This window comes from Schistocerca piceifrons, chromosome 4 (assembly GCF_021461385.2).
Source record: "Schistocerca piceifrons isolate TAMUIC-IGC-003096 chromosome 4, iqSchPice1.1, whole genome shotgun sequence".
In the NCBI taxonomy this organism is placed as follows: Eukaryota; Metazoa; Arthropoda; class Insecta; order Orthoptera; family Acrididae; genus Schistocerca; species Schistocerca piceifrons.
In genome coordinates, this window is record NC_060141.1 from 358,670,899 (window position 1) to 358,815,077 (window position 144,179).

At 40.7% G+C, this 144,179-nt stretch overlaps 1 protein-coding gene across 1 annotated transcript; it reads right to left on the reverse strand.

Annotated features, from left to right (window-relative positions):
- Positions 1-2,740: 2,740 nt before the first annotated feature.
- Positions 2,741-85,412, reverse strand: LOC124795838 (facilitated trehalose transporter Tret1-like). The gene is made up of 5 exons (XM_047259920.1): positions 85,325-85,412; positions 84,018-84,334; positions 16,665-17,066; positions 10,806-11,132; positions 2,741-3,070 (listed from the first exon to the last, which is right to left on the reverse strand). Exons 1-5 carry the CDS (start codon positions 85,410-85,412, stop codon positions 2,741-2,743), a joined length of 1,464 nt encoding a protein of 487 aa, XP_047115876.1.
- Positions 85,413-144,179: the final 58,767 nt, after the last annotated feature.

Sequence of the window (144,179 nt, forward strand, 5' to 3'; positions counted from 1 at the left end):
TTTAACATTCGGAGAAGAAAGTTGATTACTGAAATTTCTTAAGATGTCGCCGCAACGACAGACCCCTTTGTTTCAATGATGTCCACCCCAAGTCCTGTATCCTGTCCGTGATACTCTCTCCTCTATATCTCAATTATACAAAATGTTAAGCCCTTCTTTGAACTTTTTCGATGTTCTCCGTTAATTTTGTCTGGTAATGATCCCAGACCACGCAGCAATACTCCTCAAGAGGACGGACAAGCGTAGTTTAGGCAGTGTTTTTAGCAGATCCGTTGTATCTTCTAAGTATTCTACAACAAAACGTAGACATTGGTTCGCCTCCCCCAAAACATTTTACATATGTTCTTTCCTATTTAAATTGTTCGTAATTGTAATTCGTAAGAATTTTGTTTAATTTACGGCCTTTAGATTTGATTAATTTATTGCGTAACTGATGTTGAACGGATTCCTTTTAGCATCCATGTCGATGTCATCACACTTTTCGTTATTTTGGGGCAGTTTGCCAATTTTCGCACTATACAGATATGTATTCTAAATCATTTTGCTATTGGTTTTGATCATCTGATGAGTTTACTAGACGATAAACGATAGCATCATCAGCAAACAAGATAAGAAGGCTGCACAGATTGTCTCCTAAATCGTTTATATAGATACGAAACAACAAAATGGTTCAAATGGTTCTGAGCACTATGGGACTCAACTGCTGAGGTCATTAGTCCCCTAGAACTTAGAACTAGTTAAACCTAACTAACCTAAGGACATCACGAACATCCATGCCCGAGGCAGGATTCGAACCTGCGACCGTAGCGGTCTTGCGGTTCCAGACTGCAGCGCCTTTAACCGCACGGCCACTTCGGCCGGCACGAAACAACAGAGGGACTTTAACACTACCTTGGGGAACGCCAGAAATCACCTCCGTTTTGATCTAAGACTTACCGTCGATTACAGTACTACGGACCGTGACCTCTCCGACAGGAAATCACGAATCCAGTCGTATAACAGTGACCGTATTCTATAAGCACGCAATTTAACTACAAACCACTTGTGAAGGTTCTGGAAATACAGAAATATGGAAACAAATTTGAAATTGTTTGTCTATAGCACTCAGTACTTCGTGTGAGTAAAGAAAAAAGAACGAGCGTTGTACTTGTTCGTCTTGCATGACCAAAGATTTGTTTTATAGCGCGAGTTGCACTTGTGCTCCTTGAGTTGGATGTGGGACTTTTCAGATGCAACTTTCGAGGTGGATTCTTGTATCATAGCCAGTGATGATTCCTTTAAAAATATTTCGCCTCTGTAAGACTTTGATCCTACAGCTACTTAGCGATTCTCATCCAACTGCACTTACGACCTACATTGAATTGGTTTGGGAACCATCTTGCTGAAAATTTCCGGATGATGAGTCTATTTTGGACAATGTCACACGAAGAACCGTGACTTACGTGCATTGAGATTACCACTTCGTCAGCAACTCATACTACTGAGCGAGGTGGCGCAGTGATTACCAAACTGGACTCGCATTCTGGAGGACGACGGTACAAACCCGCGCCCAGCCATCCTAATTTAGGTTTTCCGTGATTTCCCTAAAACGCTTCAGGAAAATTCCGGGATGGTTCCTTTCAAAGGGCTTGGCCGACTTCCTTCCCCATCCTCACCATATCCGATGGGGTCGATGACCTCGCTGTTTGGTCCCTTCCTCCAGATCAATCAACCAACCCCTAGTCGATTATTCAGAATCAGATCATGAGACTTGCTCAACGTTGTCATCAGTGGGGGATGTCATTGGATGTCATTCTCTTCCTGCGCCAGTCACTGTTATTCTATCGCTTTTGAGTAGTTCAAACTGGTGGTAAACACTTTGTCCTTACATTGCGCTTAAAGTATTCTATGAATTTCAGCTCCTTGTATAACTTCTCCCAAAGACAATAATGCCATTTAGCGACTGGCAAGCTCTGTAGGTTACTAGAATGGAAGCGCGTACAATAATTGACTTACAGTGTATCTCTTAGCCTAAGTTGTGGAAGAGTTACTATCATGTATCTCAACTTCAATTTATAACTTTAAAAGAGTTGGGACAGATGATTCGTCCAGTTACGTGCCCGGCAATCTGTTCATTTAAAATGGTATTGATTTGTAACTAAGATTGAAATTCAGAAATAATAAAAATTTATTACGTCAATAGAAATACACAATGTCTTTCAGGTACAAAAACACATGTAATAAACACAAAACTACTCGTTAAATGACTTGGCCATTTGGAAATGTGCCTGTCGTGTGTAATGAACCTAAAAGAGATATTGAGTATCTTGGGAATCTGCTTGGTTACTTATAAATCACGCTTTCCACTCTTTCAGCTCAGCTCATTGTTTTTCTACAGTAATGGTTAAGCTTTTTTCCTTTTTCTTTTATCGTTAATTAGCATTAAGCTGATACTAGTACAGTGTTCACCAGATCACAGTTCATGTTCGACTACAGACGGTGTACAGTTATACTGTTCACTACGTGTAATCGCGTTTCAAAGAGCAGCAAATACTGCGAATCCATCGTAAAGCAGAAGTATCATTTTGAAAGGTTACTGAGGGTCTGATACAGAACACAAAAGAAAGTACTCTCAGCAAAGAATGGAAACTGTTTATTATATTCGACAGCTGCGGCATCTTTCATTGCAGCAACCCTCGACGCTCACTGGGCGCATCCAGTTGCTGGTGCAGCGATTCCGGGGGAAAGCCGCGCGGCTCTCCTACGATCTGTCTTTGGCGTCGTGTCTGGCACGGTCCGCAGCGGCCTGGGCCCTCATCTCGATGTTGAGTTCCTCCAGCGATCGGCCCTTCGTCTCCGGGATGAAGAAGACCGTGAAGAGGAGCGCCGTGGCGGCGCACGCCGCGAAGAACCAGAAGCAGACGTAGGTGCCCAGCGCGGAGCTCACCACCTGGAAGAGCTTGATGGTCGCCGAGGTGAGCACCGCGTTCCACACGGCGATGAACGAGATGGTCACGCTGCGCACCCCGTCCGGCACCAGCTCGTTGGCCACCACCCATATTAGCGCGTTGGCGCCGATGTTAAACAGCAGCTAGGAAAGATGCAAAGCGCTGTCAGGCTGCTGCACCAAAAGAGGCAGCTCGAGCGTCAGACGTAGAAATGGCGACGAAGGTCTTAAGACTTCTGCACAAACAGAACTTTTCGTCAAATCGCGTGTTAAGGACTTCTAGCGCAAAGTATCAAACAAGCTATAATGGAATCCACAATTTTAATCTTACTTGAATGTTAATTTTGGCAAGGATTTCAGCACGTATCTCCGTTGTGGAGAAAACCAGACACTATAGCTAACCCATTTTCTGAACTCTTTTCTTGATTTCATATTCTAAAAAGGATAGGAATTTCCACGCAAATAGGACTCATTTTTAATGGAGATACAGGATAGCAGTTATTGAAGTACACTACTGGCCATTAAAATTGCTACAGCACGAAGATGACGGGCTACAGACACGAAATTTAACCGACAGGAAGAAGATGCTGTGATATGCAAATGATTAGCTTCTCAGAGCATTCACACAAGGTTGGCGCCGGTGGCGACACCTACAACGTGCTGACATGAGGAAAGTTTCCAACCGATTTCTCATACACAAACAGCAGTTGACCGACGTTGCCTGGTGAAACGTTGTTGTGATGCCTCGTGTAAGGAGGAGAAATACATACCATCACGTTTCCGACTTTCATAAAGGTCGGATTGTAGCCTATCGCGATTGCGGTTGATCGTATCGCGACATTGCTGCTCGCATTGGTCGAGATCCAATGATAATTAGCAGAATATGGAATCGGTGGGTTCAGGAAGGTAATACGGAACACCGTGCTGGATCCCAACGGCCTCGTATCACTAGCAGTCGAGATAACAGGCATCTTATCCACATGGCTGTAACGGATGGTGCAGTCACGTCTCGATCCCTGAGTCAAAAGATGGGGACGTTTGCAACATATCATCTGCACGAACAGTTCGAAGACGTTTGCAGCAGCATGGACTATCAGCTTGGACACCATGGCTGCGGTTACCCTTGACGCTGCATCAGTGATAGGAGCGCCTGCGATGGTGTACTCAACGACAAACCTGGGTGCACGAATGGCAAAACGTCATTTTTTCGGATTAATCCAGGTTCTGTTTACAGCATCATGATGGTCGCATCCATGTTTGGCGACATCGCGGTGAATGCACATTGGAAGGGTGTATTCGTCATCGCCATACTGGCGTATCAACCGGCGTGATGGTATGGGGTGCCATTGGTTACACGTCTCGGTCACCTCTTGTTCGTACCGTCGGCACTTTGAACAGTGGACGGTACATTTCAGACGTGTTACGCCCGTGGCACTACCCTTCATTCGATCCCTGCGAAACCCTACATTTCAGCAGGATAACGCACCACCGCATGTTGCAGGTTCTATACATTCCTTTCTGGATACAGAAAATGTTCGACTGCTGCCCTGGCCAGCACATTCTCCAGATCTCTCACCAATTGAAAACCTCTGGTCAATGGGGGACGAGCAACTGGCTCGTCACAATACGCCAGTCACTACTTTTGATGAACTGTGGTATCGAGTTGACGCTCCATAGGCAGCTGTACATGTAAACGTCATCCAAGCTCTGTTTGACTCAATGCCCAGGCGTATGAAGGCCGTTATTACGGCCAGTGGTGGTGGTTCTGGGTACTACTTTCTCACGATCTATGCACCCAAACTGCGTGAAAATCTAATCACATGTCAGTTCTAGTATAATATATTTGTCCAATGAATACCCGTTTACTATCTGCATTTCTTCTTGGTGTAGCAATTTTAATGGACAGTAGTGTATATGAAATGAAATCGTCATAACTTCTGAACGGTTTGTGTTACGAAGTTCAAACTGGACGGTAGGCCGCGCGGCATGGTTGGAATTAGGATGCGCATGCATGCATGGTTTAGCGACGAAGCCCACTTTCATTTGGATGGCTTCGTAATAAGTAAAACTGGTACATTTCGGCCGCTGAGAAACCGTATTTCGCGATCGAGAAGTCTCTTCACCCTCAACAGGTGAGTGTGTGGTGTGCAATTTCCGATCACGGAATAAACGGGGCGATATTCCTTGATGGCACAGTGACTATCGAATGGTACTTGAAGGTTTGGGAAGGTGATTTCAGCCCCATTACCCAAAGTGACCTGATTTCCACAACAGAAGACGGAGCTCGAAACAATCGAAGCAGGAGAGTGTTTGATGTCCTGCAGGAGCACCCCGCGGAGCGCATTCTTGCTCTGTGGTATCCAGAGGCCACTGGCGTGGGCCTCTGGGGCACCCAGAGGCTACTGGGATGGGACTAGACTGGCCGCCATATTCTTCTGATCTGAACACATGGGATCCCTTTTTGCGGGGCTATATTTAAAGATAAGGGGTACAGCAATAAACCCAAATCCACTGCTGAACTGAAAACGGCCATTCAGGAGCTCATCGACAGCATGGGTGTTCCGAAACTACAGCGAGTCATGCAGAATTTCACTATTCGTCTGGGCCACATAATCGCCAATGAAGGTACGCATACCGAACCTGTCATAACCTAAATCCGAATATCTGTAGTGACATGTTGAATAAAGTGTGCGAAAGCCGTAGTCTGTAACTAATTTACGTTTTTTCTCGTATAGTTCAATAATCCTGTACCTAGTATTAAAAGAAAGCACTGTCTTTGTGTATCTTGTGGAAGTGTGACAGGACTGGTACCATTCACGATATGCGTAGTGATTTAGTAACAAAGGGCGGAAATGGCAGAAGACAGTGGCTCAAAACGAACGCAGTTGTAATGAGTGTAATGTATAGGACCCAGGTTTTGCTCCTTTTACTGACAAGGACTAATACATGGTAGAAGGACTGCAACTAGAAGACAGTTGCATGATGCTTATTGAGGAGCTACTTGAGGAAAAACTAGCGTCTCCAATATCTGGGAAGCTGACTACCTGGAGATGGGTGTGCTGAGCACATTTCCTTCCGCATCTTACAGTAGGTTATTGGTAGATGCTGGCAGAAAGGTACATCGCCCCTGAATAGCTCATGGGGTACAGAAAGTGGAAATGTACGCCCTCTACGTGTCCTCATGGGCAGAAGGAAAAGGCGTGTCGTGTAACTGGAAAATTCCATCCAGCCATTGACTGAAATACGTTGTCTAGCCGCCTCTTCCCTCTAATGCGAGATGTGGCTGGAACAGTGATCATCTTCCATTCATATGATCCTTGGTACCGACATGACGTACTTTATTGCCGAAACGTTAGCATAGGAGAGAAATTCGTCGCGGTCCGCGTCAGTCAGAAGACTGATGACTCAAAAACCCAATCTCCCCACTGAGAGCGAAAGACCAGATGGCGAATATACTTCAGCGGACAGTGAGTCTCCACCATGAGCAACGTCGAAGAAGACTGTACAGCTATTTCAGGATGGGCAGCAGATTTGTGACGTGACTGTACGCTCGCTAGTGGGTGAAACTTCACATAAATAAATAAACAAATGCAATATAGGTGTGCAGGTAATAACGTTTCTAACCATGTTCACACAAAATCAAGTGGTTGAAATGGCTCTGACCACTATGTGACATAACTTCTGAGGTCATCAGCTCCCTAGAACTTAGAACTACTTACAGCTAACTAACCTAAGGACATCACACACATCCATGCCCGAGGCAGGATTCGAACCTGCGACCGTAGTGGTCGCTCGGTTCCAAACTCTAACGCCTAGAACTGCTCGGCCACTCCGGCCGGCTTCACACAAAAGCACTGGAAATTAACAGTTGTAGAAAGATCGTTTTTCCAAACATATACAACCTTCAACGACTGTACATGTGTACGAAAAACATAACCACAATGAAATATGTAAAGAAGCTACTAACAAATAAGCCTCATATTAAATTATATTGAGTGATTGGAATATACAGGCCAAAACAAGACAAAAGTGAGTACCAGTACAGACAACTACGTTATGCGAAGAAAATAGCTAGTGAATGCGATGAAAAAGCATCGGGTAGGGGGAGGGAGGAGAGTTGCAGATTCTGTTCAACTCCAAATACCAGTGTAATTTGTATGATTTCCTTCAATTTGTTTGACAAATTATACGTAGCTCAATCATGAAGGACTGCAGCTAACAGACTTACTGAACGTACAAGTCTGCTCACCATGATCGGAATGAATGTCATTCTAATGATGTCAAATGTGCTTCTCTCCACAGAGAAGGAAAAAAAACTAACATTACTTGAAATTCTGGCTATCATTAAACACCAATCACATAATCCTGACTTAATCCTTAATTATCATATACAGTTCCCTTATTCACACTTGCTAAACTAGCAATGGTCAGTTAATATTTGCTCACTATGAGGTAATATGCTTGTTGTAAACACTATAACTGTTACCCATCTATATTACATTAACTCCCTCCTCCCCTCTGTCATCCCCCCCCCCCCCCCCAATTTTTTGCCTGTTCATGATATTCTGCAGTTGCTTTGGCCATATAACATTATAGTCTGTGACAGTACACAACTGTGTCCTGTTTTGGCCGGTATATTATACTTTTATTTACTAAATATAATGTACTGTAAGGTTTTGTTCACAGCTTCTTTGTACACTACCATAAAAAAATTAGTACACCCTTTTAGAGGTTTAAAATTCATTGAAGCTTTATTGTTGCACCAGTGCATATGGAGTACAGGAAATGATTAAATTTTCAGATCAATAGCACGAGTTACAAGGCATCGACTAATGCTGAAACACCAATATTAGTATGTGGTGTAGCCTTCACAGGCGGCAATGAGGCGCTTACTCTAGCATTCTTTCGATCGCACGCATGGCGAATATTGTCCTAGGATACGTTATGCTACACCTGCTCGACCTGTACACAAAGTTCTGTAAGAGTTGTTGGTTGAAGAGTCGCAAGAGTCTTCTCATCCCATCACATCCCACTTGTGCTCGACTGGAAACAAGTTCTAGAAATCGTGCTGGCCAGGGAAGCGGCTGCACGTCTTGCAGAGCACGTTGAGTTTCACAGGCAGTGTTTGGGCGAGCATTACTCTGTTGGAACATTACACCACCTTCCAGTCGCAAGAACGGCAAAAGAACAGGTCTAACAACATTCTGCACGTACCGAGCACTAGTCAGCATCCCCTCCAGAAACACCAAATGTGAACGAAGTTGTAGCCTGGGGTGGGGCCAGTATGCCTCGGATGAATGCATTCTACGAGACAGCACTCGCCAGGTCAACATCGTACGAGCAAACGGCCGTCACTTGCGTGCGGGCAGAATACGTTTTCATCGCTGAAGACCACCGCGTGCCATTCCATCTTCCGAGTTGTCCTCTGACGGCACCGGCCGAGCCAGTCGAGCCTTGCACGTCGATGCTGAGGCATGAGTGGAACACTGGCTAGAGGCATAAGCGCCCGCAGTCCCACTGCTAATAACCAGTTCACAACAGCTCATGTTGACACGTCTGGGCTCACAAGCCCTCATATCTGTGCTGTGGTAGTTGTGGGACATGTCACTGCTGCCCTTACGACTATCCTGCGTGGGCATCGGGAACCTCGTCTACACGTGTGAGACTGTTCATGTCACCGCTCATACCTACAAAATTGCACAGTTGACGCAGGACGTCCAACTTGTGTGCAATTGTGTCATTTCTCTGAAAGGACCATCCTGCCCTTCGGACGGCCGTTGGTTGTGGGAAGCATGACTGCGTCTCCGTAGCATGCTTGCTTCACACGTTTGCACACACTGAGCCTTCTGGCTGTGAACATTCCCTATTAAAGGGTAGACGTAAGGCGCTCTGGTAGCTATGCAACTACGCTGTTGGCGGATGACGTCGAAGCCATTACCAATATGTCTACTATCCCCCAGGTGGCATATGCCGTCATCGGATCATAATCGACATCCTCTTTCAAGGTGTACTAATTTTTGGGTATATGTCTTTGGAAAATCTGATGTTGTGTGGACTATCTACGGAGTTGTAACTTGTCTGAGGAGGTCCTACAAAGCTGAAATTTGATTTACATCTAACTATAAAATAAATAATACTGTAGAACGTCTTTTATGTATACTCCAGTTTATAATTAGTGTGTCGTAGTACTTAGGTAGTGTCTCTCCAGACCGATGCAAGTCGGAAGTATATTATGCTTACTGCAGCAGGAACGAGTATACAACCGTAGCAATGTTAATTGTGTCATTAGAAGGAAGTGCACTTCCCAGGAGTGGGGAAACGTACGAAAATTGTATTCAAAAGTATGGGTTTCCAACACAAAGCGCAATACGGACGTCAGGTACTGTTAGAGAAGCCGCATATTGTTACGCTTCGAAGCATATTCTGACACAACATTGTGGGAATAGACATTCATTCTATAATACGGATAGGCGCAACGTGGGTTAACGCTGGGGAAGTGCTGGATGGATGACACTCCAACCAACAGCGGTCATCACCTAACTTGATGACAAGCTAGATTAAGTGTGGTCCTTGCAGTCTCTTCCAGTGGTTTTGTTCATGACGTACTTTTAGTTTTTTGGTCCAAAAAGGCAGGTGATTACCATGTAGACATGTACCTCGCACGTTTTATTGAATGGTTCAGGAACATATCAAAATAGTTCCCTGCACCTACAGCAACTGTAATAGACAATGCTCCATTTTATTTAGTGATTTTGAACAGAGCCCCATCCAGAAGTGATTGCAAAGACGTTGGGGTAGAGTGGTTACTGGTGAAAAATGTTATTACTGATATCAATATGACGTAGTTTCTGTTATATTCGCTTGTTAAAAAAGAAGCCTACAATGCCAGTTATGTAGTAGACGAAATCGCCGTGGAGCAGCGTCAGACTACATAAGGTTGCCACCATATCACTGCCATTCCAACTCCACTGTGTTAGTATGGAGTGAGGAAGAAAAAAAGTTCTTTACAATAACAGAGGTGGAATGGCTTTGCTTGGAGCTCTTGCAACAGTGGAGGAAAAAGGTCGATCACGTCGAAAAACGTAATCCTCCAGAAAGAATAGACATTAAAGGTATCGTTAGTGACCACGAACAGCTAACAATTTGTCGTATTAATGACGATGAAGACGGTTTTGACGTTTCCGACAACAGTGACGATGGGGAGCTGGACAGAATTGCGCCATTGTCACCGTAAATTGGTGAGTCAAAAAGTACGAATATCGGTTATTCATTGCATCATTATCATTATAAGACGCTGAGCAAAAAGTTAAATCTCGGTTACTACGTGATTTGTAAACTATGTACCATATTGTTTCAAGATATCGATCATCATCAAATGCCTATTTTCGGTACATCTTTCTTCCATGATCGATATCAATTTCTTCGTTATGCTTATATTTACGTTATTACGCTGTTGTCTATTAGCTGTCATTGTTGTATTAACTAAAGTAACGAAGTCTTACATCACTGATTTTGTTCAATAGCTTACATTTATGAGATGTAACAGAAAACCGTATTGAATTTTGAAATTACAATGAAATCAGACCTTTAGCTGCTTACAGGCGTTGATAAATACCAACGGGGGCAGTTGAAAAATGTGTGCCCCGACTGGACCTCGAACCCGGGACCTCCTTTGATGTTTATCAACGCCTGTAAGCAGCTAAAGGTCCGATGTCACTAATTTCTATCTTAGAGAGCTGCAACATCGCCAATACCGTATTATCAGCTATATGTACAGAGGCTGCTGTTGCAACAACACTATTGTAGTACAGCCTACATAACATGACGTAATGCGAACTTCGCTGACGAAGATATAGTGTATTAGACTGGGGACACTTACGTGGAATGAAATTAGAGCTGTGAGAGGCAACCAGTAGAGGCTCTCCACGAGTTCATCGCTGCCATGCTCCTTGAGGTAGAAGTAGATGCCCTCAGCAATCATAAAAATCGAGCTGCCCGTGTAGGACAACATCAGCAGCGGTCGCCGACCGGTGCAGTCCACCAGCAGCGACGAACTTAGGGAGGAGATCGTCTGGATCGAGTTCACCACGATGGTCGACACGTCGGAGTCCAACGAGCTGCCGCTCCACAGGAAGATCTGCGTCGCGTACGCGCCTATGGCGGGGCTGCCGCAGAAGATGTTCAGCGTGGTGAGTGTGGCGACCACCTGCGGCAGTGGGAGAGGTCCTTGCCATTACCTCAGGAAACTTGCCAAAGCAACAGGGATTCTGATAGATAACATGTTACGAGGATCTGTGCTAAGTCTCTGGATTGATCAATATTGAGTGCTTCATCTCTAATCAATTGCTTGCGGCGCCGTCACGTTTTTCAAAATTGACGTCCAGTGACTAAACTGATGTAAGAGGGTTCGAGGATTAGCATCCCATAGATTTCTAGGGCGTTATTTTTCAAGGCAGCCCTTATGACTTGGCACAATATGGACGCCATGCCTCGTGAATGAGACTCTAACATCTTTATGAGCCAGTTACATCACTCTGTCTCAGTCAGTATACCTGCCTCTAAGGTAACATACATACAGGGTGTTACAAAGAGGTACGGCCAAACTTTCAGGAAACATTCCTCACACACAAAGAAAGAAAATATGTCATGTGGACATGTGTCCGGAAACGCTTACTTTCCATGTTAGAGCTCATTTTATTACTTATCTTCAAATCACATTAATCATGGAATGGAAACACACAGCAACAGAACGTACCAACGTGACTTCAAACACTTTGTTACAGGAAATGTTCAAAATGTCCTCCGTTAGCGAGGATACATGCATCCACCCTCCGTCGCATGGAATCCCTGATGCGCTCATGCAGGCCTGGAGAATGGCGTATTGTATCATAGCCGTCCACAATACGAGCACGAAGAGTCTCTACATGTGGTACCGGGGTTGCGTAGACAAGAGCTTTCAAATGCCCCCATAAATGAAAGTCGAGGTCAGAAGAGTGTGGAGGCCATGGAATTGGTCCGTCTCTACCATCCATCGGTCATCGAATCTGTTGTTTAGAAGCGTACGAACACTTCGACTGAAATGTGCAGGAGCTCCATCGTGCATGAACCACATGTTGTGTCGTACTTGTAAAGGCACGTGTTCTAGCAGCATAGGTAGAGTATCCCGTATGAAACCATGATAATGTGCTCCATTGAGCGTAGGTGGAAGAACGTGGGGCCCATTCAAGACATCACCAACAATGCCTGCCCAAACGTTCACAGAAAATCTGTGTCGATGACGTGATTGCACAATTGCGTGCGGATTCTCGTCAGCCCACACATGTTGATCGTGAAAATTTACAATTTGATCACGTTGGAATGAAGCCTCATCCGTAAAGAGAACATTTGCACTGAAATGAGGATTGACACATTGTTGGATGAACCATTCGCAGAAGTTTACCCGTGGAGGCCAACCAGCTGCTGATAGTGCCTGCACACGCTGTACATGGTACGGAAGCAACTGGTTCTCCCGTAGTACTCTCCATACAGTGACGTGGTCAACGTTAACTTGTACAGCAGCAACTTCTCTGACGCTGGCATTAGGGTTATCGTCAACTGCACGATGAATTGCCTCGTCCATTGCAGGTGTCCTCGTCGTTCTAGGTCTTCCCCAGTCGTGAGTCATATCCTGGAATGTTCCGTGCTCCCTAAGACGCCGATCAATTGCTTCGAACGTCTTCCTGTCGGGACACCTTCGTTCTGGAAATCTGTCTCGATACAAACGTACCGCGCCACGGCTATTGCCCCGTGCTAATCCATACATCAAATGGGCATCTGCCAACTCCGCATTTGTAAACATTGCACTGACTGCAAAACCACGTTCGTGATGAACACTAACCTGTTGATGCTACGTACTGACGTGCTTGATGCTAGTACTGTAGGGCAATGAGTCGCATGTCGACACAAGCACCGAAGTCAACATTACCTTCCTTCAATTGGGCCAACTCACGGTGAATTGAGGAAGTACAGTACATACTGACGAAACTAAAATGAACTATAACATGGAAATTAAGCGTTTCCGGACACATGTCCACATGACATCTATTCTTTATTTGTCTGTGAGGAATGTTTCCTGAAAGTTTGGCCGTACCTTTTTGTAACACCCTGTACACATCCATACTCTGCTAATGAGGCACACCATTATGATCATCTACCATACAGCAACCATTCTGAATGGAATGGATTTGACAAGTCTTTGGTAGGTTTATAGAACTACGTAGGACGTGATGTCTATGTAGAGATCACGGCATGGAGTTGGCCCCCTATAGAGTTCCAGATGTGTGCTATAAGATTCAAAGTAGCCGAATTTGGTGACCAAGCCATCAACGTGAGTTTACTATAGTGCTTCTTGAACCACTGTAGCATGGTTCTGGCCCCGTGACAAGGACAGTTATCCTGATGGAAGATGACATCACAGTCAAGAAAGACATGCGGCATGAAGGGATTCAGGTGGTCCCTAACACTGTCGAAGTACGCGACAACCTATGGTGCTTTAGTCAGAGGACAAGTCTCCGATCACGTTACGTGATGAGGTGTTGACCTCCAATATCCTGTCGTTTAAATATGGTTTCAACGTCGTTGTACAACTTTCCATAGATGCCGATGAGAGTGAGACGAGAACAGTCATCCAGCTTCGTATTTTGCCAGATAATGCTTCCTAGGCGCCAAATCATAACAATCTGGCAACTGCCCAAGTCGCTTGTGTCAGTAGATTTCCCCATTTGCGATCCGTACAGACGCCAGAATGATTCCCCTTTCGTCTACGCTCCATTTATATACTTTTCTTAGGGTATCATGTGCCCAGAACGCCATCGCGATGTATTAATTCTCACGATTAGCAATGGTTATACTGTTTTGGCTTTTCAGTATATTGAAATTCTTCTTGTGGACTCTACGAATGGCGCACGAAAGTGACTACTTACATTCCTCTGCGCCCACTGTAATTAATCTAATTTTACTGTAATTAATCTAATTTTCTCTGTGCGGTTCCTGCTGAAGCGATACATAGACTGCTGAGGTACAGTCCCAGATCGCTCTCTTAATACTGACTCTTGGAAATTTCTAATTTAGCTATTACGTAGGACTTCACGTCCGTTTTCAAGCGTGCACCAATACAGAGTTTTTGAAATTTCTGTGACGCTCTCCGTTGGGTCAAACTAAGCTGAGAACATTCGTGCCCCTTCTCTTGGTGTACTTTCAGTGTTACCTCGGATATTTGTTTTGGATTTCATGTAACTGAGTAATTATCTAGGATGGCCAGCAAGATTGTGGCACAGAGTGGTTGCCTCAGTATATATGTTTCACCCGAGGACGTCCTTGTACGATTAGTACGGTACTTCAAGCCATTCAAGTCTTCATAAGACCCCTTTGGGTAAGCACGGAAACACTAGTGCGTTTGAGCTCAAAGCAGAAAGTGATGTACAAAGAAATGTTGCAGACGACAAGGTCAGTCTTTTGCGAGAGTTCCTACCGATCGTTCGTGAACATGAATGGCATGAGGACCACACACTTTAGACTTTGCGTATTTTTTTGTATGATGCTGGACCCAAGAGTTTTCGCGTACAGTTCGGACCCTGATATATTTGGGTACAATCTGGTTTCATTTAATTTCGTGGACATCATTGTACTCTGTTTAGTTTTTGCACAGTCGGGAAACTGGATCTATTCACTGGCATCAACATAGCATGTAAACATAGATGAAATCAGAAACAGTTGTTTTAATCAATAGAAGAATGAATATTTGACATTTTTGTTTGTCCAGTTAACTTTCCACATTCTTGAGAAATGTCAGCTAATCATGATCACTTCCAACAAAACAGAGGATCTAGCCAGAAAGTTGATGTTCACAGGAGGGACTCTTCTAGTGTGTAACAGGGTAACATTTATAACCCGCAGATAGACGCTTTACTTACTTGGAGCAGGAAGATTAAAGATGAGCATAATTGAAATTCCTGTAAATTGTTTCAACTACATCTTGTCCGATAGGAGAATACGATCACTTAAGGAAAAGTATTAAAATTGAATATGGTGTTCGTCTCGATATTGCTATACCCAGTGAAATCTAAAACATTGGTGAACTCACATAAATTTAATTGTGCGCAGCAAGACGTTCAGATCACAACGCGTATTCCTTGGTTTACGTCAAATTACACGATTAGACAACATTTAGGATTATTCCTAGATCGGCACTCTTTGAAACCAGTGTAACGTTATTCTCAGTCAATACGGAAACTTCCCCCTCCGACCTATACAATATCTTTAACTCATGAAGCCTATAAGACAATTTACAGACATGCTAAACAAATCACTGTGCACCAATTTAAAATATAAATTAAATCAGTGAACATATTCATACACAAAGAGCGATGCAAATCCTAGGGTAATACTTTAAATGCGCTCACTGACAAGAAATATAAGAAGGAAAATTCCATCGGAACTTAGCATGTAAAGTGGCCTATGAACTCATAATTGCACATTCAGTACACTGTAATGTTTCCACATGGTCTGTTTCGGGAGCAGACAGTGAACTCAGCAACGTTCTGGCTTGAAGCACATGATAAGAGCAATTAGTGCATTTATCGGAACCACTACCTTACTAGGCCACTGGTCCCCAACCTTTCTTAGACCTTTACCCCTGAGTGCAATCAGACATAAGATTGTATTCCCGCCCTTCCCTCCCCCCCCCCCCCCCCCCCTCTAAATTTGTTATTCCCTCCTCCCCCACGTTATCACCTACTTCAGCAATTAAATAAACTGTACAATGAAAGACTTCTCTTGGAACACTTATATTTAGAATGATGAAGGATGAAATATGTTTAGTTTGTGAGCGCGCGTGCGTGTTTGTGTGTGTGTGTGTGTGTGTGTGTGTGTGTGTGTGTGTGTGTGTGTTAGAATGAATGGCGAAGGGGTTCGTGGTGCATCGCAAGTGCTACCACAACTCCTTCTCATAAAACAGAGCTAGCTGTTCACAGTGTGGGTAAACACTTGTTACAAAACATTCTTCCCCTCCAACACTCCTCTTCGTTGCAACACTTGCTTGACCTGCACACTGCAACACCATTTAAAATCAAACAAGTTGAGGTGTATGCACCATACTTATCACTTCATTGCTGCACTCCTTACTTCTGAACTGGCAGAAATCGGATGACTTCAGGCTGTTAATGCTTTGTGTCTAACCAATCAAATAGAAATAATAATAATAATGAAATTGTGCCCACCACTATAGTAGCCCTTACGCAGTTACTGCTATGTCGTGCTGTCAATTAATTATTTTTTCGTCTTCGAATCGAGTAATGAAGCAATTTCTGGACTACTACAGGTACTATCTACAAGTTGGGGAAGACATTTTCTTGAGATAGTTAGAATTTGTTTACGTATCTCTCTCACTTTTATCACCAATGACGTGCGGAAGAAAGTACAACATATATGTGTAGTGGTTCGATTATGTGAGGAACCTTTAACCTCCAACGCGTTAATGCTACTAATTGAGAAAAAATCGTTATTGATAGCTTACATAATCAGTACCAGAGTCTTACAAAATTGTGATAATGGTAATGATCTTTTGAAAACAATTTAGTTTCGTGTCTGAAACAGAATCGAATCGTTTGGTTTTTACCCCTCAGAAAACTTCATTTTACCCCTTACAGGGTAATGACCCCCATGTTGGGAACCACAGTACTACTCACTTTGTATTACTCACCGCAAAAGCTTTGCGAGCAACAGCGCTTCTTCTGAGTTCCCGCAGGCCGTCGGCGGCGCTTCTGCGGTCCTTCGACTCCTCCTGGATCACCTTCTGGATGGACTCCACCTCGCCGCTCACGTCCTTCTCCGAGTCCTTGCCCCTCAGCCTCATCAACGCTCTCTCAGCCTCCTGAGTGCGCCCTTTGGCTACCAAGAAGTACGGACTCTCGGGCATCCACCAGAAGGCGGCTACGAAGACGACAGGGAAGATCATCAGGACCTCGCACAGGGTGAAGAACGACACGTAGGGAGCGACAGCGTTTGTCAGGAGACTGCCGACGCTGCTCATCAGAGAGCCCATGGTGACCAGCAGGCCGCGCATCCTGTCCTCCGCGATGTCGGTCAGGTACACGGGGGACACCTGTTGGGATAATACAATGTCAGTCGAGCATATGCTTAGTTCACGCTGTTTCACAAATCATTAAGACTAAACGAAATGCGCAGACAGGTCAATCAAATACAGTACATGTCAAGTCCGCATGTGGGTTCATGCACTAGACAGATGTCCTCCAAATTTCCTGGTGTGAAAGTTACCATTCCCCTCTCCCCTTGCTGTCTGACAGCTTAGTCCATCACATATTTAATTGAGTTTAACTTACACTGATGAGAAAGAAATCGCAACACCAAATAATTATTGCTGCAGAGCAATGACATGTTGGGCATACATTTGTCTAGGTAACATACTTAAGTGATTAACTTTGCAAGATCAAGGGTAATGTAAGCGCCAGATAACTCATTGAAAATGTGAAATGTTAGTAGATTAATAATCGGTGTAACTGCCAGAACTACGAACACAAGCACGTAAACGGTCAATGCTGTTTGAGAATGACACTGGAGTCGTCGTCCGATGGTGTCCTACAAGTGTTCCACCGGAGAGGGATCTGATCGAGCTGGCCAAGGCAACTTGTCGACTGTCTGTAAAGCATGTTGGGTTACAACAGCGGTATAAGAGTGAGCGTTATCCTGTTGGAAAACACCCCTGCAATGCTGTTCAAGAATGGTAGCGCAACATGTCGAGTCACCAGAGTTACATACAGATTCTGAGTGAATGTGCATGTGATTACCACGTTAGTGCTCCTGCTGACAAACGAAGTTGCTCCCCAGACCATACTCCATGTGTAGGTCCATTGTGTCGCAGGCCCTCAAGTGGCCTCCTTCTAACCAACAAACGGCCATCACTGGCACTGAGGTAGAAACTGCTTTCATCAGAAAACCCAACAGACCTCCACCCTGCCCTTGAATGAGCTCTAGCTTGATACCACTGATGTCGCAAATGGAGGTAATTTGGGGTCAGTAGACTGCAGGCTACAGGTTGTCTGACTCGAAGCTGTGCGTCATGTAACCAATTTTTAACAGTTCGTTGTGTCATGTGCTGCCAACTGCTGCCAAGTTGTTACTGCAGATGCTGTACGATACGCCATGGCCATACGCCCAACAACGGCAGTATCGCAGAAAGAACATCAAGGTTGTGATAGCCCTATCACACGACTTGGTTCAAATTCAGTGAGGTGTTGATAATGGCGTCTTTGTGGCCTTAAAGGCATTCGTGACTGACATTAACTCGCCATGTCCAAACTCAAAGGTAACTAACGCTCATGACTGTTGCAGCGTGTATTTAAAGCAAACCTATTCTGCATGCTAGTAGTGGCGCTACTAGCGCAACTCTTTTGCGACTCGCGTGAAATTAGGATAGACATCAACTTTCAGACGTAGAAGCACGCCTACTGACTTTCGTTTATGTAGCACAACTCCTTCAGTGTATATTTTGAAGCAAAAGAGGGGAAGAAGCATAAACATAGGGTGGTTCTCGTTACACAGATATCAACAAAATAAATATATAGGACTACCGAAATTGCAATTGTAAAACTCAATCAATACAGGAAAGTATGTTGGTGTACTAAATCATGAGATATTCCCGTTACGTTTTATTTTCCTTCTTTCGGTATCAGTCACTGAATAACATTGAACGATAGTATAGTTCCTAAATATTACACTGGAAAGATTCCAGTTCAAGATAAATCGTATTACAAGTCCAGTAAATTTTTGAATCGAAAGATACAGAATTCAAAAGTAAAAGGTACAGGAAAATTCTCCCACAACAACAAAAGTGTTTATTGGAATTGTGGCCACTCCTATCTGCCACACATACTTTCCTGTGAAAAATTTCTTTGTGGAGATTAATATGGCCCCAAGTCTTTACAACCGTTATTTAACGTTTGCTGTTGTTCATGCTACAAATTCCTTTCAAAACACTATACGTTCTGTTCAGCTACTCTTCAAGATCCTTTGACGTGTCCGACAGAATTAAAATGTAGTCGGAAAACCTCAAAGTCTTTACGTCTTCTTCGTGAACACAAATCCTCTTTCCAAATTTCTGTTTCATTTCCCTTACTGCTAGCTCGACATACGTATTTAATAACAGTGGGAATAGGCTACAAGTTTAACTCACTTCCCTCTCAGCTAATGCCTCCCTTTCGAGTTTTTCGGCTATTATAACTGCAGTCTGATTTTGTACAAATAATTCGTGTTCGTATGTCGCTACCAACACCATTAAACTGTTGGTTCGTTAATAATCACACAAGTCAGCCATCGCCTTCTTTGGAATTAGAGCTATTTCTTCAGACTCATAAATCTTATACAGCAGATGAAATAATTTTGTCAAGGCCGGTTCCTGCAAGAATTTTAATAATCCTGAGGGAATGTGATCTGCACTAAGAGCCTTTTTGACTAACGTCTTTCAGCGCTTTGTCTAAGTTTTCTCACAATGTTATATTTTCTGTCTCATCTTCATCTACTTTCTCATCTTTTTATAACATCTACTTCAAGTTCATTTCCCTTGTATAACCCACCTATGTATTCCTTCTACCTTCCAGCTTTCCCTTCTTTGCCTAGTACGAGTCCTCCATCCGAGATTTTGATATTCATGCAGCTGATTACCTTTTCTGCAAAATTCTAATTTTCCTATAGTCGATATCTATCTTTCCCTCTGTCATACATATTTCTATAGACTTAAATTTGTCCTCTAGCTACTTCTGTTTAGCCGTTTTTCAGTCCCAGTTAATCTCTTTTTTTTATCGTTTGATTTCACTTTCATGGGAACACTGTAACTAGCATAGCAGAGTTGCATTCTGGAGACGACTCCTCGTTCGGTCATCCTGATTCAAGTTTTCCGTGATTTGCCTAAATTGTTTAAGGCAAACGTCGAGATGGTTCCTTTGCAAGGGCACGGCTGATTTCCTTCCCCATCCTTTCTTGATCCGATATTATGTTTCGTACCAGTGGCTTATATGTCGACGGGACCTTAAACACTAACCTTCCATCTTCATTCCTTCTACCTTTCAGTTTTCACGTCTTTGCTTAGTACTGGTCTACCACCTGAGCTCTTGATTCATTAAGCTGCTTCTCTCTTCTCCAAGGGACTCCTTAATTTTCTTATAGGTGGCATTTTTCTTCCCCATGACAATGCACGCTTTCATAGTCTTTCATTTATTTTCTAATTTCTACCGTATAAGAGAGATTTATTTTGTATATTTTGAACTGTATGTCAATCTGATTTTCCTTTACTAAATTTTTATATTTTCTCCATTCCTCGTTTAAATGGAAATCCGAAGATTTGTCTGGACTCGTCTTTTAGCCTACTTGATTCTCTGCTACCTCTCTATTTCATCTCTCAAAGCTATGTATTCGTCTATTGTTATACTCCTCCCCACTCTTCCAGTCAATCGCTGCTTAACACTACTTAAGAAATTCTCAAGAACATCTGGTTATTCCAATACATCCATGTCTCATCTCCGTAATTTAGTACCTTTCTACAGTTTCTTCAGTTTTAATCTACAGTTAAAGATCAAAATGTTGACTTCAGTGTATATCTGCCGCTGTAAACGGTTTGTAGTTTAAAATCTGACTTTGAACTATGTACGTTACCTTTATGTAATATATCTGTTACTTCCAGTGTCCCTAAGTGTTTTCCATCACTACAGATTTCTTCAATGACTCTTAAACTGTTAGCGATGATTAAATTGTGCACTCTGCAACGCTCTACGAGACTACTTCCCATTTCATTTCTTTCCCAGAATCTCACACTCTTTGTTCTCCTTTTCCTTTTTCTTCTATCGACTTTAAGTCTGAATAATTTCTCTTTTCTCATCATACATCCTTTCAATTTCTTTATCATCTGCCTAGTTAGTTTACATATAGATTTGTACTGCTGAAGTAGATGTTGCCTTCGTATTGTCTTGGCTACTATAATACATTCTCTATTACATTCATTGTAACTTAAGCGCGTCCCTATTTTGTTATTCACTATTAAATCTACTCTGCAATAATGCCATTTTGACTTTGTAATTATGGCTCTGTACTAACCTGACCGAAGGCCCTGTTCTACCGAAAACGCACTTCACTGATGTCTGGTATATGCCATCATCATTTAGGTATATAGTAGAGATGCAGGCCATCAGCAAGCGTAACGGCTGTATATTCCACTTTTCTTCAGCTCCTTACAGTACCAGAACAGCAAGTGTATGTTGGTTAATGTTTGAAAGCCCTGTCAGTCAATCATCCACCCTGTTGCCCCTGCAACTACTGGAAAGGCTGCTGCCGCTCTTGAGGAAGCACAAGTTACTCTGGCTTCTCCACAGATACCCTCCCTTTGTGGTTGCACCTGCTGTATGGCTGGGTACATTGTTCATGGCAGGGATGAATTCAACTGTGTCTGTGTTTATACTTTGTTTTATATTTGCTCCATCCTCGCTGAAAAAAGTCATAAGCTTTATACGTAGGTAAGCATTATACCTTCTTAATAGTTATTAGTGTTGGCCAATGGAAAGGAACATATCAGGTACAAACGTTGGGTCTTAATGACTGCTTTTAGTATGCAAACAGAATATGATACAAAATCCTATGGTCTGCAGGATTTACTTCTGGCCAATGTGGTGTAACATTACACAATAAAGAAAACACAAGCACATTTCTTGCAAACAGTATAAAAAGTGGGCAGCTTCAGTAAAAGCAGAAGTACAGATGTCTACTTACAAATTCTTTCTCATTTGAGAACGTCTTCTGTAATGTTTTTAAGAGCTGGTGGAAACTAAAAAGTTCAATTAAGATCGAAATAAAAGTAATTAGTACCGAAAAAGAAGTTAATACAAAAGATATATGGAAAACAAAAATATCTGTAACGACTGATTAAAAATACATATTAAATGCAAGTGCCTTAAAAATGTGAAATTGCTTAATTAAGCTTTGAGTTGCATTTACATATTAATAATCGAATGTATCTTTCGTATTTTAGGTAATTGCTTATTTATATTTTCTGTATTTAGACTTAGTATTAAATTATTCATTAAAGCGAATGTTGCAAAATAACAAAGGGCCGAAACAGCATGATTATACTGCACTCTCAAAGCCTAATTACGGAATAAATTAGTCAGAGAAAAGCTCGTTAATACCAGAGATTGTATTTAATACAAACCGTTGCTCTGACAATGTAGAAGTCGTCCTGCCGCGACTAGTGACAACCGTCTTAAAATAACGGAGGGAAAGGCGGAGATTATACTTGGGCACCCCGTTGACGACTTTCTCATTACAAAGGTTTATACGAGTCAGGACTGGACAAAGGTGGAGATGAGAAACGGCCGTGATCTTTTGAATGGAAAGACAGCGAAAATTAAGATAAGAGATTTAGTATGAAAACGGAAAACTTCAGTCCGGACGACCAGACAAAAATTTGAGCACTGCCCCTTCCGAATGCAGGTCCTGTAACTTAACGACAGTTTCAAACCGTTTACTAGCTATCTTAAAATAAACGATCAATCACAGTTACTTCAGTAACTAATTCCGGACGTCATTTTCACATTTTCGCGGTTTACACAGCATGAATATCAATATGATACATCCGGACGATTCTTGCAGAACAGCCATAAAGATAGATCATGTTATACCCTCATTTAGCACATAATAAAATTTTTAAATGGTAAAATATCACCAGCTCGGATTTTCTGTGAGTTATCAGAGGAATTTCATTGCATCACTCATAATATTCTATTATAAATGTTACATTTTTGTACGAGACATGTTTCAGTACCTGCTTGCTTTGGTTCCTGTTTAAGAATCAGGATATAATCAGGAATTAGAAAGGACATCGTGGGCCACCTATCCCACTGCACGTGCACGTGATCGCAGTGCGACTGCAGTGTTTGCTCTGGTGTACAGGGTGTGACCAGTGGGGACCATTCAAAACCATTCGACGAAATTTGCACACGATCCGAAGCAGCAAAGGGAGCTCGTTCTTTTTCACATTCTTGACACATGAATGAATAAAACAGCAAAGGATCCATCAAAGGCCCCCAGTTCGGTAATACTCTTCGATGAGCACTTTAAAAAGGTATATCTACAGAGGCAAACTGTGACCAGAGATCTAGGTGCCTGCAGGCTGGAAACCCCTTGACTGCGCTCCGTTTCCACATTCACACTACCAGGTGCAAGAGCAGCCTGGCCGCTTGTGTTGTCTTGAGCGTTTCGAATGCATTCTTAAGATCCATCCTTTTGTTATTTCAATGGGAACTAATAGAAGTGCAATGATTTGTAACCTCTTAAGAGGGCTATAATAACAGTACTTACCCATATATACAGAATTTGTAACACCAAAGTGTAGGCTGTTTGCTCGGTCATTTCGTATTGCAGAAAGCTAAAATCGACAGTGGGACAGGACAGGAAGAAATATGATCGACAGTGCCTCATGTCAATAGTTGACCGAAAACTGTATGGCTTCCCTACTTGACTTCCTTCTATTCAGTTTCTCAGTTTTGATAGCAGCTTCAGACACTGTTTTGCGGCGATACTTTTAAAGTATCGAAAGCTGTATGTTCTTAAATTTTTTTGTAAGCTTGAACTTCTACGGGACTGCAGTTATTGTAAATGTTACGGATATTTAACTTTTTGCTGAACTTTGATAACTGTGTGAAAGAGTAAAACTTAGATGCATAACCTTTCGTTCAAGTCCACTTTTTCTTGGGCGAGGTGGTTATAATTTCTTGAAGTGCTAGTGTTCGTCTGAACCTGAACTTGGGCATTTCAGCGCACTAAAGCAGAACGGTAACTGGTACCCGCACTGTATCTGGGTATGAAGATTTACGATAAACGTTCAACACAAGCGGATGGACGTGATAAACTTTTGGAGAACTGGATTCCATATACTGAGTGAACTGAACAATAATAAAAAAAATGAAATGAGCGTATGGCATCGATGGCCAGGAGGCCCCATTCGGGTAAGTTCGGCCGCCAAGTGCAAGTCTTATTTCATTCGACGCCATATTGGGCGACTTGTGGGCCAGTGAGGAAGATGAAATGATGATGAGAACAACACAACACCCAGTCCACGGGCGGAGAAAATCTCCGACCCGGTCGGGAATCAAACCCGGGCCCACTTGCATGGCAGGCGAGCACGTTACCACCAAGCTAAGCAGGCGGACAACAATAATCAGAAATTCAGTTTTTCACAATCGAAGTTTGTTGTCCGTTACAGACACTATTTATTTGCATTCTTGTTCATTTACTTTAGTATATAAATACAAATAAATTCATGTCATTTATTTCGCATGTGTTGCTTTACTCGTAAATGGGCATCACTTGAAGGGAGCAGTCGTAGAGGCGTGCGACCCACAACGAGAAGTGAAAAATAAGCCAAATTTATTGTGAGATCGTATATTTACTCCGACCGTAAATGATTACCGTCGAGTATTCTAGACGGCAGTAACTTATAACTGGCGCACTTTTCAGGAGGAGTGTCTCCGTCTTTATAAGATTCGCTATGCTTCGAAAAAAACTGCAGCATAATAGAAATGGTTTGTAACGCGTTCTTTTTGCTCCTAAAATTTGCAGAATGGATAGCCATTGACATACATTCGGCGTAAGAGGAATGGATGGATCCGAGGTTGGTGCGTATTCTTACCTGCTCACCTGAAACCAGGAACAGTTTCTGATTGGAGGTTGAATTGCAGGGTAATATTGACTTTTATCCATTTTTAGAGAGCCACTTTTCTGTAATCATGCCCTGAAAGCAGACAGCGGTAGAATGATGTTCATTATTATGCCAGACACACTGCCACCCTTCGACAACTGGACCGCTGTGTCATTGTAAACCTGGCATACATAAGCTGGTATCCAATAGTAAGAAATTTCCATACCTCTTCTTTTCCTCGGTAGTCATGCTCATGTAACTATCAGAAGCTGGAAGTTTATTTCATTTTGAATGTTGGATTTTCGATAGACCGTAACAAGCCTGAACCCGATACCTATCATGACTGGGTCCTGGAGCGCTCTCTGGCGATCAAATATGAAAGCCTCTCGTATGAAGTATCATTATCGCTTTCGCTGCCAATATGGAGCAATGTGAGGGAAATCTACAATGTAAACAATTTTTCTGTCTTGGAGCGAAGAATGTACGCCCTAACGCTGAAGTGTTTTGACACAGTGAGCCACGAGTAAACACTTGAATAAAGTGTGGCCAGTCAAGATTAATTTTAGCGCTGAAGCTTTAATGCATTATACCGAAATCATTACCTTCAAAGGTTTAATAGCGAACTTTGAGGTTTTCCAACTGGTCTCTGAAGTGGAACTACGTAGCTATCCGACTGAACCATAATGACGTTGCTGGAGCAAAAAAGTCTCTCTCAAAGGATCAGCACTCATTAAATACTGGTTTGCTTACTTTATTCATACACGATATCTTGCAGAGAGCGGTTGCAGGTGAACAGGTACAGTCCGTCTATCTGGCATCCGATACTTTAGCAAAAGGCGTTCTACACCTTACAATATCGAGAAAAAAAATACAACATTATCGGATAAGTTCAGTGGTGAATATCTACCACGTAAGAACTCAGCAGGAATACTAAAAAGATTTGTTAAATATCACTGTCACTCAGTGTAAGTATCATGGAAAGTGAAAGCTTACGTTTGTTGGAAGGCATCTAAGAAAGTGCACTGCGCCTGGCAAAGATACTGTTTGTGCGAAGAATTTTTAATTATTGTTGCAGCGTTCTAATCCTTTTCAAGTAGGCATTACAACAGATACATAACGAACTCATATACGCGTTCGAAGGATATTAACGGGTTGTCGTAGTCCATTTGAAATTGTACTAGTAGCAGAGGGGCTAAGGGGAAATTAAGTGAGAACTCTAGGAATAAACGGGACGTTCGTTTCACGAAAGAATGCTGGGTAATCTAAGAAAAACTGTATACTAGGCAGACAGTGGACCATTATTTTGTCACAATAGAATGTCTCACGTAGGGATAGTGAGAATTAGAAAGATTATAGTGTGTACAGATGCATACAAGCAGTCAGTTTTCCTTCGCTCAATTCGCCAATGGAACAGTACATAAAATTTCTAATTTTTTTACAATGTACATTAGCCTGTGGAGTATTTATGTAGACGTAGACGTAGATTTTGAGTATTAATAGTACATAGTCCAAAATTTTGAGAAAGAGAGAGGAATGGATGAATGCTTGTAAGTAAAATTATGTACACACATCAGATCGCAATAACCAGCATAAGAAGAAATAATCAAGAATTCCGTTCCATAGAAAAGAAGGAATTGTAGAATTTGACTGCTACGTAATTAGTTTGGTTCCCCGTATTTTCTGAGGTAGACTGAGCACTCCCAATGCTTGTGTAACCTTACGATTTGCGGATTATTATTATAGCACAAATGAATTGCAAATTTAGAGCTGCTAACCTTACCGTAAAAATCTTTACTGCTCTGTATAACTACCCGACCTACATTCAGTTGAATCCACTTATTATACGAGGGTAATTCCAAAAGTAACATGGGCATACAAAAACTGCCACAGCTTCTACAAAAATGCATCGACAGAAATGGTGATTATATCAAAAAATAGCTAAATGTTCAAGCTGTAAACTGATGTAAACTATTGTAGAAATAAACAGGTCTGTCTACTTATAAAAAAATAGGAGACCTTACTTTTGGGATTACCCTCGTATTTAAGTCTTGGTTTCCGTCAACAATTTTTACCTCCCATACCTAACATTAACAAATGAAATATTCTTTGAGGCCTCAGTATGAATCCTGTTAACCTGTTCCCTCCCTTAGTCTCCAATTCAAAGCAATAAATAATCATTAGTTACAAGATAAATATTCTCCATACCACATTTCAAAAGCTGCAATTCTTTTTTGTCTGTATTGTTAACTGTCCATGTCTCACGTCTATAGAGCGCTATAATGTAGACAAATACTTTCAAGTAGAGACTTCTTGACAAATTTATATTCCATGTTAACATATCATTCTTCTGAAGAAACGCTTTTCTTACTGTTGTTGGCGTATATCTCTTATTGCCCTTACTTCTGTTGTTGTCTTTCATTTTGCAGCCCAAATAGCAAAACTCGTCGGCTAGTTTCTGGGTCTGATCTCTTATTGATTCTTAATAGGAGAGCACAGCATTCTTGAAAAGTTCTTTGAAAAAAAAAATGCCATGCACTGTTATGCTTGACATTGTTGTGAATGAACACTGCCTCGATGTACGTAGCAACTAATTACACACACACGCACACACAAAATCGTTCAAATGGCTCTAAGCACTATGGGACTTAACATCTGAGGTCATCAGTCCCCCAATCTTAGGACATCACACACATCCATGTCCGAGGCAGGATTCGAACCTGCGACCGTAGCAGCAGTGTGGTTCCGGACTGAAGCGCCTAGAACCGCTCGGCCACACACACACACACACACACACACACACACACATATATATATATATATATATATATATATATATATATATATATATATATATATATATATATATATAGCTGTATGTAATTTTGCAATTCTCGGAGACCAATAAACAGTAATAATACGAAAGTTACAAAAGTAAGTTACAAAAGTAGCCATTTAAACTAAATCTTGACAACAGGGCAGTCTACTGTAATATTGCATCTAGTTAAAATATGCAACTGGAATGACAGCTCTTTTCCATTGAACACACTATACGAACTAGGTCGGGTGAACTAATACTGCAGTGGGGAGTTGCAGCGAAGAACGAAACTTACAGCTCTTCCTACTCAGTCTCTACAGCAAACAGTTAGTCGCCACTTAGAGGTCGGTATTTGTTCGGCAGCTTTCGGCAACCTAGCTAAGCGCCAAAACAAACAAATATTTGGTTTTAACCAGTAAAGGAGACGAAATAATGTACGAATGTATTAGAACGGTTTAATTAAATTTATAGGTCACCATATTTTGTGTATGTGCCGGTGGAAAGTTCGAACAGTAGCCACAACCTTCTGCACATAAAAATATAGCGTTGCTAAACACTGTAAAGTTCTACGAGTTTACATACTTAGGGTTGCTGATTATATTATAGGTTAATATCACACGAAGCGTCATCCGAAGCGAACGTATGAGGAAAGCTAAGTCTAAAAAACGACTGAAGCTTGTGATTTCCAAATTCTGAATGTCTGTACAATTTCGTTTCGCAGAACAGACTTAAAGGTTTTTATTTGTGTTATTGTTATGCTCTTAGATTCGAAGACTGGTTCTCTGCTGCTCTCCACGCTAGTTTATTCTGCTCAAGCTTTTTCATTTCTGCATAATTACTGTAACTTAACATCCGTTCTAACGTGTTTACCGTTGTCACGCCATGGTCTCCCTCTACATTCTAATCAACTTCACATTTCCTTCCATTGATGAATTAACAGCACTTTGATGGCTCAAGGTGTAACCTATTAATCACTCTCATGTATCTGTCAAGCTGTGGCATAGATTTCTTTTCTTTCCAACTAAGTCTACCCGTTTAATCTTCATCATCCTTCCGTAGCATCACAAATGAAACGTTTGTTTTCTTGTCTGAACTATCAGTTGTCCACAATTCCCTTTCGTTCAGTGCTACTCTCCACCTTCCAAAATGACTTTCTAACTCTTAACTGGACATTCCTTGTTAACAAATAATTCTTTTCCAGAAACGTTTGTCTTGCTGTTGTCATTTCGCATTTTATATCCTCTCTACTAATATGTGGTTACTGAATGGATTCAGCAGCCTCTTCAGCAGATCCAGGGAATGATTGATAGTTGTGACCTGTATTATTAGCCACCAACGCCTTGCTGTGTTGGTACTGTGAATGATCAAAAGCAACGAAAACTATACTTGTTGTATTTCTGGAAGACGCGCAGCTCAACTCTGTAGGTTAATCGCGATGGCATACGCTTGGATACAGCACTCCTGTGGTAAAACAGTCCTCCATTCCGATTTCCCAGCCGTGACGACTCGGGAGGTTGTTGTCAGTCGCAGAAACGGAATATTAGTTACTTGGTTCAAATGGCTCTGAGCACTATGGGACTTAACATCTGTGGTCATCACTCCCCTAGAACTTAGAACCACTTACGCCTAAGTAACCTAAGGACATCACGCACATCCATGACCGAGGCAGGATTCGAACCTGCGTCCGTAGCTGTCACGCGGTTCCAGACTGAAGCGCATAGAACCGCACGGCCGCACCAGCCGGCTAATATTAGTTACTGCAGTGGAACTTCATTTATCCGGACTAAATGGTACCATAGGTCATCTGGAAAAACAGGAAATGCGGAAAAAGATATATTAACGTGGGCTAAATGGCGTAAACACACACTTTATATTTATTTTGACATAAAGACACAAGCTACACATCAATTTCATATAAATGTTGACCAAATATTTAAGAAAATAGTGAGTTTTGTGTACTAATGTAATCAGCAACTTGTTTTGTGACCAGATTCGTGTGTCGCTGATGTACAGCAGGATTACGTAAGCTTTTCTTCAGCAATAGTTCGACCGAAGTTGCTTCTGCTCGGCGTTCCCAATAAACCATTACCTTGCCTAGCTGCGTTGTTACCTCTAAGTGGCATCCTACCTGCACTTCTAGCGCCAATTTGGTCGTCTGAGCCATCGTCACTGTTACTCCAGGCGAACAAATGGAAATAATTTCGCCTTCAGAAATCACTTGCATTTGCCACCCAGTTATTTACACGTACAACCAGAAATCTTTGCAGATTCTTGAACATCTAATTCAGTAGCAACATATTTCAACAGTTCTGCTGTATCCAACAAATCCAGTCCATCGACATGGTCATCTTCTGTCCGTTTCACGTCAATTTACAGTCGCCACAAACAGAAGCAGTACGTACTATACTCACTCTGGTAAGTGACAGCTTTCAAGGTGATTCTCATCGTAGACAGCTGAGGCTATAACATATGGAGTAATCAAAACTCTACAGTAGTTTTACTAAAAAACAATCCAGTTGAACCGGAGATCCGGATCAATGAAGGTCGCATAAGCGACGTGTCTGTGTGGTGCGATAATAATGTGTGCTTATTTAACTGTCATTTAGTTGGTAATCTGAGTCTGAGATGTTTATGTTTAATGTTGTAGTTCTTAGTTAGTAACTATTGGTTAACTACTAGCGATTTGGCGACGACGTAGATAGTCTATCGCCCTTAGTAACAGCAGTAGTCAGCTATCTTCTTCATAATTAAGGAAACATCTCACTCCACTGCCAGCTTAGAACCAAGCACATGCAACTGGACAGGGTCATAAGCGCCTCTATCATGCGGGAACCAATAAGGGGACGACTCTAAAGCACTTCCTTGCTCGCGTTCTTAAATAAGAATTGACACATTGTTCTGAAGGCGCATTACCACAAGCTGTGTTACAATGATATAAAAAATTAAGCAGCAAAGAGATCCGAGCTCTGTGGTGGAAATATCACACTACTCTAGAGCTGAAAACAAAATTTTGTCAAGTAATCTCACCAAAAATCCAGTGGATTTTGCACTTTAGTATATGAAACTAAGTCTGCTTGCCGCTTAGTGACTATACCAGCACCGAAGCGGAAAATGAGAGAGAGGAGGCCTAGAAACTGAATTCGGTATTTCAAAATTGTTTCATTCGTGAAGATCGTAAGACGGTTCCTCTCTTCAGTCATCGCACCAACACTGAAATGACATATACTCAGGTAAGTTTTCACTGAATATAAAGTCGGTTAAAATCACACATGATCACCCATCTACATCTGGTGACATACCTGTGAGATTCTACAGAGATTATAAAGGTGAATTTACTCTCTTTCCAGCATCAGTTTTTCATTCGTCACTGTAGCGACGAAGGGTACCAACCATTTTTGTTTTCACGATGTGCAGTCGGACAGATGTTTATTCAGAGTGTCTCAGAAATGTTGTGACAAACTTCGAGGGATGCAGAGTGTGTCTTGAGGAATAAATCGAGCATATGCACACGCGTCCGGCAGCGTCATCCAATGACGCTACAGAGCGTCGAAGCCGTAGGCGCCGGCACCTGCCTCTAGGCCATCCCTTCGGCAAGAAACATAATTTGGTACGCTGGTGGATCGTAGGTGGAACGTCTCGCAATGTTGTTTGTTATTCAGTGATCGCCACTGATTGCCACAATTACCAGTGGAGAGGAACGAAGCTAGCTGCTGTGTAGAAAGTACTTGTGGCCTATGAATGCGATGTTCCGTTGCCTTCGTGGCTAATGGTTTCGGACACGAGTTTCCACCAGCCGTTTATTTTTCTCTTCTTTACCCAAAAAACATTGGATGTTTTAGGGGGTTCCAAGAGAAAAATGAGCTGTGGATGGAAACCCGTGTCCAAAACCGTCATCGACCGAGGCAACAGAGCATCGCATTCGTAGGGGACAAGAACTTTCTCTGCAGCAGCTGTCTGCATCTTCTCCACTGGCGATTGTGTAAGTCAGTCGCAATCATTGAATAACAAACAACATCGCGAGACGGTCCGCCTATGGTCCGTCAGCTTACAAAGTCACGTTTTCAGTCATAGGGCTAGCCTTTCTACAGGCGGCGGCACATATAATTTCGACACACTGTAAAGTCGTTGGAAGACATTTCTAGACTAGGGGCCATGTCATTGAGCTGTCCCTCAAGACACCCTCTACAACCCCTTGAAGTCGGCTGTGACACTCTGTGTATCTGACATCAGTCTCTTGTAGAGTTATGGAACGTTTTAAACTGATACGTTTACATAATTGGAAAGCAATAATCCCCTCTATTAAAATCAGTAATGGTTCCTCAAACAGACTGGGTAAGCCGAGAGTAGTGACCAAGGAGGTAAAGAAGCCACTTCCTTTTATTCTCTTGGAGATTGTTTCTACGTAAAGGAGAACTTTAATATTATTCAAAGAGACTTACTCGATTTTGTCGGCGAGTTTTCGTGTCGATAGCTGCACGCGCTTCTCTGCAATGAAATATTTTGAGTTTTCTCTGCGTCGGATGTAAGGCACGTCACAGATTCATTTGCATGTATTAGAAAACTATATATGGTGGCAGACGTATTTACGAACTATCTAGGTTATGTAATTCTGTATTCAGACAACGTTTAGAGGAATGGAGTCCAGTTGGGTATAGCGAATTAACAACGTGATGAAAAGCTGTGCTCCCTTATTACAGGTGTACGTTAAGATGCCATGCAATTATTTAAGAAAATCACTACAAAAAACGTGGAATTTCGAGACTATGCAACAGGCATTAGACTTTGTAAGAAAAGAAGACGCAGTGAACATATTGTGGCATTTCGTAACTGTTTTACTCCACTTGCCATTTCAGCTTGCTGAGCGGAATAATGTACCACGCCTATTCAAAAAAGAGAAAGAGATGTTGTTCTCTACAGGAAGGTTACGAAGCCAAAACACTGCTCTTAAATGCACTAATACCCGTAAAACAACTTGGAGTTATCTTCGGAGCGATCTAAAGTGGAATGACGACATAAAATTAATTGTACGAGAAGCGGATGTCAGGCTGAAATTCACTGGAAGTATATGAAAGAAAATGTAATTTATACATAAAATAGATGGCCTGAAAACATTTGTTTGACAGATTCCTGGATATCTTTCACTGGCGTATCTGGTTGCATCGCGACAATTATGCAAACTACAGAAAAGCATGACAAAATATTTTAAAGAGCGCGATGAGCTGAACATTTGGAAACAAAAATGTGTCAGTAATGTGTAAATTTACTGAGTTTGATTATGGTGAAGAATGTGTTAACGTACAAATCTTTGAAGAAGGTATTTAATTAGAGTTGGTACAGGAATTATTAAGATATCAGTTTAAAGATCTTGGCAAGACTTTTGGTAACACCATCACATTGCGCCGACATAATGCATTTATTTAATTTTGATCAAAAGTCTATTAAATTAATCGAAGACTATAGCTATGCCTGATGGTTTATCATAAACATCTCCACCGTATGTAGAACATATGTTTCACATAATTTATCACTTTATTTTCAGTCAGTTACTCTTTTAGTAATCGCCGTTAATTCAAATTCCTTTAAAATTTAGAACAAAGCTGAAAGCACGCTCAGAAAGGAGAGCTAAATTGCCACAAGAATGCCGTGTCACTGGGTACGCTAGTAATAGATTTTAGACATTATTTGTAAGAGAGAGATTGTTTTTGCAAGGTCCGATGGGTCGCGAAATTAAACGCGCAATAAAAAACCAAAGAGGCTTTGCACAAATGTGTTGCACAGTGTCTCTTGTATACCCGTCGATAACGTCACATCCCACTTTTCAGTTCTCACCGCACAGTAAGCACGTTAACTTGCCTAGAACCATATAATCTCCCTCCAAGTGTGAAAATCATGCTGAGTAGCTGGTATCACGCAGTCCACGTAATGTAACTGTCATGAGTGACAGAACAGTGAGGCAAAGATGCGGTTACTTTGAAACAAGATGGACTGAAGTTCATGACGCAAGTGGTCAAGGAAGGAAAAGTGACTCAATCGATGACCTTGTTCAGGCAGTGAAAATCGTCTACGAAGTACAGTTCAGAACAAGCGAAGAGGAATGTTGTCATCAGGTATTGCCCTTCTGCGAACTGCAGCTGCAACTAAGACAACCTGCAGTATTTTTTATGGTAAGTGTTTAATCATCCACGATAGGTCTACTGCCTGGACTTCTCGTACTGTGATTTTCATCTCTTCGCTCACATGAACCCCTGTTTATGAGGATAGTATTTTGGCACAGACAACTAGCTGCAGACCAGGGAAGAATATGTGGCTGCCCTCTATGACGAGGGCATCGGAATACTGGTACCATGCTACGAAAAATTTATAAATTTATAAGTTGGAGCGGTGATGATGTAGATAAGTAGCTGTAAAATCTTGAATTAATCAGGACCAAAATTTCCATCATCTTTTGTAACTACCATTAAGTATACAGAAATCGTAATTTTGTACTGAGGCAATTTCTGGGCTCGGCCTGACGCTGGAGGAAGAACTGAGCTTTCATCCACACCAGCACCACCACCTGCCCTACCCCGTGCGGCGATCGTTTGCACTTTCGATTTCGGACTTACTGCCGTGTGTGTCCAGGGAATTTCAAAAAATTTCGCAGTAGAATCGCAATTTGGATTTTAACCATACGTGACGGTTCACTTTGCTGATTACTTGAATGCATTTTTATAACTTGAAATATCTATATTTGTGGATACCAGTCGAGTATCAAGGTCGCTATCAAAGACGTCAGAGCTTACACAGAGGTTTACCAACAGTCACTTTCTTGAGCTCTGCAAGCGTATATGGAAGTGGGTAAAAGATAACGGTACCTGAAGTACCCTCCGCCGCACACTTAAAGTGGATTACGGAGAATAGACGTAGGATGTGTAGTAGATGTAGGTGTATCTGCACAGTTTATTGAGTGCAAAAGATCTTAAAGATAATGACAGAATATCAAGGCAAACACTCAAATTACGCCAACGACCTCAGCCTTGACGCTTATCTCGAAGATCGAACACTAAATCATTCGCAGCAGAAAGTTGAAGACGTCCTCGAGATAATGGGATTACAGCTGAGATTAATAGCTCATAGTCACGGCCAAAGAGCATTAACGCGCAATTTTAGCATGGAGAATGACTTCAGGCCAGAACAATGAACAGCAATGAATAAAGGGGTTTTGTAGTGTTTCAGTTCCCACGAATCTGTATCGACCTTCGAGAAACAAATACAGTGACAGCAATTTTAAGCTAAGAAGTAGAAATAGGAATGGGTATGATTCAGATTCCCAAATACAGTCACGTTCAGAAAAAACAGAACACCGACTGTAGATAATACGTTCATATTCACAGAACACGAACATGAGTATGTTGTTCTCCCCCATGAACCATGGGCCTTGCCGTTGGTGGGGAGACTTGTGTGCCTCAGCGATACAGATAGCCGTATCGTAGGTGCAACCACAACGGAGGAGTATCTGTTGAGAGACCAGACAAACGTGGGGTTCCTGAAGACGGGCAGCAGCCTTTTCAGTAGTTGCAAGGGCAACAGTATTGATTATTGACTGGTCTGGCCTTGTAACACTAACCAAAACGGCCTTGCTGTGCTGGTACTGTGAACGACTGAAAGCAAGGGGAAAACTACAGCCGTAATTTTTCCTGAGGGCATGCAGCTTTACTGTATGGTTTAATGATGATGACGTCCTCTTGGGTAAAATATTCCGGAGGTAAAATAGTCCCCCTTTCCGATCTCCAGCCGGGGACTGCTCAGGAGGACGTTATTATCAGGAGAAATAAAACTGGTGTTCTACGGATCGGAGGGTGGAATGTCAGATCTCTTATTAGGGCAGGTAGGTTAGAAAATTTAGAAATCGAAATGGATAGATTAAAGTTGGATATAGTGGGAATTAGTGAAGTTCTGTGGCAGGAGGAACAAAACTTCTGGTCAGGTGAATACAGGGTTATATCTACAAAATCAAAAGGTGTAATGCAGGAGTAGGTTTAATAATGAATAGGAAAATAGGAATGCGGGTAAGCTACTAGAAACAGCATAGTGAACGCATTATTGTGACCAAGATTGATTCTAAGCCCACGCCTGCCATAGTAGTACAAGTTTATATTCCAACTAGCTCGGCTAATGATGAAGAGATTGATGAAATGTATGATGAGATAAGAGAAATTATTCAGATAGTGAAGGAAGACGAAAATTTGATAGTCATGGGTGACTGGAACTCAATAGTAAGAAAAGGAAGAGAAAGAAACGTAGTAGGTGAATATGGAATTGGGTTAAGGAATGAAAGAGGAACCGACCTGGTAGAATTTTGATCAGAGCATAACTTAATCATAGCTAACACTTGGTTCAAGAATCATAAACGAGGTGATATACACGGAAGAAGCCTGGAAATACTGGAAGGTCTCAGATAGACTATATAATGGTAAGACAGAGATTCAGGAGCGAGGTTTAAAATTGTAAGACATTTCCAGGGGCAGATGTGGACTCTGACGACAATCTATTGGTTATGAACTGTAGATTAAAACTGAAGAAACTGCAAAAAGGTAGGAATTTGAGGAGATGGGACCTGGATAAACTGAAAGAACCAGAGGTTGTACACAGCTTCAGGGAGAGCATTAGGAACGACTGACAAGAATGGGGGAAAGAAATAGAAGAAGAACGGGTAGCTTTGAGAGATGAAATAGTGATAGTAGAAAAGGATCAAATAGGTAAAAATAAGACGGCTAGTAGAAATCCTTGGGTAACAGAGGAGATATTGAATTTAATTGATGAAAGGAGAAAACATAAAAATGCCTTAAATAAAGCATCCCATACCATAAAGTCCTGAGTTGGCCCTGTATGTCTTGTCCGAATGAAGTCGTTGTAATACCACTCCCCCTGTCTATGGCGAACCAAAATGCGACCATAATTTTCAAACAAACGGAACCTGGATTCGTCCTAAAATAGTATCTGATGCCTTTTCTGTCCCCAATGGCGTCGTTCCGTACATCATTGTCGTCTAGCATGTTTCTTCATATTCGTCAAAGGTTGGCGGAGAAGTGGACGACGCGCACGTAACCCACCCCGTATTAAACGGCGATTGACTCTCACTACTAATGGCGCACGATGTGTTACACTGTTCCACTGTTGCGCCAGAGCCGAATAGGACGCAGATCTGTCCTGCAATGCCATTCGTATGAGATGTCTATCTTCTGGGGGAATGGTCTGAGTGGTGTGACCTGGCCCAACTCGTCGTGTTCTACGGCCTTCCACGAACCATTCTGCACACACCCGTTGTACAGCTGAAATACTTCGTCCCACACAAGCAACAATTTCCCGGATGCAAGCATCACATTCTCTCATGCCAATAATGCGCCCTCTCTCAGACTCCACTGATTTGACGATACAGTTAGCGCATATGCCTGTGAGGCCGCTTCTGTTCAACTCACACTGATCCATTACCTTCGGTTTACAGCGAGGAGAGTCGTTGGCACATTTTATCGGTAGGTAGTGTTGTGCCGCGATATCGATGTTGACCTTGAACCCGCGGTCGACATGGTTCAAATGTTAATCATTTCTCCATAACATGATAATGTGCATGCCCTGTGAATATGAACGACCTGCCTCTAGTCATTCAAGGTGTTCTGAACATGAGTGTAGGTACCCAGATTTAAGTTTGTTTCTGTAAATGCAGAGAAGTTTCTTGAAGACGGTGGTAGCTGATTTCTTGTCTCATCAACAGGTGGGATAGTACTTTCTCCAAATTGATGAAATTTTAAACTCCAATTTATCTTTATTTTTGCCGGAACGAGCTGCACAAACCGGTATGCCTTATCCAAAATTTTTGAGAAAGTATTGTATTGTAGAGTAGCTTCACACTTTTGTAAAAATAAAGCTTTAACAAAATGTCAGTTTGGTTTCCAAAAGGGTTCTTGAACGGAAAATACTATATATACACTTTCACTAATGAAATATTAAATGTTCTGAGTAACCGGAAGTCACCTGTTGGGATTTTCTGTGATCTATCAAAGGCTTTTGATTGTGTAAATCATGGAATACTTCTAGATAATCTCAAGTAGTGTGGTATGAATGGGACAGTGCTCCAATGGTTTAAATCATACCTAACTAGAAGAGTGCAGAAAGTTGAAATAAGCAGTTCAGATAATATGCAAAAAAACTGGTGATTTCTCAAACTGGGGAACAATCAAGAATGGGGTGCCGCAAGGTTCGGTCTTGGGTCCTCTGCTGTTCTTAATATATATTAATGACTTACCATTCTGTATTCACGAAGATGCAAAGCTGGTACTTTTTGCCAATGATACAAGTATAGCTATCACACCCAACAAACAAGAATTAACTGGTGAAATTGTAAACGATGTTTTTCAGAAAATCATTAAGTGGTTCTCTGCAAATGGGCTCTCATTAAACTTTGACAAAACACAGTATATACAGTTCCACACAGTAAATGGAATGACACCATTGATAAATATAGACTTCGATCAGAAATCGGTAGCTAAGGTACGATATGCAAAATTTCTAGGTGTATGCATTGATGAGGGGTTGAACTGGAAAAACACAATGAGGATCTGCTGAAACGTTTGAGTTCAGCTACTTATGCTATTAGGATCATTGCATATTTTGGCGATATACATCTGAGTAAATTAGCTTACCATGCCTATTTTCATTCTCTGCTTTCCTGTGGTATCATATTCTGGGGTAACTCATCATTGCGTAAAAGAGTGTTCGTTGCACAAAAGCGTGTAATCAGAATAATTGCTGGAGCTCATCCAAGATCATCCTGCAGACAATTATTTAAAGAGCTAGAGATCTTCACTATAGCCTCACAATATATATATTCACTTACGAAATTTGTTATTAACAATCCGAACGAATTCAAAAGTAATAGCAGTGTACATGGCTACAACACTAGGAGAAAGGATGATCTTCACTACTCAAGGTTAAATCTAACTTTGGCTCAGAATGGGGTAAATTATGCTGCCACGGAAGTCTTTGGTCACTTACCTAATAGCATCAAAAGTTTTACAGATAGCCATATAGCATCTAAAAGGAAATTAAAACAATTTCTTAATGGCATCTCCTTCGACTCATTAGATGAATTTTTGGATATAATAAGTCGGTAATTTCCCCAACCCCCACAAAAAACATTTAAAATATTAAGTGTCATGTAATATTTTGTTTAATGTAATATCTTGTATAGACACCTTTTATTAACCTGACTCGTTCCACATCATTACGAAGTGTCGTATTCATGATCTATGGAACAAGTACTAATCTAATCTAATCTATCCCAAAAGGAACTCTCACAATTTATACTAATCAGCCAGAAGAAATGTTAACTCTGAATAAAAAGTTGATGAAGTTCATAATAGTATGCTACTGTGAACTGTAAAACCGTTTGCCCCTGTTTTTCAGAAGTAATGATTTTAATGTCACGTATGCATGGAGTGCCAACCTCATGAGTGTAAACTGCATGATGACATGCGATGAAATCTGCAATGAGGTTATTATTTGAATTCAAAAATTGTTCCGTGTTTGACTTTTTCTTCTATTTTTACTTCGTTCATTTGTTTTCACAACATTTTTACATGCTCTCGAAGGCCTAGCGATCAAACAAACATCGTCTACCGGCTATGAGTTCTGCCTTAGAGTTACCAACTTAAACTGATGCACATTGGAACCACAGCCACCAGTAATTCCCGCATCCCTTATAGCTTTAAAAATGCGACTGCCACAGTCAATCGACTTGCAACCCTTTTATACTCTCACCTCCACTAGAAAGCTAGGTGCCTTAAAAATATAAACGTATGTAGCTCCAAGTTATAACTAATATTTCTCGACAATATCAGTAGCAACAATACTTCGTCAGCTATAAACATTTTTAAAATGCGTCGTTTATCAAAAAATGACTATGGGATTCATACCTCATGAGAAATTACTTCATAGTATATTACCTAAAAGTATTAAAAATTAATTATGTGGTCAAAGTATATGTAGAAGTATGTACCTGTACTCTTTTTAAATCATTAGAGATAAGATAAAAATAATGATAAATGAACAGTTAAAAAATTCCAATATACGCATAAGAAAGAAATAACTCAGTCTCCTTATTTCTTTTGATTTGTTTTCATGTCTGTCAATATCGAGAGCTATTTGTTTTTCTCGTTGAAATTTTAACGATTTGTGGAATTGAAGGTGATGTTTCAAAAAATATGAGTAAAGGTGTGTTCATTTGCGGGATGCCAAATCTCAGTTTCACACATTGTTACCTTGGGAGCCTGTTATCTCGATTGTTTTGTTACAGTCCAGTAGCGCGCTGATAACTTAGCCATTTAGCGCCCATAAAGCAAAGTACTCTTCAGGAGCCCACAGATAAAGTTCGTTATCTGTGTCGTTTGATTGGAATTAAGATATTAACACAATATTAATGTAATTATATTTATAATTCTATTGAAAGCAGCTGCGTATGAATTGTTACCATTTCGTTCAGAAACCGGAATATGGCCTCTATAGCATTCATGTTACAGGAAGCATTTCAGGACAAAATTAAATTACTGGTTTTGCAAAAAATAATTCAGTACATACAGACATAACATCAAAGTCATTAATATCTTTCTACTTGCATCCGAGGATTGTCAGATTAACAACGTTAAATATAATCCGTTTAAATTTCCTTGTTTTCCCATGAGCGAAAGGAGATATATATATATATATATATATATATATATATATATATATATATATATATGGCTGCGCTCAAAGATTATGCCATCGGCAGAAGAACTAACAGACCCATTTTTTATTTGCAGACGTAGTTGGCGCAATATATACAGACCTAATAAATAATAATAAGACGTAGAAATGTAGCTGAAAATCCAGAAAATGAGGAGGTATATCACAAAATGACGGAGCACCAAGACGATAACAATGACAACTCACGAACGATTCTGCACGCTTAAATACGGTAACAGTCTAACAACAGTTCGGATGTTGTGTAAAGATAGTATACGACAAGTAAATTGAACATCGTAAGTTAGAAGGATTGATTTCCTAAACATTTTTAATAGTTAACAGGAATCTGTTGAGTCATAGAAGAAATGTTGACAAAAAAAGTGTTTCTCAGGTCTGAAATTCCAGGCGCACTTCAAGAAAGTAACTTATGTCACAATCCTATGTGTTGTAAAATGTTGAAGACCCTTGAGAAGATAAATTTATGTTCCAGCACATAGAGGAAGCAGTGTAACGAGTGTAATCGGAAGTAGTGTAGTTGAGTTGTGAGAATCAATAAAACTGTATACCCCTTCGGACAGCCGAGCGTGTTAACGCGCCGCTTTCGGAACACGGGGAGGTGAGCCTGATTTAGATAATCTATCGAGTATAAGACTGGAACGTCTATGGATTCACTGCAGGTGGTACAGACGGCCTTGTGAGGTACTTTTGAACACTTTTTACAGAAGTTCCTTGAACAACTTGATCGATAGTACATAAGAAATGGAGATATTTTAGACCTTTTAGCTACAAACAGGCCTAACCTTATAGACAGTATCAGTATAGAGACATGGATTAGTGATTACGAGGTCATCATAGTGACGATGATCACTTAATAAGTTCATTAAGAAGGATAGTATTTATGCTAGAAAAAGCAGATAAGCCGTTGTCAGCATCCAGCTTAGGCATTGGACATCAGTTAGTTCCAGTACGATGGGCATAGAGGAATTAATAACAAAGTTTAAGCCGATCGTGAATCGCGCTCTGGAAACGCCTCATCCAAGTATATAGATTAATAATCAAAGGCAACGGGCAGTTTCCATACTGTTAGATTTCCGGAAAGCGTTCGACATGCTGCTGCAGTGCAGACTGTTGACTAAGGTCCGAGCACACAGATTAGCTTCCCCGATATGTGAGTGGCTCACAGACTTTTTAAGTGATAGAACCCAGTACGTTGTCCTCGACAGTGAATATTGTTCAGAGACAAGGGTCTCGTCAGGGCGCCCCGGGAAAGTGTGATAGGACCACTGCTATTCCCTATATAGGTAACTGATCTGGTGGACGAGATAGACAGCAATTTCGGGCTGTTTGCAGATGACGATGTGATGTAATGGCAGGTGTTGTCGTTGAATGACTATGGGAGGATACAAAATGACTTTGACAGACTTTCTAGTTCGTGTTATGAATGGCAGCAAGCTCTACATGTATAAAAATGTAAGTTAATACGGATGAGGAGCGTAAACAATCCTGTAACGTTCGAATACAGCATTAGTAGGGTGCAGCTTGACACAGTCATGTCGATTAAATATCTAGGCGTAACGTTACAAACCGATATGGAATGGAATGTGAACATTAGATTTGTATTGGCGAAAGCGGATGCTGGACATTTATAGAAAGAATTTTTGGAAAGAAATCTATTAAAGAGACGGCGTATAGAACGCTAGAGTGGTCCATTCTTGAGTACTGCTTGAGTGTTTGGGATCCTCACCAGGCCGGATTAAAGAAAGACATCGTAGCGTCAAAAGCCTGTTGTTATCTGTATGTTCGACCACCACTCAAGTATTACAAGGCGGTTAGTGAACTCAAAGGAATCCGCTGGAAGGAAGAGTTACGGTTTTTGGCGAGACACTATGGTGGTTATATAAGGAACCGGCATTTGAAGCCGACTGCAAGGTATTGCACCGCCCTCAACGTACATTTCGCGTGAGGACCACGAAGATAAGATGAAGGAAATTAGGGTTCGTACAGAGGCTTGTAGACAGTCCTTTCTCTCTCAATCTGTTTTCGAGCGGAACAGGAAAGGAAATGACCAGTGCTGGTACGGTGTGCTCTTCGCTACGCACCGAACGGTGGCTTGAGGATTCTGTGTAAATGTAGATGAATCTAAATGTTCAAATGTGTGTAAATTCCTAAGGGGCCAAACTGTTGAGGTCATCGGTCCCTAAACTTACACACTACTTAAACTAACTTATGCTAAGAACAACACACACACCCATGCCGGATGGAGGACTCGAATCTCCAGCGGGAGGGGACGTGCAGTCTGTGACATTGCGACTCAAACCGCTCGGCCACTCCGCGCTGCATTAGATGAATCCGCCTCGCGGATTAACGACGAGGCTCGATCACACGGTCAGCCTGGATTTGATTTTTAGGCGGTTTCCCACGTCCAACTAGGTTAGTGGTTTTCAAATTTTCTGGGTCTACGGTTCCATTGACCTAAACAGAAGCACCCGTAGATCCTTTCAGACACGACAGCTGACTCTAATTGTGGGCTATATAAAATTACGTTTCGAAAAATTTAGTAGAATATTTCTTTATTAACTCTTGACACAACACGTTTTAATCAGCTTACAATGTTGTTACATCTCATTTCTGAGAAGAAATCAATAGGCATGATGAGCTTGCTTCTTCATAAGTTCTTCAAATGGTACAAGATTAGAAATAGACACCCGCTTTTTCTCGACATTCAGTGGTGATGATTGACAACGCTGAAAAGCCTATCTCACATCAATAGAATGGTGCAAAAGTAGTGCCTCATAGGGAGTTGTTACCACTTGGGGACACTCCTGCTTCATCAAGCTGCAATACTCTGGTTGTCATCAGGCAACGAACATCGATTTAAATATGGAGTCTGAAGATATACTAACAAACTGATCTTGTTATTCAGTGGTAAGTGTTGGTAGAAGTCCTGTACTGAAAGGATCTTTGATCCAGTTGTGCTTTTCAACATCTTCTGGAAACTGTTTCGGTGAATAATCATTGAATTTAGTTAAATGATTCACAAATACAGACTTTGATTCTCCAATCACCTGAAAGTCAACAGGTAAAACGTAATTTATATCTGTATCATCTAAATTTTTCTTCGACAATAATAGTTTCTTTCTGAAGGCTAAAATTTTGTTCGGCAGAATGTCTGTCTCGTTACGTTGAAGGGATACATTCAATGAATTGAATATTTCAAAGATGTCACAAAAATGCACCAGATCCAAAAATGCCACTGTCTACGAAATTCTCGGAACTTAAATGTTGCTCTTAAACTAGGTAAGAGTTAAGTTCATTACTGCGATCGTACACCTTTTTGAATAGCTTCTCATGTGAAAGCCAGCGAAAATTCCGGAACAAACCAGGGGTATGAACTCAGTCCCCATATCAACGCATATTTGTCGATAAGATCTCAAGTGGCCGGCTCTAATCCACTTCGATCACTGATTGCAGAATCTCAAACAGGACAGGGCTCGTACTTCTTGATAATAGTACCTCTCGGTAGATAAAACTGGGTACCGATGATATGAACATCCACTTTACGGACCAGAGCGTCCAGTCTATCATGATAGTAATACTCCGACGTCCAAATGTAGACACGTCTACGCAGTTTTCCCAGTTGATGTTTTCTTCCATAAAAGAATGTAGTGTTTCAGAGATATCTGTTGCTTTTGTTCCAAGAGTTATTTTCCTGCAGGAAAGAAATCTTCATGAAGTTTGTTGCCACGTGTATACAGCACGTAATGTGTATACAGCACGTAACAAATTAGATGCGCTTCTCTGTGGTTGTCTGTGTCTTCAACCAACTGAACAGCGAAATCACTACCCAACTAATCATTGATGTCGTCAGCCATACCGCGTATGACATAGGCATAAGCGGCATGCGTGGCAGTTGACTCACCATCTCCAGGGCAGCTGGTAAAATAACGGCTTCCGCTATGGTATGAGGTTTGTTGCTCTTTCCCCAAAGGTAGGCAATTTCTGCTTTTACATTCAAAGAAGAGGCTTTATAGAAATCGTGTTTGCTTAGTGATGGTTTTTTTTCTTTTTTTTTTTTTTGCTCTGTTAACTCGTGGCAAAATTATTCTCGCCGTTTGCTTACCAGTCTACCGTGGTTTAACTTCAAATGTCTTTTCATTTTATTAAGATTCACGCTTTCAGTAATTAGAACTCTCTGGTCATGTTTCATTTCTAACAGCAGTACACGTGCAATCTACTACGCTTCGATAGTAACACCACTTATTTGCAGAGTATTTATATCTCATTAACAGCGCACACGTCGTTCCGTGAAGGGCGCATCGTCCCTGAGAGCCACGACGCACAATTTGAAAACCCTTACAGTAGGTGGAATGCCGGGCTGGTTTTCACGTCCTTCCACAGATACACGCTAAGCTTACATTTAGAAATATTTCTAAAACTTGCATGTAGGATTAAATTAGCTGCCGCGGCATCGTCATCAGTAAAACTGAATCCGTGGTCTCAACAGTGTGTTTGCTTGGGCTGTGTTTAGCGCCGTAGACAGTGGTGATCCGTCGGCAGAGTCGCTGGCGAGCTCCGTAGTACGTGTGTGTGTGTGTGTGTGTGTGTGTGTGTGTGTGTGTGTGTGTGTGTGTGTGTGCACGCGTCGGTCGCGAGACTTAACGAGCATATAAGACCACAGTCTACGACAGACAGTCCCAAAACTCTACAGGGCAAGAAAATGCAACCTTTTAACAGTCACTACGATGCCATCGCTCCAAACAGGTGGCACCTAGTAAAAGAAGAATGGCATGATATCAACTGAAAAATTGTATATTCAGTGCTGTTACTTCCATATTTCCCACTCACTAAAGGGGATGGTGATTTTTTCAATACGAATAGGAACATGTAACGAAACTAATATCTCACCTCCTGCTAATGTTAACATTTTATTGCAAAATCTGAGTGTAATGTAAGATACAGGGAGAGTGGGGGTAGTGGGGGGGGGGGGGGGGCAGAAAGTACTACCCATTGTAACCCATTGAAAACACTAAGGTAATCTTGTTTGTATGTGATAATTGTTGATATAAACACAACAGTGCACTGTAGCATTCTTTTTTTTTATATACTATTATTCATACAAACACCAGGATGCGCTGCTGTTAACTCAAATATCTGTAACGTTGTTCACTGTTCATTCCAATATGCTGTGAAGATGATTTCTAATGAATGAACAGTTTTTCCTTAAAAATATGGTACAAAGCTGCAAGGAGGGCTGTCTGCAATTTACAGAAACGTTTTCAGAAAAGTGAATCTGCAGCTGATTGTCACAGATCAGATAGGCTCTCAATAAGTGGTGAAATTAAGATTAAAGTTTTACAAACTGTTACTCAGAACTCTAAAACGTCTACTTCTAGCCTTTTTCTCGGACAGGATATTTCTAGCACTTCGGTGAGGAGAATTTTACATACGGCCAAACTGAAACATTACATACCTCCCCTCAATCATCGGCTGTTGGAAGACGATCATGATCGTAGGCTTCATTTTTACAAGACAATGTTAAGTGAATTAAAAGAAGTTGGTAGTAAGCTGTTTTCTAAGATAATTTGGAGTGACTAGACTAGTTTCAAGAAACAACTGTAGGTACTGGTACACAGAGAACCATAGAATTGTTTTTGAGAGGCAGTTAAATCAATCTGGGTTTGCAGTGGTATCTCATGTCATGGAGTAATTGTGCCTTGGTCGTCTGATGGAACAGTAAGTGAAGAGAACTACCTCGAGATGTCGACAACCTACACATTCCGGGACTACCAGTTATTTACGACGACTTCAACTCACTTTACTTTCACTATTGTTAGTTTCATCACCATAGTTTATCCACAATGGAATGATAAAGGGAATAGTAGAGTCTCCCATGTCGAGAGCAGTAAATCCTAATGATGAATATTGGGTTCAATATTAAAACTGCCTTTAATACACCTCAGGATTAGCAAATAAAATACTAATGCTGAACACCATGTCATGCACATCATGTGGGGACGCTAAACTTGTACTTTTTTTTAGTGAAGTAAGCTGTATGCCGGAATAATTTATTACGTATTATTCTCCTTTCACAGCCATTTATTAAAATAAATAAATAAACAAAATAAAACAGTACAGCACCTGCAGTGTACCTATTGTGTTAATGCAGAATGTTACCCAGCAGGATAGAGAAAATGTTGCGAAGCTAACGAGTGCTTAGAAGCAACAAACACAACTAATATACCCTGTTCAGCCTCATTAATGTGACCACCTGTGTTAACTACCTTTTGCAGTGCGGATCGCTACGAGACGAGAGTGACTGATGTTCAGGAAGGTACGGACAGGGATGTGAAGACACGCAGACTCCAGTGCCGTGGGCAGCTGCACTAGATTCTTTGGCTGAGAATCCATGCCGTATACAGCCAGATCGAGATGGTCACACAGGTTCTCGAGTAGGTTTAAATTCGGAGAGTTTGGTAGCCAGAGGAGTACGGTAAACTCACCCTGGTGCTCTTCGAACCATTCACGTACTCAGCTGTGTGACACGTTGCGTTGTCTTGTTGGTAGGTGTCATCATACCGAGGAAAACCAAAATTCTTGTAGCGGTGGACTTGGCCTCAATGATAGATGGGCACTTTTTTATCTATTGTGCCTTCCAGAATGACAGGATCACTCAGAGAATGCTGTCGGTCTGGACGATTGAAACGATTCTTGGTTCAAATGGCTCTGAGCACTATGGGACTTAACTTCTGAGGTCATCAGTCCCCTAGAACTTAGAACTACTTAAACCTAACTAACCTAAAGACATCACAAACATCCATGCCTGAGGCAGGATTCGAACCTGCGACCGTAGCGGTCTCGCGGTTCCAGACTGTAGCGCCTAGAACCGCTCGACCACTCTGGCCGGCGAAACGATTCTTGCACACTATTTCCTTCAAACGTTTGACGCCTCATGCGCCAATGGCCAACTGTCCGGTGAAACATAAAAAGTGATTCGTCTGTAAAGGCCACCTGTCGCGACTCAGTGGGCGTCTAGTTGTGGTATTGGCGTGCATATCCAGCCATACTCATCTATGAACAGCAGTCTGCATGGGTGCATGAACAAGGTGCCTGCTACAGAGGCCCATGTGCAGGAAAGTTCACTGAGAGGCAATTAGGGGGCCGTTGATTCATCTGAGCCGTCCGTTGCTCAACTTTTGCACGTCTATTAGCACGTACTCATCCTTGTCCTCGTCGTGGAGCCAGTGCTTCACTGTGTGAATCACTTCCTCATCACCTTCAAAATGTTTCCCACGAATAGGATCCTTTAATGGCCCAAATAAGTAGAAGACCGAGGGGTATAGGACAGGTGTGACAGGTGTGACAGCCGAGGATGGTCTCCCCGACCGCTGCGAATCGTGGAACTCCGCCGAACCGCCTTTCAATGACCTCACTCTCCGTGCCTGGCGACAAACTGTACTTCTGTCGACAGCAGTTGCTCCATAGACTTTGCACAAGTGTTTCCGAACATTCCCCACAGTTTCTCTCTCTTCAGTGAGAAATTCAATGACGCCACGTTGCTTGTAATGTGCATCATGTACAGACGCCACTTTGAAACTGTCCTGTAGCTACGCTATCTGTCGGAAGTGATGGAAACTTGACGCGCTCACTCAGGGGACTTCAAATAATACATACGTAATGTTTCGGATTCGTAGCATTGTTTTCGGCTGAGAAAAAATTCTGTGCCTTTCTTTCTCGGCAACCCTCGTACAAAGGTTATATGGTCATAGTGCATTGGTGTCTTTTTATCTTATGATTTATTTGATATCTTCGTGTTACGGAACTGACATGAACAGTAACATTACTTAATCTTCAAAGACACATACGATCATGTGAATTATAAACAGCTGCTGTGTTGAAGATAGGGCACTCATCATGCAGTTAACACAGGAATATGTCGGTATGTCGCTAGATGGGATACTGTGAGACCTCGTAATGTTTGTTGGCGTGACGTCGAAAGCGAGATGGACAAGACTGAAGAGGTCCAGAACGAGGGCACTGGGCACATGGGACAAGCAGTCTCAAAGCACAAAGATCTCTCTATGGTCCACTGTGTCATGGGTGATCGTCAATGTCTTGAAAGGGGGGTGGGGGAGGGTTACAACTCGCTCAAATTCATGTGGCTCTTGGACAGAAACGCATGCTCTTGCTGAGCACTGGGGGTGTCCGTCACATTGTTCCGAAGGGACGGCCACTTCAACTGACGCTCGCCAGCGGACATGCGCACCTCAAGAGTGTTTTCCGTTGTTATCTTTTTAATACAATACATAGCACGACGCCACAATCTTTGAGCACCACAGGTACAGGAAAAGGTATTCTTGATTAGCCACCCGTAAGTATATGCAATGACAACAAGTTTTTGTAGGAAGAACAAAACAAGGAAGCAGAAATATCATTAAAAACGGTAGTTTCGAATGTTTGCTTAAACACCTGTTATTCCATCATACACTATAGAGAATACAGAAAAAGAGGAAAGCTTACTTTCAAGCGCATCCCAATGCCTCACCAGTTCGAAAAGTCATAAAACAAGGGGAAGAAAATTTCATTTTTCAACAATGGTTGAAATGGCTCTGAGCACTATGGGACTTAACATCTGAGGTCATCAGCCCCTAGAACTTAGAACTTCTTAAACATACTAACCAAGGACGTCACACACATCCATGCCTGAGGCAGGATTCGAACCTGAGACCGTAGCGGTCGCGCGGTTCAAGACTGAAGCACTTAGAACCGCTCGGCCACAGCGGCCAGCAAATTTCATTTTTACTTAATATTCATAACATTAGAGGAATGATTTCCACGTGATTTTGTTCTTTTTTTAATTTGTGATTATTATAGTAAAAAAATTTGTTTGCTACGCTACACCATTACCCCTTTTTCGATGTGAGTACATGTGATCGGACTTTGGTTTACACTTTGTTAATGACTTTATTTCTTTTTCGGTATTCTAGTGTAAAACTATTGACTTTTTCCGCTTACATATTTGTCAGAACGTTGGTCGTACTCACGTAACCTGTTAAAACGATTGTTTGCAGGCTCCTTAGCTGCTTGTTACGAGCTACAGGAACCATGCATTTGTGCATATGCTTCTTCTGTCGAACTCTACTTTCCTTACCCGTTCAGTGGTCGTTCACGACGCAGCCCCAACCAGTACATTTGTCATCTGGCACACGCACCTTTTGCGCTAGTGGGAGCCAAATAATTTTGCGCGCAATACCTCCGCCGTCGCCTCCATGACAAAGTGCCGGCTATACGGGCCACAGCAAATCATTTGCCAATTACTGCTAGAGAGCAACAACCGATGAGAAGTTGTATCATGCAGAGGCTGTCCTTCGATATATCGTGCAGGAACCACAGTCCGACGAGAGTTTCTTCAATGCACAGAGATTAGCGCTGCCACAGACATACGACGAGTACCTAAGACTTTCAGTATATGCCTGGCAGAAGTACACTACGTGCCATATGAGGCATATGCATCATGCATCAAAACACGACACCACCACAGTTTGGTGGTGCAAGTATTCTCGTGTGGTGAACGTTAACATGGTATGAAAAGGGGCCCCTGTCTCCCACCACCGGGACATACAAGTAAATACTGGCTGATTATATGCATCTGTCGTTTCGCCTATAGCAGCTCGCACATAATGCACCACCACAATGCTCCCTAATTGAGTCACGATGGTTGCATAAACATATCATGTATATGAAGGTTCTTGTGTGGCGTCCTGGATCATGTGGATTCAGTCCTGTCCTGTACACCTGAGACGTTATCAGGGATCAGCTCGGATTCCGTACACTTTCAGTGCCTGGTAGAGGCCACACCACGACATTCAGACACCGCCATCAAGGTGGAATTAGCTGCTACAGTGTACTGAGTAGATTTCCTTGTGTGGTTTGTTCCATGAATAAAAGTCTGTCGATTGTTTTTATTTATTTTTTGAGATTTTTATTGCCTATGCATATTTCGGGGTGATAGTTCCATTATCAGGATTTTCAAGTTTCATTTCAAGCTTCTCGTAATGATCTGGTGAAGCAACAGCACTTTAGAGATGTGTTGTTGTATAAAAGGTGAAACGTATATGTGCTAGTAAAATAACCTTACAGCTCTGTAAAATATCAACATATTGAGAGAATTTGCTGCACTGTTGGTTCTGGGTGAAAGAGCTCCAAATTATTTCGATTTCCTTGCACACATTTTTACCAACACAATAAATAAATACAGCAGCATCATAAATTTTGCATATCAAAGAAACATGTGCTGAAAACACCAGTTGGATTTTTAGACCACACTGTGTTGGTGTCAGTACTTCGCCGATTCAGTCTGAGCGCTAGGGCACTTCAATGATCCGGGTATGCAACATACTGGATTTGTTGGTCATATTCTTGCAAGTGCACTTGACAGAAAATTATCAACTGCAGCTTCCATTCTCTTATCTGAAAATTATACTGCACTCCAGGAGTCAGATTAGTGATCTATCAATACCCAGACAGGATGTTTAGCCACCTGTGCGTCTTACAGCCCCTTAGGTGCAGCCTCATTAAGGTAATATTTCCATCAGAATTTTTTTTCTGTGTAGCGGTCACGCTGGATGTGTAACCTGCCTGTTTTATGTAGATGATGGTTACGTCATTTCTTCCTTTGTTGTTACACACTGACAAGTCATCCTGAGTGATTGGACCAAAGCAACAGTAGGTAGAATGAAGCATATCAGCTGCAGAAGTTCAGTGTATCTGTTTGCTCCTAGCGCTAATGACAGATTAGATAAGGAACATTCCATGTTATCTGGAGGTATTTCACATAACAAACCCGAAAATCACAGCAACTGGTACTCGGCGTATCTCCATTACGTTCGGAGTAAACACATTATCTATTGAGAATCTCTGTGCCCTGTGAACGGCCAAGTACCCTTTTAGAAGACTCTTTCGTAAATAACAAGGCATAAAGAGTAAAAGGCACTAAAGCATCATTCAGAATCTTGTGATAGAGACAGTGTGGAACGAACGCTGTGTCAGATTCCGCTTATACTACTAGGATCAAATGGTTCAAATGGCTCTGACCACAATGGGACTTAACTTCTGTGGTCATAAGTCCCCTAGAACGTAGAGCTACTTAAACCTAACTAACCTAAGGACATCACACACATCCATGACCGAGGCAACATTCGAACCTGCGACCGTAACGGTCGCACGGTTCCACACTGTAGCGCCTAGAATCGCTCGTCCACTCCAGCCGGCCTACTAGGATCAGTTTAAATTATTATGTTCCAGTATTGTAGAAAAATATTGCAAACAAGCAATTGTTTTGACATTCACATATCAACTAGACACCTAACTGTAAAGAACGCCATGGCACGTGTGTCGGAAATGATTTCCTAGGGTAGCTCTACGTAATACACCTCGTAGAAGCATCGCCATATTTCATCTGATTATTAAAAGTGATACAAAACTCTGCACGCAAATACATTTAACTAGACGGTTACCATCTCTTTAAACAGTCAATGATGATTATGTAAGCTCTGCTTTCTGATGGTACATTAGTTGTGAGGATAGTTTGAAACTGCGATTTCAGCATGTACTTGCACGCACAGCCTTGCTGATAGCTATACCACTTAGACGAAAATAATATGTAATTCAGCTCCCATCCTAATAATTAAAGACGCGAAAGAGCTGTGGATTCTCTGATTTCTATGCTACGGAGGAGAATGAGGACCTAGTCTTGGGGGAAGCTTGTCCTTAAGTTAGACACTCCTACCTAGCTGGCGAATCAGCGAATAAGCAGAGGCAGCCGTTACAAGAGAGCAGCGCAAAGTCCAAAGTGTACACACGCTTATTTTCAGCACTTAAATTATACCAAAACTATCTCAGAGCCTTAATTTCTTGAATAATTTGCAGTTCATATCAACGTCTAAACTATTGGATTTATATCTGTTAAACAAGAGACTAGCAGAAGAAAGAAAATCAAGGCATTGTGTGATGTTACATTACTGACGATTTCCACCAATCGGGACTTTGATTTGTTGGCATGATATTTTATAACAATTCGTGTAGCATAGTTCCTATGGATATTTTTCAATAACGTATATTTTGCTAATAGTGAAACAGTTCATTTATTCCGTGTAGTCGTCACAAAAACAATGACGAAAACAAACATTTCCCTAAGAAGAGGCACGTCTGATGAAAGAAACAGTAATACGTTTGGGCGCTTCATGGTAATTACTAATTTTATTTAGTCTGGAATGGAGTAAGAAATAGTTGCGACCGTTGTTCTGCATTCGTAAAATGTGGTGAAGCATGCTGACAACGCCGAAATGACTGAGGTACAAAGAGCAGCCGGAAATTATAGTGTCTGATAATTTTATAAAAAATGCATTTTCTCAATGCTGATTTTTTTTTTTTTTACATCGAGAGGTTGAGTCACACTGTTAGTTCCTGCTGTAAACCGAATTATATTAAATGTGTTCGACGCCCCGCAAGAGACAGAGGTGTTCTGTCCGGGCCAAGAGTCCAACAAACCCAGTGAACTAATTTCTGAAAATAATAAGAAGACGTTTCAAAAGTAACACTGAAAATTATTCTCTTCCATTTCTCTAAGTATTGCTATGTCGAGTACTAGATTCTTTCAAGTAAACAGGCCATTTTTCTTTCAAGTAAACAGTCAATTTTTTTTTTAATATTTGATCCTAATTTGCCTTGGTGTGCCTGAAGACAGACATAAAACTGCGGAAACATTAATCGACTAATAACTTATCATTGGTATAGTGATAAACGAATGTGTCACAGCGTTCATCAACTGCACAAGAGACCCTTGTCTTTTTTTCGCTCGAAATTATAGTATTGTGTGCACGAAACTTGACTGATTGGCTTTCTACGCAGTTTTTAGGGGCTAACAAGAAGCTTTGTCTTCACGTCAGCTAAGAATTTCACTATAGTATTACCTACTAATGACATCTCCTCTGCACGTTAATTTGAGATAAACTACGAAATATTTCGATTTCCTTTCCCATATTGTTTCCAGAATCTTTTTAACCAGTTCGGAGAAGCCTGGAAATCAGAAATGTCCATCTCATTTATAGTTCAGAACACCCACTCTTGTAGATCTCCCTCGATAATGGTGTACTGACCCTCATGAGCAGCTGTAAATCTTTCGAATAGTTTTTCTTTCACACTTTTGCAAGTTTCTATTTGGCGCTCATTGCATATTTCGTTTATATGTACTTTCCTTCCATTTATACAATTCATGTTCAGATATTTCGAAACGAAACCGGCTTTGCAGACTGAATAATTTTAAGCGTTTTCTCCCTCCTTTGTTTAACGAAAAAATTCGTAGCCTCTCGTTTCTCACTGAAAGCTATTATTAGACACGTATTTTTTAGGTCTGGAAGGTTGTCTGTTTCTTTCTGGACTTAAGTTAGCACAACAATCATTGCTCGATCCACAAATCGCGAAATCGTCTGCCGAGCTATTTCCTACTTCTTCTAACATTTTCCGGCCTGGGAGGCCGAGAGGTTCTAGGCGCTACAGTCTGGAACCGCGTGACCGCTACGGTCGCAGGTTCGAATCCTGCCTCTGGCATGGATGTGTATGATGTCCTTAGGTTAGTTAGGTTTAAGTTGTTCTAAGTCTAGGGGACGGATGACCTCAGATGTTAAGTCCAACAGTGCTTATAGCCATTTTGCATACCACAATCTTCATATTTCATCTTTGCAGAGTTGAAGACATAAAATTGGTTCTTCATTACGGTGAAACCCTGGAAGCTGCACAAAAGTAGAGATTATTATCCAGCATCTACGAGGAAATCGCAGATAAAATCAATTCAGTTTTATCCCCACTGTCATCACTCAGCGATAATGCAAAAGCAACTGCTAGTTATTATAGATATTAAATGAGTTGCAAATTCGAGTGGATAGCAACTGTGAACAATTCTGTCAGAGAAACTATCAACAGAAACCGAAATTTAGGTTTACAAATTATAATCGCTGTGCCGTTTTATCTGTTTACCGATGCGCCATTAACCAAGGACATGTGCCCGCCGCGTTGCACGTGCACTGTCTGCTACAGGTACAGCAGGGGTGCACATTTCTCTAGATGCCTGGTGAGCTACGAATTTGGCAAATTTCAACGTTTTCATAACTATTTGCATTGTGTCTTAGTAGCTTTGTGTTTCTTTCAGTGTGTTCTTCCTGTATAAAAAAAAAATTAAGGCAGTTTCCGACATGTCGGTCTAGACAGTTTCCTTGTTACAGCCAGGCAAACAGCAAATATTATGGCTATCTTCGAGAGTAACTTAATGGTCAGTGGCAGACCAGGTAACTTTCCTAACGACATAACAATATTTGGGCCAAAATACAATTGTACTGTCCGTGATTTGTCAGGTGTGTATTTTTTTCCAATGCAGCTCATCAATACCAATAACTTTGTGATACCTAAGTAAATATTTTTCAAGATGCAAAACAAAACTGAAATTAGGAACACACACACATACACACACACACACACACACACACACACACACACACACACACTATATATGTATATATATATATATATATACAGGGTGTTAAAAAAAGGTACGGCCAAACTTTCAGGAAACATTCCTCATACACAAAGAAAGAAATATGTTACGTGGACATGTGTCCCGAAACGCTTACTTTCCATGTTAGAGCTCATTTTATTACTTCTCTTCAAATTACATTAATCATGGAATGGAACCACACAGCAACAGAACGTTCCAGCGTGACTTCAAACACTTTGTTACAGGAAATGTTCAAAATGTCCTCCGTTAGTGAGGATACATGCATCCACCCTCCGTCGCATGGAATCCCTGATGCGCTGATACAGCCCTGGAGAATCGCTTATTGTATCAGAGCCGTCCACAATACGAGCACGGAGAGTCTCTACATTTGGTACCGGGGTTGCGTAGACAAGAGCTTTCAAATGCCCCCATAAATGAAAGTCAAAAGGGATGAGGTCAGGAGAGCGTGGAGGCCATGGACTTGGTCCGCCTCTACCAATCCATCGGTCACCGAATCTGTTGTTGAGAAGCGTACGAACACTTCGACTGAAAGGTGCAGGAGCTCCATTGTGTATGAACCACATGTTGTGTCGTACTTGTAAAGCCACATGTTCTAGCAGAGCAGGTAGACTATCCCGTATGAAATCATGATAACGTGCTCCATTGAGCGTAGGTGGAAGAACATGGGGCCCAATCAAGACATCACCAACAATGCCTGCCCAAACGTTCACAGAAAATCTGTGTCGATGACGTGATTGCACAATTGCGTGCGGATTCTCGTCAGCCCACACATGTTGATTGTGAAAATTTACAATTTGATCACGTTGGAATGAAGCCTCATCCGTAAAGAGAACATTTGCACTGAAATGAGGATTGACACATTGTCGGATGAACCATTCGCAGAAGTGTACCCGTGGAGGCCAATCAGCTGCTGATAGTGCCTGCACACGCTGTACATGATACGGAAGCAACTGGTTCTCCCGTAGCACTCTCCATACAGTGACGTGGTCAACGTTACCTTGTACAGCAGCAACTTCTCTGACGCTGACATTAGGGTTATCGTCAACTACACGAAGAATTACCTCGTCCATTGCAGGTGTCCTCGTCGTTCTAGGTCTTCCCCAGTCGCGAGTCATAGGCTGGAATGTTCCGTGCTCCCTAAGATGCCGATCAATTGCTTCGAACGTCTTCCTGTCGGGACACCTTCGTTCTGGAAATCTGTCTCGGTACAAACGTACCGCGCCACGGCTATTGCCCCGTGCTAATCCATAAATGAAATGGGCATCTGCCAACTCCACATTTGTAAACATTGCACTGACTGCAAAACTTCGTTCGTGATGAACACTAACCTGTTGATGCTACGTACTGATGTGCTTGATGCTAGTACTGTAGAGCAATGAGTCGCATGTGAACACGAGCACCGAAGTTAACATTATCTTCCTTCAATTGGGCCAACTGGCGGTGAATCGAGGAAGTACAGTACATACTGACGAAACTAAAATGAGCTCTAACATGGAAATTAAGCGTTTCCGGACACATGTCCACATAAGTTCTTTTCTTTATTTGTGTGTGAGGAATGTTTCCTAAAAGTTTGTCCGTACCTTTTTGTAACACCCTATATATATATATATATATATATATATATATATATATATATATATATATATATATATATATATATATGTATGTGTGTGTGTGTGTGTGTGTGTGTGTGTGTGTGTGTCTGTGTGTGTGTGTGTGTCTGTGTGTGTACTGCGATATTAATAGTGACTTATGTCCATTTACTTTTCCTATTTGTGCTCAGCAATACCTCCAACATAGCTAAGGTCATCACTGGAGCACTTGCCAGGTAGTTACAGTTGCTGTAGTTAGGTGTAGTTACATGGAGTTCACAACAAATGTTGTGATGTGGAACGTATCAACAGGAAAAACTTGTATATAATCTTAAAAATTTACAGATTCTTTTCTTTAAAGAAGACTAATTCTCTCAACCAAGAAATCGTGTATGCTATAGAAGAAGTTGTTTAGAAGTAAAGTTTTTAAACTATATTTGAAAACATAGAAATAATATTTTCACGACAGACTGTCAAAGAGCTTTATGCCTGCATATTTCTGTGCCAAAGTTAACTCCATTAAAGTGTAATGCCCATCACTCTTCCTTCTAGTGTTGTGAACAGCTGATACTCTCAAAACTTACGTAGGGTGTTGATAACACATTTCATATGTGAATAAATATATTGTGAGGCAGTAGTTTAAAGAGAGTCTGGCAACACGTACTTGTATGAATGGTTCCCATACATTGAGGTGACAAGTCATGGGGTCCCTCCTAAAAGCGTATCGCACCTGCTTCTGCGCTGCGTAGTGCAGCAACTTGACGTGGTATGGACTCAACAAGTCGTTGGAAATCCCGTACGGAGATTTTGAGCCATGCTGACTGTATAGCCGTCCATAACAGTAGAAGCGTTGCCGGTGCAGGATTTTATGCACGAATCGGTCTCTCGATTATGTCTCATAAATGGTCTATGGGAGTCATGTTGGGCGATCTGGGTGGCCAAATCATTCGCTCAAATTGTGCAGAATGTTCTTCAAACCAATCGCGAACAATATTGCAACCCAGTGACAAGGCGCATTATCGTGCACATAAATTTCAGAGTTGTTTGCGAACGTGAAGTCCATGAATGGCTGCAGATGGGCTCCAAGCAATGGAACGTAACCATTTAGAGACAATGATAGATTCAGTTGGATCACACGATCCAGTCTATCCCATGTAAGCACAGCCTACACCATTATGGTCCAGCCACCATCTTACACAGTCACTTGTTGACTACATCGGTCCATGGGTTTGTGGGATCTGCACCATACTCGAACACTAGCAACAGCTCTTACCAAATGAAATAGGGACTCATCTGACCAGGTCACGGTTTTCCAGTAATCTAGAGTCTAGGATATTCGCTACAGGCGAAGTTGTGTTGTTAGCAAAGCCACTCGCGTCGGTCGTCTGCTGCCGTACCCCATTAACGCCAAATTTCGCCGCAGTGTCCTAATGGAGGCGTGCGACTAACGTCTCATATTGATTTCTGTCATTACTTCACGCAGTGTTGCTCTTCTGTTAGCACTGACAACTCTACGCGAACGCCACTGCTCTCGGTCGTTAAGTGAAGGCCGTCGACCACCGCGTTGTCGTGAGAGGCAGTGCCTGAAATTTGGTATTCTCGGCACACTCTTGACGATGTGAATCTCAGAATATTGAATTCCTTAACGATTTCCGAATTGGAATGTCCTATGCGTCTAGCTCCAATCACCATTCCATATGCGAAGTCTGTTAATACGGGTCGTGTTGCCGCAATCACGTCGGAAGCATTCTCACATGAATCACCTGTGTATGCACTGTTCTTTTGTAGCTCGTGCATGCGATGCTACCGCTATCTGTCTATGTGTATATCATAATACCATGACTTTGTCACCTCATTTTTATTCTAATAAGTTTCTTTTGTGCAATGAATATTTCTTGACTAAGCGAGGAGTTACTGCAGAATATTAACGCAAAAGACATCAGCGTCTGTAAATATGAAAGGTACGATAACTTAGTGACTTCCATACCCCTTACGTTGAAAGTTATTCTTATGGTAAAAGTAGCTGATCAACGTTTTAACAGGTCCACCATATGGGTTTTCCAGTTCAGTTTTTGCCAATATGTACACCTAAGAATTTCCAGTTTAATATGTACACTTAAAAATTTACAATTTTCTACTCCTTTTATTCTTGCTCACAATTTAGGTCAGTAGGAGGTGGGATACGTTTGAACGTAAAAACTGAACGAACTGCGTATTTTAAATTTTAAAACTAGCCCATTTGTGCAAAGCCATTTAGTTGTTGTTGTTGTTGTTGTTGTGGTCTTCAGTTCTGAGACTGGTTTGATGCAGCTCTCCATGCTACTCTATCCTGTGCAAGCCTTTTCATCTCCCAGTACTTACTGCAACCCACATCCTTCTGGATCTGTTTAGTGTATTCATCTCCTGGTCGCCCTCTACGATTTTTACCCTTCACGCTGCCCTCCAATGCTAAATTTGTGATCCCTTGATGCCTCGCAACATGTCCTATCAACAGGTCCCTTCTTCTTGTCAAGTTGTGCCACAAACTCCTCTTCTCCCCAATCCTATTCAATACCTCCTCATTACTTACGTGATCTACCCACCTAAACTTCAGCATTCTCCTGTAGCACCACATTTCAAAAGCTTCCATTCTCCTCTTGTCCAAACTATTTATCGTCCATGTTTCACGTCCATACATGGCTACACTCCATACAAATACTCTCAGAAACGACTTCCTGACACTTAAATGTATACTCGATGTTAACAAATTTCTTCACAAATGCTTTCCTTGCCATTGCTAGTCTACATTTAATATCCTCTCTACTTCGACCATCATCAGTTATTTTGCTCCCCAAATAGCAAAACTCATTTACTACCTTAAGTGTCTCATTTCCTAATGTAATTCCCTCAGCATCACCCGACTTAATTTCACCACATTCCATTATCCTCGTTTTGCTTTTGTTGATGTTCATCTTATATCCTCCTTTCAAGACACTGTTCATTCCGTTCAACTGCTCGTCCAAGTCCTTTGCTGTCTCTGACAGAATTACAATGTCATCGGCGAACTTCAAAGTTTTTATTTCTTCTTCATGGATTTTGATACCTACTCTGAATTGTTCTTTTGTTTCCTTTACTGCTTGCTCAATATACAGATTGAATAAGATCTGAGACAGGCTACAACCCTGTCTCACTCCCTTCCCAACCGCTGCTTCTTTCTCATGCCCCTCGACTCTTATAACTGCCATCTGGTTTCCGTACAAATTGTAAAGAGCCTTTCGCTCCCTGTATTTTGCCCCTGACACCTTCAGAATTTGAAAGAGAGTATTCCAGTCAACATTTTCAAAAGCTTTCTCGAAGTCTACAAATGCTAGAAACGTAGGTTTGCCTTTCCTTAATCTATTTTCTAAGATAAGTCGTAGGGTTAGTATTGCCTCACGTGTTCCAACATTTCTGCGGAATCCAAACTGATCTTCCCCGAGGTCGGCTTCTACCAGTTTTTCCATTTGTCTGTAAAGAATTCGCGTTAGTATTTTGCAGCTGTGACTCATTAAACGGATGGTTCGGTAATTTTCACATCTGTCAACACCTGCTTTCTTTGGGCTTGGAATTATTATATTCTTCTTGAAGTCTAAGGGTATTTCATCTGTCTCATACATCTTGCTCACCAGATGATAGAGTTTTGTCAGGACTGGCTCTCCCAAGGCCGTCAGTAGATCCAATGGAATGTTGTCTACTCCCGGGGCCTTGTTTCGACTCAGGTCATTCAGTGCTCTGTCAAACTCTTCACGCAGTATCGTATCTCCCATTTCATCTTCATCTACATCCTCTTCCATGATATTGTCCTCAAGTACATCGCCCTTTTATAGACCCTCTATATACTCCTTCCACCTTTCTGCTCTCCCTTCCTTGCTAATAACTGGGTTTCCATCTGAGCTCTTGATATTCATACAAGTGGCTCTCTTTTCTCCAAAGGTCTCTTTAATTTTCCTGTAGGCAGTATCTATCTTGCCCCTAATGAGATAAGCCTCTACATCCTTACATTTGTCTTCTAACCATCCCTGCTTAGCCATTTAGCACTTCCTGTCGATCTCATTTTTGAGACATAGTAACTTTAACAAAAACATTTACTATTTTTTCTGTTGATGTTATTTGCTCAGCATCAGAACAATGCTTAAAACATCTGCAAACAAGATTTCTACTTGAGTTAAATAAAATTGCAGATTACTGACATAATCGCTTTGCAGACACTGCAAAATTGAAGTGTTGGTGTAAGAAAATTTGAGTATATATCGGAAGGATAGGCAAATGAGAAATGAAGGTTGTGTACTTAACATAATAGACAGAAACTCAGTTCCACCAACATACAAAACTGAAGCTGCATGTGAGACTGTTCGGGCAAGACACAGTATGAGGGGTGGGCGTAAAATGATAATTTGATCCTTCTATCAGTAGTTAGAATCTTTTATTTAGCTGGCTGTGTTGGCGCTCGCTGTATTTCAGTAGTTCGAGTAACGAAGATTTTTGTGAGGTAAGTGATTCATGAAAGGTATAGGTTATTGTTAGTCAGGCCCATTCTTTTGTGGGGATTATTAAAAGTCAGATTGCGTTGCACTAGAAATATTGTGTGTCAGTTTAGTGATGATCAGAATAAGAAAAGAGAGAAATGTCTGAGTACGTTCAGTTTTGCTCAGTTGTTTGAAAATCAAATAACGCAGAATTTTACCAGCACATTTATAATTTTTCTAAGAGGACGTTACAAATGTCGACCCTTAGCCAAGGATGCCTCACTGTAACTTCTGACTTTTTCTTGTAGTTTCAGTTATTAGTGTAGTTATTGTTTATTGCTAGCGCGTAATTGCAGAAATAATTTCCTTTGTAATTGTAGTTTTTCATTGTTGTACTGTAAAACAGTTCTGACATGCATGTAGATTTGCACCAAGTATTTCTCAGCCGTTCTTGCAATTAATTAGATATTATTTTCAGTGCTATGTTAATGTGTTTTCTTATCTTTGCTCTTCAAATTGTGCTTTTCTTGTTATCGTGGCAAATATGTGATAATTATGGCGTGTGAAGAACGTAACACCAGGCTTAAAAATAAATTGAGAAATGATAGTGACGACGAGCGCAGCTTATCAGCACCATCATGTAATGAATTAATAGACATTCAAAGCAGTAATTTGTGCTTAGGTAAGTGGACCAGACGGCAAATAATGGTGTAGACACTGAAACAATTAGTGAACAGGGTAGTATTGTAGATCGATCGGTCGGCAACAGCTCGCCCCAGCAACTCGAAAAGATAGGACACCATCTTGCAAATACCGTAGATTCAGGTTTTGCGTCCTCACCTTTTTCTCAATTAAGTCAAGACACATTTTTTGCTTTTCAAAATGCGAATGTTGCCGGTGCAAATGCACTACCGGATAGCGTAGAGGAACAGATTCCGGACACTAATACATTATTATTGCAATTAGTGCAACAAATGAAACAAAATCAGAGACAAACACAGCAACAGCTTCAAAAATTAGACTCAACGGAACAAACGCTTGAACAAACGCGTGAAGATTTAACTGCGGAGTTACTTAAAATTGAATCGAAATGTCAAAAAGTCTGTAAATACGTAATAACACAAATTTGTGAGCATTTTAAAACTATCTTTTCGCGCCATAAAAATGTATTACAGAATCACGAAGCTGCTATAAAAGAACTGCAATCTATTGTTCATGAAAATCACGCCACCTTTCAAGCTAAAATTGACTCAGTTGCATCTACAGATTCGGTTACGCAATTTGCAAAAGCTCAGAAAAACTTAAAGGACACAGTAGATGCTCTAAAGCCTGGTTCAGAAAACACACAGAGGAAATCAGTTCTTTATTGGAGATAGTAGCCGAACTTTCGGATCAGTTCACTAACTTATCTACAAAGGCAGATGATGATCAGAATAACACAGGACCGGTAGCCTTCACAGACACAGAAGAGGATGATCAAATTAAGAATTTTAAACAAAATCAGTATCAGATCAATAGACAGTACAAAAGATAAATCCGGGAAGTACGTGATCGGTTGACACAGGTGATACAAGAATTACATATTTCAGAGGAGACTCGCTCTCCAACACGGGAAGAGGGACTTAAAAATACGGAAAAGCCACAAAATAATAACACAAGGCATTTCGGAAATTATGAAAGAAATCGGCATTATGCACAGAATATTGAGGTGGAATCGCCGACACGACGTAACAATGATCGATATGCGACTCACCGACAGGATGACTTTGACTTTAAACTGTTCATTACTACACACACCTAAATTCAAAACATTTAAGAATTCCGGCAACGACATTCATCCACAAGCATGGCTTCATCAATTCTCTCATTGTTTTCCTCCCAACTCGTCATTAGAGCACAGACTGGAATTTATGTGAGGCTGCTTAGAGAATGTACCAGCTGTAAGAATGCGATCGGCCATTCGCGATTGTCACAGTGAAGGAGAATTTTATCATGCCTTCCTCTTAGCATATTGGTCTCATGCTACTCAAGACCGTGTAAAACATAGTACCATAATGATGAAACGCTTTGAACAATCTGAATTCTCCAGTCCTGTCAAATATTTTGAAGACATGTTGCACAAGAATCAGTCCCTGTCAAACCCATACAGCCTCTCAGAACTCATCCGCATTTGCTTAATCAAATTACCTGAACATCTACAACATATTATTTTGGCAGGACGTTACAAAGACGACAGTGAAGCTTTTCAGGGACAATTACAAGACTGGGAAATTGACACTGACAATCGCAGAGCGCGAAACCAGGAGAACAACAATTACAGGTCACACCCATCACAATTCCGTGATGACAGGAATAATAACTGAACATGACAAGGCTATTCTTACAATGCAAAACGTGACCAAAACAGACACCACCCGTATGGCAACCGTGTGTAGAGTAATAATAATTACAGGGGAAGATCCCCTCTCCGCAGTAATGACTATGACAGAGACAGAGAAACATACAACATGGGAGCCAAAATAATTATTATCAAGGGAGACAGAACAACTTCAGACGCAACGGTCCACCACGCAGTTACGACTTATGGAGGAATTCTCCACCACGAGACCGACAAGAAAGAAACTACAGAAACTACCGACATGACGACAGGTGATATAATCTTAACAATAGACCAGAATTTAATCAGAACTGGCGGGAATGAAACAGGACAGGGCCCTCTCGGCAAGCTGAAATTGTAGAGGTTAGATCTCCAAATCCCAATAACGTCCCGCAACAACAAATAGACAGTAGGCAATGACTCACACCGCTGGCAACCATAAAACGTACTTATGAAGCTGACGACGCAGCTACCATGGCTATTAATTACGTAAAATTGGAAGACGTTAGGGACATCTTACTCCAGAAACCTGACGTAAAACACATATCCTGTAATTCATATTATAGTAAATGATGTAAAATTTATGGCAGTATCTGACTCTGGCAGTCCCATTTCAGTAATTAGTGAAATAGCTTTTAGCAAATGCAACAAATCGAACGATTGCCCTACACTTCCTTCACGTAAGATTAAACTACAAGGTGCAAGGTGCAAATTCAGAACAAAATTCAAACAACTGAGAATTGTAATGACACTGATAGGCAGGACCTTTTTCAAATATTACAATCACATTCCACAGTTTTTACTCACAAAACAGGGACAATCAAGGGATTTCAATGCCAATTTCGTGTTCGTGAGCATACTAAATTTTGTGTTAGACCATACGTAATTCCGGCACATTATAGGACCCGTGTTAGAACGGAAATACAATATGCTTGACGGAGGGGGGGGGGGGGGGCATTTTTGAGCCTGCTGTAAGCTCATACAACAATCCATTACATGCTGTTGAGAAGAAAAATGGATCGATCTGGCTTGCCTTAGATTCGAGACAAATCAATACTATCGTCATTCCTGAAACAGACAGGCCGCAAACATTGGAAGAACTTCTTCAAAATTTTAATGGTGTAAAAGTGTTGTCTTGTATTGATCTCGGATCCAGCTTTTCTCAGATTGAGCTTCATCCAGAATGTAGAAAATATACAGCTTTTCTTTGTTTCGGCGTTTGTTATCAATTTCGGAAACTTCCTTTTGGTTTGAATGTTTCTTCGGCAGCATTCATTCGTGGGCCAAATTCCATATTACCTGAATACTTAAAACGTCACATCACCTTATATGTGGACGATATTCTAATAGCAGAAGCCACATGGGAACAACATAATCGCATCCTCAACAGTACGTTATGTAATTTTGCAGAATCTGGAATTACAGTTAAATTGGAAAAGTGTGAATTCGATATGTCAAAGGTGAAGTTTTGGGACACATTATTTTTTCTGAAGGCATTCAGCCGGATCCTGAAAAGTTAGAAGCAATCAGAGCCATTCCAGTTCCATCCACAAAAAAACAAGTGCGCAGTTTTCTAGGTCTCGTAAATTTTTACTGTCGTTTTCTGAATATGCAAATTCTAGTTACACCAAAACTTTGTTCTCTCACTGCAAAAATTCTATTTGGAACTGCGACGAACAGGCACTTTTGGAATTCATTTCTTTGAAAGAAGCGCTACTTAACACACAAATACAAGCTCATCCAGATCTATCACAAGATTTCTGCCTTAGCACGGATTCTTCTAAAGTGGTGCCCATTTATTTCAAGAAGCCATAGAAAATGACACTACTGTACAGAAAACAACTGCTTTTGCTAGCCGTGTGCTAACAAAATCTGAAATAAATTATTCCGTTACTGAATTAGAAGCTTTAGCTATCGTTGGGGCATTTAACAAATTCCGTTTCTTTCTTTCTGATAAACATGTAAAAGTATACAGTGATCATAGTACATTACAATTTATTAGGTCTTCAAAATTAAATCGTGAGAGGTTAAAACGTTGGGCATTGTTTCTGCAAGAATTCCACTTCAGAACAGTCTACATTCCAGGCAAGGAGAACATTGTTGCGAACTCACTGTCACATGCACTGGCTAGGCTTGAGAACAGCAACACAGAAGCTATCCCCGAAAAAAATTTCGTTATTCTTTACATTCAGAAAGTAGCCTTTGAAAACTTCATCACTACATCTTTAAAAAAATATTCAAATGTGTGTGAAATCTTATGGAACTTAACTGCTAAGGTCATCATTCCCTAAGCTTACACACTACTTTACCTAAATTATTCAAAGGACAAACACACTCATGCACGAGGGAGGACTCGAACCTCCACCGTGACCAGCCGCACAGTCCATGACTGCAGCGCCTGAGACCGCTCGGCTAATCCAGCGCGCCGCATCTTTAAAAGACATTGCTTATGAACATGATAAGGATCCGATTTGGAAAGACATCAAAAGTAAATGGCATGAAAGAACAAACACACAGATTTGGCATTATTATCAGGTCAGAAACAACATACTCTTCAAATGTTGCACTGTTGATGTCATGCTATGGGTTCTTTGCATTCCTGACGATTTTGTTAATAAGCTCATTTGGTACATTCATTTCAGCCACGCACATTTTGGTCCACGAAAATGTTATCATATTCTATGGATGACTTGTTATTTTAACAATATGGAAAAGAGAATTCGAAGAGTCTTGTCTATTGCAAACTTTCTAAAAAGGCTAAACCATCTACTATCTCACATCGTGCTCTGTTGTTTTCTATCATTCCTTCTAAATTAAAAGAATTTGCTGCTTTGATCTCTTGGGACAGAAGATTGAATGGATTTTCGTCTGTTTTAGTCGCTGTTGAACTTACTTCAAAATTTGTTTCTTTTACACCGTTACGTAAAGCCACTGGATGGTCTGTATCCAACACCTTCGTTATAAATTTCTTACGTGAAGTTTGGCATGTTAATAAAGTCATTTCAGATAACGGACCGCAATTCAGATCTGCTGTTTGGTCACGCATGCTTCGGAATCGTAAAATCCAGTCAGTTTTTATTTCATTGTACTCACCAAATTGTAACCCATCTGAACGGATTATGAAAGAAACCAATAAGCTTTGCAGACTTTATTGTCACAGAAAGCATCAGTATTGGGACACATATTTACAGCTTTTTCAAACCGTGCTCAATGATATGCCTCATGACTCCACTGCCTTACCACCTATTCTTGTACTGAAGAATGAAAAACTACAAAACAGAATCAGAGGGCTTGTACCTTTTCCAAATATATGTAAACTTCGACTCAAAGGCATAATTGATTTGACTATTAAAAATATAAATTCTGATGCAGACAAAAGGAGAAAACTACACAGTAACACAAACGCAAAGAAACTATATATTGGTCAGAAAGTTCTCATGAAAGCTCATTCATTGTCACATAAGAAGAAACACTTGAGTCACAAATTCCTTCTGATTTACAATGGACCTTACAGAATCCTACGTATACCACATGATAATTGCGCACTAGGAAGAGCAAAGGTTTTCACCACATTTCACATGTAAAACCGTTTACTGAAAGATAATCTGCTTTTTAACTTAGTCTTTGCCATAAAATTTTTCACTTCACGTTACTAGTATGCTTTGTCACACTTAGAAACTGTTAACATACAACGATGTTTTGAAGCCAACTATTCAGGCAAGAATCTATGGAACTTATTTAGACAGTAAACAAATTCATTTTATAGTGAACAGATGACACAGTATAATTGTGTGTACATTCTTGCTTGTTAGTTGCATGGTTACGTAACGACCTTACAGCATATATATTTGGAACATATACTGCTAATGAGATATTAATGCAACATTTTGGTTTACTTCAAAATACATTCTGGATTTACAGTACTTTCTGTGAGATTACGGATGACTTAGTTCAAATTCAAATGGCTCTGAACACTATGGGACTCAACTGCTGAGGTCGTTAGTCCCCTAGAACTTAGAACTAGTTAAACCTAACTAACCTAAGGACATCACAAACATCCATGCCCGAGGCAGAATTCGAACCTGCGACCGTAGCGGTCTTGCGGTTCCAGGCTGCAGCGCCTTTAACCGCACGGCCACTTCGGCCGGCGGATGACTTAGTATTTGGTTTATTTGACAGCTACACGATTATACCACTAAGCTACTAATGCGTGACACAATTTACATTGTTGCTTTTGGGCCATATCTGTTGTATATTTGCAAAGTTTTTCTGTATTATTCTGGAAAGTAAAACATGTTTTAGTAATAACTTTTGTGGTATAGCTACAATGCGATAGGTATTTTTCGTTACATAACAACAAGTTACAGTACAGTAGTTTCTTGGTCAGGTAATGTACGTAAGAACTACGATATCTATATGCAAAGCATTTCACTTTTGCTTATCACGAGGTAAGTACATTGACTTCTGCAGAACTATGCTTACGAAGTACGATAACTACGACATTTGACACATTTTTACCGTCAAGTGATGACATAAATTATCATACAGCAAGACGCACAGTTTAGAGCAGTTGAGTGATTAATTTTTGTACTTAAACATTTACTTTTTTAAGATATTTGAATTACAAAGATACATAGAAGGTTTTCAGTGATGCATTTCATTCCATTGCTGTAATCTGTAACATCTGAGGGTGTAATTACATTTATCCTCAGGGGGTACACGCCTACTTTGTGTACTAAGCGTGTGGCAAGCGCTATGAGCCCTAGCTAATATGGTATTTGCTTATAGAACTTTACACATCAGTATCATATTTCTCTAAGACAGAATTACACAGCTGTATGAGTGAGATAAACATTTTTTACTACATCAATGACACATATTTACGTAATTACGTAGTTAAATTAATTCACACTTATGAAATTGTATTTTTTCTGTACTTTGTGAACTGTGAGAGCTTTGAATGATGTATTTGGTATGGGATCATGATTTTTTAAGTACGTTTGAGGTAGATGACAGTACTGAAATGAGCAGAGAATATTTTTTAGCTACGACGTTTTTGAGATTTAACTGAGGTGTTATGATGTTATTATTGCGACGACAATGTGTATTACGCTGTTGAGATAAGTTGATTATCAATAAGATGATGCTATATGAGGAATGTGATTATGTGTTTATATGTATATGAATAATGAGAAGAGGTTAGGGATACTGGTTTGTGAAAATCAAGAATCATACTTTAAAAGTTACGAAATGTGTGTACATGTGTGAATGCATCACAACACTGCTATTCATGAGATTTCGCTTCTCACATTTCTACTGTAATGTCTCGACCTGTGAAATTTTATTTGTATCAAACTGTCACTGTAGCGGAAACTGATGTAAATATTTCAGTAAGGAAGGTAAGTCACCTCGACGTAATTCACTGTGGGCGCCCAGCTGTGCGACAGTCGCCCGGAAAAAAAAAGCCATTAGTGTGGGCCTTTCAGGGGCACATGTAGAGGGAAAAAAAGAGGCCCTTAACCTCGGTATTGACATTTCTTTGTAGAAAGCATCGCAAATACGACACGCTCTTAGTTGAAGACATATAATTACTCTTTGGAGCTCATAATTGTAGAAATTTACTGAAATGCTGAAATGCCATACGGCTAGTGAATGACGTTGAATGCCTTGCTTTTTATATATATATATATATATATATATATATATATATATATATATATATATATATATATATATATTTGCTAATTTTGTTTAATATCTAGAGTCTAGCTGTGCTGCAGCACTGGTTAGATAAAATTTAATACGTGTACTAATAGTAATGTTTTCTTTCCATGGATGCATTAAATAATAAGTTTATGATCTACATTCTTAAAAAAAGGGAGCACAAATAGATATTTCCCTTCACAGGAATAGCATACATAAATTTTTTCAACTATTTGGTAACTAGTTTGGCAGAGTAAGTTATTGTGATGCATTACTCTAGTTATAAGATCTGACATAGGTATTAGATATTTCCTATTTTTACTGTAACATTTTTTCTGCTTGAGCTTTATCATGTTTAGGTATGAGTTATTGCATTTGCCAGGCATAGTTCTACCGAATTTTACATTGCATTAAGTCAGCTTTACTACTGATTTATTTTTCTTGTTCCTGCACATTGGCTCACATTAGTGGTAATGTTGCATTTGCTTTGCTAATTTAGATATACTGCTCCTTGCTTTGCCAATTTCCATTTTTTTGTCATTGCTGTTTGTGTTAGTTGTTTTGTGCTGCTGAATTGCCTCATTCTCTATATCTGAGCTCAATATATTTAAGTTAGCTTAAGAGGGGATATGCTATATAAGAGAATGAGTTGTGATGAATTGGAAGATATGCATTGACAAGGTATAAGAGAAAGGTTTGGCCAAAAAAGTAGTGTACAATGAAGCATAATTATTTTGAAAGAGGATATGAACAAAAAAGTAGGATTTAGGTACAACAGGTTTAGGTGAAATTTTCTTGGAAACAAATGACGAGGTAAGATAATGGAAAGTAAATAAAGAAGTAAGAAATATGTGAACATATAAATACAGAAAGCATGTGTGGATAGGATTTTTTTGTGGGAGCAAATGTTGAAATAAGAGGAAAGATGTATGGAATGAAGTTTTGGGTTGGACTGCAGTACTAAATATTACACTGAAAACAAACCCTGTCTTTCCTTTTGTGTTATTTCGCTATGTGTTTGTGTACCCTTGTGTATTTGTGTTCTTCCTGTCCTTACATGTTTATCTGATAAGAGTTATGTTGTAGAATTTTTCTAATACTAAGCTACATTCACTATGATGAGGACTAATGTTATCCTCAAATATAATTTGCATTAACAATATGTTATTTACTTTGTAAAGATGTTTAACATTATTTAATTTGTTCTGTTTCAATGCTCATGTGTAAAGTTAAAGTTCGAAAGCTCTTCTCATTTTTTAATTTATTTATGTCAGAATTTCTGTGACACTGATGTATATATTTATTGCTATTATTTTGTAAAGCCTGTATTACTGCAAACTATATCTGTATTATTATGTTATTAATGATGTTTTCTGTACCTTTGTAATTGTATTCTCATGTCATAAAATTGTAATTGACACCAGTTCATCAAATTAAGTAACTTGTAGAGATTCATTTCAGTGCACACATTTTGTTGGTCATAGTATATGCACATTATACTGTTAGTGTTTGCACGTATGTTGATAATTCAGCAAGGGACTGGCTAACAGCACTGCTGGTTCTAAGGACATTCCAAAACGTTTTTGAGTGCACGAGTGGTGGTTTATTGACTTGCTATATTATCCGCAAACTCTTCAATTGTGATTGTGCACCTGCACAGTGGCAGCGGATGGCTACTAGCTATCTCTACAAGGACTAAAGTGTGTCCGCACCTTCGATGGCCTACCAATACCATTATCTCTACAAGGACTATAGTGGGTCTGCACTTTTGGTGGCCTACCAATACCATAATCTCTACTAGACCTACAGTGGGTCTGCTCTGTGATGACCTACTTAACCATATTCTTCAAAACTTCGACTGACTCTGATGTGGGTTTGCTCTGTTGTGGCCCATTACCTGCCTGCATGTCAAGAGTCAGCACTGTCTTTCCATTGGAAGGAAACAACACTACTTCTTCAAGACTGCACGGAAATCCACTACTTCCTTGTGCATTTTCTTTTACTGCTCGGACTTAAAAAAAAACTGTAATTACTACAGTGATGAATGATCAGGACTGTCTTTATGAGAACAATTTTTGCTTTTGACTAACAGTGTATCAATAAGTGTGTGCATTTGATATCTTTGTTATTGTAATTATGAAAATTTTTTTCAAATCAGTATTGGGCACTGCCAAAAACAATTTGTAAAGTTTTTTGTGGGGACCATGGTAGCTATGTGAGTAGGCTGTTTAAGTTTTTTGTTGGTAACGCCACGTAGCGCTCTGTATTAAAATCACTGACTGTGCTGTGTGCAGTCTGTGGCTGGTTGGCATTTTTGGAATATTCGCTATTGTAGTGTTGGGCAGTTGGATGGGAACAGCATGTAGTGTTACTCAGTTGGAGCTGAACCGCCAGCAGTGGTGGATGTGGGGAGTGAGATGACAGAGTTTTGAGAAGTTACTATAAGTGGACAACCTGGACATGTGTCCGCCAGAAAAAGGAAATTTGTAAAGATGGAGATCATGAATTCATATATATATATGATGACTTTTGAACATTATTAAGGTAAATACATTGTTTGTTCTCCGTCAAAATCTTTCATTTGCTAACTATGCCTATCAGTAGTTAGTGCCTTCAGTAGTTAGAACCTTTTATTTAGATGGCAGTATTGGCGCTCACTGTAATGCAGCCGTTCGAGTACCGAAGATTTTTGTCAGGTAAGTGATTCATGAAATATATAGGTTATTGTTAGTCAGGGACATTCTTTTGTGGGGATTATTAAAAGTCAGATTGCGTTGCGCTAAAAATATTGTGTCTCAGTTTAGTGATGATTAGAGTAAGTAAAGAGAGAAATATCTGAGTACGTTCAGTTTTGCTCAGCTGTTTGAAAATCAAATAACGTAGAAGTTTACCAGCACAGTTATTTATAATTTTTCTAAGGGGACGTTGCAATAGTTAGGAATCCTACTCATGATGAAAATATATTGGATCTAATAGCAACAAATAGACCTGACCTCACGAAAGATGTTCACATTGAAACAGGTATCAGTGACCATGACGAGGTTGTGGCAACAACAATCACCAAAATACAAAGGACGACTAAAACAAGCATAAATATATATGTGTTCTGTGAACTACATAAAAAGTCAATAAGGAACATGAAACTTTCAGTAGATGGCAGGAGCACGTAGAAGAACTGTGGCTCAAGTTCAAAAGAATGGTTTAGCATTCAATTACGTGATATGTACCTAGTAGAACAGTTAGTAATGGGAGGTGCCCTCCATGGTGGACAATCAGTGTAAAGAAACTTCTAAAGACACAGAGATTACAGCGTAGTAGGCGTAAATCAAAGTATAGGGCTATAGACAGAGAGATGCTGAATGAAACACGTTTGGCAGTCAAAAGAGTAATGCGTGATGCCTTCAATGACTACCGAAGCAGAATATTATCAAAAGATATTCTGCTAAATCTAAAAGAAAATCTGTTGATATGTAAAGGCTGTTAGTAGCACTAAAGTTAGCGTCCAGTCCCTAGTGAATGAGATAGGAATTGCAATCGAGAGTAGCAAAGCAAAAGCTGAAATGCTTAACTCTGTTTTCAAATGTTCCTTTACGAAGAAAAACCCGCGAGAACTGCCCCAATTTAATCCTTTTACAGCTGAAAAGAAGAATCAAATAAATATTAGTGTCAGAGGTGTTGAGAACCAGCTGAGCTAGTTAAAACTTAACAAAGCTCCAGAGCCCAATGGACTCCCTATCATATTATATACCGAATTTGCGGCTGAATTAGCCCTTCTTCTGACTATAATTTATCGTAGATTCTTCGAACAAAAAAAGCACAGGTCACTATAGTCTATAAGAAGGCTGGCAGATCCTAATGTTAAGTTTCTCACTGTTCCTATTGCTGCTAGTTCTCCTTACTTTTCGCTTTCATCGATTTACTCTCAATCTATATTCTATACTCATTAGACTGTCATTCCATTCAGCAGATCACGATATTCTTCCTTACTTTCTCTCAGGATAGCAATGTCACGAGCGAATCTCATCATTGGTATCCTTTCACCTTGAAAGTTAATGCCACTCCAGAACCTTTCTTTTATTTCCATCATTGTTTCTTCGATGTACAAATTGAACAGTAGGGTCTGTACTCCTGTCTTGCGCCCTTCTAAACCGAACACTTCGTTCTTGGTCTCCCTCTCTTATTATTCCCTCTTGGTTCTTGTACGTATTGTTTATTACTGCGTAAAGATTACCCTATTTTTCTCAGAATTTCGAACATCTTACACAATTTTACATTGTCGAAAGCTTTTTCCAGGACGAAAAATCCTATGAACGTGTCTTAGTCTTGTTTCCATTATCAACCGGAACGTCAGAATTGCCTTTCTCGTGCCTTTACCTATCCTAAAGCCAAACTGATCGTCATCTAACAGATTCTCACTTCTCCTTGCATTCTTCTGTATACAACTCTTGCAAGAAACTTGGATGCATGAGCTGTTAGGCTGATTGTGCGATAATTCTCGCACATGTCAGCTCTTGCTACCTTCGGAATTGCGTGCATGATTATGGTATGCCGCCAGAGTCATACATTCTGCATATCAACGCGAACAGTCATTTTGTTGCCACTTCAAAGACTGATATCTCTACTAAATCGACTCCGGTTTCTTCCTCTATCACATCAAACAAACCTTCCACCTGATAGAGGCATCCAATGTACTCTTTCCACTTATTCGCTCTCTTTTCTGCATTCAGAAATGGAATTTCTGTTGCACTCTTAATATTACCACACTTGCTTTTAATTTCAGCGAAGGTTGTTTTGACTTTTCTATATATTAAGTCAGTCCTTTCAACAATCATTTCTTTTTCGATTTCTTCACATTTTTCACACAGCCCTTTCGTCTTAGCTTCCCTGTACTTCCCATTCATTTCATTCTTCAGCGGCTTGTATTTCTGTATTCCTGAATTTCTCTGAACATTTTTGTACTTCCGTCTTTCATCGCATCGACTGAAGTATTTCTTCTGTTACCCACGGTTTCTTCGCAGTTTCCTTCTTTGTACCTATGTTTCTCTGTGCAACTTCTGTGATTGCTCTGTTTAGAGACGTCCATTTCTGTTTAACTGTATTGCTTACTGAGGTATTCCTTATTGCTGTATCTACAGCCGTAGAGAACTTCAAGCGTGTCTCGCCATTCCTTAGTACTTCCGTATCCCACTTCTTTGCGTATTGATTCTTACTCACTAATCTCTTAAACTTCAGTCTACTCTTCATCATTACTAAATTGTGATCTGAGTCAATATGTGCTCCTGGATACGCCTTACTATCCAGTATCAGATTTCGGAATCTCTCCCTGACCATGATGTAATCTAACTGAAATCTTCCCGTATCACCCGGCCTTTTCCAAGTATACCTCCTCATCTTGCTATTTTTGAACAGAGTATTCGCCATTACTAGCTGAAATTTACAACAGAACTCAGTAAGTCTTTCTCCTATCTCGTTTCTAGTCCCAAGCCCATATTCATCTGTGGCTTTTTCTTCTAGTCCTTCCCCTACAACTGTATTCCAGTCTCCCATGACTATTAGATTTTCATCTCCCTTTATGTACTGTATTAGCCTTTTAGTGTCTTCATATACTTTTTCTATCTTTTCATATTCAACCTGCGACGTCGGCATGTATACCTGAACTATCACTGTCGGTGTTGGTTCACTTGCACTGAACTCTTCACAGTAACACAACTTCTGCCCTACCTTCCTATTCAGAACGAATCGTGCTCTCGTTATACCATTTTCTGCTGCTGTTGATATTACCCATATTCATCTAACCAAAAATAATTGCCTTCTTTCTAAATCACTTCACTGACCCCTACTACATACAGATTGAGCCTTTGCACTCTCCTTTTCAGAATTTCTAGCTTCCCTACCAAGTTCAAGTTTTTGACATTCCGTGTCTCGACTCGCGGAACGTTGTCCTTTCGTTGGTCATTCAGTTTTTTTGTCATGGTCATCTCCCACTTGGCAGACTCCTCCCGGAGATCCGAAGGGGGACTATTCTGGAATCTTTTGCCAATGGAGAGATCATGACACGCTCTCACATAGCGTTATGTGTATTTAATGCAGTGGTTTCCATCACCTTCTGCATCCACATGCCGTTGATCATTTTTGATTCTTCTGCCTTTAGGAGCAGTTTCCCACCTCAAGGACAGTTGTCTTGTGACAGCCAGAGCGAGAGCACCAGCAGCAGCGAGTACGGTTTGTATAAAGCGTTTATTTTGCATTTTGTTTACGACCTTCCACTAAGGAAAGGATTCTATTTGTGTTTATCTGCTCTGCATAGTAACTAACAGTTCTTGATAAAACTTTACGTAGTTTTCGTGTTAGATTTCTTAGTGTTTTCTTGATCGTTTAGAACAGAAAGCGCCCTAAAACCGTCTTTTGTTTGTTTCGCGGCCGTTAGCCACTAGTCACTTGAATCAGCAGTTGTCTTGTGACAGCCAGAGAGAGAGCACCAGCAGCAGCGAGTACTGTTTGTATAAAGCGTTTTTGTACTTATTTGCTGCGCTTAGCTTTTAAATAGTTGTTCTGGGAAAACCTAGCGTAGTTTTCGCGTCTCGTATTTCAGTGAGTGTTTCTTGATTATCAGAGTAGCTCATCAGAAGATTATCTTGGGAATTTGTCACCGTATAGAGTAGGGTAAACATAGTCATGTGTAGGGACTGTGGTTGTTGTGAGCGGACGCAAGGAGAATTGGCCACTCTTCGGGGGCAGGTGGAGGCTTTGTCTGTTAGGCTCATCGAGCTCGAGACGCAGGCGTCGCCTCGTAGTGGCGTTGGGGCAACTGTGGTGAGACCTATGCCTACTTCGGTGGCCTTGGAATCACATGGAACCCCTGATGTCGCTGCGTCTTCCGGCAGTGAGCATCTTACCGGTCAGCCATCACTCCAGGGTGAATGGCGGACAGTGGTGGGCTCGCGCGTGCTGGCCGAAAGGCGAAGGTGGGATCTGGCCGCGTGGCAGCTGCCTTACCCCTTTCCAACAGGTACGGGGTGCTTCCTAGTGGTGATGACATCGTTTCCGAGCCACCACAGGATGCCTCGCCTGTTGGGCCAGTGGCCGATTCTCCGGCAACGTCCCGACAGTCACAGAGGGCGGGCCTATTAGTTATAGGGAGCTCCAACGTTAGGCGGGTTATGGAGCCCCTCAGGAAAATAGCGGGTAGGTCGGGGAAGAATGCCAGTGTGCACTCGGTGTGCTTGCCGGGGGGTCTCGTCCGTAATGTGGAGGAGGCCCTTCCGGCAGCTATTGAACGCACTGGGTGTGACCGGCTGCTGATAGTAGCACATGTCGGAACGAATGACGCCTGCCGCTTGGGTTCTGAGGCCATCCTTGGTTCCTTCCGGCGGCTGGCTGATTTGGTGAAGACAACCAGCATCGCACGCGGAGTGCAAGCTGAGCTTAATATCTGCAGCATAGTGCCCAGAGTCGATCGCGGTCCTCTGGTTTGGAGCCGTGTGGAGGGTCTAAACCAGAGGCTCAGACGACTCTGCGACTATAATGGTTGCAAATTCATCGACCTCCGTTATTGGGTGGAGAACTGTAGGGCCCCCCTAGACAGGTCAGGCGTGCACTACACACCGGAAGCAGCTACTAGGGTAGCAGAGTACGTGTGGCGTGCACACGGGGGTTTTTTAGGTTAGAGGGACCCCCCCTTGGGCGAAACGATAAAATACCTGACGGCTTACCAGAGAGGACATTATCATCGTTGATAAAGAACGTCCGTCCTCAGAGACCAAAAACAGGAAAAGTTAACGTAATATTGGTAAACTGCAGGAGTATCCAGGACAAGGTTCCTGAATTAGTAGCTCTTATTGAAGGAAATAGTGCGCATATAGTATTAGGAACGGAAAGTTGGTTAAAACCGGAAGTGAACAGTAACGAAATCCTAGACACAGAATGGAATATATACCGCAAGGATAGGATAAACGCCAATGGTGGAGGAGTATTTATAGCAGTAAAGAATTCAATAATATCCAGTGAAGTTATTAGCGAATGCGATTGTGAAATAATCTGGGTTAAGTTAAGTATCAAAGGTGGGTCAGATATGATAGTCGGATGCTTCTATAGACCACCTGCATCAGCAACCGTAGTAGTTGAGCGCCTCAGAGAGAACCTGCAGAACGTCGTGAAGAAGTTTCGTGATCATACTATTGTAATAGGGGGAGACTTCAATCTACCAGGTATAGAATGGGATAGTCACACAATCAGAACTGGAGCCAGGGACAGAGACTCTTGTGACATTATCCTGACTGCCTTGTCCGAGAATTACTTCGAGCAGATAGTTAGAGAACCAACTCGTGAAGCTAACGTTTTAGACCTCATAGCAACAAATAGACCGGAACTTTTCGACTCCGTGAATGTAGAAGAGGGTATCAGTGATCATAAGTCAGTGGTTGCATCAATGACTACAAGTGTAATAAGAAATGCCAAGAAAGGAAGGAAAATATATTTGCTTAACAAGAGTGATAGAGCACAAATCGCAGAATATCTGAGTGACCACCACCAAACGTTCATTTCTGAGGAAGAGGATGTGGAACAAAAATGGAAAAAATTCAGAAACATCGTCCAGTACGCCTTAGATAAGTTCGTACCGACTAAGGTCCAAAGCGAGGGGAAAGATCCACCGTGGTATAACAATCATGTACGAAAGGTACTACGGAAACAAAGAAAGCTTCTTCATAGGTTTAAGAGTAGTCGAATCATAGCTGATAAGGAAAAGCTGAACGAAGCGAAAAAGAGCGTAAAGAGAGCAATGAGAGAAGCATTCAACGAATTCGAACATAAAACATTGGCAAACAATCTAAACAAGAACCCTAAAAAGTTTTGGTCATATGTAAAATCGGTAAGCGGATCTAAATCCCCTATTCAGTCACTCGTTGACCACGATGGCACCGAAACAGAGGACGACCGAAGAAAGGCAGAAATACTGAATTCAGTGTTCCGAAACTGTTTCACTGCGGAAAATCGTAACACGGTCCCTGACTTCAGCCGTCGCACGGACGCCAAAACGGAAAATATTGAAATAAACGATATCGGAATTGAAAAACAACTGCTATCACTTAGTAGCGGAAAAGCATCCGGACCAGACGAGATACCCTTAAGATTCTACAGTGATTATGCTAAAGAACTTGCCCCCTTTCTATCAGCAATTTATCGTAGATCGCTGGAAGAACGTAAAGTCCCTAGCGACTGGAAGAAAGCGCAGGTCGTTCCCATTTTCAAGAAGGGTCATAAATCAGATGCGAATAATTATAGGCCTATTTCGCTTACGTCAATCTGTTGTAGAATAATGGAACATGTTTTGTGTTCTCGTATTATGACGTTCTTAGATAATACAAATCTCCTTCATCATAACCAACATGGATTCCGCAAACAGAGATCATGTGAAACTCAGCTCGCCCTATTTGCCCAAGAAATTCACAGTGCCGTAGACACTGGCGAGCAGATTGAAGCCGTATTCCTGGACTTCAGGAAGGCATTTGATACGGTTCCGCACTTACGTTTAGTGAAAAAAATACGAGCTTACGGAATATCGGACCAGGTTTGTGATTGGATTCAGGATTTCCTAGAAGAAAGAACACAACATGTCATTCTTAACGGTTCAAAATCTGCAGATGTAGAGGTAATTTCGGGAGTACCGCAGGGAAGCGTGATAGGACCTTTATTGTTTACAATATGCATAAATGACTTAGTTGACAACATCGGTAGCTCCGTGAGGCTATTTGCGGATGACACGGTTGTCTACAAGAAAGTAGCAACATCAGAAGACTCGTACGTACTCCAGGAGGACCTGCAGAGGATTAATGCATGGTGCGACAGCTGGCAGCTTTCCCTAAACGTAGATAAATGTAAGATAATGCGCATACATAGGGGCAGAAATCCATTCCAGTACGATTATGCCATAGGTGGTAAATCATTGGAAGCGGTAACGACCGTAAAATACTTAGGAGTTACTATCCGGAGCGATCTGAAGTGGAATGATCACATAAAACAAATAGTGGGAAAAGCAGGCGCCAGGTTGAGATTCATAGGAAGAATTCTAAGAAAATGTGACTCATCGACAAAAGAAGTAGCTTACAAAACGCTTGTTCGTCCGATTCTTGAGTATTGCTCATCAGTATGGGACCCTTACCAGGTTGGATTAATAGAAGAGATAGACATGATCCAGCGAAAAGCAGCGCGATTCGTCATGGGGACATTTAGTCAGCGCGAGAGCGTTACGGAGATGCTGAACAAGCTCCAGTGGCGGACACTTCAAGAAAGGCGTTACGCAATACGGAGAGGTTTATTATCGAAATTACGAGAGAGCACATTCCGGGAAGAGATGGGCAACATATTACTACCGCCCACATATATCTCGCGTAATGATCACAACGAAAAGATCCGAGAAATTAGAGCAAATACGGAGACTTACAAGCAGTCGTTCTTCCCACGCACAATTCGTGAATGGAACAGGGAAGGGGGGATCAGATAGTGGTACAATAAGTACCCTCCGCCACACACCGTAAGGTGGCTCGCGGAGTATAGATGTAGATGTAGATGCCATCAACCCCTGTCCGCCTGTCCGCTTTCTTTGACAAGGCCGTTGATAGAGGGTGACTTCGTATGCCGAAATTCTGCGGCCACCAGTGCTGGTTAGTAATCAAAATTTAAGCGGTGACTGGTTTCTTACACAGAACCGCGGACTATGAAATTATCAAGTAGCTAAGAAATTTATTAAACAAAACTATAGTTATTTGATTATTACAACTGTTATTGATTATTGTTAATTTATTTATTGGTGTGAATCATGGTGTGAATGGAAAGCAAGATATTGTTATATCTGTTAGTGGAGTACATTCTAGCGTGGGAAGTGGGTACACAGAGGGAGAATCATACTCAGGGGTTATTGTAAATTGCAACTAGCCAGTTTATTGGACTGGTGAAACAAGATACATTTTATAATAATTTTAGTATCTGAAGCTATCTGGATATTTGTGAATTTTATAAACTAGTTCTTTTGATAAACTCTTCATAAAAGGTATTAAGTTATGATTGGTCAGATGTAAAAGAAGTGGTATTTCGCGGTTGAATAGTAATATTGGATCGGTTACGATGTATATAAGCCAAGCAGAGGATAGAGCATGCGCGCGTGTTTTGTGCGCTAAGAGAATTGCTTTGTGAAGCCTAAGTGGAATTTGGATCTTAGCCGTGATCATGTTTGGACGTTGATATAAGAAGCCCTGAATAAATGTGAAAACTTTAATGGATAATGGTGAAAACTTGACAGCGACGTGCCGCAAAGTGGACGTAAACATGTGAAAAAACGAACACGTTAAATTCCGATTTTAATATGTAACCTGCGACTTTTGAATAACGAAAATCTACATGCCGTGTTATACGAAGCGCGATCGCAATCTGAACATTCATGGTGGTCAAATTGAATAATAGCTGAGCGAGCATTCTATCACAGTCAGTTCGTTTGTTAATCCTTTTGGCAATGGGTTTGCTTAGTTACCGTGAACTTCCTACTGCAAATGAGTGTGACAGCGTGTGAATGAAAATGTCACTATGGTTAACATGGACTTAGCGTTGTTTTGTATCAAACAAGTGACAATATATCACCGTTTTCAGTCGCAAACTACCTTTGAATTAATCTCTCAATCAACCTAATACTGAAAAACATTTGTTGCACCAGCTGGATTCGTATAATGCTACTGGCTCTACTACAGCTTTTCCAGTAGGATAACATCGTTCGTTTTAACAGGGACGACGTGTGGACCGGACTGCAGAAGAAGAAATTCACTACCAGGTGAGTGAACACTTCCTGTAGGACGAGATCAAGTAACCGCGCCGTTGCAGTATCCAGTGATTTTTCTTTGTTTCCTTGATAGGGCTTCTCCTACATCTACATCCATACTCCGCAACCCACCTGACGGTGTGTGGCGGAGGGTACCCTGAGTACCTCTTTCGGTTCTCCCTTCTATTCCAGTCTCGTTATTGTTCGTGGAAAGGAGGATTGTCGGTATGCTTCTGTGTGGGCTCTAATCTCTCTGATTTTATCCTCATGGTCTCTTCGCGAGATATTCTTAGGAGGGAGCAATATACTGCTTGACTCCTCGGTGAAGGTATGTTCTCGAAAGTTTAACCAAAGCCCGTACCGAGCTACTGAGCGTTTCTCCTGCAGAGTCTTCCACTGGAGTTTATCTATCATCTCCGAAACGCTTTCGCGATTACTAAATGATCCTGTAACCGAAGCGCGCTGCTCTCCGTTGGCCTTCTCTATCTCTTCTATCAACCCTATCTAGTACGGATCCCACACCGGTGAGCAGTATTCAAGCAGTGGGCGAACAAGCGTACTGCAACGTACTTCCTTTGTTTTCGGATTGGATTTCCTTAGGATTCTTCCAATGAATCTCAGTCTGGCATCTGCTTTACCGACGATCAACTTTATTTGATCATTCCATTTTAAATCACTCCTAATGCGTACTCCCAGATAATTTATGGAATTAACTGCTTCCAGTTGCTGACCTGCTATTTTGTAGCTAAATGATAAGGGATCTATCTTTCTATGTATTCGCAGCACATTACACTTGTCTACATTGAGATTGAATTGCCATTCCCTGCACCATTCGTCAATTCGCTGCAGATCCTCCTGCATTTCAGTACAATCCTCCATCGCTACAACCCCTCGACACACCACAGCATCATCCGCAAAAAGCCTCAGTGAACTTCCGATGTCATCCACCAGGTCATTTATGTATATTGTGAATAGCAACGGTCCTATGACACTCCCCTGCTGCACACCTGAAATCACTCTTACTTCGGAAGACTTCTCTCCATTGAGAATGACATGCTGCGTTCTGTTATCTAGGAACTCCTCAATCGAATCACACAATTGGTCTGGTAGTCCATTTGCTCTTACTTTGTTCATTAAACGACTGTGGGGAACTGTATCGAACGCCTTGCGGAAGTCAAGAAACACGGCATCTACCTGGGAACCCGTGTCTATGGCCCTCTGAGTCTCGTGGACGAATAGCGCGATCTGGGTTTCACACGACCGTCTTCTTCGAAACCCATGCTGATTCCTACAGAGTAGATTTCTAGTCTCCAGAACAGTCATTATACTCGAACATAATACGTGTTCCAAAATTCTACAACTGATCGACGTTAGAGATATAGGTCTATAGCTCTGCACATCTGTTCGACGTCCCTTCTTGAAAACGGGGATGACCTGTGCCCTTTTCCAATCTTTCGGAACGCTACGCTCTTCTAGAGACCTACGGTACACCGCTGCAAGAAGGGGGGCAATTTGCTTCGCGTACTCTGTATAAAATCGAACTGGTATCCCATCAGGTCCAGCGGCCTTTCCTCTTTTGAGGAATTTTAATTGTTTCTCTATCCCTCTGTCGTCTATTTCGATATCTACATTTTGTCATCTGTGCGACAATCTAGAGAAGGAACTACAGTGCAGTCTTCCTCTGTGAAACTGCTTTGGAAAAATACATTTAGTATTTCGGCCTTTAGTCTGTCATCCTCTGTTTCAGTACCATTTTGGTCACAGAGTGTCTGGACATTTTGTTTTGATCCACCTACCGCTTTGACATAAGACCAAAATTTCTTAGGATTTTCTGCCATGTCAGTACATAGAACTTTACTTTCAAATTCATTGAACGCCTCTCCGCATAGCTCTCCTCACACTACATTTCGCTTCGCGTAATTTTTGTTTGTCTGCAAGGCTTTGGCTATGTTTATGTTTGCTGTGAAGTTCCCTTTGCTTCCGCAGCAGTTTTCTAACTCGGTTGTTGTACCACGGTGGCTCTTTTCCATCTCTTACGATCTTGCTTGGCACATACTCATCTAACGCATATTGTACGATGGTTTTGAACTTTGTCCACTGATCCTCAACACTATCTGTACTTGAGACAAAACTTTTGTGTTGAGCCGTCAGGTACTCTGTAATCTGCTTTTTGTCACTTTTGCTAAACAGAAAAATCTTCCTACCTTTTTTAATATTTCTATTTACGGCTGAAATCATCGATGCCGTAACCGCTTTGTGATCACTGATTCCCTGTTCTGTGTTAACTGTTTCAAATAGTTCGGGTATGTTTGTCACCAGAAGGTCTAATATGTTATCGCCACTAGTCGGTTCTCTGTTTAACTGCTCAAGGTAGTTTTCAGATAAAGCACTTAAAACAATTTCACTGGATTCTTTGTCCCTGCCACCTGTTATGAACGTTTGAGTCTCCCAGTCTATATCCGGCAAATTAAAATCTCCTCCAAGAACTACAACATGGTGGGGAAATCTACTCGAAATATTTTCAAAATTATGTAGATGTAGATGTAGATAGATAGGACTTCTCCTGAGCAGTCCACATGTAGACTTCTTTGTTGATCCATTATGGACTGTGTGACAACGGCCGGTGTGTATTTCTTGATACAATAATTTACCAAGAGCCGTATAGATTGTATAAATGTATTTTATGAACTTCTTATATACTACCAGTTTCGGCGTTACATTGATGCTATCTTCAGGCTCCACATGTCATACTCGTAAAATCGCTGTACAGGGAAGGAGCCATATAACTGGATCCGTGAATGAAATCGCTATGCATCAGGCCACGAAGAGTTGACGCATAGCGATTTGATTCACGGATCCAGTTATATGGCTCCTTCCCTGTACAGCGATTTTACGACTACGATGCGTGGGGCCTGATGATGGCATCAATGTGACGCCGAAACTGGTAGTATATAAGAAGTTCATAAAATAAATTTCTACAATACATACGGCTGTTGGTAAATTATTGTATCAAGAAATACATGTAGACTTCTTCAACTATGGTTTCTTCTTAATCATCCGCGGTTGGGAAGAACGTGCAGCACTGTAAGATGAATGTGTAGAGACGGTCGAACATCATCAAGAAGTTTGATGGTCACAAGTTGATATTTTGCGAGGTGAATTAAAACTTTATGACTTTTTCTGGCAACAAGTTGGTGGCCCCATGATATACACACCAAACGGCAATAGAAGAACCTTTATGCAGGGCACTCACCGGTATGACGAGGCCTATGCCCAGACTGGCCACGACGACGGCGGTCATGAGCTCTCCGAAGGTGGTGGCGAAGCGCTCCCAGATGGCGGCGGCCAGGAAGGGCACGGCGGACGCGAGCAGCAGCCAGCGGCGGCCCACCGTGTTGACGAGCACCGCGGCCGCCACCACCGTCGGCACCAACGCCAGCGAGCCGACGGAGCCCAGCCACGACGCCTCGTCCTCCGTCAGCACGATATGCGACGAGTTCTGTTGCAGCCGCGGCAGCATCGGCGCGTTCCAGCCCATGAACAGCCCCGCCGACAGGTACGCCAGCGATGCTGCACGGGCACACCGCGTCACAGACTTCAAGTCATCTCTCTGAGTTTAAAGCCAGTGTTGCAGTGTTGCGCGGCAGATAAATAATTGGGCACAGCTGAGTAAAAATTAAGACATGGGCCTCGGATAACGCAAGGAGCCACATAAACGTGTCAGAGGCGACCAAAAGTTATTGAATCGGGGTCTGTTGCTGCTATAACAAGAACTGTAGTATGACGCCAGGCAGTTACTACATTGCAGGTCACAGGAACTCGAGCCATTGCAACGTCTGTCGCCTGGTTACTTCACATCTGAGTCAAAGACTTGTTGTGGCTTGAATGATAAAAACAGATGCTGTAGCGAAACAAGCACAGGACAGGACCATATAAATACTAGTCCTTTATAGTCAAAGGTATCGCATTCTGATGGACACCAAACCCAAGCAAAGACCTATGTCCGTCTACAAGTCCAGAAATCTACGAGTTCATGAGTCTGCAACTCTAGGAGTCTACATGGCTGAACCAGTCACTCTCTATGGACTCTGCCTCTGCTGGCTGAAGCGCTGATGCTCATGCCAAGTCGGATACTGTCGACGTAGTACCCTTTACACAGTGGTCATTTGCGGGCCTACTTCAGTTACTGCCAACCTTCAACCCTGGAAATCTCTGGCGGTCAGCCACTCATCCGCCATTGTTTGGGCAGGAAAACTCCTGGCTGCCTCGCTTCTAAAAAAAAAATGGTTCAAATGGCTCTGAGCACTATGTGACTTAACATCTATGGTCATCAGTCCCCTAGAACTACTTAAACCTAACTAACCTAAGGGCAGCACACAACACCCAGCCATCACGAGACAGAGAAAATCCCTGACCCCGCCGTGAATCGAACCCGAGAACCCGGGCGTGGGAAGCGAGAACGCTACCGCACGACCACGAGATGCGGGCGGCCTCGCTTCTAGTTGACGTCACTGTGGTGTGCTGCTACTTATACACTGGGTCCACATCATGATCTCGCACTCCTCGTCCGAGGATACTTGGGCACCTCGAAGCAGTGCGGCTGCCGCAGTGGGATGACACCTGGTCTGAGCCTTACTGTTGGTGTCATCTCTTCCACCCCAGAACGGCATCACCAAGTCACGTGATGACCTGCTCCGTCTCTGACAACTGTATACAGCTTACATCCCTCGGCCACTGGCTTCTTTGGACATCGGCACAACTATCGTAGTTCTGAATAATAAATGTGTGTTCATGATCGCTATGTCATTGATGATACGTAGGGCGTCTAACAGGTTTTCACTTACTGCCTCACTGCTATCTGGTCTAGGTCGTGGAGTATTGGCATCTCAGCCTCCAACTAGCCGTTCCACCACTGACCATAGTGGACCACCACCCAAGCAGATATAACTCTCAGCGAGTAACGGCACTACTCAGTGAGATGGCCCAGTTGTTTGTTGTCTTGTCAGAAGACTGGTTTCATGCAGTTCTCGAAGCCTCTGCATCTTAAGAAAGAATTTTTCACTCTGGAGCAGAGTGTGAGCGGATTTCAAACTTCCTAGCAGATCAAATCCGTGTGCTAACTCTGAACTCGAGACTAGGACTTTCGCCTTTCATGGACAGTTGCTGTGTTGACTGAGATATTCAAGCTCGACTCTCACAATGCGATGAGGTATTGGCGGGAGTAGAACTGTGAGGGCTGCTCGTGGGCCGTGCTTCGATAGCTCAGTCCTTAGGCCACATTTCCAAAGGCGCAAACATCGCAGGTACAAGTCCTGCTCAGGCACATATTTTGAATCTGCCAGGAAGCTTCTCTACATCACTTTCATCCACTTACAACTGTTTATACTACTCAAACATCAGCCTCCCTCTGTATCCCCATCCTCCCTCTGCCCCTCCCAGAAAACTTCCCTTCATTTCCACACAGATGATTCCATGCAATGTGTCCTCACAACCGTGTAGTGGGATTCTTTCTTAAAAACGAGACGTAAATTTGTTTAAATGTCATTCAAAATTCACCTCCAATACAGAGGGCAACTGTTCCAGCTAAGAGTATGTTCGTTTTGTCATTTTTTTCCGGTGAAACAGCACACTAAGGGGCGTAAAACGTAAAAAATTGAGGAAAATTTAAGTTACCAATATAAAAATCATAACTGCCGTCCTAGATTTTAGCATCTGACTCGAATAAAAAGTTCTGCAGATATCGGTGCCTCTCATAAAACTATTGAACACAAAATGTACAAAAATTAAACGAGTTCTTAGCAGTGAACACGAAATAAAATTCTTCAAAAATTATAAATTAAACCATTTTGATTCGATTAGTCGCTCATCTCCCATCACTCAGCAGCATTTCGATATTCATTGTTTATCTTCATATTTCAAATCAATATTTTAGATGGAAGTAAAACAAATTATGTAATAGAATCCTTACAACCGATTCTCTCTTTTAGTCACGTTGTGTCACAGATTTCTTTCCTCCCCAATTCCGCTCACTATCTATTCGTTTGTTATCTGATCCACTCAACTAATATTCATTGTTTTTCTACAGCATACAGATATAAACACAATACACAGAAAGATAAGACTCACAATGGAAAAAGAACAGAACAACCAAATAAACTTTTTAGATACAACCATTAAAAAACAAAACAATCAGCATAGCTTTGAAATCTACCATGAACCTACAACTGACACAATCCTCCATCAGACTCCTAATCACCCACACTCATAGAAACAATCAGCACTCAATTACATGCTTTGTGGACTCAACACAGTACCACTCAGCCCAAAAAATTACCAGAAAGAACGAGACATCATCACACAAATAGCAACAAACAATGGGTACAATAGGGAACTAGTCACAAAATTAAACAAAAAATTAAGAAAACAAACACAGTCAGTGAACACAGTACATAAACACCCACAAACAACAGTAGAACAAAACACTAGACAAACAGGCACAAACAGTGACAGAGCAATAATCACACAAAAGGATACGGAAAACGAGAAACAAGATTCAAGCTGGTACACAATGACATACAAGCACAAACTCGCACATTAAATAACAAACATTTTCAAAAGACAAGGGATAAACATGGCATTCAAAACAGACAATTCAATCCAAAGGCACATTCCAAAAATAACAAAAAACATAGCTATCTACCAAAAAGAAGGAGTATACCAACTACAGTGCAACACATGTGATGGAAGGTATATAGGACAAACCAGCAGAACATCTGACACCCCGTACAAAGAACATATCAGAGCATGGAAATATGGAACGAGCCACTCAACTTTTGCAGAACATTTGAGAGAAAATAAACACAAACCTACTACAAGAGAACATGATATGAAAATAATTAGAATAAATAATGAAAGACATCTCCTAACATTATAGGAAAATTATGATATAGACAAAGCAAAGGCTGAAAAGAAACAACTACTAAATGACCAAGTAAATATGACTAACAACTCACTGTTTACACTGACTGATCATATAAAAGACAGAATTCCCAACAAATGATTACACATCTGATTCCTCTCATAAATATATACAGGAAAATATAAAAATAATAATAATAAATACCATTACTATTATTCTTAAGGAAAAAAACAAGAAATCTCCCTCCCTCTCTAACAAGGACACACACACATACACACACACACACACACACACACACACACACACACACACACACATCCACAAAACAGTTGGCATCACTTAGAAAAACAAATGAATCTTCATATTAAAAAGATGGCAGTTACAGTGATGTTTAATGAAAACAGTGAATGGAAAGTGAACTGTAAGATGTCTACCTGGTTGCCAGATGAGAAAAAGCAGTTTGTTTGGATGCAGTGAAGTAGAAGTTACCTGTAAATACCTTCCCATTTCGTAAAAGAACGTTAAGGAACTGTTTTGAAATCTATAACCTAGATGTGAAACCATAACCTATGTGTAAAAAGGACAAATCATGTAATATTTCAGGACACCCACTGAAGATGCCTCGTAAAAAAGACGAAACAAGTCTGGATGCATAAATAAAAGTAAAAATTTCGATGTGCAGCATACAAAATGCATTTTCTTTGAAACAACTGCAATTTATATACAGCTACTGCGAAAATGGCCACTACAGGAAACATGTTACGCACAAGCAGTTTGTGCAAGTGACTGGGAGTGTTGTCAGCACAGTATCGAAGTTCTGTTTACTCATATTACAACACTACAACATAGTACCTTAAATGTTCACATTTTTTTTCGTTTTTTTGTTTTCGATAATAATTTCTGATCATTAATTCCATTCTTGTTGTTTCATTGTTAATACTGATTATTTGGAGTATTGTAATGTAAATTTACTACAACTTATTTAAAAAGAATGTTATACAGAGCTGTAGTAGACATGGTAAAGTCGGGATTTTTTCTTGGTATAGCAAAAATTTCTAACCAAAGGAACGAAGCATGTCACTGAGGTTGTTAGTGAGAGAGACCGGACGTTAGTAATGCCACAGGCATGTGCAAAGCTTCCAGAGGAATGGTTCAAAGGGAATTTCAGTTTCCATTTATAGTTTCACTGACACATCTTTCAGTTATTATTCACTTGAATTTGGAACTTATTTAATATCCATAATAATTATTAGTTATCTTTGCAGGATCACTACTTGTTAACAATGGATATGAAACTGAATTAATTTTCATGATACTTCCTGCATATGTGCTTGCTAACAGCATGTGCCTTTGTGTAGGCTACAGAGTTACACAGTAATGTGGTATGCAATTAATGTTTTCAGCCTCACAAAGATAAGATAAAAAGAAGTGATATTCAGTCACCTACTTCTCCTTGAAGACCTACTTATGAGTTATTTATTAGTTAATTACTTAGATAGTCATTCGAATGATGTCAACATTTTGTTGGAAATTGTGGAAGCATTAGAAGAAACAGGAAGTAATTCTGACGATTCCATGAATTGTGGCTCGAACGATGATTGCTGTGCTAATTGAAGTCCAGAGCAGAAATACAGCTCGAGGAAACAGTGGAGAGTAACAGCTTTCAGTGACAAAGAAAGACAGAAAATTTTTTGGTTAAGCGAAGAAGGGAGAAAACTCTTAAAGTTAAGAAGCTGTCTGAAAATTTTGTTTTGTAAAACTGAACGGGTATTGTGTAAATGGAAGAAAGATTTACACGAAGTATTCGAAAGACTTAGAACTGCTCGTGAGAGTCAACGCACTGTTACCAAATGAAATCTACAATTCTAGGCCGTATGAACTGTAGGTGAAATGAACATTACTGATTTCCAGACTTCCTCAACATGGTTGGACTCAGAAAACTAGGAAAAGGAACTTACAAAATCATGAAGTTTACTTCAAGTAAACGTCGTATCTTCTTTCTGTCCTCTAAAATGCTGTGTATAAAGCCAGTAATTCATGTTTCATGCAAGAACTATGTGCAAAACGCGCTTTATCATTTCGAGTGAAGAAAAGGCAGAGTGGCTTGTGTAGTCGATGAATGCTCTGACACATTCTTATACAACTACGCCAGTGATAAGTATCAGTGGTCTACAGTTTCCGCAGCTTTATGTCTGTCTTCAGCAACCACAAAGCAAATTTAGCCAAAAATTTAAAAAACGACTCTTCAGTTACAAAAATCTTGTAATCGACGTAGAAAAATTTGGAAAAATGATGGAGCATACTTTTCAATACTACATCTAAAACGTCTTGTTACCAGTTGCATATAATAATTCATTGCTTTTGTTGGACTTTTGGTCTAAACATAACGACCCCTCTATTCTTAAGGGAGCCTCTTAATAAGGGAATTATTCGACAGTGTAAAACATTTTCCAGCAAACTGTCAGACAATGTGATTTGCTATAGCTCTTTGTTATTTCTGGTTCACCATTGTAACAAGACAATTTAACTTAAGTCTTTTTTTTATTTCAGTCTTTGATCACAATATAAATTCCTTCTACGATGACCGGTTTTGGTCAGTAATGACCATCTTCAGATCTACAATATAAAAAATATACATCTAGTGGGCAGTCTATATCTCAAAACAATACTGTATTTCATATCACTATATTCTCTCATACAAACTGGCAAATGTACTGATGATATAAGGTAGAGCGTACCTGTTCTAAACCATGCCCTTAAGTAATAAAGCCGTAATGGCATCGTCAAAACATATAAATACATTCAGCAAAGAATCGTCAGGTACAACTAAAATATGGTGTAAAATAGGCTGCATCGTCCACGCAGTCATTTTGCAACTGGCGTTACGGTACAAAACCTACTGATGTGCAGTAGCTACCAGAAATCTGTTGCCTATATGCTTCATAGATGTCGCTACTGTGGGTGGAGATGTACTCTTCATTTACATAAGAACCATAATCTGATAAAATGACGCTAGGTAAAATACATGTAGCAGACTTTTTAATTTCAATAACTATTATAGAAACTAATTGTAATCAAACAAAAGATGCATACAGTTAATTATACAATATTATTAAAAGGAAAATATAAAGACAATAGGTCTGACACTTTTATGGTGAATTTACAGCCAAAAATAAAATATTCGTAATACACTGCCTGTAGGAACCTATAAATTATCTGTGAAAGATAAAATGTCTATACGACAAAATAGCTGAAGAAAAAACAGATCAACGATCAGCGCCCTCTGTTGGCCCGGCCGCCAGGATGTTACGCACGCGTGCAGCCATCGGAAGAATTTAACCACTAGAGGACTTTTCATACATCGTGCTTTGCAACCCACAGAAAACGTTTATACAACATACTAACACCCAATATAAACTTATATAGTCTGGCTATACAATCCATGAATAGGTAGGATATAATCAGTTACAGCATTAGAGTGACCATTGTATGGAAGTAAGGCAAATGCATACTTTTCTCGACGTAAACCAGCGGAAAGGCTCGATATAAATAAGCGACTATGTCATTTGTGCAATACACGGATTCCCACACCTTTTTTCCCTCCGCCGGTGTGCCCCAAGGCTCCATCCTCTCTCCCCTTCTATACCTGTTATATATATGGCGGACATGTCGCCACCGTCACCCCCCGTGCACCTTCTCCAATTTGCCGATGACACCACCTTCCTTGCCCTTGCCCCCACCCTGCAGCGCTCCCAACACCTTCTCCAATCAATCCCATCTTGACCGGTTCACTGCTTGGTGCAACCAGTGGTTGCTCAAGGTCAATCCCTCCAAAACCCAGGCGATCATTGTAGGGAAAACCACCTCTTCCTTCCGCCTTCTTGATTTCTATCTCACCATCTATGGCTGTCCTATCGCCCTCTTCCCCACCCTTAAGCACCTTGGCGTCATCCTCGACCGTCGACTCTCCTGGACGCCCCATCTCCCGACAATCCAAGCCAAGGCACGCTCCCGACTCCATCTCCTCAAGCTCCTTTCCGGCCGTAGTGGGGTCTGGACCCCTCCACCATATTCCACACTTATAAATCCCTCATCCGCCCTATCCTTTGTTACGCCCATCTGGCCTGGATCTCCGCTCCCCCCCCCCCTTCTTTTTATAAATCCCTTCAAATCCTTGAACGCCATGCTCTCTGCCTCGCCTATCGCATCCATCTCCCCTCCCCCACGTGGATCCTGTATGGTCTCATTCCGTTCCCCCACCTCCTCCTCTTCCTTGAAAGGATACGGATCCTGTACACCTCCCGCAAACTCGATCCTCCTCACCCGCTTGTCTCGCCCATCCTCTCCCGCCCCCACCCGCTGCTGCGCCTGTATTCGCACGTCCCACCTGGTCTCCATCTCTCCACCATCCTTACCTTCTCCCAAGGTGGCTTCCGCCAGCTCCCCCTCCCTGATGATGTCCTCCTCCCCTCCATCTACCCCTCCTATCAACTTTGATCCTCCCCACCCCCACTTCCTGTGTCCTTTCCTTTAGGTACCGTCCCTCCCTTCTCTTTCCTTTTCCCCCGTCCCCTTCCTCCACCCCTCTTCCCCCAGGCTTCCCCTTCCCCTTCCTCCCTTCCCCCTATCTCCCCTGCCCATAGCATCTGCTCTCCCCTCTCCCTCTCCCACCCTCCCTCCTCATCTCTTGGCAGGTCCCCGGACTTGTACATGGTTAGTGAACATTCGCGCGCCAGAGATCGATGCCCCGTGTTTCTGTGCGTGCCGTCGTTTTGTGCTTAAGTGGTTCAGTGTTATTCGTTTTGTGCACCTACGTTCACGTGTGACAATTTTCGTCTATGTATGTGTCCAAGTGTCTGAACACATTTTATCTTGGACTCTACGCCCGTGAATGGCTCCATGTATTTTAAAAAGTGTTTGTCTCCGTTTATATGCCCACCATATTTTTTTCTCTAATTGTTTCCATTTGTATCTTTTGTGTTTCTCTGCGGCCAAAGAGCGGCGTAGTATGCTGCTGCAGGCCTGCCTGTAAACAGGTTTAAAAATAACAATAAAGAAAAAAAATGTGCAATATTAGGTCTCATCATCACATACTACGAATTTGATCAAGTATGTCTGGTATGTAGCACAGTATGATGAACAACGGCCACGACCATTTCTTGGACTATCCAACTTCTGTCTAAATAAGAGCAGTAAATACCGTGAAATGCCTAAATGCATTAATTTTTCTTTTATCATGTGTTCATTTCCTATGGAAAACGTTTTCGAAATCCAGTACACGCTTCTTTTGTAACGTCTACAGGGAATAAACAAAGGAACTCTTTCATTGTTAATAAAATGTACAGTATTCAAAACTTATCATAACTGAGTGAAAAGTTTCATGAGAAGTTCCTACATGTCGGACTGGACCATTTCCTTGTTAGTGTGTGAACCTTGTGGCGAAGAAATGTTGGCCAAGGCATTGTGAAGGAAACGAGAGATAGTTTGGGCCGCAGTATCATAATTCTTTGGAAGGAGTTTCAAGATTAGAAATGAAACAAGAACACTTGTGACTAACTTTACTTAATTCTGCTGGTAAATGTAAGGAAGAGTCTGCTGCATAACTGTCGTCATAAAATCATCATACTGCTCCTATAGCAACTCCACATCAAAATATAGCAGTACCATTTCAGAAATTTCTAAACCTAAAGGAGCCGCCAAAGTGTGAAGATCAGCAACCCAACATTATAGTCCTTTTTTAACTTTAAATTTTGTGAGTATCAATAATTATCCGAGATATACATTATCAATAGTAGAATGCTGTTCCCAACATTGAAGTAAAAGAGTGTCACTGAAATGAGAAGACTCGCTTTTTTAAATTTATGAGGCATCTAGGCAGCAAATTTTAAATTTTTTTAAGTTCAGTGAAAAGTGCAACTTTACAGCTCAACTGGTAGTATTAGTATTTGCATATATAACTACATTCATTACTTTTTTTGAGAAAGAGACTTATTTATTGATTAAATAGATTTCTCTGTGAGAATAATAGTTCATAATTTATTTTAAGTGTTACATAATTTTATGTATTTATCTGTATATTGTGTGCTTCTTAGCTTTTGTACTTGTGGAGCTGCTTCTTACCATTGTTGCTTATTGTGACTGAATTCAGTGTTCATTTATTGTGTTTCTGGTTATGAATTTAGTTCACTGAAAAGAAATGATCAGTATCACTTGCAAGCAATGAGAATTACAGTATCACGTTACGTGTCACAAGTAGTAAACGATTTTTGATTTTACAACATATGCTCAATAAGCATGCAACACTTTTTTTTCAGAAAGTGGGTTCGTTTTATTCAATACACCATATTATTCCCCACTCTTTTGGCTAAAAAACGCTATTTTTCAACACAATCTCCGTTCAATGCCACGTCCTTACGCCACATTCCTGGAAGGGCGTGTATGCGCGCATGGACCGCTCTACTCGGCGGGTCGACGTCGGAGCCACATCAAAAACCTCCCAACCATCAAAATAATGGTTCCCACGAATTGCATCCCTCATTAAGCCAATCAGATGGAAGTCTGGATTTGCAGGATCCGGACTATAACGTGGATGAGGAAGAAGAGTCCATTGAAGTTTTGAGATCTCCTCTCGGCTGAATAGACTTGTGTGACGCCTTGCGTTGTCATGGAGAAGGAGAACAGAAGTTCGTTTGCATTTTTGTGCAAAGAACACACTGAAGTCGTTTCTTCAGTTTCCTGTTAGGCAGCGAGGAACCCAGCGGGTGCACACCTTTGAGTACCCCGAATGGTGGACTTGTGTGTTGGCACTCCCAACACAGATGGCCAGTTGTGCAGCTAGGGGTCACTTCGAATGAGAGTGTCCGCACGTTCCAACATTGCAGGAATCACAGCTGCGTGCGGCCGGCCGGTACGTGGGAGATCGGACAGGTTTTCATGACCTTGTGATGATGACAGATGCCTCGTCCACGAATCACTGTGCTTTTGTTCACTGCAAGGTTTCCGTAGACACTCTGCAATCGCCTGTGAATACCTGCCATGCTCTTGTTTCCCGCCAAAAGAAACTAAACGGCAGCTCTCTGCTTGGAACGCACTTCCGTTACAAACACTATTCTGAAGGATGCGTACAGCGTTGACATCTATCGGAGCTTTATGAAACTATAGTGGCTTAAGAGGGAGAATTCCACGTTGTCACACAACAAATTCTACTTTTCTTTTTAAACTGAAACTGGCCGAGAGAAAATGTTGCATTACTTATTTGAATGACTCTCGTATATTATTGCAAGGAATTAAGTGTAATACAAATTAATTTTCAAGCATTTTCCAGCGTTTTTCATTTTCGACTGATCTCTCTCGTGTGCTTTGTTGTCACAGAGTACTTAAATTTCAGTAACTGTTAGGTAAATTCACATTTTCACTTAAGATAAACAATTCTATAACTTTTTCTCAAACACGAGCTGGTGACCGTATTATCTTATTAAACTACTTCAGTTTTGCTGGATTTCAATTCAGGGTCATTAACAATGTCGTTAACTACTAAACATCAGTCAGCACAATTATGCGTTTCTCTAATATCGATCGTTATTGTCGCCATGTATTTCGGTGGCATAACTTCCAGTTGTACACTCATTCTCATTCTGTCGGTACAGAATTCTCAGTAGTAGCCCCCTTTCCTGAAAACTGCAGGACATTAAATCATTAAGTTACGCTTGGCAATCAACTGCCGGAGAAGGTAGAAACGTTTCAATGTCAGCACACAGATGAGAATGGGACTCTTAACTAAACAATGCAACAGTTACTCTGTGGACACGATACTGAATCTCCAACTAACTTCGTTTGCGTGCACTGGTAAAAAGGCGCAGTACTCGTATTTACATTGACATTTGCAAAAATTACACTACCTGACAAAAAAGTGAAGCACATAGGAGGCCATGACTGAATGTGAATGTAACATCATTCGCATGGACACCACCAGTGGCTAGATAAATCATAAGAGCTACAATTCTCCAGGACAAGTAGAACAGACACCAGAGTGAATTGATGTTGTTCACGTTTAGTGTTGTAACCAGGCATGATAGGCTACATGAACAGCGGTAGGTGTTCAGTGACCACTATGAAGGAGACGAAGATGCTGCGTACTCATGTGCGACAACGTCATCGTCAGGTGACAGACTTTGAAAGGGCCCTCATTGTGCGTCTCCAGTTTGCAGGCTGGTCGAATCGGGCAGTATTCAGATATGGGGACATTCGTATGTAGCCCGATGCCAGACTGCATGGGAACGCGAGAACAGCCTCAAGGCTCCCGACGATCACGTCTGAGAACCACAAGGCAGGATCGCTGTATTGTGCACTAAGCCCACCGTAGCCTCTACACGTCTGCCCCTGTATTCAGAGAACAAGTAATGGTCTTCCAGCAACATTCAGTATCATCCCGCCCCATTTGTCCGCGATTAACAGCCGTCTCACTGAGTAATTACCCTCCAACGTGTAGGTTACCATTAACAGTACAACACAGACTGATGAGTTTGGAGTGGTGCCATTACCAGAAAGTACATACTGCCGTGAATGGCGTCGCAATGTGCTCGCGATGAATCGCGTTTAGGCCCTATCGTGTATTACTATCAGAGGCTCACCGATGTTATTCCTGGTGTCAAGGTTTCCATAGTTGTTGGTACCACTTCACGTCACGGATGGAAGTGACTGAGGGAACCCCGACTGCACAATAGTATGGCGCTGACATACTGCGTTGTCATGTGTTAAGTACCTCACATGCGACAGAATCGTGGTGCCTTTCGCCACAGGAAACTGCTTATCCACACTTACTGCATGACGTTGAGGCAAGATCCCCAGATCTCTTCCCGATAGAAAATATATCAGCTCACAAGTCAACTCCATCTCAGTACCAGTATCCGTGACATCAAGGGTCAATCACGACAGCTGTGTGCCATCTTGCCTCTGGAGAGGATACCGTAGCTTTATTATGCCCTTCCCAACCGAATCATTTCATACATCGAGACCACGTCGAGTGCAAAGTCATGCTGATAAGTGTCTCACACTGTTAAGTTATTTTTAAATTTGACTCGAATTTCTAATCACGGAAATAAAATCACATACCCTCTCAACCTTCTCATTTCGTTTCCTACTCCTCTACTACATTCTTCCGTTTTTGTGTCACGTCTAGGATGTTTACGTTCTCCTTTTGTACAGAAAACAAGATATCATTTCCTCTTAGACAGTTGAACTACAATTTGTGATTATGGTTGTACACAAGCATGACATAATCTTAAAGGTAAAGTATATATGTTATCGCTCTTCACCCCTTGAAAATGGCACACAACCTAAATCGTGATTATGATGTAAATAAATCTAGTACAAGCCCAGACAGACACATGTTGTCACCCTCGAACTCATATATAAGATATCTATAAACTTTGCTCTTCCGTTCCCATAATGACGACGTTATTGGAACTAACCTGGGACCGTTCTGCTTTAGCATATCTCTTAACAGATAATTTGTTAACGCCCGTTAAGGGACGACGTTGATGAAAAACACACACTATTTCAAAAATGCACACAATCCACAGTTTTGGAGATATGGAATGAAATTTTGTACCACGCTTTACATGAAAGTAACACATTTGCATATAAAATCCTTTATATATATATTCTACTTTTTTTAATAAAATTTGAACTTTAATATTCAAGAAATAATGTATGTTCCTTTTTCTCAGAAAGTATTCAAGAGATTTCTACAAAAATTTCTCTGTTTCATCTCTTTATATGTTGTTATCTTCTCTCATGAGGTTTTTGGAATAGGTCAAATAGGAGAATTTCCATAAATTTTAATTATAATTCCACAAGTACAATTTTGAATTCATGCAAAATTCCAAGCACTTTGCCCTATATCTCAGCTTACAATCATAATTTCAAAATTTGATCTTGAGATAACGTTTATTAGGTTTACAGAAATATGTGTACAAAATTTCATAATTCTAGCATTCATAGAATCTGACGAAAAGGTATATAAACTTTAAAAAACAAACTTTTCACGAAAGACAATTTAAAGTTCAACCTAACTTTTTTCCTTATCTCACTTCTTCAGAAGGCACGACATTTGTACTCGGGGTCATCTTTCCCTTCAAGGCTTCTCTCTTGTTCTCTGTCTTCTTTCCTTTACCAGGTCTTCAACTGACTTTTCAAATCTATTTTTCTCAGGATGTCTTGAGTAAAATTTCCTATCTTGAAGCCCATTCTTTCTAATACGTTCATCCTCCCGATGTTCCCACCATTAATACAATAACTGCATCATACATTGCAATTCTGACAACTGCAGCAGATGCAAATGTGTTTTTAGGGCATCGTTTCGATATGAGTGAATTTAGAGACTATTTTGGGTTTTGCCATGAACACACTTTTGAGAAGTGCAGGATCGGCCAAAGATGATCTATAAAACCAAAGAGTATGTTTCACGGCCTTCTAGATGTATCCCGTTCACGTTTGGTTGAAAGTAACATGCAGAATCGTTGTTCACTGAGCTGGTATTGAAGTGCTGCTTCAAAACGTGGGCGTGGCAGGGAGGCCGCGTCACACTTTTAATTAATTTTCAGGCACATCGGATGCAATTTCAACATCGAAAGTTTGGGAATTTATTGTCCATGAGTTGTACTAACAAATAAAAAATAAATCGAAAGTTGACATTTTTGGTCAGTTTCATCAATGTCCCCCCTTAATGCAACATCGACGCAATTAACGGTGTATGTTGTCCTGCTCACCAGACGTACAGTGACGTCTCGGTATACGACCAACGCTGCCGAGAAGTTTCTTGAAGAATCCGTTAAGAGAGTCGCGATACTTGCTAGTGCTTTGTGGGAACCACAGTACTGTGTTGCCGTAAGTTTGAGACTTTACTGTATTCGGCATGTCGGTCACAGCTATAACTATAAGACTCTCGTCCTCTGCGGAAACCTGAAAATTGTATCGCCCTGTGGCTATCATTGAATTGATGTCTTTTGTTTTGAAGCCCCGACGTTATCACCTTTTCTTAGCCATCAAACCTTCCAATTATTTACTGGTCATTGCGGCGTACAGTAGCGAATAATATTTTATATTTCGTTTTGTTTCTGTCTTAATGTATGTCAGTAATTCGTTTTGCGCATGTTTGCTTATTGTAACATACTTGACTCGCTTCTGAGCAGCTATCTTTGCATAGCTCAAAATTTATAAATTTTTTAACATGTTTATGTCGTCGTTGAAATCTTTTCTCTTTAAGTTACCACAATAATTTTAATGACAATAATTCTGAAAAACTTTATTACTTCGCCAAGTGTAGAGTAAATAGGATACTGATCGACAGGTAAAGCCTACAAAATTAACTTCTGGATCAGAACACAGACGGGAAGTGTCGGGTGGCTACCTGCACATGTACGAAGTAGTTGCCTCTTGCCTGTGATGGTTACGTTATGAAGCACAAATGTGTAATTGTACGGTTGCACATAAGTGGTTGGATTACCTAGTATCCTTCTGAACGTCAGTATAGTAATTGAGACAGTGATTAGACAAAGCCTTCTAATTTGATTATAATTTACTAGGATTTGCCTTAATTCCAGAATTAATTTGTTCAAAAGTTTTAGGATAAGGGTATTTATATTAAAAACTGCAAATAAAGGCAACCCTTTTAGTTGCAATTTGCAAATAGTAATAACTAACGTTGCTCAAAATATCAGCTACCACTGTGAACATACGCTACAGAAAAATGATTGGTTAGTGATTTATTAATGAAGAGACAATTAACAAGGGCAAATCTATAGTGGCCGTAAGCAAGTAAGTAATATAGCATCTCAGTAAGTATTGCTATAAATAGTGGATTACATAGATGTTTGAGAACAGCAGAATTCCATATGTAATGTCACTTGTGGTAATTTAAGTTGAACCTTAACTAAAAGAATTAGGCTATAATTTTCTGCAGGATTCAGTAGAAGAAGCACGTTGCAAATAGCCAAACAAAAATATTTTCAGGAGACTTGTTGATGTTGGGAGAAGAGAAAAATCGTGTGAATGGCAGTATTGAACACAACTGCACAACCACCGTTCGCACTTACTTTTTGACTTCACTTGTAATTATATAATAACTTTTTTCATGGAGTGGCACTTCATCTAGTCTAATAACCAACTGCTTAAGCAAAATTAAGTATATTGCAGGAGAAGAGTTAGAATAAAATAATTCATTTCACACGAAATTCAGCATCTACAGCTTAACGTCGCAAGTCCATTGTGAACGGCTGATGCAATCTAGTATTCTTTCAGGCCTCTCAATTACTGTTTCATTAAAATATTCCATAAATCTCATTAGTTTTGAAAGTAACAGGTTTTCAAATACTTTAAATACAAGCACTAATTTGATGTGTTGTACAATTCTATATTTTTATTACGTAAAATGTTAAATCTAATTTACTGAGTTCGGCACCATTAATGGTATTCAGCTTGTAATTTATTCAGTTTGTAAAACGATCATCAGGGACGCCATATTCCTAACATTTCAAGCCTTAATGTAAATGTGTCTGCAAGCAGATGATGTTCGTGTCTTTCGAATTTCCTTCATATAGCGTGGCTCTAAGACTGCAGCGTAGGACATCCACCCTAGTGACGATCTATCGTGACATGTAGGCGAGTTAGGCACAGGTACACTGCACTTGTCACGCAAATGATCGACTTTTATCTGTATTATCTCAAGCAAACACTCTTTAAGATATAGTCGTATTATTACGAATAGTCTGGAACATTTTATTTCAGAATTTAATTGAAATTACAAAAATGGCTCTGAGCACTATGGGACTCAACTGCTGAGGTCATTAGTCCCCTAGAACGTAGAACTAGTTAAACCTAACTAACCTAAGGACATCACAAACATCCATGCCCGAGGCAGGATTCGAACCTGCGACCGTAGCGGTCTTGCGGTTCCAGACTGCAGCGCCTTTAACCGCACGGCCACTTCGGCCGGCTTGAAATTACACCATGTAATGTATTTTTACATGTTTTTATGTTTATTTGGCATTGAGAGATATATGATTGTATGTTCGAATACTATTCAGAGGAATCCTTGAATGATGTAATACTCTCTGTAAATTGACAGTCAGTGTGCAACGAAGGTTCATTGACCACCAATCTAAATTTTCCAGATAACCATAGCTTTGAAGTGAACTGTTGTGGAGTGCAGCCAACCAGCGATGAATGTGGAGAAGTTTGCACAGTAAGCGAACGAGTTTGGGTGTGTTTCGCAATGTCTTCCTAAGCTAGCCTACTGCACTTGTTAGAATAAACGTTCATTCATGCTGTATGCACATTAGCTGAAGCTAAAACATGTGTCTCTCATATTTCATTATTAGTAACATTGCACCTTACATTTGCTATGTCTTGATCTCTATCAACGGTTCATAAAAGCTACTCCTATTGGAACTGTGGCTTTGCTTCCGCTGTTTTGCAGTAGATGGCAGTAGCGACAAGTGGTAGTCGATTTGAGATAGCATCGTAAAATTATTCTCGACTGGAAATGTCACCTTACGAGCCCAGTTCTCGTCATTCATGGGAAGTTTGAATATTCTGGTTTAATATGAAGAAAACTGCGGCTGAAGCTCATAAAATGCTGCGTGAGCCGTCTGATGAAGTACATGTTAGTAAAAGAACGTGCAGAAAATGGTTTCAACTCTTCAAGAATTGTATTTTGACGTCGAAAACCGGCATGGTGACGAAAGACAGAATCTCCTGAAACCGATGGAAACAATCACAGGAGGTCGTCATGCAAAGAAATTGATGCGTTTGAGCCGAGCACTAAAAAAAAAGTCACAATGCAGGTGTAGAGATGGAAAGGTGATTTTGCAGCATGACAATTCTCGACCCCATTGCGCAAAACCCGTCAACACCTACTTGGAAACGTTGAAGTGGGAAGTCTTTGCCCACTCGGCGTATTCTCCAGACATTTCTCCCTTCGACTACCGCCTTTTTCGATCAATGGCATACGGCCGGGCTGACGAGCGCTGGCGGTCATATGAGCAAGAGCAAAATTGGGTGGATTTGTGGATCTCATCAAAAGACGCCCAGTTCTTCCACCGCGGAATTCGTATGTTGGCCCTAAAAGTAGGAGAAAGTAGTAGCCAGCAATGGCCAGTAGTGTGAATTGTAAATGTTTTGTACGTTTTCTATCACAAAGCACCGAACTTCGAGAAAAAACGGCGGAAACAAAGTTGTAGACCTAATATAATTATGTAATTTAATGTTGCCAAGTTACTGGACATGAACACTTAAAAATACATTCCACTGAATAGCGATATTTATGGCAGTGCAACATTGACACTGTTATGTTTCCAATAAATCGAATACTTCTGGCAAACTTGTTCATTTCGCAACCGCGTACGTATGGAATAGCGTGGGAAGCTGTGCCGTGTAAAAAATGTGTTGACTGCAATATATTCTCAAGGAAACAATATCTGCTGTATAACTGATACATAAACACGAAAACCTTGAAAACGACCGTTCGGTATGTCTCTAGCTGAAGTCGACGCAAAAATTACGAGGTGCGTTGGTGCGATAGAGTCAAAGGTCGACTAAGTTGAAGGAGACACGGAAATACCCAATGGCGATGCTGGAGAAGGCAGGAAACGGTAAAGAGTCCTTACACAATACCACACGTTGACTGTTTTATTGCAGTGCTGTTTCTGTATTGCATCGTATTAGCATAACAATGTAACAGTACTACAGTATTTTTATGGTAGCGGATTTATTAGTCAAGCCTTACACAGTAAACATTACAGAAAATTCGCCTCTAACGTAACCGACCATGGATTAGAACTTAAAGTTTGTCTACCTTTGATTGTTCTGTTGGAATCGCTATCATCTGTTAATTTAATTAGTGACTGAGGTCTTTGGCGTGGTAGGTATCAGCTGGGGCAGGTTAGCGTATTGCACACATCGCCACGTGCTCTTCGCTGATTAACTTTCGTTTCATGGCTACAGCTACACAACGGTGCATTTCAGACCTGGGCTAGTTACGATTAGACGTACTCTAGCGTGCTCTGATCCTACTATCCGGTTGTTCTTAATAGCTGTGTTTTTTTCCCAGAAATTAATTGATATAGCTCAAATTCCTCTTCGATCACATTATCTGGAAGTTTCCGTTGCAGTATTGAGGGTGAGATACACAACAGCATGTCCAACGAGTTGTCAACTTTACTGTTGTACACACAAACAGATACGCGTAGGCACATTCGGCTTTCATACCTTTATCTGAGACATATTGTTCATGAAAGAAGTTAAAAATAGCTCCAAACTCCTGCTCTGACTAATGTTTCCGAGAGGTTAAGCAGATACTAGAACTCGTAATTTATTTCCATTTCCGTAAGTTCTCAATTGCACCACAGCCAACATTTGAAGATGTAATGTAGCTCGTGATCGTTGTAATAATAAGTGAAGTAATAAAAACCAATAAAGGACATTACAAATCTAATTCAGGATGCCCGGACAGCGTTTCTTTGAGGTCTCTTAATCGCTACCCTGTTTTGTGGTATTATCTTTAACTGTTTACTGTTAGGGCCATTTGGGTCATGAAGTGAAATGGTATTCATGTTTCTTGTACTAGGAGCGTTCAATAAGTAATGAAACAATTTTTTTATAGAAGCCATGTTTAGTTTTATTCAGGATTACAGTAATGATAGTATTCCCCTCTCTTTTAGATACAAAACCCTATTTTTCAACATACTCTCCGTTCAATGAGACGGTTCCAATGGTTCAAATGGCTCTGAGCACTATGGGCTTAACATCTGAAGTCATCAGTCCTCTAGAACTTAGAACTACTTAAACCCAACTAACCTAAGGACATCACACACATCCACGTCCGAGGCAGAAATCGAACCTGTGACCGTAGCGGTCGCGCGGTTCCAGACTGAAGCGCCTAGAACCGCTCGGCCACAACGGCCAGCCAATGAGACGGCTTATGCCACATTATTGGTAGGAGTTGTTAGCATACGTGGTATCACTGGTCGACGCTGGAGCCAATGTCTTGCTGCGCCAATAAACTCCCCATTAGCCACTTAATGTTTCCCCAGAGTGCATCTTTGGGCCAAACATATGGAAGTCGGAAGGTACGAGATCTGGGCTGTAGGGTGCATGAGGAAGAACAGTCCAATGAAGTTTTGAAATATCCTCTCGGCTGCACAGAATTGTGTGAGGCCTTGTGTTGCCATGGAGAAGGAGAGCAGAAGTTCTTTTGAATGTTTGTGCGAAGAAGACGCTGAAGTCGTTTCTTCAGTTTCCTGTCGAATGAGAGTGTGCGCACGTTCCAACACTGCAGGAATGAGGCCGGCCCGCACGCGGGAGTCGGACAGGTTTGCACGACCTTGTTGCGAGGGTGACAGACGCCTCATCCAACGGCTCACCATGCTTTTGTTCACTTCTAGATTTCCCTAGACAGACTTCAAGCGTCGCAGGATGCTCTGGATTTTCGCCAAAGGGAACACAATGACAGCACACTGCTTGGAACGCACGTCCATTACAGTAGCCACTTCGAAGGCTTCGTATAGAGCCACAACCTATCTGAATTCCATGAAACTATAGTGTCTGAAGCGGGAATATTCCATGATGCACCACAACCAATTTCACATTCTGAACCAAAACTGGCCGAGAAAAAAATTGAACGCACCTCGTAGTGCACTGTTGTTTATGAATGCGTCTCCCACTTTACGGCTTTCTGTCGTATATTTTAGTTCAGACACATATCACGTGCAGCTGTTTTCATTTCATGCGACAGAAACAGTTGAGATTTTTATCGTACTCGATAGAGTACGCCTGTGATAGTACAGACTTCGATGCGATAATATTCTGTCACGTGCAAGATAACTTGAGTCTGAAGTGGCTGACGTGGATGAGATAAACGGTAACAATGCCGAGGCAGCATGAGGAACTGTAAAAAAACCCAGACAAAGAGTGCTTGCGTGTCAGAGGATTGCCAGTTCCAGCACTTCAGTACGGGCTTGGCAGAGCTTCCAGACCCCTTTATGTTCCTTTCATTCACTACTGAAGCGGGCTGGGTGGGTAGTTTTCTAGTACTCTTCATTTTGTTAAGCTAAATTCCTGGAAAAGGTGAAAGAGATTGGTAGATTTCCGGTTTTGTAAACCAGGGGACATGTTAAGCTCTTGATCAGAAAGAAGAGAATGAATCTGTCTCTCATTTGTTTCTGGGACAATGATGTTCCTGTCATACAACAAAAGCTGTGTGTAAGTTTTGTAATGTGTGTATTTTGTGCGTGTGTGTACGCGCGCTCATGTGTAAGTTTGTTCGGAGATAGAGACAGAGAGACGGAGACACTTTGTTTCATCCGTTTTTCATGCTCTTTTCCATCATATTACAAAGGTAATTTTTACGAGTGGGTCCGTACCTGAAACAGTACTGTACCCTGAAAATAACTGTTCCGTATCTATACTGTGGAACTGTTTTTTGTTGGGAAAAAAACTCGCGCTTCTCCTCAAGATATTACAGCCTGTCTGAAATCTATTCCATTGAAGACCATGGATTTTTCAGCTAAATATTGATGAACAGCATGTTTATCATCTTATTTATTAAAAAATTTCGATTTTATTGTTATTAATACATTCACAATAGTTCCTCTCATAAATGTGAATATCAGTTTTATATTTCTAATTCGGTAGGTTTGAGACATCAGCGAGAAAGTGAGAAATGGTATTAACGTTTACTGACGGCCTTTGACACACGCAGTTTCAGAACTGGTTTTGTGTTTCGCTAGAATCTGTCACTTGTGGGTTTATACTTCTGAAATCTTTTGATATAAACGGCGCTAAGTTCAATTCACAACAGCTTTATAAAGTTTAAAAGCAATACGTGAATCGTTTGTAAGCCTATTTACAGCTAGTCATCTTGTGTGAGATACGTGGATACAAATAAATTGTTGTGGATTCAGCACCTAGTTAGGGGTCTACTTCCAATTGTACTGATTATTTGCTGTGAAATTTATTTGTTTTTTATTTATAACTTATTTAGCATGACACATTAGGGTCTTGAAGTCCTCTCTTACATCTGATCAGAAGCAACACATACCAAATATGCATTCAATGAACTGTGGATGAAGCCCGACCAACAGGCATTAGATGCTTTGATCATAGAGCATTGAGAATGGCTAGTTTCTAGCTGAAATCTAGATGTGCCAATAAAATTTTAAAAGGACGACTTATAGCTGAAATCTATTACTTACAAGTCAATATAACAGTCGCTGCGCGCAACAGCCTTCTGAATGGAAGGTTACCTGATATACCAAATGTATTACGAAACCCTCTCAATAATAATAATAATAATAGCAATACTGATGATGACAGCGATCATAATAAATGGCACTAATAACGACAATAACAGTAGTAATAATAATGGGCATTTAGAATGTTATAGATGAGCTTAGCACATCTGTAGCCGTCCTTAGTATGTTTAAACTAAGAGACAATTGGGATGAAATGGTGATGATTAGGACAACACAACACCCAGTCCTTGAGCGGAGAAAATCGCCGACCCAGCCGGGAATCGAACCTGGGCCCTTTCGATTGACATTTTGTTGCGCTCACCACTCAGCTACCTGGGTCGGACAGCTTAAAATGACAGTGACTGTTAGGAAAGCACAGGATGTCAATAGAGAACTCTGCCGACAACGGGTGGGGAAATGTTCTGTGGCAGGGGAACTGACGATAATGAGCTCCACAGAGTGTTGGAGAGATGCCTATTGTGACAGAAGGTGGACCATTACGTGTCTTTTGAAGTTTGGAGGGTACACGTCTTCTAATGAAGAATAAACATGGCAGATGACATTGTTTCACAATTAGCTCGAAAATTTTAGCTCTCGAGATCATATAAATTATTTCCACTGACAATGCACATGTAATATGATTACTGAAAATATACATCATGGTGAGAACAGTTTATACAAATACTTGCAGTAATAGGCATATTATATACTTAGTATTGAGACGATTTTTTTATAGTTAGAGAGACCATACTGACATTCGTGAGTATTTCTTTTAAATCTATAAGAATGACTCCATGGAGATGGCATAGTACTATGACAGATTAAGTTCGCTTAATAAACTGCTAGGAAGAGGTTACAGACGAGCCGCAGGCAGAAGATGCAGAATTTGGAGGAGACTCTGATGCAGATGGCGTAGCTAGTATTTCTAAAGTTCAAAACAATACTTCAGTAACTGATGTAACTGACGATAGTCTGGTCAACAAAGTTCCAAGTGGATCAGTGAGTGAAACGTTCAAGTACAGATGCACCAGGTGCGGTAAGCTCTTTGCCTGTGCTTGAAGAATCATTTCATGAAAGTTGTGAAACTGACTCTGGTACCGAAGGGACTGGAAATTTTCATTTATATGCATGGTCTAAATTTGGTTGTGAACCATTGTTCTTTTGGGAAATTTTTTCTTCCTGGGGACATATAGAAGTTGACTCTGATGGTATCCTGCATATTTTTTAAACTTTTTCAGCAGAATTTTGTACTCGTGATTAGCTCATACGAATATTTACCACCTCAAAACGCAGGTGGATCTAAAAGTATATACACTACTGGCCATTAAAATTGCTACACCAAGAAGAAATGCAGATGATAAACGGGTATTCATTGAACAAATATATTATACTAGAACTGACATGTGATTACATTTTCACGCAATTTGGGTGCATAGATCCTGAGAAATCAGTACCCAGAACAACCACCTCTGGCCGTAATAACGGCCTTGATACGCCTGGGAATTGAGTCAAACAGAGCTTGGATGGCGTGTACAGGTACAGCTGCCCATGTAGCTTCAACACGATACCACAGTTCATCAAGAGTAGTGACTGGCGTATTGTGACGAGCCAATTGCTCGGCCACCATTGACCAGACGTTTTCAATTGGTGAGAAATCTGGAGAATGTGCTGGCCAGGGCAGCAGTCGAACATTTTCTGCATCCAGAAAGGCCCGAACAGGACCTGCAACAAGCGGTCGTGCATTATCCTGCTGAAATGTAGGGTTTCGCAGGGATGGAATGAAGGATAGAGCCACGGGTCGTAACACATCTGAAATGTAACGTCCACTGTTCAAAGTGCCGTCAATGCGAACAAGAGGTGACCGACACGTGTAACCAGTGGCACCCCATACCATCACGCCAGGTGATACGCCAGTATGGCGATGACGAATACACGCTTCAAATGTGCGTTCACCGCGATGTCGCTAAACACGGATGCGACCATCATGATCCTGTAAGCAGAATCTGGATTCATCCGAAAAAAATATGTTTTGCCATTCGTGCACCCAAGTTCGTCGCTGAGTACACCATCGCAGGCGCTCCTGTCTGTGATGCAGCGTCAATGGTAACCGCAGCCATGGTCTCCGAGCTGATAGTCCATGCTGCTGCAAACGTCGTCGAACTGTTCGTGCAGATGGTTGCTGTCTTGCAAACGTCCCAATCTGTTGACTCAGGGATCGAGACGCGGCTGCACGATCCGTTATAGCCATGCGGATAAGATGCCTGTCATCTCGACTGCTAGTGATACGAGGCCGTTGGGATCCAGCACGGCGTTCCGTATTACCCTCCTGAACCCACCAATTCCATATTCTACTAATAGTCATTGGATCTTGACCAACGCGAGCAGCAATGTCGCGATACGATAAATCGCGATAGGCTACAATCCGACCTTTATCAAAGTCGGAAACGTGATGGTACGCATTTCTCCTCCTTACACGAGGCATCACAAAACGTTTCACCAAGCAACACCGGTCAACTGCTGTTTGTGTATGAGAAATCGGTTGGAAACTTTCCTCATGTCAGCACGTTGCAGGTGTCGCCACCGGCGCCAACCTTGTGCGAATGCGCTGAAAAGCTAACCCTTTGCATATCACAGTATCTTCTTCCTGTCGGTTAAATTTCGCGTCTGTAGCACGTCCTCTTCGTGGTGTAGCAATTTTAATGGCCAGTAGTGTAATTATTTGAGGAGTTTTATTCATTACTATCACCAAACAGTACACATTGGCATGTTTTTGTGTTGTGGTCTTCAGTCCTGAGACTGGTTTGATGCAGCTCTCCATGCTACTCTATTCTGTGCAAGCTTCTTCATCTCCCATCTCCCGTACATTGGCATGTATTTCATTATTATGCTGGATAAAACATTTTGTCTCTTCGATTGTTAAAGAAAAAACTAACGATTGTAAAATTACGAACAGTATTCGAAGTTAAAATTAGAATAATTCACGTCTCGAATACGGGTTACTCAGTCCTGCATTTCGGATGCGCTCTTGCTCACTTATATCTCACCAGAAGGCTCAGGAATACGTATGGCTCTGTGTCTAACGCCGCTCCTGGGAACTGTCTCATAGTCACGAACTTCCAGCATGCCAATTTCTATTATGTTACGATGATTTGAAAATGGGTCTCGGTCAGTAACTAGTCATCGAGTAAATAAAAAAAGTTAAATTTGAACCCTGAGCTGTTTTTTCGTTGTACTGTCTCGTAGTCGCCGAGCTGGTGCTACTGACAGATCTAAATACGGTAGTGTATAATAGATTTACGTATGCAGTGGTATAAGTTTATAAAACGTCTTCATAAACTTCAAAGAAAAGGCTTGCTTTCCTCTAAATGCTATGGCCCTGACGATATTCCAGTCTCCTTTCTATTTTTTCAGTACCCACCCTAGCAACTAATCTCAACACAATTGCAACCGTTACGCTCATACCCACAACCTACAACTACACAGAATTCATAATGTCTTTCTCACTAAATATTTTCCCTGTGCAGATACTTCAGTTTTTAGTGGAGTGCTTTTATTAAGACAGTCACCTGTCTGCAGCGTCTTTAAAAGTTCTTTTATTATTTTTGTTTCACCTTTTACTTTTTATTACAAACTAAGAAAATCAGTAGTTTAGTTTTATGTAACTGCCATACACGAAATTCGTCTTTTCTACAAATTTTACAAGGAGTGTGGTGTTTTTCCCTCATGTTATTAGAAAATTATTTATTTAATTAATTATTTGTGTTGAGAAAAAGGGATATGTATAAACGAAGAATATGTATGATGTCCTAGCCTAAAGTATAATCTTTGTCCTTCGTATAAAGATAACAGAGATAGTATTCTCTCTCTCTTCCCTTATGACCGCCATTCGATAAACAGCTCCGTATTCAGGTCCGTTGTCAAAATATTAATATTTCATTCTGTCGGTTTCAGAACATGTATTATTATTGCTAAATGATAGTACATTTTATAATTTGTAAGACTGGCGCTCCCTGTGTCAAACGCTTTAAGATTTCAACTTTTAGTGCTGTGGAGAGAAAAAAACAATCTCGACGCGCCTCCGTGGCTAACAGCCGCGATAGGCGCATTTCAGTTTACAGATTTTCTTTCACAGCATCACGTTGCAGCGGAACGCCGCAGCCTTAAATTGTTTCATCTGGAATGCAGTCCTGGCAGAAAGCAGCGTATCTCAAGTAGGTGCATAACAGTAATTTAATCTTAGCTGGACTGACTACGACATTTGCTTACGCAGCATGCAAATAATTTCAATTACAACCTTTCTTCAGGCATGTTAAGAAAGTTTATTAATAATAATAACGCTTGTGTCCAAGTTTTCCAAGCTCTGGGACTTTATTGAAAGAGCTAGGTGGATTATTTGTGGAGGACTTTTAGAATACGATTAAATACGGAAGCTCAGATAACTGTAGTTTCTCTCATAAGGAATACCTCAGCTCGAGAGGCCCGAACTTACCTTCTACTAAATACGCCCAAACTAATTAACAATCAAAGCATTAATAACCAAATTTAAATAAATTAAAACCCCTTTGAAACATTATTTTTGTTTCACCTTTTACTTTTTTATTACAAATTGAGAAAATCAATAGTTTATTTTTATGCAACTGCCATTCATGAAATTCATCTTTTCTACAAATTTTAAAATGTGACTTGTCTCAGTTATCCATCTTTTCGTTCTTATGTGTATTTTAAGTACTAGCTAGTTGCATAAGTTAGTAACATATTTCCATAAATGCAATAACTACACCAGATACCCATAACAGAGACTTTAGTCGTCAATAATAAATGGTTCTCCAGTATTTACAACAGTCTACCAACGCTGGGGTAACCTTTTTATTCCGTCACTGTAGAAAACGCGCGGTTTCGAGGCAAAGAACTCTCGAGCCATGTTCGTACCCTATTTCCACCCGGAGAGGTTGTTCGACAGAAAGCGTAAAAGTTTAAAATCTGAGTGCGAAAAATCAGGTGAATGACATGAATGCGGAATGACTTCCCAACACAAATCCTGTAGTGCTTTTTACCAGTCTAGCAGAAAGGGGGCGGGCGTTTATCATGGACTAGCAGCACTTCTCGCAGTTTTCCTGGTCGTTGTTCCTGGATTGCGTCTGCAAGACGTCTCAGTTGTTGATAGTAAATGTCAGTGGTGATAGTAACAACTCGAGTAAGCAATCCGTAGTACACCACACCGCCTCATGCGTTTAGACGATATTCATCAAAACCCGAAGATCTTCCTGAACGAACGTGAAAAATCACTAATGTCAAAACACCCTCGTTAAAACGAGAAATCCGTTTTCTTGCCGTGCTCTGTCCAATGGCATTATCCCCGTACACAGCACAAACGTTTCGAGCTGCCTCAGCTTCTGTCACCACTCTGTTGAACTCAAACTGAGTAATACGTCGGCACTCCATTTTCTGGCGTCCACAGCTCCACTCACTTCTCCAAATGACAAAGCACAATGTATGAACTCAAACAGCAACAATGAACTAAAAATGAAAAACGACAATCCGTAAATAAGCCCTTAGAAAACCAAATGCAAAAATACAAAACAAGAACGCTACGAACTAATGCAACAACCTAATACTTTGGCTGACGAGCTGGATATTTGTAGCGCTGACTCTCTGGGCGCATAATGGGCGACGGATAAAGCAACAATAAAGCAACAGATTAAAAAAAGCTAAGTATAGGAAAATTTTGCATCCATCTACGTCTTTATAAGTCCTGCCGTCATGACGGTGTGTGCAGAGTATGAATCCGACCCATTACGTGCAACTTCGTTTGGGATCGTATGCGCTGTTTCATTTGTCATGTGTGTATTTCAGATTACTTACATCAGATAAAACTGAGCAAGTATATTATTTATTTTTAAAAAATCATAAGGTCTTATGTAAAGTATGAAACCAGTGATCGTTGTGTGAGTAGTTACAATAAATTGCGGTAAAAGAGGTCATAATTCAGAAACCGTGACTATTTTGCACTTGGAGTATGACATTTACTTAGATTGCCTATTGTAACGAATCGCGGGTCGGCTGTCAGCCATGTGGAAGTTTTGAGTCACGGAATTTTAAGTATTGGTTAGGCTATGGGGGCCTGGACATTGGGTGATGGGCCTCGAGCATTGCCCGCGTGATTTGAGGCGCCATGTCACCGATTGCGCGGCCCCTCCCGCCGGAGGTTGGAGTCCTCCCTCGGGCATGGGTGTGTATGTATTCTTAGCATTAATTAGTTTAAGTAGTGTGTAAGTCTAGGGACCGATGACCTCAGCAGTTTGATCCCTTACAAATTCGCACACTTCTGAACATTTGGGTGATGGCTGGGCGTCCACAATGAGGTACATGATCGCCGGCAGAAGTGGGCCCAGCTACAAGTTAGATTGGTCCATAAGTTTGTAGCGTTTCTATTTTCCATGTTGGTATCCCGCTTGCTATGGGTTTATTTATCTATTGTCATTTTTTTTTTACTTTTAGCTCACTGCTGCTATTTGAGTTTACACATTGCCATTTTGTCGTTTGGAGATAGTGACTGGAGCTGTGGACGTTAGAAAATGAAGTGTCAAGTGGAGAAATTGGAACATTTCCGACATATTCTTCTGTTTTAGTTCAGTAGAGGGGTTACGGCAACGGAGGTAGCCATAAATATTTTCACCGTGTATGGAGATAGTGCCATTGCACAGAGGACAGCAAGAAAATCCTTTTCTTTTTAAGAAGGATCATTGTGACATTGACTCTCCACGATCAGAAAGACCTTCCAGGTTTGATGAAGATCGTGTAAACCTATTAACCCACGTTTATCTGCTGCAGTGTACTCTAGCACTGGCAAATGTGATGAACTGCTATCATTCCACTATCGTGTGGCATTTTTTGCAATGAGGTATATTGAAAAATTGGGTGTACGATGTATCGCACGCTCTAAGCCAAAACCACAAAAATCAGCTGCTGGCCATATTTGCAGCTCTGGTTGCTCGTTAACAATTGGCTCGTGTACAACACCGAAAATTTCTATCCTGAATCTTTACTCATGACAAGAAATGGTGTCTTTATGCTAACATAAGTAAACGAAAGGAATGGTTGAGCCCAAACAATGCAGCAACTCCCCGTACAAGAACCTAATGTTGTCAATCTATTGAAACAGAGACGATGTGGTATACTACAAATTGATCACCCGAGGTGTAATCATCGCTGTCGACATTCGTTGTCAACAACTGAGATGTCTTGAAGACGCAGTCATAGAACAGCTACCAGGTAGATTGCGTGAAGTGCCGTAACTCTGCAATAATGCCCATCCGCTTTCTGCTAGACAGACAGAAAACTGTGTACAGGAGTTGAGTTGGGAAGTCATTCCACACCCACCTTATTCACCTGATCTTGGGCCCCTAGATTTTCACCTTTTCCGCTCTCTATCGAACAACCATCAAGGTATTTCCTTTCCGCATGGCCCGACGTTTTCTTCGTCTAGGAATCACGTGATTCTATAGCCTGGGAATAGGAAAGTTATCCTAGCGTTGACAGACTGTTGCAAGTAGTGAAGGAGAAACTCGTATACGGATTGATGACTAAAGCCTCTGTCATGTGTATCTCTAATGCTTATTAAACTTATGTATAAACGCTACGAATTTATGCACTAAGCCCGGTGGTTTTCGCCGGGCAGCAGGAGTTGGCGGAGGCGATTAGCCATCTGAAAGCGTGATCTCCGTGTGTACGTGGCTCCAAAGAAAGCAGCGTTTCGGATCATGACAGAATATGGCTACTCTGAAATATTTTTCTAAATTCGATAGTAAGTCAGTTTCAGTGTAGCAAAAAAACAGTCACGTAAGCACATTGATAGCACAGATGCATATACTGAGACAAATTTATGAAAATCAGGAAAACTAGTGAAGTTCGGTAACACAGCAAATGATTAATCTTACAAAAAGAATTAAAAATTAATAATTTTTAACGCTTCATGCAGTCTTGACAAATAAGTCAGCTGATGATATTTTACAGCACTAGCTAACATCCCTCAAAGGCAGATATTTGTATATACTGTATTTTATTTTTTTAGTTATTACATTTCCTGTACCTTTTTAGTAATGTAAATGTTTAAATGATCGTATTTTGCACAGTTACATAGTAAATGAACGCAGAATGGCACTCCTTGTACCTATCCGTACTTCACTATGCAATATACGTGTGTATATTATGACTTGATTTCTAGTTCACTTAATCACATGTTTGATTAGAGCTACATCAAAGAAATTCGTCAGTTGAAAGCGGTAACTCACATACACAATTTGTTAGCACCACGGAACAGAGCGTAAAAAGTCTCCAGTACTGAGCAGGCTAACTTTACTGTTTCACATATTTCAACAGATTTTTCTGTGTTATATTTCGTACGTACACTTGGTCAAAATTTATCTTCCAGTTGATTAACTAAAACTTAAATACAGAATAATATGTATGGTCTGAAGGACAGCAGGAGGAAGGCTCTTTAATTTAACATGTCTGCCGTACTTAGAATTTATATATATTTTGAATTGCGGTCCGTTTTCTATGCAAGCTTACAAGCACGAACGAGCAGTCACTTCGTGGGCCTTCTATATTTGTCCCTCGGCCTGTGCGTGTCAATATTGAGGTGAAGTTTGAGGAGCAGATAGTGCATTTTTAACCTTGTTAATGTGTTAGAATTTGGGCAGCAAGCGGCCGCACAAATACTTTAACATTCATTCATCCTTCGGAAATATCCCAAGCCTAACGGGACTTAGCCTCTGAGAGGGCCCCATCTTATTCTGTAATTCGCTCCTGTGAACGGGAACGCGTTATGCAGGTCTTGGTGTCACTCTTGTCCATCTAGAAAAGTTTTTACTGAGTTTAACGAAGGCGATGTTGGCCTGATATATTCGACGATGCCCTTTGGCTACACTGACTAAAGGATCCTTCTAAGAAATACAAAATTAAGATAACCTGAAGATGCCTAAATAAGGCGAAACCCGTAGTTGAAAAATAGAAAATTAAAATTGCAACCAAGACTGTTTTTAACCAGTACTGTTAAGCACTGGTTAGCTGTATGCCACATATGGATTGGAAGAATTTGATATTTATTTTTTCTGCCAGAAATAAAGAAATACGTGTTTCAGCGGTTTTGGAAATTAAACCTCTAAGGGAATGAAATTGGGGGTGAGATTTTTTAGGAAAACATTTTATTACAGAAGAATTTTTAAAGCTAAATCTATGAAAATTTGTATCTGTCGTTAGAAATAAAACATAATCATTATTTTTGAAAATTCATCCCCTGAGAGGGTGGCTCACCATCGCCCAGCCAAACCGCTAAGGATAGAAACTTGAAGTTTACAGAGGGTGTGGATCTTATACTGTAGGCATCGTTCAAGAAGGAATTCTCAAATTCCGTTCCTAAGGGGATGAAATAGAGGAGGAAAGGCTTTTTTAAAATATGTCGCTCTTAATGGAATTTTGAAGCTAGAAATACGAAAACTGGTATTTGGTTTCTTAGTCAGAAAATAAAACACCTGTTTCACCAGTTTTGAAAATTCAACTACTAAGGAGGTACAATAGTGGATGAAAGATTTTTTGAGAATAAATAATTGCTAAAGAACTATTAAAAAGTTTTTAAGGCTACATCTATGGCAACTGGTATTTCACTTCTCACTTAGAAATTTAAAAAAAAATACGTATTTCAGAGTTTCTGAAAATTAAACCATTAGGCTCTACAATACAGGATAAAAATTTAAGATTATATTTCGTTACATTAAAAAATTTATAGTTAAATTAATGAAAATTGGTATTTCCTTCTCGGTTCGATATAAATATTTGTTAGAGAATGAATGTTCCTATGGAAATATCTCCACAAGGACGACAACGGCATGATTAACAAAAACTTTGGACTCCATCTGAGGCGTAGCGCCTTATATCGTGGCTGTTGCGATCGGACTTAACAGCCGTGAACAGGCGTGCGCAGATGCCTGAGAGTATGTAGTTTCAATGCGATCTAGTAGAGGTCACTAGCTGACGGTGACACTTTGAGCTGTAGTCAAAATACTGTCGTCTTTATTTGCAGTTCTGTTTGTTTACTTTTCTAATTGTTTATTAGTGACTAATTTTATTGTTCTTAGTTATCAGATTGAATAAAGAGGTGAACGTGAACTAATGTTTTATGTAAAGTTTTTATATATACATTGAAGTAACTGGTCTAGTGAGGAATGCTCGAGAATGACGTGTCTGTTAGTCATTCTTATAGGGTAACTCATTATAAACTGTTTCATCAGTGTCTGGTACTGGGGAAATGAGATTATGATTAGTTCTGTTAAAAGCAAGTTAATTTTAAGTTTGTGAGTTTTTTTAAAATTTATTTATGTTAATTTCCTGCACTGATTCAGTGACAAATTTTGATTGGTTCTGTATACATGTGCGGGACTGAGCGGGTTTGATGCTGCCGGCCGATTGGCTGTCATGTTTCTCTGCTACTCGATGCTAACATATTCGTCGATATTTTGGGAACTAGGAACTACTTTTGCGCAGAGAGATGAGAAGAGTTGGGGCTTGGATTTCATAGTGATCAGACCTATTGATAAATGCTCCAATAAAAATTACTAATACTGTGATATTTCGGTACCAAAATGATTGATTTAACGCACGCTGTAAAATTCAGAACTTTTTATGATACATTTTGAACAACAAAATTCCGCATGACATGTTGCTTACTCGCGAACGTGAACATTTTGTTACGTAAGAATGATTATAACAACGTCTCAGCGAGCTGTTCTAAAAGAAACAATCCGTTTGTAAACTTTCGATAAAGGATAATTATTAATTACCATAAACTGGCTACGTTTATGAATGATGTGTGCGTGTGGAGTTTTCAGACTTTGTACAACTTAGAGTAAGGCCCCATAGTAACTGGTGTATGCAAGCTTAACGTAATAGAGTCTAAATTTACCCACATAAATACTTACATTTATCTGTTCCTTGCACCGACAAAACAATTTTTAGTGCGACTTGTGGTTACGAGGTGTTCAGCTGTTTTTTCTATAGTTTTTTTCCGGCTGAGAACTGCATTTGGGTAACTTCAAGGAGGTGTGCCTGTGAGAAGAGATTCACCACGAGGTGAATGGAACTTTATACTAGTAGCAATGCACCGCGCCGCCGCACAGCTACCAAATCACTTTTTGCCACACAGTCCACGCGAGTGAGCAGCGGACACTAAGCTAGTTTACGTACATGGAGAACAAGGGCAGGCCTATCACAGCTCTCCGGGACACTGCTGACTATACCCTTATCTCTGATGAACACTACCCGTGCTGGATTCTACTACTTGGAAAATCTTCGAGCCACTCTCATATTTGGAAACCTATTCGGTATGCTCGGACCTTCGTTGACAGTTTGCAGTGGGTCACCGTGTCAAACGCTATCCGGAAATCTAGGAATATAGAATCTTCCTGGCATCCTTCATACATGGTTCGCATGTTATCGTGTGAGAAAAGGGAAAGTTGAATTTCGCATGACCGATAAAATCTAAAATCCTGCTGACTTGCGAAGAGAATCTTTTCTGTCTTAAGGAAATTTATTACGCTAGAACTTAAAATATGTTCAAGAATTCGGCTGCAAACGGACGTTAAGTTTTTGGGTCTGCAATTTTGCGAATCTGTTATTTTACTCTCTTGATATAAAGGCGTCACCCGGTTTTTTTTTTCAGTCAATTCGGACTTTGCACTGGGCATGGAGGGATTCTGGGTAAATGTAAGTTAATTAAGGGGTCAATGCCATAGAGTACTCTCTGAAAAACCAAATCTGGTTTCCATCCGTACCTGGCGAGGTATATATTTTCAGTTATTTCAGTTGTTTTTCTGCACTGGTTTTCCTATTTCTAAGTCGTCCAAACTGGAGTTAACGCACAATCAAACGGTGGTATGCCTGTACGATCCTCGTGCGTTATTGATTTTTTCAATGCGAAATTTGGAACTTATGTTTCCTATTGCTGTCTTCTATTGTCACACCAGATTGATCGACGAATGACTGGATGGAAGCCTTAGGTCTGCTTGGTAATTTTACGTAGGACTAGAATTTTCTCGGGTTCTCAATAAGATCGCTCGCTAAAGGTATGGTGGTAGATGGTGTATGCTGCGCCCATCGATCTTTTTACAGACACAAAAATTACTAGTTACTGTTGTCTGTCGACATTTCCATGTTCTTTTTTGATCCGAGAGCACAATACTCTCTGTTTCCTCAGAATTTTCCGTCGTTCCGCTTATTCCGCTCAGTCTTCTCCAGAGCGTGATTTACAATCAATTTGAAGTTTTGCCCATAATTCCTTTACGTCCCTCATATTGGAGATAAATGATGTAATAATTCTTTCTAATTACGCTGCTAAAAACTGCTTATCTGCTCTTTACGGCATAAATACTATCTAGTTTTCTTGACGGATGTATTAACTTTAGTAAGCATCGATGCTATGATGAATCTTCATCAGCTCTAAAAATAACAGTTTAACATGGGGCATATGTCAGTCGTTCAGACCGAGCGAGGTGGCGCAGTGGTTAGCACACTGGACTCGCATTCGGGAGGACGACGGTTCAATCCCGTCTCCGGCCATCCTGATTTAGGTTTTCCGTGATTTCCCTAAATCGCTTCAGGCAAATGCCGGGATGGTTCCTTTGGAAGGGCACGGACGGTTTCCTTCCCCATCCTTCCCTCACCCGAGCTTGCGCTCCGTCTCTAATGACCTCGTTGTCGACGGGACGTTAAACACTAATCTCCTCCTCCTCCTCAGTCGTTCAGAGCGTGTCGAGCGTTCGATGTCGACTATCATGCAGTAGCATAGTACAGTCAAAAGAGTACTGAGAAAGAGACTTTCAATTTAATAAAAAAAGACCACTTTTTAAGTCTTAAGGATGATGGAAAGTGCTTCCTTCAGCATTTTATGTGGATGTAAATGATACGCATACACGTGAGTGAGAAACAGGTAGGGTATACATGAGTTCGCCTATTTAACCGGTCATGAATGAACTGACGTAAACAGCATGCTGAACGAACAATGAGGATTTTTAAACTGAGTTCACACGATTCACGAACAGATGTGACTTAATTTACGTGAGTTTATGATGTAATTATTGTGTCACAGAGAAACAATTAACACTAATGGACAGATTTTGTTTGAGAAGGATGCATATACAGTATTAACCCATTTCTTTAGAATCAGCACAGGCCTTCTCTAGCGGCCGAAGTACAAGTTGCAGAACACCCACTGACTCACTGTAATCAGTTTCTTAAGTTTTGGATGCTGAATCTGAGTAGGAAATACAGCAGCCGAAGAAGTTCATAGTACACTGCAATTGAAGCACCTTTCACCAAATTAAAGATTCAAGAAGAAATTCAAGACGCTGCACTTTAACAGAAAAAGTGACTACGTTTATATTGCATTCCACCTAACACCGAGCTACTATTTAAACCAGCGATTTGTTCAAGCGTTGTAGTCGTTTGCTGAGTCATCTGACATAGTGTGTCAGCAGCTGACAACATAATGAAAATGCACTTTTTTCACGTTTTGAAAAAAATGGATACATTTAAAATCTTTTTGCCTTTCATCGGGGACTTCTCTCATAGACAGACACAGGTTCTGATTAATAATAGGAGTTAAGACACTGGTAAATATTAAATAGATCTTTCGGATAGATTTTATCCAAACAAAAACCGTCATGTTGTAATGAACTAATTTAATCCTCAAGTTGTAAATATTAGTTTCTCATATACGCTACAGTAAGGCTCCTGATGTAACAATGCAACAAAGAAGAAGTGTGAAATATTTGTGGTTTTACATATAGGCTGTGACTATTAGTCACACGGTTGTGAAATTCTAATATTTTCATTATTATTATTCTTCTACATTTCTCATAATTCTTATCATATATTATGTGGAATACTACAGTGGTTGTGACTGTAAGTTAATGAACAAACAACAACTAGAGCAGAACATCAAAATAGACATTATTTTTTCTTTTCTATTTCTTATTTACAGCGCAGGTATTTCATTCAATGCAGCAAAGATTATTTGTGCTCAAGAAATCCTCCATATTGGTATATTCTCTCAAAAGAAACAGTGTATAACAAAGACATCTCGTAGTTCACCCGTGAATTACGTGAACAGTCTGTAACAAAGTTTCATGCCCAGTATCACAGAGACCGGGTAATTTCATGACACACTCTTCGTAAATCACTTCAGTAATAAAATTACATGGCCCGTGACGTGTCGAGGCATTTGTCACAAGTAATTTCTGCTCCCTGCCCACAACGATAGGAAGGAATGCCCCCTACCTGCGAAAGCAGCAGGCAGCTGCAGAGGAACGCGCCGTCCGCACATGACTGTCGTCTCTCGCAGCACTGCTGGTACCGGAGCTGAGTGCTCGAATATAACACAGCCTTATTAGCGATAACAGGCTGGCTAGCTGCTTCCTCACCAATCAGATTCCTCGATAAACGTACACCTGCAGTGAATATCTGATATAAATTTTTAGATATGACGTTAGATATGGGGAGGAAACTAGGAGGAGGGTTTTGTTTTATTTTATTTTATTTTATTTTTTAAGGTATGGTTGTTGCAGCTTTGCGGTCGCCGTACTGCACAAGCTTGCAAAGTACCTTCAACTGTTGGCTAATCACAAACGCTATAATAGGAATATGTTCTTAATGTGTTAACAGGCTGGCTGGCTCACCTAGGTTTTTTGTAAGTGGTCAGCCAGTCTCATTATACTGGGCCTTTCTATTAGCTCCTCTGTCCTTTTACTTCTGTTTTAATCTCACTTATATTTCACCCTTTCTCCATTACCTTAAGGCTTGTGAGAGAGTGATTAGATGGGTCAACGCGAATGAAGTGGGAGCAAGTGAATGAGTGTCATTTTATAGGATTCCTCCTTACTGTATGACAACAATTTCAGCCATTTATATCCACTTTCGTTTCTTTCAATAACCGTAAGGATCCTAATAACATCGCCATGAGTACCCTTAAACAACAACTTCACACGCACGCACACACACACACACACACACACACACACACACACACACACAAAGTCCATTACGATAGATTCCTCTGAAATGAACGTTTATTTATACGTTTTTAGAAGCGTACCGACGATTGTGGAAGTACGCGCGCTTTAACTCGTTTCTTAAATACAATAAACGCGAAAGCTACCGAACTTCATTATAAGATTAGCGAAGTGTATAGAAGAAGCACTATGGCGCTGCAATTGCTAGAAAATGCTGTGGAGCATTTAGAGATGGCGACACAAATTGTAATGTTACTTGAAATCCGTCTTGATTGCAAATTTTTTTTATTCATATGACCGGTTTCGGTTCATTCAGAACCATCTTCAGATCTGATATTTCAGTTACAGCAGTAACCCGTGCTGGATTTGGACGGATTACTCCTGTAACTGAAATATCAGATCTGAAGATGGTTCTGAATGAACCGAAACCGGTCATATGAATAAAAAAAATTTGCAATCAAGACGGATTTCAAGTAACATTATAAAATCACTGATTGCTGTTATCCCATAAGACATTATGTCTGTTTTTGTAAAGACACAAATTGTACCAGGAGAAACGAAAAGGGCGACCGTCCATCATTACTGATGTCCTGCTGCAGAAAATCGATTAACAAATTCGAGAAGACGGACGCTAGACCATTTCATCATTATCTCATGCTTTTCCTCAATTATGAAGTAGTGTTCTCTGTCGTATTGTGAGACAACGCCTACAGTATTGAAACTTCGGCGCCTGCTAAATGACTTACGCAAAACAGTTGTTCGGCCAGTTCAGTGACTTTCCTCGAAATATCCTGTGTCTACAGGATTTAGAGCAGAATGGAAACAACACTCCTTGGAATGAACGCATTCAACATCCCCAAGAGACCAAAGATCTAGCAAATAATCTCAGCTGATAAATCATGTGCAATGTGTGCACTGTGTGTGTAGCACAGCCAGTTCAGCCAGTCAATATTAGATCTTTTATTATCACTCCCTGCTACCCAGATTTAACACCTTCCATTCGCTCATGCAGTTGTAAGACATCTCGCCGATCAGCATTTCGAACAATGTGACGATGTCAGAAAGTCAGTACAGGACTGGTTAAAAAGTCAGGTGGCAGATTGCCACAACAATTAATTTCATAAGCTGCTCATACGATGTGGTAATTGTCTTGATGTAGGTGGGAATTAAATTGAAAATTAGCTTAATACTCAGGCTTTCATCAAAAAATGTGGTTGTTGTAATACTATTTTTGTCTTTTATTTTTATTTTATTTTAAAATGACATTTACTTTTAAAAAATAGCCACGCAATAAAGTAATTCTGCAAAGGGATATGTGACATTAAACACCAAAAACACAGTGGGGAACGTATAATTTTAAACCAAGGTATTAATTTTTCTTATGGGGTTACATAAAAGTGCATTCCAGGACGTGAGTAAATGTCGTTTCGTTAAAGTTCTGACTTAAACACACTGCCGGAAAAAATTAGTTCACCTGGAAGGACGATGTCGATTATGATCTGATGACGACATATGCCACCTAGGGGATAGTAGATGTAGTGATAATAGTTTCAACAACGTCCGCCAACGGAGAGCGTGGCGTAGTGACCCGTTAATAGTAAATGCTCACAGACAGATGGCACAATTTGGTGCAAACGTGTGAAGCAAGTAATCAACCATGTCACGGAGACCTTCTCCTGATTCCTGCAGCCAACTGGACGAGTTTTAAAAGGGGTCAAGCTGTGCCCTTCCGAGGCTGGCATGGTCCGTTCGGAGAACTGCTACACAATATGGACGTGTTGCGTCAGCTGTACAACTGTTGTGAACTGGTTATTAGCAGTGGGACAATGGGCATGCACACCTCTGGCCCGTCTCTACTAACGCCATAGTATCGATGCGCACAGCTCGACTGCTGACGTCAGAGAATCACTTGGAAGATGGAATAGCACGTCGAATCTTCGGTGATGAAAGCAGATTAAGCCTGCACGTTACTGATGGTCGTTTGCGTATACGACATAGACCTGGTGAGCGCTGTCTCGTAAAGTGGGCGGCATGACCTCCAGAATTGTCTCCAGTCGAGAACGTGTGAGATGTGATGGGACGAGAAGTGACTCGTGCGACCCGTCAGCCGACAACTCTTACAGAACTAAGTGAACATTATGAAGAGGCGTGGCCTTACGTATCCCAGGAAAGTATTTGCCACCTGTATGATCGACTGAATGCCAGAGTCAACTCCTACATTGCCGCCCATGGAGGCTACAACACGTTCTGATATGGGTGTTGCAGCATGTGTCGGTATCTGGTGCACCAGAATCACTTGTGCTGATGATCTCTAACTATAATCATTTCATGCAGTAATTAATCTTAAGTGCACTGAAAACCTCTAAAAGGGTGAACTATTTCTTTTTCCCGTCGGTGTGTTTAGATTCATTCACGGTCAAAATACCACAGTTTAAATCTCTTCAGTGAAGTTGCGCTGTGAATTGGACAATGCTGTCTTATCGAAACCTTCCAGTCTTTTGTTCTGAGTCCGAAAATTATTGTTTGGCACATTTCGTTCTGATTTGTTTAGTTCGTTTTGAGGCTACCAAATGTTAATCAAAGAGGAATAGGATGTGCCGGCCGCTGTGGCCGAGCGGTTCTAAGAGCGTCAGTCTGTAACCGCGCTGCTGCTACGGTCATAGGTTCGAATCCTGCCTCGGGCATGAATGTGTGTGATGTCCTTAGGTTGGTTAGGTTTAAATAGTTCTATGTCTAGGGGACTGATGAACTCAGATGTTAAATCCCATAGTACATAGAGCCATTTTGAATAGGATGTATTCATTTTCCAAACAAGGTGAAGCGGACAGGATGAAATAAATTGAATGTAATATGTTGTGGACAATATAGGGATAGGGTTTATTATTAAATCAGGACCAGATATATGGACACAGTGAAGGATGTAGCCACTTTTCAAACATGGGAAGCAAACAGGTTGCAGTAAATTGAATCGAATATGCCAGGGAAAATATATAGAAAGGCCTTATTATTAAATCAGAACCAGATATAGAAAATCAATAAATGGGAAAAGTAAAGTAGAAAGTATGAACTTCTACTAAAGAAAATGGAGGAACGACAGAGAAAAACTATGCAAGCTTTAAAAGAATCGTTAATGAAACTGGAGAAATGACAAAAAATAAAAGCTTTTAGTGAATCTCAAAATCTCATGTTATGTGAAATAGGTGAAATAACCGAAAAATTAGTTAAAAATTGGAACAAAATGGGATTATGTTATATTAGAGGTATCTGCAAAACAAAGAAGACGAAGTAAATATTCCTGAATTCCAATCAAGAGCAACTGCCATGATGAAAAACATAGAAGTAAATATCCTCGGTGTAACGAAGCAGCTTAAATCACTTAATAAAGGCAAGGCCTCCGGTCCAGACTGTATACCAGTCAGGTTCCTCTCAGAGTATGCTGATAATATAACTCCATATTTAGCAATAATATACAATCACTTGCTCACAGAAAGATACGCACCTAAAAATTGGAAAATTGCTCAAGTCACACCAATACACAAAAAGGGAAGTAGGAGTAATCCGCCGAATTACAGGCCTATATCACTAACGTCGATTTGCAGTAGGCTTGTAGAACATATACTGTATTCGAACATTATGAAGTACCTCGAAGAAAATGATTTATTGACACACAATCAGCACGGTTTCAGATAATATTGTTCTTGTGAAACACAAATAGCTCTTTATACTCATGAAGTAATAAATGCTATCGATAGGGGATGTCAGATTGATTTCACATTTTTATATTTCCAGAAGGCTTTCGACACCGTTCCTCACAAGCGTCTTCTTACTAAACTGCGTGCCTACGGAGTAACGCCTCAGTTGTGCGACTAGATTCGTGATTTCCTGTCAGAAAGATCACAGTTCGTAGTAATAGGCGGAAAGTCACAGAGTAAAACAGAAGTAAAATCCGGCGTTCGCCAATGAAGTGTTATAGGCCCTCTGTTGTTCCTGATCTATATTAACGACATAGGAGACAATCTGAGTAGCCGTCTTAGATTGTTTGCAGATGATACTGTCATTTACTGTCTTGTAAAGACATCAGATAATCAAAACGACTTGCAAAATGATTTAGATAAGATATCTGTATGGTATGATAAGTGGCAATTGACCCTGAATAACGAAAAGTGTGAAGTTATTCACATGAGTACTAAAAGAAATCAGTTAAATTTCGATTGCGAGATAAGTCACACAAATCTGAAGGCTGTAAATTCAACTAAATACTTAGGGATTACAATTACAAATAACCTAAAATGGAACGATCACATAGATAATATTGTGGGTAGAGCAAACCAAAGACTGCAATTCATTGGCAGAACACATACAAGGTGCAATAGGTCTACTAAAGCGACTGCTTACACCACGCTTGTCCGCACTGTTCTGGAGTATTGCTGTGCGGTGTGGGATCCGCATCAGGTGGGACTGACGGATGACATCGAAAAAGTACAAAGAAGGGCAGCTCGTTGTGTATTATCGCGAAATAGGGGAGATAGTGTCACAGACATGATATGTGAATTGGAGTGACAATCATTAAAACAAAGGCTTTTTTCGTTGCTACGGGATCTTCTCATGAAATTTCAATCACCAGTTTTCTCCTTCGATTGCGAAAACATTCTGTTGGCACCCACCGACATAGGGAGAAATGATCATCACGGTAAAATAAGAGAAATCAAGGCTCGCACAGAAAAATTTAAGTGCTCGTTTTTCCCGCGTGCCGTTCGAGAGTGGAACGATTGAGAGACAGCTTGAAGGTGGTGCATTGAACCCTCTGCCAGGCACTTGATTGTGAATAGCAGAGGAATCACGTAGATGTAGATGTAGATGAAGAAGGAAAATTTGGAAACATCTTAAATAATAAGGAAGGATACTAGGATAAAAATACTAAATCCTAAGTTGTTGAGTCTAAACAAGGCAAAGTTGAAACAAATAATTATTGTCGTCAGTTATTCCAGGAATGTAGTAGAAAAGATGAGACTGAAATGGAGGAAATTAGAGAAACCATCTCTGAAAGTGAGAATAAGGTATTAATTTAGAATAGACAGTTATAAGAAAAATTTTTGGGAGCACCTTTTGTCATCCATGTAATACATGACAGTAGCTTTAATAATATAGTTTTTGATCCTACTGAGGAAGTTCACCTTTTCTCTTTCATAAATAATTTGAGGAGTCAGTTTAAGGCAGAGTGAGCAGAGAAAGATAAACTAAGAAGGAGTAGTTCTTGCTTAAAAGGAGAAAGTTAAGATTTTTTGCAGATACTTCAGGTAGATAAGACACTTTGGGAAATTTTACATGGATTCTAGTATGAGTATTGCTTGAAGAAAAACAGAGTGAAGTAGTAGAAGCTATTAAAAGAGCCCATGGTGTGATAGAAGGACTGGGACAGTTAAGAATAATATTGTGAGGAAATAACTAGAAAAACCTGGGGTAAACCGAGATTGCTTTATAGCAAGAGATTTGGGTTGATAGGTTATAACCATTCCTTAGAAGATTTCTTCAACAGAGTGAGTGAAATTATTAAATTAAAGCTATTATCCGCGGAGAAAACTTCTAATAAATGCGTACATGATAGAACCCAGGAGGAGGATGGTATCGAACATATTTTAGAAATAATAGCAGAGAAACGATCAGCTGAGATACAGAAAACAAGGAAGTGACTACTCTTTAGTGAATACATACTTGGCAATTGTAAGTCCCCAGTTGCTGCAGTGCTGTTTCGTTATGTTTACATGGCCCACACCCTGGGCATCAGACTGAATTCTTTAGAGAGTGAATAATTTTCCAACAGAGGTTAAGTCATAACGTGAGCTCCTTCCATAGGTGCTCTCGAGAAGACCCATTCAACATCGAGCAATTATACAGGAATTGTGTAGAGTATACTGACGTGTATGCATTAACTCAAACCTCTGCTCCCCAAAGTGCTTTGTTCGCACTCAATACATATAAAAATATTAAGACGTTACAGATTTCTGGTGTATGAATTAACTGTATATGTTCGAAGGAGAAAAACTAGCCTACGAACTGGTGATGTACTCTTATGGCAAGAACCATACTGTAGAAACAATCGGCCAACATGTTTTCTTGCAGATGTGACCAAAATAACTAGGCATGATGAGGGATTGTCATTACAAGTAGGAAATTTACTGTGGCTAAGAGCGCACAGCTATGAGACAAGCATATAGTTGGAGTAGAAGATCACACAGACCAAGTGGGGTGTATTAAGCATATACACACGGAAACTGGACTTCACTGTCTTAGGTCTAGAGGATTAGTTGAGTACACTTGTGGGACAAACAGGTGTTGCCACTAATACTGATGTTACGTTAGCATTCCGGAAGACAGCCGCTAAGTTGGTAGCTAACAAGTGCTCCAGTACCTGACTTCTAGTCAACATAATACAATTGTCTTCGAAGAAGGAAGTTTCAACAATGGAGACAAGCAGACAAAAACTTTATTGTCTTTGGTATCAGGAAGACAGATTGGGATGGCATAACTGCCTACATTGAAGCCTACATTGCAATCTCTTCCGGTCCACTAGACTGAGGTGTTCAGATACTAATTGCACTCTTGCAAAGACCATGGAGCCCATAATTTCCCACGTTGAGGTGAAGGTTCGATGAAGAAAAAAGGTTAATCTTCGCACTTTAAGACAATCAGAGCTCACTGCGAGACTACAGATTATTCGAAGGTAATTGCAGATTTGACGCATGGGGAAGACCGTATAAGTTGCTGACTGAAAAGATCAAGAGACCTATGGTCATGTCCATAATTCGTAGAAAGAATGGCTCAATGACGGTTGGATAGAGGGAAACAGCTAAATATATGGTAACCATCGTATTTCCTGACAATAACATGGATTCTGGAAAACATACACAGCTTCGAAGAGGATTAGATAACGAACACGGCAATCAGATGTTGGTGTCACATAATTGCTCTGGAAAAAGTCATTATCGCAATTTTTATGCTGAAAATTGCAGAGGCGCCAGGTCCAGATGGCGTCTAACCTGAGGTTGTGTGGATTATGGATTTACTGGGAAACAATTCGGGCATTAGCGTATAAAAAGAAAAAGGATAAAACCCAGCATCACCGGAAAGCTACTGACCCATTAAATACTTCCAGAATCGTTTATTTTGTGACCGTTTTCAGTCACACAAGGAGCTTTTGAGTCTGAGTTAATGTCAGCAGTGGTTCATGAAAGGGAAGTCAACAGATGACGTGGTTAACAGAGTTCTTCAGACCGTAGAAAATACGAGTCCTAAATACACATAGCACTCATGATTGACATCGCTGGCGTATTCGATAACCTATGGGTCACAAATATTTGTACACGAGACTTGTCGATTGTTGTAATGAAATTAGCGTCCAGTTTCTTACGGGACACAGCAATTTAAAAAGACTGCAAAACGCCGTCCCCAGATGTCCATAAATGGTCCACTATTCTTGGATCTTAATACTGAATCCATTCTACATTTGTTTGGCGAGGCAGATACTATCGATGGTCGTGTTACGCACGCGGATGATGTCCTTAATTTTGTCCTCGCAATCCAGGGCGAAACTTGAGGGAAACATGAATATTCCACTTTGTAAGTAGCCAGTTTATGTGTTTGCGTGTTGGCATTAATAACTCTGACAGCACTGTGTGCACTCTGTAAGAGACTCTGTGGCTGGTCGGACTGGAAGTTGGAGGTGAACAGCCAGCAGTGATGGAAGTTGGTAGTTAATAGTTACCATTGATGGATAGTTATAGGTCTAAAGTGTTAGAGCAAGCAGACGATCTGGACGTGTGTCCGTCATGGAAATGTAATAATGTAACAATTATATAACGGGCTTATGTCAATAGTGGTACAAGTCCATTTTTGTTCATTTTGAGATACAGAGTCCTAAAGTTAAATGAGCGCCGAAAAATCTGCAGTTGAGATACCAGAAATATTCAAGCATATGGCTTCTTGCTAGAGATGAACCTTCCTTTCTGTTTATTTGGCTCATTAATTTCAGAAGCATTATAGACAGAAACGTGGAGGTAACGGACTTGTACCACTATTGAAATAACCTCTTCATGTAACTTTTGGAACTGGATGTCATGGACGATTATACAGGGTGATTCAAAAAGAATACCACAACTTTAAAAATGTGTATTTAATGAAAGAAACATAATATAACCTTCTGTTATACATCATTACAAAGAGTATTTAAAAAGGTTATTTTTCACTCAAAAACAAGTTCAGAGATGTTCAATATGGCCCCCTCCAGACACACGAGCAATATCAACCCGATACTCCAACTCGTTCCACACTCTCTGTAGCATATCAGGCGTAACAGTTTGGATAGCTGCTGTTATTTCTCGTTTCAAATCATCAATGGTGGCTGGGAGAGGTGGCCGAAACACCATATCCTTAACATACCCCCATAAGAAAAAATCGCAGGGGGTAAGATCAGGGCTTCTTGGAGGCCAGTGATGAAGTGCTCTGTCACAGGCTGCCTGGCTGCCGACCCATCGCCTTGGGTAGTTGACGTTCAGGTAACCTTTTTCGTAGGACTCTCCATACAGTTGGTTGTGGAATTTGCAGCTCTCTGCTAGCTCTGCGAGTCGATTTTCCTGGGCTGCGAACAAATGCTTGCTGGATGCGTGCTACATTTTCATCACTCGTTCTCGGCCATCCAGAACTTTTCTGTTTGCACAAACACCCTTTCTCTGTAAACTGTTTATACCAACGTTTAATACACCACCTATCAGGAGGTTTAACACCATACTTCGTTCGAAATGCACGCTGAACAACTGTTGTCGATTCACTTCTGCTGTACTCAATAACACAAAAAGCTTTCTGTTGAGCGGTCGCCATCTTAGCATCAACTGACGCTGACGCCTAGTCAACAGCGCCTCTAGCGAACAAATGTACAACTAAATGAAACTTTATAGCTCCCTTAATTCGCCGACAGATAGTGCTTAGCTCTGCCTTTTGTCGTTGCAGAGTTCTAAATTCCTAAAGTTGTGGTATTCTTTTTGAATCAACCTGTATAATTTTTTGAACTGGATGTCACATTATTAAGGTAAAATTTGCTAAATACACTGTTTGCTTTGCAACAAAAACTTTCCCTTGCTAATCAAATGCCTGTTAGTAGTTAGAGAGTACAGTAGTTGGAAACTTGTATTAAGCTGGTTGTACTGGTGCTTGCTGTTTGGCTGTTTTCGTGTAATGAAGATCTTTTGTGAGGTAAGCATCTTATGAAATGTATGAGTTATTGTTAGTATTTCTTCTAATTCAGGGCCATTCTTTTGTGTTAATTATTCGCAATCAGATTGCGTTGCGCTATGATATTGTGGGACATTAACGAATAGAATAAGTTTGAATTTTATTTGTCAGGAAAATTCTGTAGGTCAGATATGAAATGATCAATACAAGAAAAGTGCCAGTACATTCAGTTTCACTCTGCAGTTTAAGCAGGTTCATTTGCATTCAGTTTTAGATGGTTCAGTTGCATTAAGCAGTTTCACTCTGCAGTTTAAGCAAGTTCACTTGCATTAAGGAATTTAAGTAAATAACCTAGAAGTTTCACCGCCTCAGTTATTGCAATTTAAGTAAAAACTTAATGAAGAAGTTTCACGTGTCGACCCTTGGCTCAGGATATCTCACTGGAATCTTCTGACTTTTCTTGTAGTTTGAATAATTAGTGCACGATTAGGAATTAGTTATTACTATTGCTAGCGCGTAATTGTATAGAGAATTTCCTTTTTAGTTGTAGTTCCTCATTGTTGTACAGTATTTTAATGAGCAAAGCAGTTGTGGCATGAATGTGGATTTGCAACAAGTATTTCGCAGTCGCGTTTGCAACTAATTAGATATTGGTTATTTGTAGTGCATTTGTAGTGTCTTCTTATTTTTACTTTTCAGATTGCGTTTTTCTGTGTTATCGTATGAAGTAGGTAAAAAGACGAGGGCTAGTAGAAATCCTTGGGTAACAAAAGAAATATTGAATTTAATTGATGAAAGGAGAAAATATAAAAATGCAGTAAGTGAAACAGGCAAAAAGGAATACAAACGTCTCAAAAATGAGATCGACAGGAAGTGCAAAATGGCTAAGCAGGGATGGCTAGAGGACAAATGTAAGGATGTAGAGGCCTATCTCACTAGGGGTAAGATAGATACCGCCTACAGGAAAATTAAAGAGACCTTTGGAGATACGAGAACGACTTGTATGAATATCAAGAGCTCAGATGGAAACCCAGTTCTAAGCAAAGAAGGGAAAGCAGAAAGGTGGAAGGAGTATATAGAGGGTCTATACAAGGGCGATGTACTTGAGGACAATATTATGGAAATAGAAGAGGATGTAGATGAAGATGAAATGGGAGATATGATACTGCGTGAAGAGTTTGACAGAGCACTGAAAGACCTGAGTCGAAACAAGGCCCCCGGAGTAGACAATATTCCATTGGAACTACTGACGGCCGTGGGAGAGCCAGTCCTGACAAAACTCTACCATCTGGTGAGCAAGATGTATGAAACAGGCGAAATACCCTCAGACTTCAAGAAGAATATAATAATTCCAATCCCAAAGAAAGCAGGTGTTGACAGATGTGAAAATTACCGAACTATCAGCTTAATAAGTCACAGCTGCAAAATACTAACACGAATTCTTTACAGACGAATGGAAAAACTAGTAGAAGCCAACCTCGGGGAAGATCAGTTTGGATTCCGTAGAAACACTGGAACACGTGAGGCAATACTGACCTTACGACTTATCTTAGAAGAAAGATTAAGGAAAGGCAAACCTACGTTTCTAGCATTTGTAGACTTAGAGAAAGCTTTTGACAATGTTGACTGGAATACTCTCTTTCAAATTCTAAAGGTGGCAGGGGTAAAATACAGGGAGCGAAAGGCTATTTACAATTTGTACAGAAACCAGATGGCAGTTATAAGAGTCGAGGGACATAAAAGGGAAGCAGTGGTTGAGAAGGGAGTAAGACAGGGTTGTAGCCTCTCCCCGATGTTGTTCAATCTGTATATTGAGCAAGCAGTAAAGGAAACAAAAGAAAAATTCGGAGTAGGTATTAAAATTCATGGAGAAGAAATAAAAACTTTGAGGTTCGCCGATGACATTGTAATTCTGTCAGAGACAGCAAAGGACTTGGAAGAGCAGTTGAATGGAATGGACAGTGTCTTGAAAGGAGGATATAAGATGAACATCAACAAAAGCAAAACAAGGATAATGGAATGTAGTCTAATTAATTCGGGTGGTGCTGAGGGAATTAGATTAGGAAATGAGGCACTTAAAGTAGTAAAGGAGTTTTGCTATTTGGGGAGCAAAATAACTGATGATGGTCGAAGTAGAGAGGATATAAAATGTAGGCTGGCAATGGCAAGGAAAGCGTTTCTGAAGAAGAGAAATTTGTTAACATCGAGTATAGATTTAAGTGTCAGGAAGTCATTTCTGAAAGTATTCGTATGGAGTGTAGCCATGTATGGAAGTGAAACATGGACGATAAATAGTTTGGACAAGAAGAGAATAGAAGCTTTCGAAATGTGGTGCTACAGAAGAATGCTGAAGATTAGATGGGTAGATCACATAACTAATGAGGAAGTATTGAATAGGATTGGGGAGAAGAGAAGTTTGTGGCACAACTTGACCAGAAGAAGGGATCGGTTGGTAGGACATGTTCTGAGGCATCAAGGGATCACCAATTTAGTATTGGAGGGCAGCGTGGAGGGTAAAAATCGTAGAGGGAGACCAAGAGATGAATACACTAAGCAGATTCAGAAGGATGTAGGTTGCAGTAGGTACTGGGAGATGAAAAAGCTTGCACAGGATAGAGTAGCATGGAGAGCTGCATCAAACCAGTCTCAGGACTGAAGACCACAACAACAACAACATCGTATGAAGCAGTGTGATAATCACGGCGTGTGAAAAGCAGAACACTAGCCTGCAAAGCAAATTGAGAAATGACAGTGACGGGTGTAGCTTGTTAGCACCACCTTGTAATTAAGTGACAAATATTCAAAACAATAATTTAGTAACTGTGCATAGGGAAATGGACCAGGCATAAATAATGGTTTGGATAGAGAAACAATTAGTGGGCATGGAAGTATCGTCGATCGACCGGTCGATAACAGGTCGCCTCAGGAATGTGAAATAATGGAACCAAATCTTGCAAATACCGTAGATTCAGGTTTTGCATCATTACCCCTTTCTCAGTTTACTCGAGACACACTTTCTGTTTTTCCATACATAATTACTGACGGTGCGAATGCACTGCCGAAAAGCGCAATGGAACATGTTTCAGTCACTCATGCGTTGTCATTGCTATTAATTCAAAAAGATAATCAAATAAACCAGAAGCTTCAAAAGACACAACGGAACAAAATCAGAAATAAATATTTCAATAACCTCAAAAGCTAGACATAATGAACAAAGGACCATTGTATACGAAAGTCATAACACCTTGAGGGCTAAAAGTGGCTCTGTTGAACATACCGATACAGTCACGCAACTTGCAAAAAATCGAGAAAACTTAAAGGACACTGTAGATACGATTTCGACACAAATGAACACTAAAATTTGGTTCAGAAAAACACACAGAGGAAATTAGCTCATTATAGGAAAAAGTAGCCGAACTTTCGGACCAGTTAACAAATTTATCTATGAAGGGAGATGATGATCTGAATGAGACAGGAATGGTAGCCTTTACTGACACAGAAGAGTACAAAGAAATTAGAAAATTCAAACAAGGTCAGAAACAAGTCAACACGCAACACAAATGCGGAAAGTACAGAATCAGTTGGCACACGTAATACAAGAGCTACATATTTCAGTGTATACTCGCGCCCCGACATGGCAAGAGATACTTAGAAATACAGAAAAAGGTTACAAAGCGATAATACATGGTATTTCGGAGATCTTGAAAGTAGTCGGCAGGGTGGACCGAACCTTGAGATGGAACCGCAAACACGACGTAAGGATGACCGATTTGGGACTCAGCATTATGATGGCTTTCGCTATAAGTTCTTCATCACTACGCGTAAATTTAAAAATTTCAAGAATTCTAGTAATACCATTTTCGTACTGTTTCCCTCCTAATTGGTCATCAAAAATATTAACAAAAGATTATACCACTTTTCTCATGTAAAACCGTTTATTGAGAAATAATTTGCTTTCTGACTTAGTCTTTGCCACTAAATTTTTCACTTCAAGGTACTATTGTAAGTAGGCTGTTTAGGTGTGAGTAGGCTGTTTAGGTTTTTATATTGGTTACGACACGTAGCGCTCTGTATGACAATCACTGGGTGTGCTGTGTGCAGTCTGTGGCTGGTTGGCATTGTTGTAATATTCGCTATTGTAGTGTTGGGCAGTTGGATGTGAACAGCGCGTAGTGTTGCGCAGTTGGAGGTGAGCCGCCAGCAGTGGTGGATGTGGGGAGAGAGATGGCAGAGTTTTGAGAGCGGATGATCTGGACGTGTGTCCATCAGAGACAGTAAATTTGTAAGACTGGATGTCATGAACTGATACATATATATACACTCCTGGAAATTGAAATAAGAACACCGTGAATTCATTGTCCCAGGAAGGGGAAACTTTATTGACACATTCCTGGGGTCAGATACATCACATGATCACACTGACAGAACCACAGGCACATAGACACAGGCAACAGAGCATGCACAATGTCGGCACTAGTACAGTGTATATCCACCTTTCGCAGCAATGCAGGCTGCTATTCTCCCATGGAGACGATCGTAGAGATGCTGGATGTAGTCCTGTGGAACGGCTTGCCATGCCATTTCCACCTGGCGCCTCAGTTGGACCAGCGTTCGTGCTGGACGTGCAGACCGCGTGAGACGACGCTTCATCCAGTCCCAAACATGCTCAATGGGGGACAGATCCGGAGATCTAGCTGGCCAGGGTAGTTGATTTACACCTTCTAGAGCACGTTGGGTGGCACGGGATACATGCGGACGTGCATTGTCCTGTTGGAACAGCAAGTTCCCTTGCCGGTCTAGGAATGGTAGAACGATGGGTTCGATGACGGTTTGGATGTACCGTGCACTATTCAGTGTCCCCTCGACGATCACCAGTGGTGTACGGCCAGTGTAGGAGATCGCTCCCCACACCATGATGCCGGGTGTTGGCCCTGTGTGCCTCGGTCGTATGCAGTCCTGATTGTGGCGCTCCCCTGCACGGCGCCAAACACGCATACGACCATCAATGGCACCAAGGCAGAAGCGACTCTCATAGCTGAAGACGACACGTCTCCATTCGTCCCTCCATTCACGCCTGTCGCGACACCACTGGAGGCGGGCTGCACGATGTTGGGGCGTGAGCGGAAGACGGCCTAACGGTGTGCGGGACCGTAGCCCAGCTTCATGGAGACGGTTGCGAATGGTCCTCGCCGATACCCCAGGAGCAACAGTGTCCCTAATTTGCTGGGAAGTGGCGGTGCGGTCCCCTACGGCACTGCGTAGGATCCTACGGTCTTGGCGTGCATCCGTGCGTCGCTGCGGTCCGGTCTCAGGTCGACGGGCACGTGCACCTTCCGCCGACCACTGGCGACAACATCGATGTACTGTGGAGACCTCACGCCCCACGTGTTGAGCAATTCGGCGGTACGTCCACCCGGCCTCCCGCATACCCACTATACGCCCTCGCTCAAAGTCCGTCAACTGCACATACGGTTCACGTCCACGCTGTCGCGGCGTGCTACCAGTGTTAAAGACTGCGATGGAGCTCCGTATGCCACGGCAAACTGGCTGACACTGACGGCGGCGGTGCACAAATGCTGCGCAGCTAGCGCCATTCGACGGCCAACACCGCGGTTCCTGGTGTGTCCGCTGTGCCATGCGTGTGATCATTGCTTGTACAGCCCTCTCGCAGTGTCCGGAGCAAGTATGGTGGGTCTGACACACCGGTGTCAATGTGTTCTTTTTTCCATTTCCAGGAGTATATATATATATGTGTGTGTGTGTGTATGTATGTATGTATGTATATATATAATGACTTTTGAACACTATTAAGGTAAATACATTGTTTGTTCTCTATCAAAATCTTTCATTTTCTAAGTATGCCTATCAGTAGTTAGTGACTTCAGTAGTTAGAATCTTTTATTTAGCTGGCAATATTGGCGCTCGCTGTATTGCAGTAGTTCAAGTAACGAAGATTTTTGTGAGGTAAGTGATTATTGAAAGTCAGATTGCGTTGCGCTAAAAATATTGTATGTCAGTTTATTGACGATCAGAAGAAGTAAAGAGAGAAATGTCTGAGCATGTTCAGTTTTGCTCAGTTGTTTGAATATCAAATAACGTAAGGGGTTTATCAGCACAATCATTCATAAATTTTTCTAAGGGGAGGTTTCATATGTCGACCTGTAGCCGAGGATACCTCACTGGAATCTTCTGATTTTTTTTCTTGTAGTTTGTGTAATTAGGGTAGCTATTATTTATTGCTAGCGCGTCATTGTAGAGAGAATCTTCTTTGTAGTTGTAGTTTTCCATTGTTGTACAGTAAAACAGATGTGGCATGCATGTAGATTTGTTGTAAGGACTTCGCAGCTGCGCTTACAATTAATTAGATATTATTTTCAGTGCTATTTTAATGTGATTTCTTACTTTAGTCTTCAAATTGTGCTTTTATGTGTTACCGTGTGAAATATTGTGACAATTAGGGCGTGTGAAAAACGTAATACGTGAAAAACGTAATACTAGGCTCCAGAGTAAACTGAGAAATGACAGTGAAGACGAGAGTAGTGTGTTAGCGCCACCGTGTAATGAATTAACTAATGTTCAACATTGTAATTTGGTAATTGTGCATAGGGAAATGGAGTGGGCGGCAAATACTGCTGTAGACAGTGAAACAATTAGTGAACAGGGAAGCATTATCGATCGATCGGTCGGCAACAGCTCGCCACAGGGATCCAAAACGACAGGACACAATCTTGCAAAAACCGTAGATTCAGCTTTTGCGTCATTATCCGATTCTCAGTCAAGTCAAGACACATTTTCTGGCTTTCACAGTTATATAACTGTATTTTGTTTGTACTTTGTGAACTGTTCATATTTTTTTCGGAACGAATGTGATACTAAGAGAGCTTTGAATGATGTATTTGGTATGGGATCATGATTTTTAAAGTACGTTTGAGGTAGATGACACTATTGAAGTGAGCAGAGAATTTTTTGTTAGGTTTTGAAATTATTGCAGAAAGCTACGACGTTTTTGAGATTTGACTAAGGTGTTATGATGTTATTATTACGACAACGATGTGTATTATGCTGTTGAGGTATGTTTATGACCAATAAGCTGATGCTACATGAGGAATTTGATTATGCTAATTATTTATTATGATGAAATATGGAAGAAGTGTCAACGAATATGTATATGTGTTATGAAGTAAGGAATAATGAGTAGTGAATAGAGACTCTGAATTGTGAAAAAGGATGTTTGACACCAAGAATCGTAATTTAAGAGTTATGAAAAGTGCTTAAAAGTGTGAATGTATCACAATGCCGGCGAAAATTTTTTGGAGACTGTTTTATTTATAGGATTTTGTTTCTACACATTTGTAACGCAAATTCTGGACCTGTGAAATTTCTAATATGAACTGTCACTGTAGCGCAAACTGCTGTCGTAAATATTTCGGTAAGGAAGCTAAGTGAGCTTGACGTAATGCGTTATGGGCGCCCAGCTGTACCAATCACCTGGAGAAAAAGCCATTAGAGAAAAAAAAGGGGCCATTAACCTTGCTATTGACATTTCTTTGTAGAAAGCATTTCAAATAAGACACGCTCATACTTGAAACATATGATTACAGTTTTGAGCTCATACTTCCTGATATTTACTAAAATGCCTAATGAAATGATGAGAAATATTTTATGTCCATTCACCTGATTATGACTACTTTCTATCTAGTTGAGAGAATTTTTTTTTTTTTTTTTACTACCTTATGAAATGCCAATGGACGATAAATAGCTTGGACAAGAAGAGAATAGAAGCTTTCGAAATGTGGTGCTACAGGAGAATGCTGAAGATTAGATGGATAGATTACATAACTAATAAGGAGGTATTGAATAGAATTGGCGAGAAGAGGAGTTTGTGGCACAACTTGACTAGAAGAAGGGATCGGTTGGTAGGACATGTTCTGAGGCATCAAGGGATCACCAATTTAGTATTGGAGGGCAGAGTGAAGGGTAAAAATCGTAGAGGGAGACCCAGAGATGAATACACTAAGCAGATTCAGAAGGATGTAGGCTGCAGTACGTATTGGGAGATGAAGAAGCTTGCACAGGATAGAGTAGCATGGAGAGCTGCATCAAACCAGTCTCAGGACTGAAGACCACAACAACAACATGAAATACCATATGGCTTGTGAATGATGTTTCGTGCTTTGGTTTGTATATATATTTGCCTATTTTGTTTAATACCTAGTTTCTAGCTGCACTGCAGTATTGGTTAAAATAAAATTTGATAGATGTACTAATGTAAATATTTTCTGTCTACAGATCCATTGAACAATAATTTTACGATCTACTTTCTTAAAAATAAGGGAACACAAATAGACATTTCCCTTCACATGAATTTCATAAATAATATTTTTACGATTTGGTAACTTGTCTGCTAGAGTAAGTTATCGTGATGCATCACTCTAGTGTTAAGATGTGAGATACGTTTTATACATGGCCATCTTTACTGCAATAATTTTTCTGCTTGAGCTTTGTCATGTTTAGGTATAAGTTATAGCATTTGCTGCTGCTGTTTGCCAGGCATAGTGCTACTAAATTTCACTTTGTATTACTCTGTTAAGCCAGTTTTACTACTGATTTATTTTTCTTGTTACTGCACATTGGCTCATAGTAGTTGTAATGTTACATTTGCTTTGCTAATTTATATTTATTGCTACTAGCGTTGCCAATTTGCATTTTTTTGTCATTGCTGTTTGTGTTAATTGTTTTGTGCTGCTGCATTGCCTTGTCCCTTAGTTTATACATCTGAGCTCAGTAGATTTAAGTTAGCTTAAGAGGGGGTAGCCTATATAAGTGAATGAGTTGCGATGAATTGGAAGAAATGCATTGAGAAGCTATACAAAAAAAAGTTTTTTTTAAAAAAATGGTATTCCACAATGAAGAATAATTATTTTTGAAGAGGATATGAATAGATTATAGAAATCAGGTATAGATAGGACTTTTTGGGAATAATGATGAACGAAGGGAGACCTCCAAGAAGTAAAGAAAGTCTTGTGTGCAAAATACTGCAGTAAAATAAACCCTGTCCTTTCCTTTTGTGTTATCCCGCTATGTGTTTGTGTAGCCTTGTGTATTTGTGTTTTTCCTGTCTTTATCTGTTTAGCTAATAAGATTTATGTTGTAGAATTTTTCTACGCTACATTCACTATGATGAGGAATACTGTTATCCTAAAATATAATTTGAATTATTAATATGTCATTTACTTTGTAAAGATGTTTAGACATTATTTTCCAAAGGTATTCTGATCTTTTATGTATTTACATATGTCATAATTCCTGTAACACTGATGTATGTGTTTATTTCTATACTTTTGTAAAGCCTGAATTACTACAAATGTTATCTGGATTATTATGTTTTAATGATGTTTTCTGTACCTTTGTAATTGTATTCTCATGTTATAAAATTGTAATTGACACCGGTTCATCAAATTAAGTAACTTGTAAGCATACATTTCACTGCACACATTTCTGTTGGTCATAGTATATGCACAATATGTGAGAAGTTGGGACTGTTAGTGTTTGCACGTGTGTTATTACTTCAGCAAGGGACTGGTTAACAGCATTTGTAGTTCTAAGGACAATTCCAAAAACTTTGTGAGTGCACAAGTGGTGGTTTATGGACTTCCTATATTGTACGCAAGACTCTTCGATGGTGATTGTGCACCTGCACAGTCGCAACATATGGCTGTTGGCCATCTTGACTATAGTGGTTCTGCATCTTTGATGGCCCACCAATACCATTATTTCTACAAGGACTGCAGTGTGTCTGTACCTTTGATGGCCCACCAATACCATAGTTTCTACCAGGACTACAGTGGGTCTGCTCTGTGTTGACCTACCTACCAATATTCTTTGACTGACTCTTCTGTGGGTTTGCTCTGTTGTGACCCATTACCTGTCTGCATGTTAAGAGTCAGCATTGTCTTTCCGTCGGAAGGACAACACTACTTCTTCAAGACAGCATGGAAATCCACTACTTCCGTGTGCATTTCTTTTGCTGCTCAGACTTTGAGAAAAAAAGAACTGCAATTTTATTGTGATAAATGATCAGGACTGTCTTTATGAGAACAATTTTTGCTTTTGACCAACAGTGTATCAATAAGTGTGTGCATTTGATGTCTTTGTTATTGTAATTATGAAAAATTTTATCAAATCATTATTGGCCACTGCCCAAAACAATTTGTAAATTTTTTTGTAGGGAGCATGGGGTCTATGTAAGTAGGCTGTTTAGGTGTAAGTAGGCTGTTTAGGTTTTTATATTGGTAACGCCACGTAGCCGTCTGTATGAAAATCACTGGCTGTGTTGTGTGCAGTCTGTGGCTGGTTGGCATTGTTGTAATATTCGCTATTGTAGTGTTGGGCAGTAGGATGTGAACAGCGCGTAGTGTTGTGCAGTTGGAGGTGAGCCGCCAGTAGTGGTGGATGTGGGGAGAGAGATGGCAGAGTTTTGAGAGCGGATGATCTGGACGTGTGCCCATCAGAGACAGTATATTTGTAAGACTGGATGTCATGAACTGATATATAAATTATGAGTTTTGGACACTATTAAGGTAAATACATTGTTTTTTCTCTATCAAAATCTTTCATTTTCTAAGTATACCTATCAGTAGTTAGTGACTTCAGTAGTTAGAATCTTTTATTTAGCTGGTAGTATTGGAGCTCGCTGTACTGCAGTAGTTCGTGCAACGAAGATTTTTGTGAGGTATGTGATTCATGAAAGATATAGGTTATTATTAGTCAGGGCCATTCTTTTGCAGGGATCATTGAAAGTCAGATTGCGTTCCACTAAAAATATTGTGTGTCAGTTTATTGATGATCAGAAGAAGTAAAGAGAGAAATGTCTGAACACGTTCAGTTTTGGTCAGCTGTTTGAAAATCAAATAACGTAAGGGGTTTACCAGCACAGTAATTCATTAATTTTTCTAAGGGGACGTTTCACTATTACGTTTTGTCACACTTAGAAACTGTTAACATGCAGTGATGTTTTGAAATTAACTAACTAATCAAGAACCTATAGAATTTTATTAAGAGAGTAATTTTACAAGTCCACTTTTATAGGGAACAAACAACACAGTCATAATGTGTGGACGTTTTTGCTTGTTGGTTGCATGATTACGTCATGGCTATAAAGTCCACATTCTTGGAACATATACTGATAATGAAGTTTACTGCAACATTTTGGTTTACTTGATAAGGCATTTTTATTTAAAGTCCTTTCTGAGAGGTCACAGATGAGATGGTGTTTGGTTTGTTTCACAGTTGAACGATTATAGTAGGACGCTACTTAGGAGTGACACAATCTTCATTATTGCTTTTGCGCTGTATCTATTTTATGTCTGCACAGTTTTTCTTCGATTCTTCTGGAAAGTAAAACGCGTTTTGGTAGCGACTTTTGTTGCATAGGTACAAAGAGACAGGTATTTTTCGTAAGACAACAATACGTTACAGTGTAGTACTTTCAAGGTCACGGCAATGAACGTAATAACTACGACATTTATACACATAGCACGTTGCTTTTGTATATGACAAGGTATGTACATTGATGTTTGGAGAGCTCTGCTTATGAACGACGATAACTACGGCATTTGGCACATTTTTACTGATAAGCAATGACAGAAATTATCTTTTTCATTTGTATGAAACTGTCGTTGCTGTCGTAAATATCTTGGTAAAAAGTGTAACATAATGACTACGACATTTATAACCATAGATCTTTACTTTGTGATATGGTTTTTGGGAGAACTTTGTTTATGAACAACGATAACTACGACAGTTGGTACACTCTTTACTGTTAGCCAATTACAGAAATTATCTTACAGCAAGAACTATAGTTTAGCACTACATGTCGCGCATTTGAGTGATTAGCTTTTGTACTTGAAACATTTTTAAGAAATATTTTTGAACTAATAAGATACAGAGAAGGTTTTCTCGTGATACTTTTCATTCTGTAGTTTTAATCTGTAACGTCTGAGAGTATAATTACATTATCCCTCATGGGGATACACCTACTGTGTGTACCATGCGTGTGGCAAGTGCAAGGAGCCCTCGCTAATATGGTATTTACATATACGGTTTTACTCATTGATACCATATTTCTCTAACAGAATTACACCACTATTTGGTCATTTAGGAGAGAGAAATGCATTTTTTTACTACGTCTCTGACACATGTCTAGTTAATTACACAGTTGGATTACTTCACACTTATTGAAATTGTACTTTGCCTGCGTGTTGGTAACTGTTCATTTATTTTATGAACCATTGTGATACTGTGAAAGCTTTGAGAGATGTATTTTGTATGGGAACATGATGTTTGAAGTACGTTTGAGGTAAATGACACTATTAAAACATGCAGAAAATTTTTTTTTAGATTTTGAGATTATTGGAGGAAGCTACAACGGTTTTGAGATTTGATTGATCTGTTATGACGATGCTATTATGACGATGATGTATATAATGATGAGATATGTTCATGATCAATAAGATGATGCTGTATGAGGAATGTGATTATGCTATGTCTTCATATGTATATGAATAATGAATGGGGGTTAGGAACTCTGGCTTGTGAAAAAAATATTGGAAACCAAGTATCATATATTAAGAGTTATTAAAAGTAAGTATATATGTGAATGTGAGTACCACAATGATGACGAAAATTTTGGACACTGTTATTGATGAGATTTCGTTCCTAAACACTTCTGCTGTAAATTTTCAACCTGTGAATTTTTTTTTAGTGGTATGAAACTGTTCTTGTAGCTCGAACTGTTGTTGTAAATATTTTGTAAAGAGTATATGTGACCTTGATGTAACACTGTGCTGGGCTGCGTGCTAGCCCTCTTGAAATATACCTATTGTTGAATGGAGTTTCAACTTTAGTTTTGCTACTTTAGTCACTTTGAAGCTCGCCACACTCCCATAAGCACTCGCACAGCTACAGAAAAGAGAGGCCGTTGACCTCACTATTGTTATTTCTTTGAAGAACGCACCACAAACACAACACACTATTACTTGGAAACATATGATGAGACTTTGGAGCTCATGCCTTGTGCTACTTGCTGAAATGCTTATGAAGTGATGAGAAATATTCTTATGTCTACACCTGATGTTTCTATACTCTCCTTTGTACATATTTGCTTATTTATTGGTCTACAGATCCATTAAATAATAATGTTATGATCCACATTCCTAACAAATAACACTTGGAGAGGGAAGAATAAGTAGGAGAAGGGACTAGTAACAGGAACTGCATACATAATTTTCTTTTCAAGGACTTGGTAATTTTTTGGTAGAATAAGTTGTTGTTGTGCAGTGCTCTATTGTTAAGATCTGACATAGACATTAAGATGAGAATAGACATTTCCCTTACCTGCATTGCTGTCTTTACTGTAATATTTTTTCTGCTTGTGCTTTGTCATATTTAGGTATAAGTTATTGCATTTGCTGCTGCTGTTTGTCAGGCATTGTCTTACTAAGTTTTACTTTGTATTACTCTGATAAGCCAGTTTTACCACTGATTTATTTTTGTTCTTCGCTGCATATTGCCTTATATTAGTTGTAATGTTGCATTTTCTTTGCTAATTTAGATATACTGCTGCTTTCTTTGCCAGTTTGCATTTTTTATCATTATTGTTTGTGTTAATTGTTTTGTGCTGCTTCACTGCCTCGTTCTCTGTTTTATATATCTTTGCTCAGTAAATTTAAGTTAGTTTAAGAGGGGAATGCTACATAAGAAAACGAGTTGTGATGACTTGGGAAGAAACATATTGAAAAGCTATAAGGAAATGGTTTGGCCAAAGAGTGTTGTATAATGAGGAACAATTACTTTGTTAGGTAGGATTTTCTTGGAAACAAATGATGAAGTAAGAAATAAATGAAAGTGTAAATACAGAT

What these genes read in the sequence shown, in the direction of transcription:
- LOC124795838 (XM_047259920.1), bottom strand. Translation starts at nt 85,412, where the DNA reads ATGACACCAACAGTAAGGCTCAGACCAGGTGTCATCCCACTGCGGCAG. An exon ending in GCATAGGCCTCGTCATACCG is followed by an intron (nt 17,067 to 84,017) that starts GTGAGTGCCCTG and finishes TTATCCCAACAG; the next exon opens with GTGTCCCCCGTGTACCTGAC. An exon ending in TTGCTCGCAAAGCTTTTGCG is followed by an intron (nt 11,133 to 16,664) that starts GTGAGTAATACA and finishes CCACTGCCGCAG; the next exon opens with GTGGTCGCCACACTCACCAC.